The 144,179-nt window shown below is 33.9% G+C and overlaps 1 pseudogene; it reads left to right on the plus strand.

Annotated features, from left to right (window-relative positions):
- Positions 1-6,492, plus strand: part of LOC102973986 (dysbindin-like) — a 32,042-nt pseudogene extending 25,550 nt beyond the window's left edge.
- The last annotated feature ends 137,687 nt before the right edge of the window (positions 6,493-144,179 follow it).

Below are 144,179 nucleotides of genomic sequence, written 5' to 3' on the forward strand. Positions count from 1 at the left end.
CTCCAGTGGCATATATTCTCACAGTTCACAAAGCATTTCCACAAACATTTCCTGGGACCCTCACAAAAAAACCCTGTGATTTAGGCAAAATATGTCTCTCAATCTCTTTCCATACTCCTACATTTTCTCCAAATAGATTATGTGACAATTAGTGTCACTTCAATATCAGAAAAATAAACACATACAGCTACTTTGTGTTACATCTAAAGAATGGCTTAATTATAATATTGTGGGTCAAAGACTGACTTTTCCTTTTTCTACAGAAAAGCAGTGTTCACGCTGCCAAATATTTAGAGTATAAAGCTTCAGCATCTATAAAATATGAACAAAAAATAATTACCTCAATTGTTGCAAAAATTCAATAACATGTTTAGAAATTTTCACATAATAATCTGCAGATAATAAATGCCTCTACATCTTAGTGATTTTCTTCTCTTCTGAAAAAACACTAAGAAATTTCATTTGTACAGTAGAAATGGCTTCATGATCAGGAAATTGGAATTAACATTCTACCACGGACTATCGGAATATGTTATTGAGTTTTTATTGCAAATAAAATTCAAATAATACTACCTTCAGTGTTACTAACACTACTAGTAGTAAGTATAATATTAACATCAGAAATAATAATAATAATTATAATAATGATGGCTAGATTTTATATAGTGCTTTTTTGTGTCTGATATTAGTCATTTCTATCTTTACCATAGCCCTATATTATTATCCTATTTTAAATACGAAAAAACTAAGGGACTTGACTTGCCTAAGAGCAAAGTTCTGGTTACTAGTGAAGCTGAGATTTGAACCTATGAAATTTTCACCTTCAGGGCTCATGCTCTTTATAATTGTACTATAGGTTATTTGTAATTTATAGAAGCTCTATAATAGAGTTACGATTATATTTTTAGAAAAATTGCTTGGCTAAACATATGGAATTGCTTGCCTGTTTAAGCATTTTTCAGGCAGATGCAGTGTGAAATAAATACATTAAATAACATTAATATGAGCTTCTTTTTTGTTGTTGTTTCCTATTTCCATGTAGTAGAAGTAGGATCTTATTTTTTGAAGAACAGAAATGTTAAAATTGACAAATAATTTGGAATAGATAATAGTGTGCCTTTTGAGTGCCTTAATTATGTAATGAACATTTGCTGTTTGTGCATATTCTACTTTATTTTACCACTTGAAAAGGCCAGTAGATATAAATAATGTAATAATTGTGAGGAGCTTTGCATTTCTGGAGAGGACATTACAAATAAAATGATCAACACAATAATTCAAAATTGTGTGAGGCATATTTTCCAAATTTTTCGTATTCTATAATGTAACTATTTCCAGTGTCTTTCAACATAAGGAGAATCAATTTTTCTTGAAGATACAGATTAGGCAACTGCAAAGAAAAATTCAAGTGACCTTAAGGATTTTCTCTCCTTAGTCATTCTTACACTGATTGTTCTAGCTTTCCACAGAAGATAATAATATCTTTTGAATTACTGAACCATTAGTTCACTCTCAACCTTGATGAAAACTTCAAGAAATGTCTTATTACAAGAATAATTTTGAGGGAACATAAGGTGTTATTTTGGTTTGCACTTCATATTTTATATTATAACAAATATAGCATTAACATTAACAAACATGGCATTATTGATGGAATTTTTTTATTTAAGCTCTTGGCAAGTTTCCTTATTTTTATTATAAAAAGTACAAGCTTTTTTGAGAAAAACATAAAGAAGCAGAAGAATTTTAAAATATGTTCTAACCAAGGTGGCTGTTATCATGTAACACACAAGATAAAATAATGAACTTTACTGATTTTTTTTCTTGTTTCTAATTGTTTATTCTAATATTTTCCAAAATGTTCATTTTATATTTTGAATATCAAATTTTAAATTTATATTTATAGAAATATATGTTTAAGTTATGAGTTTATGAATTTTTATGCAACTTGCATTTTTACTTAATTCTGTAAATTTTTCCATATCAATAAATATTCCTAAAAATAAAATTGATAGAGCTTGTTATTTCCAAAATTTGAGTGTCAAGCTACAGTTGCCCTTTAGATCTTTTAACTGATTTTCACTCCCAGCTGCAGCTGTAAGGAGTCCCTCTCTTTACCTTGGTTAACAATGTGCTTCATCATCAATCTAAGTATCTTAGTGTAGAAGAAAAAAATAATGAATTTGCCCCACTTCTTCATAGTTATTTTTGAATCATAATATAAAGCAAAAGTTACAAAATAAAGGTAATTATATTTCAGGTATTAGAAATTCTTTAAATGAATATCTACAAAGTATTAATTTGGTGTATACACCTTGCATTAAGAATTATTATAAATATTATAGCTATAATTTTAATACCAAGGATATTATAAACAAAACATTTAAGTGTATGCATATGTGTGTATATGTATTTTCGCATATGTATAGGATGAATATAGAGTCTATGTTTATTCCTAGTTGCATTAGATGTGAACTCTCCCTTAATTTTACAAAACCTTATGTATAGATTTTTATGTGTATTCCTTTTTTATTGGAATTCAACTTTTATAAACTATTGAAAAAACAAATAATTTGTTGATCAGGCAGAAATCTTGCTTTTTGTGGTGGAAATGGCCCTTTATCATATATCATCACCTGATGAACAAGACAATTCTGTTAGATCTACTGTGATGGGAATTTCTCTTTGGTATGTGGTATGTTTAAGATCAGAAAACAAAAAATGGTGTCATGTTCAACACTAATATGTGCCAGAACTTTGTCTGGATTCTATAAGTTTCAACCCAACATTTTATTTGCCTTGTTCCACCAGAGTGAGAGTAGAGATGGTTTTTTTTCACCACTCTATTCCATAAGCTCTTGAAGCTCATGATAGAGATAAAGAGAGAGAGAGAGAGAGAGAGAGAGAGATAGGTAGAGGTAGAGATATAAGTAGAGAGATATATTAAATATTTAGTGTTAAAATCCACAAAGGAAACCATAAAATCCCTAACAAACTTATCATTTGATTTTGTTTGATAGTTAAGCTGTGCTGGAGTTCTATATGGCGTTAATTTTGAGGCTGTGAATTTTCCTTTGGTGATAGCCCATAAGAGGATAAACTGTGGAATGGAGTATGAAATGAGGGAGGAGGACCACAGGGATGAGACCTAAGCACGTCAAAGCCTCAGAGGACTGCTTGCCAACTCCAAGAAACAGGAGAACTTGAGGGACCTTGACCTGCAGATTCTAGCGAGAAGCCTTTCTTTTCATTTTGGGCAGACCTTATGATTCTGTTTTAACTTCATGAACTAAAAAAGAATAGCATAGGTATGCAATCACATCTCTGTAAGAAAAATATTTTAAAAAGTAATATCAAGGTAGCAACATGATCATACTTAAAATTAACAGTAATTACTTACTACCATCACATATTCACTCAGTATTCAGATTTTCAATTGGCTGATCATGTTTTTGAATCATAATCCAAATAAGATCCTCACATTAGTTGCTATGCCTCTTAAAACCTGTGTTTAGCTGTAGCCTCCACTTCTCTCTCTCTCCCTGCCTCCTCTTACAATTCATTTGTTGAGGACACAGATTTACCTGTCCTTAGAGTTTTCCACTGTCTGGATAATGCTGATTGCATCCCCATGGTACCCCTCTGCCTTCTTTACATCCTGTAAATTCTTAGTTAGATCTAGAAGTCTTTTCCCTTTTGGACTATTATGCCATAAGGGCAGCTGTGTTCTTCCACAAAGAAAGTCATGGAGCACTACTGTCTCTTATTTTGTCATAATAATAGTCATTGCTGATTAATTAATATTAGGTATAGAAAAATAATGATATTTAATTCTATAATTTTTTTCATTTATTAAGTAGAATATTTCTATAAAAATTCATCTAATTTGCTGTATGTCTTGAATACACACACACACAACTTCTTTCTCATCACTTTTACCTTTTTAGACATTTTTGGGCTTTTTTTCACTTTTATTTTCTAAATCCCATGTTATGTTTTTGATTGTATATATTCTGCATTGGAAACCTTTGTCATTTAGCCTTCATTCCAGAGATTCTAATCTTTTATTCTCATTTCTTTCGTTCATTCAATTCTTATTTTATATTCTTTTATTTGTCCATTTGTAGTCAGATTCTTTGTATTTCTGATTTGTGGTATTATTTCAATTCTGCAAATGCTTGTTTAATTACATTTAATTCATGTCAGAATGTTGTCTTACACTTTTCTTTTTGTTCTTAGTTTAGAGAAATTTTTGCCTAAAAATATTATGTTTATGCTTTCTTTTATTATGGTAGCTCTGATGGGATCAGTGTTCACATTTTGTTGATGTTTTTAATTATTGTTTGAGTCTTCTGGGACTAACAGCAGAAAAATAATATAAAGGTGAGGTTTGGTGGCATACTTCATTTCTTAGTTCAAGAGCAACCTTTCCTGCTGCTACAGTGATTTCTTCAACAAATGGAAAGTAATAGAATCTCTTCCGTTCTAAAACATTTTGATTCTTTGCTGTTTTCTAATTCCAGTAAGGTTTTGATTTTTCAACCATCATTTTATTTCTGTTCACCACCAAGCCTCCAAAGAGTCCCTTCCTGAGGATCCTCCATTGCCTTCAGAGTTGTTGCTTGTATGACACTGCCATCTTTGGTATCACATAATTTAAAGTCATTCTGTTTAATTCCCTATTAAATGTTCTCTGTGCTTTCTTACCATGGTTAGGATCCTCTGCTTCTAAATGTAAATATTATTGTATGTTACCTGTGGTCATCCCTACTAGAACCCTACAGCACTCTCCTGTGTACATCACAATTGCCTGTTAACCTCCATTCAGGCATGGGCTCCACTTAAGTACAGGCATTAAACACGTTCTGTGGTCTTGGGTGGCTATGCACCATTAAAGTAAACTGAAGGTATATTCTCTGTGTCCTAGTTATGCTGTTAATATTAACTATGCAAGATTTTCTTATCTAACTTTGTTGATCAGCAATTTTTCCTTTGGAGGATGTGTAGAGATTCAAATTTTAAAAGCTCCCATTATCCTTGAGGTACTTGGAAATTCTACAATAATATTTTGAATGGAACAAAGGTGCCAGAGTTTAGAAAGAATTCTAAATCACAAAGTCCTCCAGAGAAGGAAGACAATTGTAATTTACAAAGCAAAGCGTTTATTCTTAGAATAATTCTTTCTCTCATTCAAAGACCTTTGAATAGGCAGAATATGAAAATGAGAGTATTCTAAGTGAATAGTGCACTGGAATCTAAGCATGATGAAACTAAAGAAGATAAAGGAGAACTGGGAATACTTTATTTCATCAAAAAGCAGAACTTGCATGAGTTAAAATGCCTTTAAAACATAAATAGCTTAAGTTTAAATAGCTTTAAAACATTTTTTAATATGTTGTTGAGAATACATATTATATTAGAATTAAATAAATAAGATAAAATATTGAGTTAGTTTATAACAATCTTTCTATAATTCTTCTTAACTAGTATACTTCAGAAATCTTTTCAACAACTGGAAAAATTGACCCCAAAATATCCCATATTTGCCAAAGTGCTCTGCTGGACTAGAATTACTTAGCAGGTATGAAGATACATGGGCTGCACTTCACAGAAGAACCAAAGAATGTGCCGGTGCTAGAGAGCTGGTGGATACCAAGGTGGTTATGCTTTCAGCACACTGGGAGAAATAGAAGACAGACCTAAGAGTTACAGGTGCATCCTCAGCAACTTCCAGGTTTAATACCAGATTTAGAATTTATGACAGCAAATCTGACATATTTAATGGCTAGTTTTTAGGAGGTAAAAACCACCTGCTGGGGCTTCCCTGGTGGCGCGGTGGTTAAGAATGCGCCTGCCAATGCAGGGGACACGGATTTGATCCCTGGTCCCGGAAGATCCCACATGCCGCGGGGCAACTAAGCCTGTGCACCACAACTACTGAGCCTGTGCTCTAGTACCACAACTACTGAAGCCCGTGGGCTTAGAGCCCGGGCTCTGCAACAAGAGAAGCCACCGCGGTGAGAAGCCCGTGCACTGCAACAAAAACCCAACGCAGCCAAAAATAAATAAATTAAATTAAAAAAAGAAAAAAAAGAAAAAACAGATGAGTTAACTGGGTAGGAAACACTTGTATTCTCTCAAGGATACCTCCTCCTCAGGCTCTCCAGATTTCAGGACTTTCATCTGAATTCCTCTCCAGTTTAAAAAAAAAAAAAAAAAAAACCCACCTGCTGAATCTGGAGGTTTTATGTGGGCAATAGAAAGATGAAACATAAGCAGTCCCAATAACTGGAAAATTACAGGAAAAATAAGAGGAATGAACTTGAAATCTTCAAAGTTGAACTAGATGCAGAGCACACCCAGAAGGTCTTGGAAATGGAGCATACCCAGCAAATGAGGCTGAAGGAGCAGCAGAAAGTTTTTGAGGAGGCCGTCTCGCAGGACGTGGAATAGTACCTTTCCACAGGTTACCTGCAGGTAGCTGAGAGGTGAGGCAGTTGGGGAGAAGGCCCCCTGGTAGCAGGGACTCTCCCTGGGTGTGCAGAGGTAGTGTAATGCCATGCTCCCTAGAATGGAAGGGGCATGGAATAAAGTCCTCTTAAGTCCTGTTCTATTGTTAGACCCCCCCCAAATCAAAGAGGATGCATCATGCCATATTTGTCTTGACATTGTTTTGCCTCATTCTATAGTTCTAGGCTTTAGTTGAAGATATTTAGAAAATGCAGAATATGTTAAAAAATAAATAAAAAAGGCAAAGGAAATATACACATAATCCTGCAGCACAGAATAATCCTTAATACTATTTTAGTGTAGCTCTTACCAGTTTGTGCATGTGAAAGAGTCAGTCTATTTGAGATATTCTATTTATGTAATTGGTATAAAAATGTATATATACATCTGGCTTTGTATCTAAGTTTTCTTAACATTATATGGGAATCTTTCCTCCTATATTATTAACATTTTTGAAATGCTAAAAATGACCATTATATCATTTCCATCTCTGTATAAAAATGTTTATTTTTCATTTTGTAATAAGTTTTGTATAATTTTGGATTAATTTCATTTATTAATAAATATATTTAAATAATCATACATATTCAGCATTTTTCTTTAAATTCTTTAATTTTTAATCACATATGTTCAGTATTTTTCTTTATTTATCATGTTTCTAATTTTTTGAAATATTAAAATATTTAGCTTCATTTTAATTGTTTATTATTATTTTATTTATTTTATGAATTCCAAATTACATGCAGGATAGCACTATTATTGTTTTGGTATTCTGAGAAGCATATATCTAAAACTTGCTTTATTATTTTCTTTCAGTATCTAAATCAATAAATAGGACATATGCTTTCTAACTTTAAATAGTACAAAACAAATTTAAATAATCCAACAAAAATTTAAAAAGAAAAATTAGACTACATGGGTGAGTTTCAAACATACAATAAACACTTGGAATAAATATAAGGACAAAAGAAACCACAATAAACGTGCAAATGTTAAATAACAAGATTCAAAATAGACATACCTACAGTTTTATATAAATCATATAAAATGAATAATCAAAATATCCATGTATATATACTTAAATTATACATACCTAAAGCTATCCCAAAAAGAATAAAAATAATGAAATTCATAGAAGGCACCAGGTAAATATTATTCAAAAGCAAGGAAGTGTAATAAAAAATAATGTAAGTTTAAAATTTATAATGTAGCTCATATGCAGAAAATTTAACTTTCTTCCCAGACATATAATAAAGTTAACTTAGTTAACAACTTCCATTTCTACCTGTGGTAGAAAAATTAATCTTGCCAAATTCATTCTACCTTTTTTTTTTTTTTTTTGCGGTACGCGGGCCTCTCACCACTGTTGCCTCTCCTGTTGCGGAGCACAGGCTCCAGACGCGCAGGCTCAGCGCCATGGCTCACGGGCCCAGCCGCTCCGCGGCATGTGGGATCCTCCCGGACCGGGGCACGAACCCGCGTCCCCTGCATCGGCAGGCGGACTCTCAACCACTGCGCCACCAGGGAAGCCCCATTCTATTTTTTAAACAGTCTAATTTTGGGTAAATATTCTCCCAAGTTTAAGGTTCAGTTCTCTAATCTTTTAACAATCCAGTTATTTGCAGTAGTTTATGTATTGTCCCAAGGGAGTACTGGGGAGTCACTCATCCACGTGCTTTACTCTTTCCTCTGGCCTCCACCTCTGTGTCACGGTTCCTGCCTGATCTGAGTTTTATGACCTGGAATAATGTACACATGCATCAATACGAGCTCCATGCATGAAGTTCACTCTGTCTGCAAACTGTCTTTAGTCTTTTCCAGTTAATCAAACCTCCTAGAATTTCCACTATCATTGTAGTATTTTGGTCATTGAAACTTTGTTCTAAGATTCACATGTAGAGAAAGCCCTCAGCAATCACTATTCTATGTTTCAGGAAACATGTCCAACATGGATATCTCCTAAGTGATTCAAAATCCTTTCTCCACATCATAAAAGTAAAACGAAATTCTCTTCTGCTTTCAGGTTTTCCTACAACTTCTCTGGACTTCTATTAAATTATCGTAATAATTTCCATCATTGGGTCTAAATTCAGGGAGGTAATGTTTCTGGGCCCCTTTAAAGGACCTATCAGTTTTATAACCCAAGTCATAATGACTTAGATTATCTTCTGCCATCTGGTTTTCAAAAGCTCATTTATATTTGTGTGGAAAAATGCTTCTTCTGTCATCACATAGTTGTCCCTATGCTATAGACCCAGGAATAAACTATGGTGGTCCAGGTGCTTAAATCTCTAGCTCCTTGGAATCTAAAATTTATCTCTTTCTCCATCAATTATTGGTCTTGAAAATGGAAACCTTGCTTTCATGGCTATTGTTCCTGCAAGGTGCTTAAACTAGTATTAAAGATTTAATTGTCTGAGATTATATGTGTATGTCTGCAGGACATGTATCTCCACCACCATTCAGTGACTAAATACTATCATTTAGTCTGCTGGAATTTGCTGTTTATCCTCTTTATCAGATATGCAGATTGGGAAAAAAGGAAACACAGAATGCTCTGTAAGAAGTACTTATAGCTCAGTCATAGAAGTAGTATATATCACTTTCTAATACATTCCATTGGCCATAACCTAGTTCTATGTATGGGTCAACTTGACTCCAAAAGGCACAGAAAATAAATCCTGACTGTATTCCCAGGAAAAAGAGTACATTGGGTTTTATGCACATAGATCAATCTCTAGCAAAATCTAACATTTTGCTTACCAAATATGTATTTTACTCCAACTCTCTTATTTAGAATGTATTTACCCACTTGTCAATGAAGAAACACCACAGTTTCATCCAATTCCTACACATAATTCACATTCAAGGATTTCTAGAGGATATACAGTCTTCTCTGTCAGAAGGCAACATGGATCCTTGTGGTTGGCCAACATTAGAACTAGAAACTTTTCTTCATACCACCACTCCTAAACAATCAAATAACAGTAATGAGGCAGGGAGAGATAGCTATAGAGAAATTAATGTAATGGAAGAGTAAAAACTAGATTAGAGCAGTAAAGGTCACTAGCAATTCTTAAATCTTGCTGTCATGTATGAGTTTCATTTTAGGCTCTGATTCTACTCTCTGGAAGGAACTGCTGTGTCTGTTTTTCTCTGTTGCTCTTGATTCTACTCTTTTGGAGGTTGCTGCTCATGTACTGGCTTCTCTGGCTATATCTGAAATGAACATAGGCCAGTAGCCTCTCATTGCTTATTGGGCAGCCTCCACATGCTACTCCACAATTGTTTAAGCAGAACCGAAGAGTCACAGAATGTTTTAGACCAGTCTCATACTCTCCTTGGCAATATGATTCTCTCCAAATTGAAGTCTTAAAAACAAAAACAAAAACAGCAAAACAAAATCAACAAAAAAACTAATCTGATTGTTGCTGCAGGATATTAGTAAGTTTTAATGTGCCTCTACCACTCAAAAACTTCTTCAAGCTTATCTCTTTTAGTTCTAGAAATATCAAAATTTCCAAACTTTTATGCCCCAAACGGTAGGTCTTCTTCTATTCCCTTTCTTTTAAGTGACCAATTTTTCCTGAATTTATATATATTTTGTAATGCTTTATGAATGGCAGTCCGTAGTAACCAGTGCACAAATCCTGATGTTGATTAGTTTTCAAACGTTTAAAAAGTTCTAGAAAACCCTGTTGATTTCCAGTGTAATTTCATTCTACTCAGAAAAAAAACTTTATTTCAAAGCTTTTAAATGTTTGAGACTTACTATATTTTTGGAATGTGGACCATATTTACTCAAGAAAAGTGGTTTGGTAGTTGTGTTTAAAAGTATAAATTATGTCAAGTTGATTACTATTGTTTGCTAATTTATATATATTTATTTACTATTTTGTCCACTTGCTCTATTATTTATTGAAAAAATAGTGTGTTAAAAATATCCAACTATAATTTTGAATCTGTTTATTTCTCCTTTTAAATATTTAAACTCTTGCTTTATGTATTTCAAAGATGTCTCATTCGGCTCATACAAATTTAGGATTCTTATGTTCTTTTGAAAAATCCCCCTTTTCACTATGAAGTTTTCCTCTTTTATCACTGATAACATTCTCTCATTGAAATATATTTTGCTATTAATATATTTTTTACCATTTTTGGCTAGTGTTTTCAATTTTTTTTTCTTATCCATCTTATTACTTTCAAAGTTTCTGTATTTTTACATATAATGTATGTCCACTGCAAATGCACCACATTTATTTTTAATGCAATGTGGTGATATTTATCTTTTACTTGGAGTATTGAGTTCAGTTATATTTAGTATGAGAGCTGATATACTTGAGTACTTTCGTATTCAGTTTATATTTGGGGGACTTCCCTGGTGGTCCAGTGGTAAAGAATCTGCCTTGCAATGCATGGGACATGGGTTCGATCCCTGATCAGGGAACTAAGATCCCACATGCCACGGGGTAACTAAGCCAGGGTGCCACAACTACTGAGCTCACACTCCTCAATGAGAGAGCACACATGCTGCAAACTACAGAGCCCACACACTCTGGAGACTGTGTGCCACAACTACAGAAGAGAAAACCAGCAGGCAGAAAACTAGAGAGAAGCCCCATGCCACAACGAAGAGCCCATGCCACAATGAAAGATCCTTCATGCCACAACTAAGACTCAATGTGGCTAAAAATAATAAAATTTTTTAAAAAATTTATATTTGGTATCATGATCCTGAAGCCAAAACTGGGCATAGAAAATAAATGCATTTACACTAAATTTTAAACATGAATACAATTATACAAAAAAAATCATACCGAAATCGTACATTAAACATCATGAGCAAGTAGACTTTATTTCATGAATTCAAGAATGGTACATTGGGAAATTCCCCCAAATTAAAGGATAATTAGCATAATAAAATCTCAATAAGTAAAGAAAAGGCATATGATAACATTAAAAACATTTCTGATGTTTTCTTTATAATTGCAAAATGGGAATATAAATGACTTAATATCTTTTAAACAACCACAACAATATCATATTTAATAAAGAATTAATTGAAAGCATTCATACTAAAATAAAAAATAAGAAAAGATGCTCCTATTTCCAATTAATGTTAACAGTTGGAAGCTCTATGACTTACCAGACAAAAAAACAAAAATTATACACATTTGAAAGAAAAAAATTATTATTTAAATAGAGACATTTAATGATAAGCTAATAAGTTTTTCCTTAATAAAAGAGTTTAATGAGTATGACAAATGCAAAACTCACACACAAAATCAATGTTTTTGATACACTAGTAATAAAAAAATTTAAATACAGTGAGAGCAGTATCTACCTTAATGTATATGTTTGAAAACTAAAATTGGTCACTGTGTACTTGCATGGAAAAATTTCCTGTACATATTGTTAATTTAAGCAAACAAAGTGAAAAATTTTAAATGTTTAAACACAAAATAATTTAAATTGCTTTAAAATTTCATTTTACTATTATCCTGTTTATTTAAAACACAAACAGTCAAAACAAAACTATATATATGTACATGTTTATAGAAAACAGAAAAAGGATAACAACAGTTAATTGTGTTTCCACTTGGGGATGAGAGTAGAATTTGGGGGAGGAAGTAGATCAAAAGATATATGCTTATATGTTTTAATGTTTATGAGAAATCATTGTGAAATTAAAATTATTTTAAGGCATATTTCAGTATAGCAGCTTTGGTAAAATCTTCAATAAAAGGAGGAGATTTTCATAACAGTTTTGAAAGCATTCTGATCTTTTAACAACTGGGTATTTTTACTGGACAAATTTATCCTCAATTACCTGCATTATAATACATTTCTCTAGCAGCCAATAAAGTCTCACTACTCTCCTTTTCTTCTTCTGCCAAATTTTTGTTCTTTATACAGAATATTTTAGTTTTTCTTGATTCCTCCTCTGGCTTTCATGGTGTTCCATCTACTAATGGTTGGATGACATGAATTTGTAGCATATGCAAGTAGATTTTTTTTTTAGTGTATCCAATTCAGCAATATTCTCCATGGATAGAAATCACTCAAGTGAAAATTTTATGGTCCTCTTCTGCAAAAAAACCGACTTCACATTCGGGCATAAAAGGTATTTTTCTTCTGGTTATATAATTAAATAGGAAATTATAAACAGAGATACACTGATATAATAACCTAGTTTACTTGTCCCTAATGGACAATCCTAAAATGTGATCAATAAAGAAATTCACTAGTAAAATCTTTATCAACTGTTGAATACCCATGAGTTCCTATAAGTTAAACCATCACATAGAGTCTATTTCTTTTGTTGGTGCCACACTTACCAAGTTGTTTCATTGTGATTTATTTTTCTTTACACATATTCACAATGTTTTGAAATGTTTTATGGAATGTATTTAATTCAATATTTTAATTTTTCACAAAGGGAAATTAATGATTATATAGGATAAGCAATTATCGATGATCAAATTGTCAGTTAATGATATGCATATATTTGAATTTAGTTCACATGCCTGGTACTGGTAAAATACCTCCATTTTATTTCTTTTTGTTTTTCTTTTTCTTTTATGGCTGGGTGTATGTCCTTGTTAAAATGAAAATATCTTAATTAAATAAGAATTACCATATAACCTACATAAATCAATCATGCTCAAGGAATCACACTTGAAATTCATCTTGAAATTCTATGCATTGAAAAAATTTATGAATCAATTAAATTTATCTAAATATGAATCTTCCCAAAAGAGCATTACAGCAAAACATTTACAGGTTCACAGATCATTTCCACGAAAGTCTGTGAGGTCTGTAACTTGTTTAATTCTGAATTTTAAAGCCTTTAGAAAGTTAGTCTGGGTAAAACATACAGTCCAGTGAAATCTGTTAGTGGTTTAGAGCAACAAATAAACTCATGGTCTTGAGAAACATAATTTACCGAGACTCCAGGGAGCCCACGCTCCTTCCAATAATGACTCATTATTGTTCTCATGGCTCATGGGAAAGAGTTTAAAAACTTATCTAATGCTACAACATGTTACTTACCCTTCAGATCTTCATCTGAACTTATAAATGAGCAAATGCACATCATTAAAGACCCTGAGAAACCTGAAGGATTAAGTAGATTAAACAGTGCTATTTTGGGCATATATTCTAGTCTTAGTTTTCTGTAACAAATCATAAGTATCTGTTACTTTTCAATGTAAGAATATTTTCAATTAATACATTAGTAGATATAATTGTCAGTGTTATGGCAAATTAGCACACATTTACATCTATTTATTTACATTTATATATTTAAAAATATATATGATGCTAAAAGCTTGCAACCCTTTAGGTATTGTTTTCTTCCCTCAAAGAGCACAAAAGTCATAAGTAGTCATTTTGCCAATGTGCTGTTTCTTACTTTTGAGTCACTGACTTTCATTAATGCTTCTCCCAGGTTTTCCAACAACTGTATTTATTTTGGTGTTTTATAACATGAAGTGAGTTCAAAACTAAAGACTGTATTCTTGGAAATAATGTAACTGGATGTGTATCAAACTGTAGTTTCATTTTTGTGTGGTTAATGTTTTCACTTGGGGCTATTAAACTCTTTTGGGGTTCGAAGCTGTTGAAGTAATTTTTAACTGTAGCATGAACTAGTGTAGCTCAGCTTAGGAATTTTGCAAAGAGCATTTCTTCCCTTCCGTCTACTGCCAGATTCTGGGCATGATATTTAATAACTATTAGACGGAATTGAATGGCAAGTTGCTTCCTACATTCTCACTCTAAATTTCTGAAATCAAATTATGGTCTAAGCAAATATACAAGTCTGAATATTCAAACTAGGTAATGGTCAGTTAAGTCGTAGTCTTATAAATGAGGCATTATATATGAAGGCAGATAATATATATTTGAAGTTAATATTTTCATGTACTACTCTGGTTTATAGCAGAAATAAAAACAAAATAGGAGTACACCAGACTGAAAATATATCACACTGCCCTTCAGTTGTGGAGAAAATGACAAAATTTAACTACCCTATCACCAGACAGAATAGGGGGCTAAAAGATTCCATAACACCTGATGTTTAAAAATCACTAAGGTTGGACCAATGTCCTGTGTGACAATGAATAATAAAAAGTAACCAATTAGGGGCCAATGGAGAAAACATGCTGAGAACAGAAAACACTGATTCACTGAGGAAACTCAGAGAGGGACAGAAAGAAACTCTGAAAAAAAGAACTTGCAAGACCCAGAAGAAAAGTTCAGAAAGCCGATATTCTCGGTAGGGTTCATGATTTCAATCTTTATGAAGCAGGAGCCAACACAAATAAAGAGTGGGGTGGGATGAAATAGGATACGGTGTAGTAAGGTAGTACTGACAGGCAACTAAATATTTAACACCAGGAATGAGAAAGACACATAATTTTAAAAATCAGAATCCATACCATATTAAATGGAATAACCTTTGTGGAAGTCACACATCTAAAGCTTTTCCCAAAACAAAAGCAAAAGTATAAAAATGCAAAATTCTTAGAACAAATATAAAATAAATTTAATTGACAACTCTGAAGGGAACAAAGCTAAAACAGTAGTGATCAAAGGCTTTGTACTAGTTTCTTATTGCTACCAATTACCAGAAACGTAATGGCTTAAAACAACACAAATTTATTATCTTGCAGTCTGGATGTAAGAAATCCAAAACGGAGTTTTATGTGGCTAAAATGAAGGTATTGGTAGGGCTGCATTCCTTCTGAGGCTGTAGGGTAGAAGTCATCTCTTGCCTATTCCAGCTTCTAGAGGCCATCTACATCCCTTGGCTCATGGGCCCTTCTTACATCTTCAATGCCAATAGTGTAACTTCTTCAAATCTCTCTCCTCTCTGAGCTCTGCTTTTGTCATCACATCTTCTCTAATTCTAACCCTTCTTTCTTCCTCTTATAAAGATTATTGTGATTATATTGTGTCAGCCTGGATAATTCATGATAATCTTCCCATTTTAAGACCCTTGACTTAATCACATCTTTAAGTCCACTTTGCCATGTAAGGTAACATATTGACAAGTTTGGGGGATTAGGATATGGACATCTTTGGGAAGTAATTTTTCTACCTTCCACAAGGTAGAAGAAAAATTTCCAGTTTGGATTAATATAACTTCTGTGCAGATTATAAGAGCTCACAAAATTCCAGGCAACATAATTGAAAAGATATCCACAAATAGACATATATTGGTGAAATGTTTGGGCTATAAGAATAATGATTAAAAAATTTAAAGCATTTTAAATTTGAAGGAAGAGAAAATAATGCATATTAGCTAAAAACATACCTGGCCTCTTAATTCTGTTTTATGTGAAAAAACAGAAGACAGTACAACTTTATTAAGCTGTCTATATTATTCTATTACCAAAAGCAATGATTAATAGTGGCACTAGCTTAAATTATATCATTATCATTATTACGAACCAATATTTCTAAAATACACCACTCAGGACATTTATTAATTTAGTGTCTTTCTTTGGTTTACTACCAACCTATAAATGTGATTGTCTTTTTCTCCATACCTTTCCATTCCCAGCCAGGACATATTGCTGAGAACTGTATAACCAGAAATAGATTCTGAACTGATAAAAAGTACATAAAAAGTTATCTGAAACATCACTGGTAGGACTACCTTTGAAATAACTTTCACATTTATTTTGATATTTTATCTCTATATTTCTATTGCTTGTATCTTAAATCAATTGAAAAACAATAAATTTTAGATAGTACTTCAAGCAGAAAAAAATGAGGGAAGGCAAAGACAAAATTAAAATTCCATTTTCCATGTTACATTATTCTGTGGTTCCAAAGAATTACAAGGATAGAGTCCAGATATCATCTTAGCTTCTAAGAGAGACAAACCCAGATGCTTAATATACCTTTTGACTCCATTCAGATGGAATAGAGTGTCCAAAGCCCTCTCTATTCTTTTATTTCAATTGTGATTCATCATGTTCTGTAATAATCTTTATGCCTATTAATGTGTTTTAATCACCTCATGGTTTTTTTTTTCCACATTAACAAATTGATTCTACCATCCTTTTCAAAAACATCTGTGATCCAAAATAGACAGAGTGGTTGGAATAGCTAAGGTGGGAAATCGTTTCCATTCTCAGTACTTGTGTTTAATCTCATTTTGCTTAACTTGTATTTTGAGGTACAAAAAAGTAGAATAATTATATAAAAATACTAATGATTTTAACACTTGTAACGTTTTAAAAGTAACTGTAATCAATCATTTAAATTTGAAGAAATATTTAGGATACTTGAGTTTCAATTAGACATAATTATAGAAAAATTACAAATGCCAATTTCACTGAGAAAAAAAATTATTTTCTCACCTCAAAATCATCATCTGAGAACTATGTAATAGAAATTTTACAAAGGATTAGTGGGGATCAAGCAATACATTTTGTGATTGTTCTAAAATACAATAAGTTTACAGTGTATTTTACTGCCTTTTAGGTATTTGTGTGACATGTGATTTATTGTTTGTGCCACATACTTCTTGGGAACAAAAGTAATAACTAGACAGGATGTTGGGACAATGAAAATGAGCCCAGATTTTCCCAGGAAAACTAACAGTTATGATTTTGTTACTTTGAACCCACCTAATTTTTAATCCTACCTAATATAGACCACATATATGTGACTATATATAATATACACATATATATATGTGTGTATATATATATATATCTAATCTCCTTTCCTTTCTTAGATTTAATCATTCTAATTAAAACATATATTTTTATAAATATTCCTTCCCTTCCATTCCCTTCCCTCCTTCCCTCCCCCTTTCTTCTTTTTTATTTCCTTCTTTAAAAAAAAAAAATCTTAAAGTAAAAATATGTTCCTGAAATATGGACAATGTCCAATTTTTCTTTTGATATTTTTCCTATTTAATCTCGTTCAACAGTTAGCAATATGAGTTTTTGTAAAAGTTTAGCGTATTGAGTATTTCACATTCTTTAGAAATACAAGCAATGCTACAAATAGCCTATTCATTTTTACATATTATTTATATTAATATATAATATTTGCATCTTGAAAATTAAGCAATAGTTTAGATTTGCATATTGTATCACTAAGGTCTTAAGTTTACCCAATGGATAAGTCCTGAATAAAGATACAAGAGTGGGAATGTTAACATATTCATTTAATGTACACTAAAAGGCAAAAGTACTTAATTAATTGTTTTGCCTTCTCCACAAATCCATATTAGTAATTTTCTATGTTACTTGTATATCTTATAAATTTTCTCTTATACAGAAGTAAAAAATATTAGTAAACAAAATCAGCTACAAGGAGCCAAAGCCAGTTTGATGAAATTATGGACTTTAGTCATAGAGAATATTTGCATCTCTTAATCACATTTGATTCTCCACACATCTCTACCCTACCACACACAGTTTTCATGAGGTTTATGGTCTGTTTTCCAAGATTACAAACAAGATAGGTATTTATAAGATTACAACCTACCAAAAGAAGAAGTGAAGACTTTTAGCCTAGGAGGAGCATAGAGAAGTCTGTTAATTCTCTGGAGCAGCTGAACGGCGTATCCATTTGTATTTTTAAAAGTCCTTCTACCACTCATTTGAGCACTGATGGATATGGAGTCAGATGAAGCCAGGTTACCCAGATAGCTGGCAATTATAATTATCCAGGAAAAGTCAGGATGATCTGCAGTGAGGTGATGATGCTGGGAATGGAGAGAAGTATCTAATATTAAAACTGTAACCTTGATACAACTGCGGAATTTTTCATTCAGGAATGAGCAAACCGGTTCCTAGATTTCTGGCTTGGGATACTGAGTAACATCTAGCATCTAGATACTGTTTCTAAAATAAATAATTTGGAGGATCAATCTATTTTTGGAATATTTGCATTGATTTTCCTCTCCTATTATAATTAATTCTCAATCAATTATTTTTTTCTCAGAATGACCTTTTTCTAACTTTTGAATTATGTATATGTTTAAAAATTTAAAAACAAAATTAAAATATATAGAAAACATGACCCCTAAATTAAAAAACAACAACAGAAATGAATTAACCTTATATAAAGTTGGTGATGTAACCACTTAGTGAAGAATACTTTAATTCTTTAAGATACAGTATTTTGACTGTATTTCCCAAGAGGGATAAATTCTCAGAACCAAAAAACAAAACAAACAAACAAAAAACCTGCAAAGAAATCTTAAACCAAAATTACCAACCTTATTATTATAATATGAATTGTCAGATAAATAAAACTAATAATAAATTATAGCAATGTTTTTAGAAACCAAAATTTTAAAAAATTCAAGTATAAAAATCAAAGTAGTTAAGCATACCATGTATTATAACCTCTGGACTGTAAATGTAATATAAACTCATAATTTATCTTTTATTTCTAAAAAACAAATAACACGAACAATCTCTGTTTACTGAAAAACCTTGAAGCAATAACAAAACCACTCCTAAATGCCCAATCTGTGGTCTCTAAAAGCCCCAAAGAAACAAGAGAATCTTGGGGGACATGTAGAGTGCAATGTCCAGGGCATAAAATGCACAAGATAAACTTTGGATAATCTGGAGTGTCAGAAAGTAATAATGCTATCATAGAATAATGGAGTCTTGACAAAAAAATACAGGGTCCATCTTGAAGGGGTTTGCATTGTCCACACATGAGACTATTTAAGCGCAATGAAGAAATTGACAGTAATGTGGTTGAAACACATAAATATATAACAATCCTTGACTTTATGATGATACAAAAAAATCTACTTCGTTGCCTTAGATAGGCAAAATCAATCTTAGTATTCTGAAAACTAATAAAGGAGAAGAAAATCAGGCATTTAGTCTGTGTTTCATGTATAAAATTTATTTTAGGATAGCTAAATTATTGATAAAGTTCTTCTTTAGAGAAGAATTCCAGCTAATAAATGCAGAAGAAATGATTGAATTAGGAAAATCACCATTTTGTAAACCCTAATGACAACAATAGATGTAAGCAACAGCCATCAATGGTCCCTAACTGTAGGTGAGAGACTGATAGGGAACCTTGTTGTAGATGGATCTGGCTGACAATACCTTTATCCACTTGTACTAGTTTTGTATCTATGCCATAACAAATACCATAAGTTTAGCAACTTAAGACCACACAAATTTAACATCTCACTATTCTATAGGTGAAAAGGCTGGGTTAACTTGACAGGTTGCTCTGCTCCAGATTTCAGAAGGTCAAAATGAAGGTTTCAGCCAACCTGAGCTCTTAACTGGGAGGCTCTGGGAAGAATTTGCTCCCATACTCACTCAGGTTTTGACAGAAAGAAGTTCCTTGTAGCTGTAGTACTGAGGTCCCTTTCCCTTACTGGCTGTCAGCAAAGACTGCCCTTAGCTCCACAAGACCCCAATTCACCATCAGTTATTAAGCACCTGCTGCAAACAGCTTTAGGCCTACAGTGGGAGAAGAAGCTGTTTTCTGTTTATTGGGGGGAAATAATGAATATCGAAATAATAAAGAATAAAACGTTAATTGTAGTAAATGTCAGTTTAAAGGGAACATAACATCTTTAAAGGCCCTATTTCCAAACACATTGGGAGTTAGTGCTTCAACATACGAATTTGGGGGGAACACAATTCAGTACATAACAGCAACCATAATAATTGAGTAAAACTTCTGTAATACAGGTCTATTAATGAGAAGAATGGGAATACTTTTGCTTAATTAGTGTTTAAGGTTAGTGTTGTCTACATCAATATCGACTGCAAAAGTTCAACTGTTAGTGCTAGTCTGTAGGAGATTTCTTGTTTTTCATCTTTAAAAATATCTTTTCACACAGTTAAGTGATACATGTGACATTTGAAATGTTATTAAATTATTACTGTATCACTGAGATTTGTAAGGAAGAAAGAAAGGGAGGGAGAGATAAAGAAAGGAGGGAAGGAGGAAGGGAGGAAGCAGGCACAGAAGCAGAACAGAACACTGTGTTTTTATCAAGCGATTTTCCTCCTGTCTGCTTTGCAAGCACCATTGAGTCTGCATTGTTAGAACCACTAGCAGAATAATGAAAAGTGAACACATTCTCTAATATAATTAAATGACTACAAGTTAAATAGATGCTCTGGCTCCAAATGTATCATAAGTATAAATTAAGGCAGGTAATATGCAATAAAATTGATTAGAATTAGAATCTGAATTAATAGAAAAATATATTTCTAGTCAGATCCCAAATGTATATCTATGCATTGTCTCTGCCAAATAATCATCCCAATGAATACACCTGGTTAAATGAATGTTTAAACAGTCTTCTGCTTTTTTCTTTTTATCCCATTCCCTTTTATTTCTATGCTTTAAAAACTCTAACTTGTTTTTTAGCCTTTTTTTGTTTGTTTTTTAGTCTTATTTCTTTTTTTTTATCCACATTAGGTGAAGTTTTTCTATTCGGCAGTTTATTTTTTGAGTCTAACCCCACTTTTCAACCTCCTCAGTTGAAAAGCTACAATAAGCTACAATATTTATCACAAGCACACTTAAAGTAGGGGTGATGAGAAAATGCAGGAAGTAATGTAGCTAAATATTTCATGAACTGATCATTTAGCCTTGAGTTTTATTGAAAAAAAATCCATCAGGAAGGGAAAGCACAGAAAATGTGCAGCTTTAAGGACCCATTATCAACATAGTCAGTTTATACTTTTCATCAAACCAATATGTATCACACTACAAATGTTTCAATGGCTAATAATTCAAAAATTGTATGAATAAAAGTAATTTTAAAATGCATGTGATTAAAATTTTTTCAAGTACACTGTTTTTGTTTTCAAAATTACAGTTTTTCAAGAACCAAATACATTTTATGAAAATTTGTGATTGTCCATCAACATAATCAATGAAATTCTTTTTAGCTTATTGTACTACACAAATAAAAAAGCTGAATTTATTTAATCAATATTTCAATGTTTGGATTTCTTTTAGATGCTATTTTGAAAGAAATTGTATTTTAGAGTTTTGAGAACATTTTAAAAAGTATTCTCACCTACTTAAATATATAATATCATTTAAATCTTGAAGTATAAAACAATTGATTTCTTAAAGTAATTCTACTGAAGTTAAGTGATCATGTGTTTTACAATTCAGTACAACACATAGATTTCCCTGCAGGTTTATTTTATGACTTATAATAAAATTGTGAAACTATTTAGAGACAGAATTGGAAAAAACAACTACATGTCATACTTTTTCATTTCAACAAGGGACATATAAAAACTTCCCACCACTGTCAACATTTATCTTTTCATGATATTTCATGGAGAAAGTCATCTTCAGAGGTGAAAATAAACTGTCACTGAGAATTATATTGATGAAAATTTTAAATGTAGACATTAGTTGCTTCATAAAAGTATGATGCAAGATAGATATTGTATAAGAGCATAATCCTTTGAAACATAAAACATAGCAATTTCTATTTCCGCAGAAGAAAAATAATACAATAGGAAAATAGGAAACAGTTTGGCAGAATTTTAGATTTCTGAAACATAAAACATATCTTAATTAACATTTTAAAGTTATATTTATGATCTATGTTGTGAACCATATTTAAAGCCATTCAGTCTAGATGTGACACAATGTTAATATCTGTTATACATTGTTTTTGCCAAGTGATCATCCCAGTAAATATACTGAGTGATAAAAACTCAACATCTGTTAATACATTGTATTCTATCTTTTAAAAACATATTTTTACACAGTTACTGTCATTGGAAAAAAATAAAGAAAATATTAGTTGGAAAATCTGAGAAATAATACACGTTTTCTATCTATAACAACAACAACAATCTGAAATCATAAATGCATAACTTTTTCTTTTATTCAGTCTTACAAAATCAATGAAGGATATAAAAATGGAAATAATATTCTATATCACAGCATTTTAGCATATTTATTTATTATCTACTAGCATTGTTCCTCTGATGGCTGATTCAATTGCCAATATTAAGCTTATGGGACAGGAATTTCCATGAGAATTGCTGATATTCACATCTACATATTCAAGGGGAGCCAAATAAAATGAATTATTATTCAATGAAAGGAGAAGACACTGAGTTAGACATTTATGACAATCTTGATATCGAAAGTAATAGCGAAATAGGTAAATGACACTGTAGTGTCTTGTCTATTTTAAAAAAGAGTAAAAAAAAAAAAGGTCAAAAAACACATGTGGTAGGCAGAATCATGATGCCCTCAAAGATATCCACAACCTAATCATCAGAACCTGTAGATATGTTAAGTTTCATTGAAAAAGGGAATTACAGTCACAGATGGAATTAAAGTTACAAATCAGCTTACTTTAAAAAGATAGATAACACTGAATTAGCCAGATGGGCACACTGAAATTGCAAGCATGCTTAGAATTGGAAGAGTGAGGTAGAAAGGGAAGTTAGTAATGAGATGTGAGAAGGATTCATGCCTTTATTGATGATGATTTTGAAGACAGAGGAATAGGTTCATGAGCCAAGAAATGTGTGTATCCTTTAAAAATTGAAAAAAAAAAAAAAACAACATGGAAACAAATTCTCACATAGAGCATCCAGCAAGGAATATAGTTCTTCAAGCATCTTGGTTTTAGTCCTTTGAGACTCATGTTGGACTTTGACCTACAGACCTGTAAGGTACTATATTTGTATTGTTTTAAGCCAATAAGTATGTAGTATGTATATTTTTACAGCAGCACAACTAACACAATACTCTAGAGAAATTGTATGTTCTATTGTAATTAAGATTTGGGGCATTTTCAAAATAATATGCTTTATTTCAAAATAATTTTTGAAAATATTAGTGGAAGAAGCTATTTTAATCCAAAATATTCAACTTATTTCACAAAAATAAGCTAATTGGTTATAACAGCCATCTTATTGTAAGTTTATATATTACCTGCATTTTCCTAGTAGATACATAGGTTAAGAACGTATGTCTACATTGCCTTTTTGAAAATACTCTGGTTTTCTAGATAATTTTATAATCTATTTATCTTTGTTTTTTCTACACTTTGATATTAATTTCTTAATAGTCATCATGATTAAGGTTTATTGTTTCTCTTGAATGTGTAGAATGAAGTGTTGCATCAATTTTAGAAAACAAATACATATTAATTGGAAATCCAATTAGACATGTTTCAGATTCTGACTGCTTCCTAGATGTGCTAGTCTTGCACATATATTTTCCATCATTTTGCCTCTCCAACTTATTTCTGGGATTTTTTTTAATCTGATTATCAATTCATTATTCTTTAGTTGTTTTTAATCTGTGTTTAATCTTCAGTTAATGTCCAATAATTTACTAACTTCAATTTTTCTATTTTTTTAGTTTTACAATTATATTTGATTAGTTTTCTCTTTAGTCTGCTATAGTTCCTCCTGCTTTGCTAATGTTTTTAATCTTTCCTTTTATCACCGTGAACATAATGACAGTCTTTTAAAAACCTGTATCTAATAATAGCAATATAAGGACTCCATTGTTATTCTATTTTCTGATGTTTCTGTTTCTTCTCCTTTATGATAATGCTGTCCCAGTGTGTCTGATTGTCTTTATTGTCTGCTTGTTTTTGTTTATTGTTTTATGGAAATAAACTGAAAGCTAGTTTCATTATATCATACTCCTGATAATTCTTCCCTGATTCCCATCTGCTACTGACACTCACCTGCTGACATATGCAGTCCCATTACTACACACACACACACACACACACACACACACACACACACACACACGGGACTGAATTTCTTAAGGCCACTTACATATATTTAAGCTAAATCACTGTCCATATAAGAACTTGTTTACTGATAGTTTACCTTTAATCCTAGAGTATAGCCCACAGTAGTCCCAATAGAAAGCACCAGATGTTTATCAGTCCCCTAATTTGGCAAGCTATGGATTGTACTTTTTCCCTAATTCTTCAAGGCTTTGGGATTTGGTGAACTAAAAGAATGACTTCTGTATCGGGAGGGTTGTGAAAGACAAGTCTAGAGGCAAGTAAAAAAATACCAAATGATTAAAAGTTTTGAAAAACATAAGGCCTTTGAGAAAAATCAAAAATGTTGCAATTATGTAGCTCGGGAGGGTTAATCCTAAAGAAAATTTAATGAGATTTCTAATGTATTTATAAAATCAAATATGTATGCCCACCTATTAGTCTTCTTATATAAAATATAGGACAATAAAGTACAATAAAATCATTTAGGCAAAAAATATGATTAAAAAATTGAGACATTTAAACAATTTTAAAAAGATAATATTCAATATGACTTTATTTAGAGTAGACTGGCACTTGTATATATGTTTTACTCCACAGAGAATTGTTCTAGAAAATTTTTCTCTGTGTCTATAGTGGACTCCAAGGAACCATTTTTAAGTTGATTAAAAAGATGTTATTTTATTAACAATTACTATATTATTATATTAGTCATCAATTTTTTTGTGTGAATTTTATAGACAAAACTTTGTCTATCTTGGACTGTAACAACCCATTAATCAAGATTTAGTAAAACAGCTATTTTGAAATGATTTTTTAAAAATCACCTTACTGGGCTTCCCTGATGGCGCGGTGGTTGAGAGTCTGCCTGCCGATGCAGGGGACACGGGTTCGTGGCCCGGTCTGGGAAGATCCCACATGCCGCGGAGCAGCTAGGCCTGTGAGCCATGGCCTCTGAGCCTGCGCATCCAGAGCCTGTCCTCCGCAATGGAAGAGGCCACAACAGTGAGAGGCCCACGTACCACAAAAAAAAAAAAAATCACCTTACTTCATAAAACTAATTGAACATTTTCGAGTGCATTTTATAGGCACAGATTTATAATCAGTCAAATGTAAAAAATGTGCAAATAAAAATAAGATATGATTGTCTCTGCATCTGCGGGTTCGGCATCCATGGATTCAACCAATGGCAGATCAAATTACCAGTTATAAAGATAATCATATTTAAACTGAAAATGCCTGTAATCGGAAGAAATTGATCATCGAAATAACTGAAGATTATATTAAAATGCTAGTTAGCTGTTTTGACCATTGAGAGAAGTGTTAACTGATACACTTTGTTATAGAAATATTGTGAATACCTATAGCTAATTTTCCTAATTGTCAATTTATATGTCTGTGTGGTTTGCACTGATGAATTTCTTTGAATTGCGTGAGTTCATGCTCAGGTGGTCAAAAAAATTGGACAGAATTTCACTATAGTGTTGAAGATGAAGAAGAAAATCAGACCTGTGGCATTATTAGCTCACTGGTAAACAACAAATAGATCTGAAAGTGTGTAAGAAAATAAGGAAAAGGTAAGGAATATTAAATTCATATTTTATTTTTCATCAAGAGAGAGAATTGCAGCAACAAAATCCTCCCCCTACTCCTCCCTTGCTCAAAACTTTTGCTGAAAATCAAGGTCAAACCTTAAAAACACTTCACAGCTGGGAAACATTGTCTTTGCTTTGTGTATTGACATATGCTGTGCTAAGTCTTTTGGACCATATTTTAATTAAACATTTTAGTTGATGTCTTGCAATGTTCAAAGCATTGTATTGGGTGACAATAAGAATATGACACAGTCCCTGACCTCAGGGTTTAAAATGTGAAGAAAAATAAGACATAAGGACAAGTAGCATTGTATGCATTTTAAAAGAGATACCGAATAAAGTATAAAGTATATATAAAGTATAAAGATACGTGCCACAATCAGAATGTGGTAAGTCAATTATATAAATCCAGAAGACCTTAGTAAATCATAAGAAGTAAAATTGCTATTTTCAAATGTTTCAGATATATTTATATCTTTGGACTTTGAAAAGTAGCTTTTCTATGACTGACAACTTCACATAATGGATATTTACTATTTTGTTTTTAATGTTGTAGTAGTTTCCAACAAAATAATTTGCCCATACATGTTTACTATGCATTCTATTTTTTTCTTTCCCAAACTTTACTCTTTGATCTTTCAAATTGCATTAATTTCATCCTTTATACCTAAATCAATGCAAAAATCATATTTTGGAAAACTTTAAGCATCTAATAATTCATTTCAGATGGAGTTGAAAAAGAAGATTTTACTTTCAGGAGATATGAGAATAAGCATAAGTAAATCTATTACGATACCACGCCCATATGGTCACCTTATCTTTGATAAAGGAGGCAAAATATACACGGAGAAAAGACAGACTCTTCAATAAGTGGTACTGGGAAAAATGGATAGCTACATGTAAAAGAATGAAAATAGAACACATCCTAACACCATACACAAAAATAAACTCAAAATGGATTAAAGTCCTAGATGTAAAGCCAGACACTATAAAACTCTTAGAGGAAAACATAGGCAGAACACTATTTGACATAAATCACAGCAAGATCCTTTTTGACCCACCTCCTAGAGTAAGGGAAATAAAAACAAAAATAAACAAATGGGACCTAATGAAACTTAAAAGCTTTTGCAAAGCAAAGGAAGTCATAAACAAGACAAAAAGACAACCCTCAGAATGGGAGAAAATATTTGCAAATGAAGCAACTGACAGGATTAGTCTCCAAAATATACAAGGAGCTCATGCAGCTCAGTATCACAAAAACAAACAACCCAATCCAAAAATGGGCAGAAGACCTCAATAGACATTTCTCCAAAGAAGATATACCAATTGCCAACAAATGCATGAAAGGATGCTCAACATCACTAATTATATTGATACAGCCACTATGGAGAACAGTATGGAGGTTCCTTAAAAAACTACAAATAGAACTACCATACGACCCAGCAATCCCACTACTGGGCATATACCCTGAGAAAACCATAATTCAAAAAGAGTCATGTACCACAATGTTCATTGCAGCACTATTTACAATAGCCAGGACATGGAAGCAACCTAAGTGTCCATCAACAGATGACTGGATAAAGAAGATGTGGCACATATATACAATGGAATATTACTCAGCCTTAAAATGGAACAAATTGAGTTATTTGTAGTGAAGTGGATGGACCTAGATCTGTCATACAGAGTGAAGTTAAGTCAGAAAGAGAAAAACAAATACCGTATGCTAACGCATGTATATGGAATTTTATATAGCAGTACTGATGAACCGAGTGGCAGGGCAGGAGTAAAGACACAGACGTAGAGAACAGACTTGAGGACACAGGAGGGGAAGGGGAAGCTGGGATGAAGTGAGAGAGTAGCACTGACATATAGACACTACCAAATGTAAAATGGATGGCTAGTGGGAAGCTGCTGCATAGCACAGGAAGATCAACTCGATGCTTTGTGACCACCTAGAGGGGTGGGAGGGAGGCTCAAGAGGGAGGGTATATGAGGATATATGTATACATATAGCTGATTCACTTTGTTGTGCAGCAGAAACTAACACAACGTTGTACAGCATTTATACTCCATTAAATATGTGAAAAAAAAAAGAATTTTATTCCTTAACGTTATGCACTAGGTCTTTTCCAGTTTTCTCCTTGAGCTCTCTTCTTGGATTAATCTACTCCCACAATTTCAGGTAGTGTGTTTATGAATCACTTCTGAATGTTGGCTCTGACTTATTGAATTTCAAACCTTTATTTCAGGCTGGGCTGAACGTATATGATGGGTGTTTTGACAATAGTACACACTCAGTATATAAAAAATCAAATGTTATTGGCTATCAAAAGCTGGTCTTCTCCTTGGGTTCTCTTTCATGTTTAAAGTATCACCATCCTTTTAATTTCCCTAAATAGAAATCTTCAGTAATTGTAAACATTTCCCTTTCCTCAATAGAGACTTTGTCAATTCTTGCCATCTCTTTGCTTTGAGCTGGTTTTCTGCCTTTCCAGTCTCTAAAAATTAATAAACAGAAACCTTAAGGTGACTTAGGAGACCAGAATAGGGCGCTGTCATGCCTTGCGAGGATAGCCGAGCCCAACAACAAGAAAAGACTCCTCTCCTTGCAAGAATTCAGGAAAAGAAAAGCCATGGACTCTTTGTTTATCATAGCCCTGCCAACTTCCTTTCTCCCCTCTATAAAAGTGTTCTCGTTCCCTTACTGTGTGGGGACTTGCATGTGGCCCGCCATTGCTGCAGATCCCTTGTTTCAGTTCTCTGCTGATCCCAAATAAACCCATCTTTGCTGGAGAAATATCCACCAGTCTATTTGTTTTGGGTCAACAAGTCTATCACACTGTTCTTCAGAAAAAGCTTGAGCTATTCAGCTTGCTCAGAAGGGAATTACCCAAATAAAACTCTTCACTGAAACTTCAAATGTAATGTCTTCTATGTCTGATTTTGACAGTCTCGTGTGCAAAATTTTGTCCAGACATCTTGTGTCCCAATTATACAGAAATAATGCCCATTCCCCAACCAATCCATCTATTTTTTTTTTAACCTTCATTCCCTTTTCTCGTACTTTTACCACTACTTGCAACGTTTGCTCTTCCTTTTCATTCTCCAGCTAGTACAATATAAATTGGCCTCCAGATGTCATTCAGGGAATTGCTCAGCTTTCATAAAATATTTTTTAAGTAGTCAATAGGCATGTTGGTATTTTAATTCATTTGTATTTTTTGTTTCAATGTACATGGTACTTTATTTGTGACTCTTCTCTACTAGACCATAAAAGTCAGATAATTTTATTCCACACTTTCCCTCAATACACCATGCAATGCTTGCACATCATAAACATTGAACAAATGTTTAATGAAGTGAAATAAAATTAGAAAAAAAGCAATAGACCTAATTATAAAATTTAATCGAAATAAATATAACCCTTATAATTCAGGAAAGGCACAGATGGAGCTGTGAGGGAGGAGGAGGACATCTGCCTAGGGAGTCAGACAACTTAAATAATATTTGGTTATCAGTGGGGTGACATATGTTGCAACATGACTGCCCTCTCATTTTGGAACAAGTCTATATCTATGATACCTTTCTAATATTAAAAAGGTAAGTCAATGAGACTCTATCAAAGCTATGCAGAAGTTGTTATGAGCACAGATTCTAATACATTTTGTATGTTTCAGTTGTGAAGGAATCCAATATCAGTATTTAAATATCTTTAACTGATAAAAATGGTAGCTAGTCTTTTGGAAGGTGTGGCTATGGATGCTTATAATAAAATTTTACCTTGATTTAAAAGAGGAAAGATCAGTGTATGAGACTGAAATGCTTAAGCGCCAATGTGTACAATTTATGGAAGTTAAGGTTCACAAAGCCTTATTTAGAAGTTTAGAGATTAAAAAATATTTCACGTTTATTCCGTTAGAAATAACAATATAACGCTATTAATATTCTATTTCCTTTCAGCATAAATAATAAAATCTTTAAGATATAAATATCCCCAGGTAAAAATTTGTTAGAATGAATAAATAATAATATTTTTTTAATTCCCATGTCTTTTTACTCTTAGTTAACTATCTCTATTCTTTTCTTTCCTTCATTTTCAAAACACTAATAAGAGAGGCTGGCCTCCATTTTCTTAAAGGTATATTATTCCCTAGCCCCTTAAAATATAGATCTCCCCAATCTGAGATTGACAAGAATCCTTAACTTTCTCAGGAAAAGAGAAAAGTGTGCTTATTCCATGGGTATTATCAACATTACTTTTGCTTCTTCTGATGCACAATGGACCCTGGAGTCCTTGTTATGTCTTCTGATCACTTTTCCATTAAGCTCACAAGTGGACTCATAGACATCAAGGTATCAGGCCCTCTGATTATGTTTCAAGTTTCTATTTTAGTTACTTACTTTCCTTCTGTCTCTACAATGAACCCTTAATGTTAAGATTAGAGTTTAGCAACACTCCCATGTTAGTTAGATTAAAACGATGGTTCCATCATAAATTTACATGTCCCTACTTATTATTGGCAATCATTATTTTACTACTTTTTCAGACTCTATCTCTCCCTCTTTCTCTGTCCCACTTATGTTTTGCAAGGGCAAGAGGGTACAGGTAAGTCTAGTTAGTTGTAGCATTGGGGTTTCTCTGCTCTTCGAACCTTTCCAAAATCCAGTTTGCAAGCCTAAGCTTTTGAATAGATTCTGTCAGATTTTTATTTAGGTAATGTCTGCTAGAAATATCCCTTTTCTTAATTAGCCACCCTAATGGGAAGGGATAGTAGCTGAGTTTTGTCTCAGCTGTATCTTATGAATTGCTTCACCCTCCGCAATTGAGCAGTGTTTTTCTCATTTTCATTATGAATCTGAGCTCCCTCTAGTACTCAAAAGATTTTCTGTAGGTGCCCAGGCTCATCATATCAGTGGCACATTAAGGTAGGATACTGGATTCTTCTTGCCTCAGCAGTTCCCTTTTAAGGAGCCTAAGGAAAGATAAGCTTAGTGAAGGTCATGAAAGTCTGTGAATAGAAGTTGGGGCATTAACCACCTTGATAAGTCCCCATTTGCCCTACATGTCAGCGACATCATCCCTTCAAGTACTGTGTTTCCCTCCTTGTGAAGATAAGCAGCTATTTCTTCTTCATCTACCTTTTTCCAACTTAATACCTAGAAGATTATAGTGGTGGGGTATTGAGAGTGAGGTAGTGTTTGTACTTAGTTCTGCTTGGGCAAACTTGGAGTCAAATACTGCCCTTAAATCAGCCACTGCTCACCCTGCTCTGAATGATACACCAGCTGAAACTAGGAATCCCTTTCCCATACTCTTGTAATCATTCTTTATATTTTAAGCGTACATCAACACACTTTCAGTTGTCCTCTGATGAGTGTTGAGAAAGCTGACCCTCACATCTCAGGAGTTCATTCTCACTTTGCCAAATCCCTGGTTTAAAGTGCTTAGGTATTCAGACAAATCTATTAGTCATCAAATACATTTGGAAAACATCACATACACAATATCACCCTTTGGAGATTTACAATGCACATTAGCATCATAAATCCTCTAAACAAAACTGTGGTAGGGAGTTCTGCCTGTGTTTAACACAGCCTTTCTCAAAGTTATTAACCCTAGAATATTTTATTTTCTAAGTAATATCCCATAAAACTAAGGTTCTATAGAGCAAATTCTAAGAAATGCTGCTTTCTATTAGTAAACTGGGAGGCTCCTTATAATGGAAAGAAAAACTTGGAACACATAGGGAATAATTAAGACTATGGAAAGACAACACCACCAGCCCAATTCTTTTTTTTTTTTTTTTTTTTTAGTGGGTATTGCCCTTGCTACTGCCCCCCAGGTGTCAAAATGATCAGGAAAAAAAAAAAAAAAAAAAACAGGGTAACCGTGAGGCCCCAAGTGGCAGTATCTTTGCTTCCCCAAGCCCAGATTGGGGTTATTAAGAACAAAAGAGACATTTAAAGGTTTGTTTTTTATTTTTTTTTTTTGTTTTTAAATACATCTAGTTTACTTCAAAATTCTTGCTATCCTTATGCAAACCATGCAATATAAATACAGAATCTGTAAAATATGGCAATGTTGTCAGAGGTCATCTTGTCTCTTTATTACAACTTTACTTTTTTGGAACAGTTTAAATTTTCACAGCAAAATTGAGGAGAAGGTATAGAAATTTCTCTTTATCCCTTGCCCCCATACATGCATAGCACCTCCAATTATCAACATTCCCCACCATAGTGGTATATTTGTCACAACTGATGAATCTCCATTGACGGATCATAATTACCGAAAGTTCACAGTGTGCATTATGATTCACTCTTGGCGTTGTACATTCTATGGGTTTGGACAAATGCATAACGGCACATATCCATCATTATGGTATCATATAAAGTATTTTCACTGCCCTAAAATTCCTCTGTGCTCTGTCTTTTCATCCCCTTCCACACTCCCTGTTTTGTCTTTTAAGTAGAAACTCAAAGTAAAAAAAAATTGACTTGATCCTATCTATTTATCCCATACAGTACTGCCATAGTTGCTCATCAATGAAAGCATGATATTTTATTAATCAAATTACACCACAAAAATATAAAATGCATGAGTTAGACATTAAAATTTCCAAGACAAAAGGACAAGCAATTTATCACTTTTAATATAATAATTTGTATGCTTTATAAACTCCTTTATCTCAGATAGTAAAGTTACTCTTATCGAGTTTCTAAGCAATTGATCTGTAGCCTTCAGATTTTATCCCATTATGTTATCTTAAACATCTCACATTATGGTATTATCCTCTCTGGTGGTGGCTATTAGGTTCATCTCTTTATGGAATAATCCATTATAATGAGCCACTGCTATCTTTTCACCTCCAACCCATAAAGACTTTCTGCTTTATGAACTCTACTTTGAAGGTAACACCTTCATTTTCTTTTCAGTTTTTTTTTTTCCGTGATCAAATTCTAAACTTCATTTAAGGTAGGAAGAAAGGACTAAGCTATTTTCATTTTCATTAATATTTTCATTTTTCAAAATTGTTACTATTTCAAAGCAACTGAAATTTTGGACTATGACAATCTGGCTGGCCATGCTATAGATAACATGCAATAAAGTGTGTATTATGAAAGACTAATGAAAAAGCAACCTTTGATTTAAGTAGCTATTAAAACAGTGCTGTTATATAAGAGTTAAGGAGCTCCAAAAGTATGCTTTGCATTTTTTCTGAAGTCATTACATGCCAATTTTGCCTTTTCAGATAAATTATCTCCCCCTATACATTTCAATTCAATTTAATCTATTAGACATTTTATTTAAAAAATCACTGAGTATTTTCATCCATGGCATGCACTTTAATAGGTGCTGGGATATCAGAAATAATTGAGTCTCTTTACTGCTTCTAAGGTCCTCTAGGTTATGAAAAATAGATAGATGTGTAAGTAAATACTTGTAATTTTTTCTAAAACAGATACATAAATTTTATATGGGATCACTGAATAGGAAAGTACAGTACCACTTTTCCACAGAAATAGTTACTAGTAGAGGTCACAGTAGACCTAAGCCTTGAAGAAAGCTTCTTCTTATTTGCAGTCTTCTACCTCATTTGAAAGATTTTGCAGTGTGGCCCCACCATAATATTACTTGTGTTGTGTAGACACAGATGACATTCACTAGAGACCTTAGATTATGTTTCAGAACATCTACAGATAATAAAAGACTACTCATTAGCAGCACAAAAGCAAACAACTTATGAAGCCAGTAAGAGGAGAAAAAAACATTGGTTTTCTCTGAGTGTTTAAAATAAAAATCCCAGTTTTATACTTCACATTTTAAAATAACAACTGTATCCCCTCATTATTTTCAGACATGAAGCCCAAGAGTTAGTTTACTTTTCACTTAGAGAAGAAATTTTAATTTTCTATCAACATTATAATCTCAAGTATTGAATACCTTCCATTGTTTAGTTTATATTTGGATGATTCCATTTTGGTATTATGGCAGCTTCATCAATACAAACAATACTTTAAAAAATAATATTCTATTCTTAAAGAATATTACTGTTTTATTGGTAAAATTAGATATATCTTATTATGTTTAACTAAAAGGACATAAACACAACATATCTCTCATAATGTTGGTCTTTGGAAACAATATCTTTGAAGTAAATTCATGGACTTTTGTTCAGTGCTCAATTAGGTATTGTTCCTGAACACATTTTGCTCATACATGGGTCTTTCATATCTGTAGGTGTGCTCTTACATTTTTTGGAAAGTTCTCACCGTCAATCCATCAGCTAAAGCCCTGTCTATCTTTCAAGTTTCTGCTGAATAAAACCTCATTTGGAAGACCATGCACTTGGGCTGCTACTCTTTCCAGTGTTAATCACTGTCTCCATAATGCTTACTCTGAATCTTATTCATATTTCATATTTCTCTCTTCTTACACTTTGTACTGAAATTTGCCTACATAACTACTTCACCTTGGTTTGTATTTCTATTCCTTTCACTGGCACAATATTGTTACATAACAGGAGAACCAAAAAGGGAGTCAATATGAACAACCTAATTCAAAGATATTTGAAACTACATCCCGCCTGTGTAATAACATGGATCTCTTGTATTGAGAGAAATGAGTGTGTTCCAGCATTTCTCCCTCTCAATCTTCACGGCTATATATCAGTGCACTATCCTTCAGTATTCTGGGAGGTACTCAACCTGTGTCAGTGTTGGTGGGGAATAAATATGAAGCTTTGTATTTGGAGGGGTGGGAGGAGGGTGAAGTACAAAGTACAGAGTACAAAGAAAAAAAATCAAATATTAGAAGTATTCACCTGAGGATTGTTTAGATTAGAGGCTCCTCTAACTCAATAACCAGACTTTGGTAAATAGCAGTCACCAATGTCTATCTGTTTTTAATGTGATATTTGACTGTCCTAGCTTTATGCTTTCTGGTTGTTGAATCGCAGAACTTAATTTTCTTGTTCTAATTTCATGCTTACAAAGCATCCTATTGATTTCAATTTGGCTCCTCGTGTCTTTTGTGTATAATGAAAAATATACGCTAGCCCGACAAACTGAATCTAGTTACATTAACAGTTACAGATTTTACAGTTAATTAATCTGTCTGCATTCTGTTTTATTATAAATGAAACAGAATTCTTGCTTGTGTGGTATGTGTATGTTGAAAACATACAGTTGCTCTTATATACTTTGAGAAAGAGTGGCTGTTTATAGATGCTGTATAGAAAAATGTAATATAACTGAATTTACCAGAGTTTTAGTTCCCCATTGTTTAGGGACATTTGATCTCCTTATGTTTTTTCATCTCTTACTCTCACCTAAGATTAATGCCAAATTGCCAACAGAGCAAGATCCAGAAAATCAAGGGCTTTGGAGGATAACCCCACTTAGCTGTACCCTAGTGTTGCCCAATTCACTCATTTATTTATTCATTCATCTACCCACCAAGCAATGATTTATTAGGATGTTCCAGTGCTAATGGAAGAGATACAAAGAAAAATAAGATACCATCACACTATGTCAAAGGGGTTACAGTGTAGTCAAATAAGGAACCAAAATGTGTTGGATGCCACATTAGAAGTCTACGTGAGGCATAGTGAGGGCACAGGGAGAGTTTAATCATTTATATTTGTTGAAGGTGGAGGAGATGTGAGTAGATATTAATAGCAATGACAGTTTGATAATTGTTTAGGAAGGAGGTTAATGAACAAACTCAGGAGCCCCATCATGGGGTTAAGCTGTAATCATGATGCTATAACTACTCCACTTTAGGAAACTCATTGTAAAATAAATCATGTTTTCCACAATATATTTCAAGATAATGTAATCACTGAAACCATAATCACTGCTCTCCAGAGGTGCTCTAACAGTCTTAGCTCTTCAGGTCTAAATGTGGAAAGAAACTTTCCTTCTCATTGCCTTTCTTTCCTCTTAAGTAATGATGAAATAAAATTTTCAAAATGAACTTTACTTAGAAATTAGAAACTAAGGAAGAATAAAATAAAACTAGCACACACACAGTAAGTAAAAGATCCCTCATATTGGTGTCTGTAACTACTTAACAATTCTATTTGTTTGTTTAATAATAATTTTAAACCACCAATATCCAAAGCAGAGATGTTAATTTCTGAAGCAAACTTGTCCTTTGTAACTAGAAAATCTAGAAATCATCCATGATTCTCCCTTTTCCAGAGCTTACATGTGATTCATCAAATGCACCAGGACTCCTCCAGAATGTATCTCAAATTCCCTTTAATTCTGTCCAGCTCCATGGCCCTTGGTACATGTCATCTGGACATCACAACAGCCTCCTAAATGGGTCCTGTTGATTCATCTTACATTCACCAATCCCTAAAATCTGTTATCCACACAAAGGCTAAAGATTGTTTTTAAAATATAAAATTAGGTCAAGTAGAGAAGGAGGAAGGCAGGAAGAAGGAAGGAAGGAAATACAACATTCTGAGGTTTCTCTCTCCCTCTTCAAATTAAATCTAAACTTGTTCTGGGGGCTTGTAAGAGCCTCTTACCTCTGGTCCCTGCTAGTCTCTCCAGCCCAGTTCTGGACAGTACCCAGTATCCACTCCCGATGCTCCAGCCACACCAACTCAGCACCTTCATAGCTGTGTCTCTGGCACTTGTTCTTTTTGTCTTCCTTGAATGCTCTCCCTTCAGTGTTCACCGTGGCTGGTTTATTCTCTATTAACACTATTTACTCTCTATTTACTCTCACAGAACTTAAAGCATTCTGGAATCGTCTTGTTTATATATTTAATTGTGTCCCTCACCAGAATATAGCCTCCTAAGGAAAGGGCAGCATCTCTTTTGCTTACCACCGGGTCTCCAGTAGTCACCATACTCGCCAATACACAGTAGGCACAAAGCAAATATTTGTTATGTATTAAATATCTTAAGATAATTCAATCTGAGCTGTGTACTAACTGGCTTGTCTTATTAAATATAGGTTTTTTTTTGTTTCTTTTCTCCACCAATGCCTCTGGTTTTTAAGATTCACCCACCTAGGCAGCTGACATAAGATGGTTTCAGGTGGAAAATGTTGATTCCACTGGTAAGAGTGTTGGTTTCTTGGAGAATCTTTTTCATGTCTACTTCTTCGATGTGGTCACCAGCCTGTCTCCTCCAGTGTCAGGCTCTGCTTCACTGCTTCTCTGACTTGGCTCCTGGGACTACTCAGGGAGAGAAGCATGTATCACTGGCATCTAAGATTTCTGCTATATCCTGTGCACAGCTCCACCTTGACTCCTCTTCTCAGGGCTTTTACCTGAGAGTTTCTAGATGTTTCACTTTTATCCTTGAATTGTTCAAGATCAGACAAAGACTGAAGTTTCCCTTTGTGCTTGATCTTGCAGAATGAAGACGTTTGACACCCACACAATGGTCATTATCTTTTCAAATCTAATTTTCAACCCCACTGAATTCTCAAACATTCTACATAACTTTTCCTCAGATGAATAATTTAACACTGACTTAAAAGTAAAATAATCACATTTTCATTGTAAGTAAAGACATGTTATGGAATCATCTTTCATCAAAATCCTGGCCTAGCTTTTGAGCAATAACAAAGCATTGGAAGAAATGATGTCAAATAAAGATTGTTGACAAAGGTCACTTGCAGTAAAACCTAACTCTGAGAAATGCTGGCTCCTTTAAGAGGAGTTGCCAGATCATCTGGAATGAAAATTAATTCCCCTTCTCCTTTCCTCGTAGGTGGCATTTGAAATGTTCAACAAAAAATTATTTTCTATAAATAGAATTTATTTCTTATTTAGGAATTGCAGCATTAGTGTATATCTTAGGAATTCGATCACTACCAACTTTCACAATATTTGCAGGCACTACATTTCTGTAATAATTTAATAAAAAATCTTAGAGTGACCTAGATTTTGTTCTGAACCTGGTAATAATCCTAAGTAAGGAAATCAGGTTTGGATGCAGTTTCAAAACATGCAGTTATACTCAATTACAGTCCTCTTTTTTTGCAGATTTATGGTTGTAAAATCTTTACACTCATCATACTCTTTTTTTTTTTCTAAACTTTGTGGGAATTTTTTTGTGAAGCAGAAGTTGGAGAATTGATTGTCTGAAAATAAAGTCTTTGCCTTACATAAGAAAAGGAGTAGAGACTCTCTTTTTCAAAAACTTTGAACTCTTCAGATGGATATGAATTGATTATTTTATATTTCAAATAGTATTTCATTGTTTTCTTTTTTCTCACTTTAACTGTGGGGGTCTGTTTTTAAAACCTATGGTTTAAATATATATGTACATATATACATTTTAATAGTGAAGATAAATATATATATTTATATATTTTGTAATACTCAGGATAAAAATGTAGAAAATGTAGAAAGTCTTTCAAAATGAAAGGCTTTCCAGTATGTCATATATTACTACTTTTCTAAAATTAAAAAAAAGATATATTGTCTACACCTGCAACAACAATAAGTATTAATGAAGATCCTCCCAGCCTCACTCCAGTCAACACATTAGGCATTTATGTAGGAAAAAGCATACATCAACACAAGGGAGAAGTGTTTGGTTTCTCACTCATTTTGTTTAAATCTCTTGTCATCTGTCTTTTAGCTCTTGAATCGGTGTATAAATATAAAGAACAGATTTAAACACTCAAGTATGCCAGAGGCAATAAGTAATAAGCATATTTAAAAGTAAAAACTACAATCAACTGACTTTATGGAATTAGCTCTTCACTCTCTCAATTTTCACTTAATCTCTAAATAGAGAGTCATTTGGTATATCTTTTCCTGCTGAGAGAAAACATACTGCTATGCATTGGCAAATACAAAGAATAAACACTGACACTGATCTTTTCTTCTGTAGAGATTACAATTACTTGCAACAAGTTCATAAATAAATGCACTTAATGGCTAAATTTTCTTGAGCATTTACTAAATGACTGCCAGTAAACTTAGATATATTTAGATGCAGTCACACAATTATATCAAAAATCTATGAGGTGAATATTACCACTAACCACATTTTATAAAGGAAATTGAGGAAATTGAATCTTGAGTATATTAAGTAACTTTAACATCATTTAGTTTACTCAGTTACAAACTCCCCATTAGCCATCATTAAAATCATCAACTGGACATGTACCATAATTTGTTTTCATATTTATGCATAATTTTAATTTAGACACTTCCCCTGGCTGGTGTGTTTAGTAAGTTCACACTACTCAACAAATATTTCAACAAGTATTTACTGAATATTTATCATATGCTAGGTATATTCTGATGATACAACACCTAAAAACAAATTCAGTGTTTACCATCTTCTATGTTTCCATGCCCCTAAGCAATTACTCTTCTCCCAAATTACTGGTAAACACTCCCACCTTCTGTTAATTTAACTCAATTGTAACCCACAAGAATTTATTTTAACTATAATACCTTCTCCTGCTATCCATTCCTCTTAAATTCTGAGCTATTGAGAACAATGAGTATTTGTCTATCCATATGTCTCTACTTCAGATCTTCTTGTTCTCAAACTTGCAAACTCCCCTTCCAGGCCTTGACCAGTCAGCCAAGACATTCCCCAGTCCCTACAATTCAATGCTTATTCTAAAGCAAGTTTTCTTTCCATTCAAACTAGATGAGCAGTCAATATTCAATGTCCCCTTCATTGGGAAGATTTCCTCTTTCACAGTATTTCAAGGCTACCTCATATTCCAAACCAATCCATTCTTGAACCAGGCTCTGAATTTGTCCTCCTTCATTAGCTGATCACAAGGGAACCTCCATGAGACATAAATGTGAACACTCTCAGAGATTAACTTTAGAGGCACTAGTGCAACAGTGGTGGTTTACATAAAAGTTCTGAGCTACCTGCACATGCAGTGCTCTTATGTCCGTTGGTGCTGCTTAGGTTATCTCCAGGATATACCACTTCATCTTACAATGGATTATTCCATATTTTCTGGGCCTACGTGACCTGTGAGTTGGTGGTCTGACATTAACCATGACAGGCAGTTCTGGCTACATTTGATATACTGTGGTTAAGCTTTCTGTCTCTAGTAGGGCCCAGTAGAATGTCAGAAGTTTTTTGAAAGTTGTATAATTCTCTGATACGTATAACATGGCTTTCCTCCAGAACTCTAGTGGGCTTAACTGCAATTCATTCAGTGATACTCCAGTACCCCAAGACATGTTGGATCATATTACTCAAAGTAGCAAAGTCTTTTGTACCATAGTCTGGATACACTGCAGAGCCTGTTCTTGTTCTAGACTCTACCCAAAGCTGGCAGTCCTCCAGTCTATGTATCAGAGCAGCATTCCTGGTGTGGAGCATACTGCCTCCTGAATCCAAAGAGGCTTACTAGACATTTTGTGACCTTCCTCATGGTGGACAGAACAAGATACAATACTATATCTTTTACTGTAGATGAGACTGTGATTTATTTCTCACCCTTTGGAGGGCATGTGTCCAAAATGGTCACTAATGCACTAGATCTCATTTGGCATTATTAGCTTAGTGCCCCTAATATATTGGCCTAAGATATTGGCAGAGCTGAATTCCTTCTGGAAGCTCTAGTAGAGAATCTATTTCAAAGCCTTTTCCAGATTCCGTAGGCTGCCTGCATTTGGCTCACAGCCCTTTTCATTCTCAAAGCCAGCAACATTACTCAGGTTCTCATGGTGTCATCTCTCTGGTTCTCCCTTCCAAGTCCCTCCTTCACTTCTAAGATTATGTTGGGTCTACCAGGATAATCTAGGATAAGCTCTCTATTTTAATATCAGTCAGCTGATTAGCAACCTTAATTCCATCTGCAATCTTAATTCACCTTTTCCATGTAACCAATATGTTACAGGTTCTGGGGGTTGGGACAATTTGGCAGCTATTTTTCTGCCTACTGTAGTTAATGTGGGTTATTACTTTTCCATGCTTCTAGTAGCCACCCTACCAGTTTTTCTGCATCATCTCCAGAATTCCTGTCTGGTTGCTAAATCATGTCAATTTCTTTGGCTCTCAGCTATTCTTACAATGAAGCATTGGGACCTGGATTTCAATTTTCCCCTTCCTCCCACTGTAGGAGATGAGAGGCTCTTTGTATGATACTAAGCAGACATTCTGGCTTTCACATTTACAGTTACCATTCATTGCAAATTAATCACTCTCCACCTTTTGCTCTCTTTTTCCAAAGCAATCAAGCTTAGCAATTCTACTGTACTTAATGTTATTATTTTTCTCACAATTCTTCAAGCCCTTATGCATTTTGCAGTTTGTGCATTCCCACCAATTATAGCATCCCAATTCATCACTGAAAGCTGCACTGCAAACTAGGGCCAGGAGCTCTCCATTCTCCACTCCACAGTGATGGGATCCTCATTTCCAGCTGGATGGTGGGCAATCCAGCTCCAAATCCCATCTAAGTGTCTTTTTGGGAACAATCTGAGTAACGTTTCCAGGTTGAATTCCCTAGAAGGCAGAATCTAAAATGCAGATTAGCATACAGGAGGTATATTACAGAGTATTCTTGGATTAATTCCTCTGAAAGGGAAGGGAAGAAAGAATGAATGGGCCATGAAACAAATCAAACAATCTCAATGGAAACCTCATACTATGCTATGAGGATCTCTCAAGATGGTATAGAAGAAAGATGGCCTTGAGCCTGATGGCTCTCTTTACCTGAAGCAATACCTGAAGGGTGCTGTTAGTAGAGGCTAATAAATCTCTCATTTCTGTAGGGTATCTATGAGAATCATAGCACCACCCACATTATTGTAGCTCTGATTTCTCTCTCTCTCTGCCTCTCTCTCTTTCTTTTTTCTTCAAAACTTGCCCATCCTCATTTAGATTTTGTTTTTAGAAGTGAAAAGCCATGAAACACTGTCAAAAACCACCTCAAAGCAAGTGAGCACAGACACTATTAATTGCTTCAACATGAGAAGGAAATGAAGAATATGTACATAGCATACATAAATCAGTGTCTACTAAGTCATATGCCATATTTATGTTCCCAGTCCAGATTTTATTGAAAGTAGAAAACTGAAATTCTGGTAAAATTATTCTCTTATACTAAACACAGGGTCAAATTACTTTCCTATACGTTTCAGCTAGCCTGTACTCAGGGAATTGTATATAATCAATTTAGTCATTAATTATTTAAGCTAAAATTTGACCACCTTTATATTCCTGGCCCTGAACTAGGTGCAAGGGATTCAAAAGAGTGTAAAGGAAAAAGAAATCTGCATGATGCCAATTTATTTCCCATGTGAAGATAAACAGTAAGCACAAAATAATTTAAAGAAAAAACAAAAATAACACAATCTCAGATTATAATAAATCTTTTGATATAAATAAACTGGGTGACATGATAAAGTATAATTTGGAAAGATATTTTAAATAAGAATTATTTAATATTAGTCAGGTTACCAATAATCATTATAATTTTAATGGATTAAAAATTACCTGAGGTCAAGTATCCAGTTTGATCTCTGATCTTTCACATTTCCTTCATTCCATTTATAATCTCTTACCTACCTCTCCCCTTTCTGTGAGTTCTGACAAGTTCTAAGGCAGTAGTGACATAGCTTGAGGTTTACATAAACACTTAGGTTTTACTTAGGTTTTAGACTATCCTATCTAAATTAATAGCTCAGTTGCTCTTTTTCTAGGGTATGAATATCTAATATAAATGCTATGTTTTTGCTTTATTTCTAAAGTTCATTTTGACTCCACTTTCAATATTAATGGAAATAATTTATATATTATTATTTAAAGGATTATAAACAATGGTCATTACTAAAAAAGGAAGTAGATTCATATTTTTAATATAAAAGTTGTTTTGTGGGATTTTATGTGTTTATCATTCTTGCTGTGTTTGTTGTGTCTTAATGGCCACCCCGAGTCATTTTTATTATGCTCCATATAATTTATCCTTCCTGTCACAGTTTGACTGTAATCCCATCATTACTAGGTAGTGAAATGAAAGGAATCTTATCTTTCAACATAGGCAACAGAAGTAATCTTGAAATAAATGGATGACATAAATACAAAGATATGAAAAGCAGTGTTGGTGGTCACTACTTTCATGCTTAAACCTTTTCATAAAGAAATGAAAGTCTGTAACAATGCCTAGAATTTGACAAGAGAAATATACTAAAAACAATAGCAAAAAGCTCAGTGACACAACTGCTTAAGTGTTTTGAGAATGAGTTAATAGTTCTGCCAGATGAAGTAAATAATTTTCTGAATATTTCCATAAATTAATATTTGAGTCAGTATAAAATTTGTATGTTTGAACATATGATGGACTTAATTTCATCTTTTCTGTTAAGAACCCTAGATTATTTTAATTTTGTGAAAATAACATCTAATGAGAATTAGTCAACATTTAAAAAAATGTACATAATTATTGTCACAGATTTTAACATTTAAGAGTTGGCCCATTACCAATTTAACACTTTTAAGCCTACCTTAAAAGTATTAGCTAAATTTGAAAGAAAATAGGTTTATTAAAATATTTTTCTTATGAAATAAATATATTAGTCTTCATATGCTTATTGCCTTGATAACTTTTGGACAAATTTTTCTCTAATATGATTGTTTTTCTATAGAAATAAATCAAATGTGTAATATAGGAACTATTAGAGATTTAATATATAAAACTAAACTAAACTTTTGTGTACATTAGTCATAGAATATTATTATTTGTTTAGAAAATACACATCTCACAAGATGGTGAAAATAAGATGATTATTTTTATACAGAGTGCCTTTTATGTATATAGAAAAATCACTAAAATATAACATTTACACATTTAGATATATAGATATATACACAATTTAAAATAAATGGTTTTAATCTATATAAGTTCTTCCTCCAAAATTCTAGATACTTTCAAATCCAGATAAAAGTTAGAATTATAAAATAATATTAATAAATATTTCCATTACATGAAATGATTGGTATAAAATGCTCTGTCTGCTATATTCCATGGTGCCTTTTTACCACTTTGCAAAAAATTTGTTATATATATAACAAATATATATATATATATATATTTGTTATATATATATTTTATCATTTCTTACCTTTGTTTCTTAGACTAATGTGTAATATCTGGATTAGAATGATATTTATATAATAGCGAGGATCAATATTTTAGATGTTAAAATGTTTTGGTATCAATTGTGCTTTGTAATCTAATAAGAGGTGACTAAAATAAAAATATGATTCTATTTATTGACTTTGATCAATGTATATACTAGTAAAATTGTGCCTTTAGATACAATGTTATTATAAAATTGACCCAAAAATTTTCCCTTAATAATATCAAATATATGAGAATTTTAATAAATTTTGTTAAAAATCTCCACTAAATTTTTAGTTATGCTTAACTTAAGGCACATGTTAATTTGTCTATATTTAAATAAATAGGTAATATCTTTTGGTACCTGTGTTAATCTGCTAGGCCTGCTGTAACAAAATACCATTGACTTGGTGCCTTAATCAACATATATTTATCTCTCACAGTTTTTGAGGCTAAGAAGTTCAAAATCAAGGTGCCAGAAGATTTGGTTTCTGGTTAGAGCCCTCTTCCTAGTTTGCAGGTGACCACCTTCTCACTGTGTCCTCATGTGGCAAAGAGAGAGAGAACTCTGTTCTCTCATTTTCTTTTTATAAGGACATTCATCCCATCGTGGGGGTTTCATCCTCATGATCAAAACTTGATACCTTCCAAAGGCCCATCTACAAAATGATCACGTAAGGGATTAAGGCTTCAACATATGAATTTTGGGGGACACAAACATTCAGTCCATAACAGTAAGCATCTACTAAAACTTGTGTTTTGTTTTATATAATGATAAATACTTACAGTTGGAAGGAACAGAAGTAAAAATATCTATTAAAACTCTAGTATTATTTCCTTAAACACTTAAACAAGGGGAAATCATTTCATTTCAAGATAGTGCATTCAGGCTGCGAACAAAGAAAACAGTGGACCAAAGCACTCATTCTATTATGTGCTAACTGTAATCTCTGTTCATGTTCGCTAAGCTTCTGTGAGCTTCAGTTTCTGCATTGCTAAAATAGGTATTAATAAAACGTCCTCTCCTTTCTCTCCAACTGTTTGGATGAACAAATTTTAAAAAGTTTAAATCATCTTTAAAGGTAAAATACCAAAAAACTGTAAGTTTAAATGATCATTACTTAATTTGTTTGGAACTAATAGGATGGAAGATCAAGCTTTGTATGTGTGTGTATATTTAACCAGCTCTTTGTTATATATTTACATATTACATTTTATTATTTGCTATTGAACAACAGTATTTACCATGAATACTTGTACTATTGTTAAGTATAACTTTAATCTGGAATAAAAATTCACTTCAAGATAAAGTTATATCTTTCAATTTGTAGGCAAGAGTCAGTGTTTATTTAAATCAGTTTTATTTGTCTAACACAGTTCCAAATGAAAAAATCACTTGTGAATTTTAGGGTGCTATAGAAGCAGGTTAATAAAGCTATTTAAAAAGTGATTCCTATGAGTATGTCTTTTCATAGTCCTCATGGGAAATTCCATTATATACTTGAAAAATTCCATTGAAAAGACCTGAGAGGAAGATGCCTAGACCGTGACATAGCCATACTTACAACGCTATTATGTATATTTTACCACCAAAATTTCTGAATGTGATAGATTTACCTTCAAAATAGAGGAGAAGCTACCCACCCCTCAGTAGGAGCCTTTAAAAAAAATCTCCTTTAGTCCTCTCAATCAAAGCATCATAATTCAATCCAGTAGTCTCTTTCAAGAAGAATTGTTTTATCTAATAAAATGGTTCTGTGAGGAGCTTTGGTTTACATCTTTTCAGTCATTAAGCAGTTGGAGTTGGTGACATGGGAAGGTGGGTAGGCAAACTAATAGGTAGATATGCTCTCAGAGGCAATTTGTAGAAAGGAAGAAAGGTCACATCACATTTTTTTATTGTCTTTGTTTGTAAGAAAGAATGCTGGTTTCCTGGGTGCCTGCACTCCAGCATTCAATTGAGGCAATTATTTTAGGCAAAAGACTTTCCAATGGAAGTGTTCCATTTTTCAAGGCAAAACAGGGATCATGCACTGCACCCTCCAGGCTTTAACTTCAGCTGTGTCAGCTGAGAAGATTCTGATTCTGAATATAAAAATCTGGTTCATAACGAGTTTGACACATGCTGCTTCAAAGAAGTGAGGGAGCCTCCAAGTCTCATTCAGAGCTGCAGCCGGCAACAATTTCATTTTTGTCTTATAAGTTGTTTTTCTTTCACCCTTTTGCTTAACAGAAACCAGAAAATGACTCTGAGTGGAGCTGCAGACTGCAACAGATGTATTACACATAAATATACAGAAACATACAGAGAGCTCTGGAGAATATAAGCTGGTGTGATCCACAAAATCTGTCAATTACATACAATTCAATGCATAAAATAAAAACAAACATTATGCTGATCTTGCCAATCATTATGAACAAAAGAGCTTTACCTCCCAAGTAATGATTACGAAAGTCTGTGAGACAAAGAGAAAATAAAATCCAAAAGTAGACTATTTCTACATAATAATAAAAGAATTGGCAGACAATTTTTAACTTGGTAACTTTCCTCATACCCCTGCAGAGGCATCTGATTTCTTAGTTGTACTGAATGCACTGATTATTTAAATATCTCAATATGATAACTATTGTTAGCTTAAAATTATCCCAGTTCTGTGTACAGTTCATTTCCCATAGCTTCAGTTCAATTTCCTTCATCACATCAATATCCTTTAAACACAAAAATAGGTATGTCTAATTATTCATACTTTGTGCACTGTGGATTGAATCTTTGTGTCCCCCACCCCACCTAAATTTATACGTAGAAAACTTAATCCCCAATGTGATTGTACTTTTAGATGGGGCTTTTGGGAGGTGATTAGGTCATGAGATCAGAGCCCCCTTGAATGAAATTAGTACCCTTGTAAAAGAGACCCCACAGAGCACCCTATCCCTTCTGCCATGGGAGGTTAGAGTGAGGAGACAGCTGTCCATGAAGAAGCAGGTTCTCACCTGACATTGTATCTGCCTGAGCCAGTATCTCGGATTTCCAGCCACCAGAGCTATGAGAAATCAATGTTTATTGTTTACAAGCCAACCAGTTTGTGGTAATTTTGTTACAGCAGTTTGAACAACTAAGACATTGTGAGTCCCAGTCAATATTTTATTTTCCACAAGAATGTCTGCTCTTTATGGCTCATGCAATATTATCTAATCATGGCTCTGGCTCACATAAAGAAATTTTCTATTCCTATGAGTAGAAAAGGGAAGACATGTTTCATGAGGTAAGAAAATCCTTTTATAAGAATATAACTTATCTACTCCGACTCTACTTGAAATTCATCCTATTCCAGTATTTGGACTTTTAGTAGGCCAATATTTAAATGCTAGTTGCAATTAAAATAATTAAATTTTATTATTTAAACATTTTAAATTATTTTTATGTTGGCCTTCAAAGAATATTAGTTTCAGTAATCTAGAAAATAGGTTAATCCCAAACTCTTTATTACCTAGTAAAAACAGATGAACATATATATTCATATATATATGTGTATATATATATATATAGAGAGAGAGAGAGAGAGAGAGAGAGAGAGAGAGAGTGACCAAAAATTTAGTTCAGGTTTTTCTAACATCTTATGGAAAAACCCGAACGAACTTTTTGACCAAACCCAATATGTACACAGACTGCTGTCTTTATGTAAATGTGTGACCATCTAAAACATTAATCAATTCAAGCATATTGAGGAAAAAGTCTTTGTCATATTCCTTGTGCCTGTCATCATGCAAGGCAATATAGGAATTATCTAAATTAATGATGGATTGAAATAAAGGAAAACAATCAATCGACCTGTTTCTTTGGCTCAGTACATGAGGAAAAGTTGTTGCTGGGACAAGTAAATAACCAATTTTTAATTTAATTGAGTAAACTTTTCTTAATCTTTATAAAATTCTAATTTTGGTGAGAACCTAATATTGATAAAATTCAATATCAAGAAAACAACCACCAGGTAAACAAATAATACTTTAAAAATTATATTAATAATTAATCCACATAAAACTAAACTGGATTATAATAACACACTGGTCTTCCTGGATTGACATGACTTTTCCTGTAGGAAGTCAAAAATATATATCAACAGTAAGATGCCTGGAGGTCTCCATGAAATGCAAGTAGAATAACAAAGTCCCAAAATGAAAATACAGAGCTTTATATTAATCAGTATGAATTATAACTTTGACTTGCATTGTAATCTAAATAAGCAAGAGTGATGGGTTATGCAGGTGAGAGAGGAGTAAAAATTAATAATTTTCATTGAATCAATAAAACAATGGTATGAAATTTGGTAATTCTGAGACTAGAACATTTTAAGTATTAGATGCAAATTTTTGAGAAGCTATGCATTGTATAGACTTCAATTTCTTACATAGTAATATATTTTGCTCATGAATACATTTTCATATTTCTATTTCATATTTCTCTGTATCTTACTTATTTTGATCTTCTACTTATTTTATTAATATGGGAATATAGTTCACCCTATGATTTATAGAACTTTAGACTGTGTATTTTATGATGCATAGTTTTCTCACAGTGAGCAAACACTTCCTTGACTGGGTTTTGGTACCCTGGTTTCCATAAAACAAAATCAAATCAAAACCAAAGGACACAATAGGATTTAACTCTAAATTAGAAAAATATTATCTACTCAAGCATTTTGAAGAATGACAAAGGGAGGAATAATTATAGAGTGTATTTATTCAGGAATTACTAGCTGATGATTAAAACCTTTCAATAGTCTGAATGATTCCCTGATGCCACAGTAATGTTAATATAGTAAGTCCCCTACATATGAACGAGCTCCATTCTGAGAGTGCTTTCATAAGTCCAATTTGTTCATAAGTCCAACAAAGTTAGCCTAGGTACCCAACTAAAACAATCGGCTATATAGTACTGTACTGTAATAGGTTTATAATACTTTTCACACAAATAATACATAAAAAACAAACAAAAAATAAAGAAAACATTTTTAATCTTACAGTAAAGTACCTTGAAAAGTACAGTAGTACAGTACAGCAGCTGGCATACAGGGGCTGGCATGGAGTGAACAGGCAACAATAATTACTGACTGGAGGAGGGAAAGGACGTGGGCAATGGTAGAGCTGAAGGGTCATCAACAATAGGAGATGGAGGGCAAGCTGCAATTTCACTCACGCCTGACGTTGATGGCACAGGTTCTGGCTCCTTGCTGGATTCAATTCTATCTACCCTTTGGGTAGATATGTCTGGGTAGTAGCTCTTTTTTTCTCATCATAGATGACATAGTAGTGCTCGACTGCATTCTGAACGGCTGCTGCAACCTTCGTGTACTGTTCTACATTTGGGTCCTGTGCCTCAAAAACTAACAGTGCCTCCTCAAATAAGGAAAATCCCCTTGCCATTTCCTGTGTCGTGAATCTTTTCGGTTCTTCAGTTACTTCTTCCTCTTGTCTCTCTTTGTCCTTTCTCTGGGCCTCCAATTCCATCAGGTCTTCATTAGTAAGCTCCTCATGTTGCACAGCAAGTTCCATCGTTATCGCTTGGCGCTTCTTAACAATACCAGCTACATCGCTGCTGCTTTTACACTTGCTTCTGGACATCCTGGACTTGAAATAACGGTACTGTACCTCTGTACAGTACCGTACAGTAAAGTACACAAAAGCACAACCACTTGAGGATGCACACACGTGACAATATACACCAGACATGTGAACTAACTCGTGATTGGACAAGCAAACACATGTTCACATCTTTGAAAGTTCACAACTTGAAGGTTCATATGTAGGGATTTACTGTACCGCAAAACAAACACCACGATCAAGGGGCCCTCTTCTGTTTTGCCTTTCTCTTCTGTCATTTACAAAGAGGGGTACTACAGATGAGAGACATAGCACCTATACAGGTAAAATGAAATGTCATTGACATGATAGTAATATCACCTAAATAAAAATATTTCACTTGAAAGAATATTTGACAGAAATGAGGATGAATATGATCTTTACATTTCTAATGGATTTTAAACAATTAGCCCTTGTTTACTGCAAGGGTAATTTAATGGTTAGTTTTATGTGTCAATGTGACTGGGCTACAGGATGTCAAGACATTGATCAAATGTTATTCTGAGTGTTCCTGTGAGGGTGGAGAGTGTTTTTGGATGAGATTAACATTTAAATTGATAACATGAGTAAAGAAGCTAGCTCTCCCTAATGTGTGTGGGCCTTATCCAATCAGTTGAAGGCTTGATTAGAATAAAAAGGCTGAAATTCCCTCAAGTGAGAGACAGTTCTCCCTACCTGACTGCCTTCAAATGGCAGCAACTGCTTTTCCTGGATCTTGAGTCTGCCAGTTTTCAGACTGGAACCACTGCATTGGCTTTCCTGGTTCTCATGCCTTTGGATTTGTACCAAAACTACACCATAGGCTCTCCTGGTCTCCAGCTTGCTGACTTTCCCTGAAGATCTAGGGACATGTCAGCCTCTATATTGGCATGAGGAAATTTCTTAAAATAAATTTCTTTCCTATTGGTTCTGTTTCCCTGGAGAACCCTAACAGTTAATATGAAATCCTTTCTATATTTTTTCTTTTTTTATTGAAGTATAGTTGATGTGTGATATTATATGTTACAGGTGTACAATGTAGTGGGACTCGCAATAAAAGTTATACTCCATTTATAGTTATTATAAAATATTGGTTATATTCCCTGTCTTGTACAATATATCCTTGCAGCTTATTTTATACCTAACAGTTTGTACCTGTTAATCCCCCGCCCCTATATTTCCCTTCCCCACTTTCCTCTCCCCATTGGTAACCACTAGTTTGTTCTCTATATCTGTGAATCTGCTTCTTTTCTGTTATATTCACTAGCTTGTTGTATTTTTTAGATTCCACATATAAGGGTTATCATACAGTATTTGTCTTTCTCTATCTGACTTATTTCACTTAGCATAATGCCCTCAAGTCTATCCACATCATTGCAGATGGCAAAATTTCATTCTTTTTTTATGGCTGAGTAGTATTACATTGTATATATAAACCACATTTCTTTATCTATTTATCTATTAATGGACACTTAGGGTGCTTCCATATCTTGGCAATTGTAAATAATGCTGCTATGAACATTGGGGTGCATGAATCTTTTCAAATTAGTGTTGTGTTGCTTTTTTTCGAATACATACCCAGGAGTGGAATTGCTGGGTCATATGATAGTTCTGGTTTTAGTTTTCTGAAATACCTCCATACTCTTTTTTTTTTTTCCTCCATACTCTTTTCTGTAGTAGCTGCACTAATTTACATTCTCACCAACAGTGTATGAGGGTTCCCTTTTCTCCACATTCTTGCCAACATTTGTTATTTGTGGTGTTTTTGATAATAGCCATTCTGACAGGTGTAAGGTGATATCTCATTGTGGTTTTGATTTGCATTTCCCTAATGATTAGTGATGTTGAGCATTTTTTCATGTGCCTGTTGGACATCAGCATGGCCTCATGGAAAAATGTCTATTCAAGTCTTCTGCCCACTTTTTAATCAGGTTGTTTGTTTTTTGATCTTGAGTTGTATGAGCTGTTTATATATTTTGGATATTAACACCTTACAGTCATATCATTTGCAAATATTTCCTCCCATTCAGTATTATGTCTTTTCATCTTGTCGATGGTTTCCTTTGCTGTGTAAAAGCTTTTACATTTAATTTTAACCCTTGAAAGTCTACTGGGAAAAAGTTGCTAAATGCTGAATGTGTACATTAATTAGCCACTAAGTTAAGTAGATAAAAGCTAAAGTGTAACTGATGTTTATCAAAATTAATGCTATATTTACCTAGCAACACTCCAACTTTTTCTTCTCTTAGCAGCTCCTTAATCTATCATTATTATCCTTGTTCCTGTTGACCAAGGGTGTATAAGAGCGTTTTTAGCCGCAGTGTTTTAGCTGTATAGTAATAAAGGGTACAATAGCAAATATAAGTTCTTCGGGACATTTTCTTAAGTAAAATATCCATTAGCTTCTGAGCTACCTGAGCTCCTCCCTCCAGTCCAAGTATAAGAAGACCAGAGCTTTCCACTGAGAGCAATCCTCGGGGAGCATGGAAAATGATCGACTGAAGTAAATAAATAAAATAAAATAAATCTTTACTAACATTTAGTATACAGACTGATCCTGTGGCTTCCACTTGGTCCATGTCTCAGATATCACATGTCATAGGGGTTGTGTGAAGTCTCAAGAAGGGAAGGTAGAAGTTCTAGGGGAGGGAGTGCTTGACAGTAGCGCCCTCTCTGTTTCAGTTCTTCACTTGTAATTTGAGGGCTACCTATGCCTGGTTAAGTGGATTTAGAAAGTATACTATTAAGTTTTAACTGAACTAACGCTCACAAAATAGGCAAATGGTTAAGAAAAGTTTCCTTCCAAGAAACCGCAAATTGAAAATATCTCTGAAAATGAAAGCATACATGAACAAAAGGAAAATAATAATCTGATACGAGGCACAACTCTAATACAAGTGTTTCAGGCACACAATGAGGTTAAACAAGTAATGATGTATTTACATTTGATGAAATAAGAAATTCCTATGGAAACTAGCTTAGTATGCATTTATAACCACTGTTGTTAATGAAAAATGAACTTCACATTGTGCCTCGAAATACCAGTAAATGATAAAGTTCTCATATCTGCATAATTTTAAATGATTAATTTTAATGTAATCCTTTTCAAATTCTATTTTGTGGTATCATTAAGCATATGGATAATAACTAATCAGTAAATAAATGGACACATATTGTTAATGTATGCTAATTTTAAGTGAATGAACCCATGGAATTATAGTAAATTGAAAAGAGCACTATTTTAGAAGTCAGTGTGCAAGACTGCACAGATGACTACTGTTTATTTAGGTCTTAGCTCAAATGTCAAAGCATATAAACGCGAAGATGCTTCCCTTGATCCCTCTATGTTAAGAAACATCCTAACAAATTTAGTCTCTCTCACATTACTTGTTTCCTTCATGGGAACCTATGATTTTCTGAAATTATCCTTTGGTTTATTATAGAATGTATGTTTCATGCTGGGTTTTTTTGTTGTTTTTAGTCAATGCTCTTTTCCAATCTCAAGTACTCTGTCAAGCCAAAAGAAAACTATATTTTGAATAAATGAATGCAATGATTTTTTAAAAGCCATCAGTATTTTCTGTTGTTTCTGCCAGTTTTATGAACTGAGGAAATCCTAATAAGTATCTACATATTTCTGTACTTTGGTTTACTCATTAGTTAAAAAAAAATTTACCCTGGAATATGTCTAAGATAACACTGGTTTAAAATTTAAAGGAATAAACTTTGACAGCTATTTTTAGTTTTAGAGCTCTTTCATTCACTTCCTGCTCACTTCTTGCACAGATCCCAGATCCTTAGCATATCCCTTTAGCAGGTGAATTTCCAGAGAAGAGATCACATATCTATATAATATAAATTGTACATCCTGTACATCTTGCAACTTCAATGTGCTTATCTACATTTGTCTCCCTTTAAACTGAGAAAATGTTAGGTCCTTCACACAAGAAGAGTGGTAATAATTTACAACTTTGTGAAACAAAACTTCCCATCAATGAAATGAACATCAGATGAGCTCCTTGTTTCCATCACTGCAGAATAAAGAATCATGCCTGGTTTCCCATCTTCATTGTTTCCTGCGATTTGGCTGTCATCCAAAATGATTGACCAGTTGAACAACCCCTGACTTTCCACAGAGTGTTCAATCTAGCAAGTGGGAATTGAAGAAGAAAGCCAAATTTTTTAGGCTCAGCAAATTGTTTTAATATTTTAAATTAATCTTTATGCTGCAAACAGAAGGGTGATTTAGGATCTACCAATTTAAAAAATCTATTATAAAAGTAATGATGAGGTAACAAGTATACACATATTATTGCTCATCAAAAATAATGGGAAAAAAACAAATAATTTTACTCTTTGAATCTTATATCAACAGACTTAAATAAAAATTAGGATATAAGGCTCATGTACTGGTGTCATCAGAATATATTTAAAGAGCTTGTTTGTATATCTTCATCTCAGATAACTTGATCCCTTTCCTTAGACTTTGCTATTCTGGGAAATCATTACTACTGTCAGAATAGCAATAATGAACTATTTGATTCATTACTTTTATTTACATGAAGGTGTTTTAGAGGTCACTGTTTTGTTTGGGCATATATTCATATGTTTTCCTATTAACTGAAAGGATAAGTAAGATCAAATTATAATCACAGTTCTGCTTTTTGTTTTAAAAACAAATAATTCAGTCTTAATGAGCTTCCCTGAGTCTCAATAACATCAGTTTATTCTCTATCATGAATAAGTGTGAAAAAAGAATGTTGTTTTTTTATAGAAATTAATCAAAAGCTTTATATTGAGTTTATAGAAGAATAGATGATTATTTATAATTTAAAAATTTTTATTTGGGCCTTACATGAAAGGCTTCTTTTGAAAATAACTGAAGTGTATATTTACCTTTTATATTCCTAATGGAGGTAACTATAATTAATAGAGCAGTGATAATAACCATTTGAGAAAATGACTTCCAAGAAATTGGGTTCAAAATATCTAAGCTCTAATAACATATGGGTCTTAGTTTACGTAATTTTATGGCTTCATAGTCATATAGTCTTATAGCTAAATTATATTTATTTTTATTATACCACATCCTGCTATTCTTTTAATCAATGTAAGTACAATTCTACTGAGTATTACAAAATATATCTTATTTCATTACCACATCAAAAATCATTACAAGTACATGAGCACCGAAATTGATCATTTCTAACCACAGGAGTAAGGCATCTAAATAGAAAAGTGTTGGAATGCATTTAATACAATGATACATCTCAAAGTATCGACTAAGAATCTTGATACCTAGGTTTTGCAAAGTGAAATATGTCCCATCAAATAATTAAAAATATGAATATATACAGAAACTAAATATACACACACATACAAGCAGACACATACACTAAAATTTGGTGATTATCTAGGGTCCACATGTCATAGGTGTTATATAAAAGCAAACAATGAATAATAAATTTAAAAATTCTGTAATGAAAGCCTTAATGTGGATTTTTTTCTTCAAAACTTTCTATTACTTTATTGGCATCAATTATTTTAATTAAAAATGTGTAAATTTAAGTTCATAATGTCAGAGTTTCATTTGGTTATGTGCCAATCTTAAGTAAAATGGATCAACTGTGTATCTTTTTAGTTTCTGAGCCTCATAGATGCGTGGAATAGTGCACCAATGGTAGTTACTCTACAAATATTGAAAAAGTAAATTGAAGGTGAAAATATTTAAAATTCTAAGACTATAATTTTATAGTCTTTTTATATATTATTGATGGTTCTCAGTTTTTAAAAAGGAAATACTTTTTCTACTGTAGATCTAATCAGGCCATAAGTTCATTTCAAACCAGTGTTCTTTCTTGTATACAGGCATAATCACAAAGACTGAAATGTCAATATTTCTCTGAGTGTATCACCAATTTGCTAAAGTTGATGCACAATGGACAAGGTTTGACCTGCCCAGATAATGTTATAAGAATTCCAAAATGGATCTTTCTCATTGACTGGACCCTAAGAAACTTTGGATATTATTTTCTGAGTTTGTATTCTAATATAAGTATTCATTTCAGAAATCTACCAGTAGTTTGTTTTAAAAGCATAAAAATGTTAATTATTATGCATATATTGCAGGAACTATGATTATGATGGTCATGCCATCATCATCATCATCATCATGATTATCATCTGTTACTAAACACATTAATGACTTATTGTCTCTAATCAACTAATATTTTGAGAGCTATTTTCTAATAGACTTCATTAAAAATTTCTTTAGCAATTTTTTGCATTTAGTGGTTCTATAAAAACATGAGTTCTCTCCTTATTAGTTTTATTATTTATATTACTTTCATAGTAAGTTGTAATATTTTGTATTATAACTGTAGTTACTCCAGATTTTTTTAAAATGTAGTTCTACATTTATATTCATTCTATATTCACTATCAAACTGTTAACTATATTTTCATTCTATTTGAAAGTTACAAGCGTGTTGATTAGGGTTTCTGAGAAGCAGACACCAAGATACTGTTTGGAATGCAAGATATTTATTGAGAGAAACAGGTCAGAAAAGGAGGGGTGATCAGGTCTGAATTCTGTGAAGGATAGAGGGAAGGAAGAATTTCAGACTGTAGAACAATTCAAAGAAAGTTTCAGTCAGACTGATGGGGAGTCCTCGAGCCTGTGTCATCATTTAAAAGAATCCCACAGTTTGACATGAATGCGCCTACGTCCGATCCCTGCCCCATTCAGTTAATTTTGGGAAACTACTGTGGGAAACAGAGCTTCAAAGCTAATGTGGTCCTGGATTCTGAATTCTGAGTGCAGTACCTGAGGCTATCAGTCATGGTCCCTGCAGTGTAAGATATGAGATGGGCATTTGCATGACCACCACGGTCCACCCTACTTCTCTGTCCCTGCTGAGGAACAGCTCTTTATAGTGGCTTCTCTTCCTAAGAGAAGTTAGTGACATGAACTATAGTCCCCACTGATGCAGTGGATCTCTGGGATACACTGGCACTGATCATCTTCCTCCTGTCAAATTAATTAAACAGAGAAGCCTTTAGAATGATGTGGCTTTAATGCCCTAGTGACCTTCATAAGCAAACCAGAACCTAAGCCTGTAATGCCTTGAGGTTAAAAAAATCAAAACCTAAGGGCAACGAATTACAAACAGCCAACTAAGCTCTCCCAAATAATGCAACCACTTATGCTAGAGCCAATCAGTCTCTTGTTTTGCTTCCACCTCTTCTCTACAAAAGTCTTTTCCCTGGCTCCTAGAAGTGGTATAAATTTTCAGTGAGAAAGGAAGACAAATTTGGATTTTCATTGGCCCTCATCTTTGGGCCATCAGTGGTTTCAGTATCCACACTTGTTTTTAAAATCTCCTCATCTTTTTTCTTTTAGGTTTTTTTTTCTTATTTTTGGAAATATCTTTTGGTAATTATAATAAAATAGATAGATAGAATATATATAGTATATATATATATTTTTTTTTCCCCATACTTCTACTTAGTGATAGCAAATGACAAATCCCAATAGATTTCATCTTTTCTGGTGATTATCCTAGTGAATACCCTGAGGTTTTTCTTAGTAGAGTATGTATAACATGTAGTGCACCTAATAGTGGGTGTGCATAAGTGAGGATTGAATGGTTTCTGTTTCTTTCCTTTATGTCTGGGTAAAAACTATGCATGGATTCCTAGAATCTTTTATTGTCGTTTTCCTGTGACTGCTTTCAGGTAATATGGTAAGCGCTGCTGCCATTTGCTTTTCTTGTTTTAATTTTTTTTTTCATTTATTTAAATATGGGGTTAGAGGAGTACATTGTAGTATGTTTTAATATTTCATTACAAACTGGAACTCTGTATAGAGTCTTAAATGTCATAAAATAAAAGGAATTTGATTTCGTGTTAAAGATATTACTTTCTGTGTTAAGTAGTTTTCTTTAAGTAATTAGTTTCATTTAACAAAGCAACTATTTCAAGGAAAGCACTAGAATTGCAATAATTTTAGATTTGAGTACACTCAAGTGACTAAATTATTGAAAAAAAAAGATTTATTTACTCACCTTATGAGTTTTAAAACAAAAATACTTCGTAGAATTTTTATTTTCTTCAATTTTACCATTAGGAATATATGTTAAAGATAGTAATATAATGCCATCTACTTGTTACTTTGGAAAATGACTTGGTGAAACTTTGCCTTGAAAGTAACAATATACGAATGTTTGTACAATTAGCATAGCTGCTATATAATACAGCAGGATAGTACATTAAATTTAAAAATAATAATTTATATTTTTTAGTATTTCTTTCTTCCTAAAATTTTCATGAGTCCAGCATTTCCAGTGCTGATACAAATTTTTAGAAGTCTATAGTGTCAGTTCTCATTTTTTGACAATGCAAATGCTTTGAAGTTTCTGAAATTTTTTCCATAATATTGAGTGTTTTCCTTTAAGGATACTGCAAGACTTAGATCTTCAAATTCAGTACTATGCACAAATGTTTTATAGGCTCATTCCTTTGTGCTTTACTTGCAAAAAATAAACCCAAATTAGAACTCTTTTAAAGAAAATGTTACTAATTAAGTTATAGTTTAAGATAAATACAAATAGATTTGACTTAAATGACACTAATTTATTTTTATTCTCCCAGTTTGCCATCACAGAATTCAGCAATAAAAATGCCCTTCAAAAGAAAAAAAACAGGGGGCTTCCCTGGTGGCGCAGTGGTTGGGAGTCCGCCTGCCGATGCAGGGGACGCGGGTTCGTGCCCCGGTCCGGGAGGATCCCACATGCCGCGGAGCGGCTGGGCCCGTGAGCCGTGGCCGCTGGGCCTACGCGTCCGGAGCCTGTGCTCCGCGGCGGGAGGGGCCACATAGGTGAGAGGCCCGCATAGTGGAAAAAAAAAAAAAAAGAAAGAAAAAAACATTACATATTCTTCATTTGTTTCTTCTCTTTGAGTAAATACCAATCTTTTCCTTCATGAGGCAAGCCTGCTGAGGACTTTGCCAATGTAATTTCCACCACCTGTTCTGCATTCATTTTCTATGCCCCAAATCTCTGATGCTTCAAATGTAGACTTTGTTTATAAGTAACATCGAATACTTTCATTCCCTACATACTCTGTAGACTCTGAAGCAATGAAAGCGATAAAAGGAAGGTAAATGAAAATAAGATTGAGAAACAAAAAGAATATATCCAATTTTTTTTTTTTTTTTGCCGTACGCGGGCCTCTCACCACTATGGCCTCTCCCATTGCGGAGCACAGGCTCCGGACGCGCAGGCTCAGCGGCCATGGCTCACAGGCCCAGCCGCTCCATGGCATGTGGGATCTTCCCGGACCGGGGCACGAACCCGTGTCCCCTGCATTGGCAGGCGGACTCCCAACCACTGCACCACCAGGGAAGCCCTATATACAATTTTTATGTGCAAACATGTTATCTAAAACCTAAAGGTGAAAAAGGTGCAGACTTCCTTAACCTTGCTTAGAGTTATAGATGGAGATTAAGGACAGGGATACAGCAGCATTTTAGAGATGCGCGATTAAAATTTGTTGCTATTTAAGATAAGACTACCACTCAGATTCTATAAACAATTATCACTAAGTAATATTTACATGTTTTCTTGTGTGTTATCTCACTTAAGAAGTGTCACAACCCACTTGTGAAGTAGGAATTATTATCCTCATATCCCATGTAGGTAAACTAAGCCTCAGTGAGCTTCAAAGGCTTTCCAAGTGTTACTCAATCAGTAATTTACTGTGCTAGAATTACAAGTAGATAATTTTACACACAGTGATATACAGCAGAAAAGAGAGGCATTTAGTTTCTTAATTGTCAATGTAGTCAAGAATAAATGATGAAAAGATCTAATTTTTTATACAAAGGCCTAGGTCTAATGACATGATAAACAGATATTGGTCTAAAAATTTTAGAATACGACAGAGCTCAAATTGTTGACTCTTCAAAAACAAATATTATAAACAAATGGAACTTGCACACAAATAGCCCAGTGTGCATGCTGTTGATTCAGGGTCCTCTAAAATGCTGACAAGAAAAGATCTTCAACATGATCTTGGTGTAATCTCCAGAAATGTCAAAGGATGAAATTCTTATTCAATATCTAAAATAAAGAACACAAAACTAAATGTAGTTTTACTATAATTAGGGAGAGCTTGCTGGTTAAGCTTAATCTCTCCAGGGAGACTCAACTGCTTATTTTCTATAAAATATTTTGAAAACATGGAATCCAAGGATTGGTGGAATTTTACAGGTAAGTGCGTTGCCATAATTTGTCGATAGTGAGACTGCTGTTGAGTGGTTGACATTCATAAGAGAATCCATTTTTAATTGCTTGACTTTTAGAAGCGAGGAGCCCTCATTGATTGGTAGGCATGCAAAAGCATGTTCACTGAGGTGAGGTATTGTTACTTAATGATTAAACTGCTTTAAAAAATGGTTCCAGTGTCTGTGTGTTATCATAAATATAGACTTCCATTTGTTAATTAGGCATGTTCAAACTGGTTCTGGTGACTGTTGTTACCATGGCTACAGAATAATCCACGTTTTCCTTGGAATGTGGGAATATTTTGATCATACATAAGTACTTACTATTATTATTATTAGTCTAGGTGTTCCATGAAATATACTATACCCCTATGTTTTGAAATGTGAAATGTGTACTCTTTGTGAAGGATGCCAGCTGGTTTGACAGATTTAATTTAAACTGAGACTTGTACTTATCTACTTCAGCTTGACTTCTGAGGGGACAGTTGTATCTTTAACTCATGTCATGAGTCCTTATAACATAGCTTTATTACTCTCACAAATATTAAATAACTCTAATTAAGTTAATGAAAACTTCTAAGCTGTTACAGACATTATGAATTCACATTATGGCATGTGATGGTTGGAGGATCGTCCTTAGATCAGTATATTTGTTCAGTTTCCTAGTAGGAATTTATTTCAAAATTTCTAAAGAAAAATTTCTGTTTTTTGGTAAAGCTCATTAGTTTGGAAATATTGAAAATACAGGCAAAAGCTATGAAAATGTATGCACTTTGGGAATAAGAATGTTTCAGTTTAAATTAATAATGTAAACAAGATCATGCAAGTAATACTTAGTTGACATCAAAGACCTTTCAAAGATGGATATTCATATAAGCCATTAATTTAACACTAATAATATTTATTTTTGGCAATTAACCCTACTTGACCGACTTCATTAGCCTTGTTAGAGTTTCTCTTCATGGTAAATAAACCACAATAACAATATAGTGCAGTCTTTTAAAAATAAAAATTGATCTTCATCCAGGTAGTCTGAATTAGCAGTTTTAATAAACGTGCTTGAAGAAGTAATGCAGAAAAAATAATCTAGAATTAGGTGTCAAAATGTCTTAGCTCTAATCTCCGTACTGTACTAACCAGCTACTTGACGTTTCAAGAACTAATTGATCTCCCTGATTTTAACAAGTGCTACAATTATTTTGGCAATAAAAATTGATGGTATAATATATATGTGTATATAAAGCATTTATTGGATAATTTTGATATATGCATGGAAATTAGAATATTCAGCTGATTCACAATAGGAGAGATATTTGTAATTTTTGCTCAAAAGCATTCTTGCTTTCCTTTTTCCTCTGACAGTATGAACCAGTTAATTGCAAAGGTCCTGAATCAATCAACAGAAGACCATTGATGTTTGAGGGCATTATTTAACATACAGAATGTGCTTATTTTAATAGCAGATTTAATAGGTGTTCAGTTAGTGATAACTTTGATCTGCAGAATAACATCTAAATTCCTTAGGAAATTATTCTATAATGTCTATAACCTATATTTCCTGTATCATCTCTCACTCCTCTTTCTCACACTCTGTTCTAAATAAATCAATACCTCATGACTGCTCACTTGTAACTGTTTACCTCAATGTTGCAGCCACACAGGTTTTTTTTTTCCAGTAAAACAACCTTTATCCTTTCTGTACTTGTCAAGTCTAATGCATACTTTTCATGAGGCTCTCTACTTTCCCTAAATCAAAGTAACAGCACTTATCTCCTTCTGCCTGGTATTGGAATGATTTATAGCTATCTCATATAATTTTGATAGATATTAATAAATAAATAGCATCATTTGTATATGACTTATTTCCTCTATATATGATACCTAAACTTACTGATTATATATACATATAGCTACAGTCATCAAATTAAATAAAAAAGCTGGAAGTATTTTCACATAATAATCAAATTTGGGGGAATTAACTTAGTCGAGGAATATACGTTAAGTATCCACTTCTCTTTCTCTGTAAGAAATATTTTTAATATAAGAAACAGCTTAGGAGAATCCATTGGGAGTTAAGTGGCTACAAACATAATTACATACAGGATTTGCTAATGGCAGAGGCAAATAACAAGTGATGCTGGAGAGGGAGATATGAGGTTCTAATTATTAATCAGAGTGATATTTTGTAGAGAAAAGTCAAAAGACAATCACTACTTTAAATCTTAAATAACAAAGATTTATTGATCAAGTACAGGGCAAGTTTCTACAGCTGAGATAATGAAAAAAGTTTAAGAATTCTTGTGTGAATATATCACATTTGCTAAAGGTGCATTTTTTTTCTGAGGTAAAAATTACTAGTCATTCCACACTAGGCTTGTAAAAGTTCTAAAAGATTATTAAGTAGTAACAATACAATACATCTCAAAGTACTGTAACACCAAAAAAGAGCTGGAGCAAAGCCTGATATTTTATGGTTTGTGGACTCTTTCAAGATTTTCTTGTGATTTTTTGTTTGTTTGTTTTGATCTTGAACTTTAAGTTTTTGATAGTGAGTCCTGGGGTGATAGAAATATTATTTTAGCAATTATTTAAAAAACAAAAATGCAATCTCATATGATACGACTTATATGTGGAATCTAAAAAAAAAATGATAAAAACGAACTTATTTACAAAACAGCAACAGACTCACAGGCTTAGAGAATGAACTCATGGTTACCAGCGGGGAAAGGTGGTGGGGAGGGATAGATTAGGAGTTTGGGATTGACATGTACATACTGCTGTATTTTAAACAGGTAACCAACAAGGACCTACTGTATAGCACAGGGAATGCTGCTCAATATTCTGTAATAATCTAAATGTGAAAAGAATTTGAAAAAGAATAGATACATGTATATGTAACAAAAATGAATCTTCTTTCTGAGAAATACAAAAGCTTGGTTAATTTGAATTTCTCTTATGCATTTTCCGTTTCAGATAGAGATTCTATGTTAAAGAACAATGTGATGCTTAAAATTTAAGCAAGCATGAAGAATTACATTAGGTATTAATAAAATGCAAATTCCCAGGCCTCACTGCTAGATAATTTGATTCAGTAGGGCCTGCGTTGGGGCCCAGGAATCTGCTTCCTGGATGATTCTGATACCAGATCGGGGTAACAAGGACAGATTTTATCTGAGAAGAATGTGGACTAAGGTCAGTCCCCAGCTACCTGTGTGGTTCTTCCGTAGTGTAAGTGAAGTCTGACATGCTTTCAAAAACCTGGGTTTGATATAAGCTCTACTTTATAGTTGAGCAATACTCATGTTTCTGAGTTTAGCTTCTTCATCCATAAAACAAGATAAGAGTACCTATCTTTCAGATTACAAGTGTAGATTAGAATAAGAACATGTAAAATAGAAAGAACCCAGTAAGTGTTAATTGCCTATCTCCCTTGCCCCAACATAGTAATATGTTGTGGACTGCTGCCAGGTATAATGGCCCACAATATCTCTAAGGGTTGAGGACCGGGTCCTGCTAGAAAGGGGACTGTGCTTTCTCAAAGACGTCAGGTAGAGACCCAACACCAGGAGTCTAGAGCTCAGCAAGAATAAATCATATTGTGAGAACATATCGCTAGCTCTAAATGATTGACTGAGCAGCCTTGGGCATTCAGCGATCAGGTGGAGTATGTTTCCCTGCAGGGAAGGCCAATCCCACCAACTGAGTAGTGAGGGCGAGGATGGTGGAAGCATTCTTTGTTGGTTAGTATGAGTAAACAAAAGAAGAATATCTAGCCACATACCAAGGTTTACAACTATCCAATTAATTTAAAATTTCTATAATTAAATCTCATTTATCTCTTGAGCTTGATGGAGGCAGAATGTCTGTCATGACAAAGGTACATTACAATGAATTCATGATTTGTCTGTAAGTTTAAGGTTAATCTATATTGTATATGTATTATATATCTATTAATGCCCTTCTTTTTCCAGGAACAGTTTTAGTTGTAAGGCACTATGGACTAGGAGGAAGTGGCTGACCCAGTTATCCTCACTGGCCTCCACGGAGGTCTCCAGTCCTCAGGTTGACAGTCCTCCAGGTCAACCTTTGATCATCTGAGCTCCTAGTCTTGCTGATAACAGCTGAAGCGGCTTTAAGTTCCCCCTTTTTTCCACTTTGACAAAGTTGTTACCATTTGGCCTTTGGTATGCAAGGTCTCCTCATCACAACTATAAAACTGTTTTGGACACATTGTTTTGGACACATGGCATCTCTCCATTAGCCAACATCTAAACCCTCTGTAAGGCTGGGGACCTGGTTTCCACACTTGACACTGGGCCTGTAGGTTTATTTAGGGAAGACTGATTTTGGGTCCATTTACCAGATGTCTCACATAGCCATTGCTTCTAGAAAACCAAAGAACCATGTTCACCCGTGGGTTCAGCTTTCATGATTGCTACTCTTCCAAAGTCAAGGGCATGAGTATATACTCTTATCACAAAGCAGCTTAAACTGAGCCTTCTTTCAGATACCATCATCAGAATCTTCTTGGTGACATGGGGAGAGGATCTCACCTTGTCTCTGAGACACAAGCTATTTCCATTTATATTCTATTGCTCTTTTTCCCTCTGCCTCTTCCCAGTCAGGGCAAACATTCAGTTACTTATAGAACACTTCATGGTGGGCCAAGGTAGGAAAAATCTCAGAAAAATAAATATTTCATTCTGACCTATATTCTGTTATTCCTGTTGATTATGTCAGGGTGATTATGTCAGGATCTTGCCTTAGGAATGCTCAAAAAGCCTTTTATGTAATACTTTTGTCTCTCTAGTCCCTTTGTCTTGAATTTTCAGAGTTTGTTTGAAAACTGAAAAACTGAGTTTCTTTTTCTTATACCTGTAATATTAATACTCTCCTCAACTTGTTACTTCTCTACATCAGATCAGGATTCAAGGAGCACAAATTCCAGCTGACCTGCACCCCATCTCAAAGCATCTCACCTGGAAAATGTCCAGATTAATTGTCCTATGCAGTGGACTGAATGTTTGTGCCTCTCCTTTCCCAAAATTCATATGTTGAAACCTTAATCCCAATGTGATTGCATTTGGAGGTGGACCTTTGGGAAGTAATTATATCTTGAGGGTGCAGCCCTCATAAATGGAATTAGTATCTTCATAAGAATATGTCAGATAGCAAGCTAGGAAGATAGAAGGGGAAGCTGGCAATCTGCAACGAGAAGGGACTCTCCACCAGAACCTGGTCATGCAGGCATCATGATTGTGGACTTCCAGTCTCCAAAAATGCAAGGAGAAAAAAAAATTTCTTTTCTTGATAAACCACCTAGTTTATGATATTTTGTCACAGCCATCCAAATTAAGACTCTCTTTTACCCTTCATAACAATGGGACTGATTGTAGGTAAGTTTTTTCTACTTATTAGTTTGTTTTATCACAGATTGAGAAAGTTAGTTAGAAAAAATAATAATAAAATAATAATGATCATTGACCTCAAACAAATAGACTGCCAGATATTTCTCCAGCAAAGATGGGTTTAATTGGGATCAGCAGAGAATTGCAATTCAAGGTCTGCAACCAGGGAGAGACACATGCAAGTTCCCCCATGGCAAGGGAAGGAGCACACTTTTTATAGAGGGGGAGAAGAATTTGGCATGACTATAGTAAACAAAGAGTCCATGGCTTTTCATTGGCTGAGTCCTTGCCAGCAAGGAAGAGGAGTCTTTCTTCTTGTTGGACTGTGCTATCATCACAGGGTTTGAGAGCTCCGCCTTCCGGTCTTCCAACTCTATTTAGTTGAGGTTTCTGTTTATTTATTTTTTTACACAGTATAATATAATAATAGTAATGTAATTGATGATAAAGTGTTAAAATATGAATTCATTGAGTACCCACTATGTTGCAAGCATTTTCTGAATAATTTACATAAATTAGCATTTAGAGTTTATCACAACAACCCTAAAAGTATTGTCAATATTCTCATTTTTAAAATGATGAAACTGAAGCAGAAAAATTAATTAATTTGCCCAAGCTCACTCAGCTAACAAGTGAAATAATCAGAATCTTAACTTCATAGTCTGGCTCCACAGCCTGTGAATTAATTCATTAGGTTATGCTCCTTACATTACTAATTGTCCAGTCCCATATTATACAATTAGATAGACATGGGTTTCTGTCCCAACTTGATCACTTAAATAACTGTCCTTGTGCAAGTTACTAATTATCTTCTGCTTCAGTTTTCTTACCTGTAAAATGGGAATAATATTGCCATTTTCAAATACTTTACTTAAATTATCTAAGATAATTTATTCATTTATAGATGGAACAAGACCATTCATAGATTTGTAGTTGAAGTTAAAAGAATATATGTATATAAAGTGCTTAACCCAATGCCTAATTCATGATAATGGTTATGAAATAAAAATAAAATGGAAGGTACAGTACTTTTCTTATAATTTTATGTGTGCTAAATATTTAAAAAATCATAAATTATGGAATAAAAGATTTGTGTAATTTCTATTATACTATATGGCCTATATGTGTTACAACTGAACTTTGCTTTACTGAACATTTTATATCCATGATATCATGGATAGCTAAGAATATGGCTTTACATACTTTGTTTTGAAAGTGAAATAAGCATAGCTATTGCAGATAGAGACTTAGCATTTGCTAGATGTATGATATTGAACATGAAATTAAACTCTCTTAGTTTCAATTTCCATTTCTATGAACTGGAACATAAAAACAGTTGCTCTGGGTTATTTTAGCAATTTATTTTAAAGAAAAAATGTAAAATTCTAACCCAGTCCCAGGCACATGGTGGTGCTTTGTAGATGGATTATAATTACTGATATTTATATGCATATATATTCATGTAACTATGCATATTTTACTCACATGCATGTTTATTTAAAACAACAAGAGTTGTGTGTGTGTGTGTATGTGTGTGTGAGAGAGAGAGAAGGGGAACAAATATTCTTTAATTTCACTGGGAATAGATTTTTTGAGTATCTGATGAAAACTATGGAATTTCCCTCAAGAAAAATATGCAAATGTACCTATTCTATGACTGATTTTTATTTTTGGCAATTAACTCTACTTGGCAGACTCCATTACCGTAGTTAGAGCTTGAACCTGACTAAAAACAAAAATATGAGGCAGTACAAAACAAAAACTATGTCACTGCCCCAAATGTTGTTAGTCAGGTTCAGAACTAACAACCCATCCATCTATTTATTCTTGATCCTGATTCTTAGGAAGATCTTTCAAATGACTGCAATTTTGTGATGATGACATTTTTTACTGATTTACCCCTGAAACTGTGGCTTGTATCCAGAGGAAAAGACAAAGGACTCCATCCCAATGTAGAATGGTTTTCTGATGGGGACTCCAGAATGGTTCTTTCTGAGGTCTGGGCAACAATTTGGTCAACCATTGGCCAATATATTGCCATTTGCTATAGATAGTTTCATATTTGGGTCATTAATTAGACCCTTCTCTCCCAGTTTGAACCTCTATGTCTGTAATCTGAGACAACAAAAGGTGTGGGCCATCACTACCTCTCTAATGTTGTGTATGAGCAGGAAGCCAGCTGGAGAAATAAATAATTGATTGGGGCAATGGCCCACTGACAAAAAATTCATGTTATGGTCAGGAATATTGAGAAATGTTGCTTTCAAAGCAGTATTTTTCAATAATCCTGATTATTCTTTTCCATTTTGGTTCAACTTTTATTAAATTTGTCTAAATGTACTCTTTTTAAAAAGATGTCTATTTTTAATACCTACTTGAGGATTAACTCTAACATAAATAGAATTCTAAGGATATGTCTCTGACAAATTAAATTCTAGAAAAAGAGTTAGATGTTAGAGTAATGGTTTTGAATTTTTAAGAGTTTCTTCAAAGAGATAATATTTCTACAATATTCAATTTTGGCATACCACCAGGTATAAAGATGCTTCTTTCCTATAGCTATTGTTTGGAAAGTAGAGAGGGCATAAGCAACATTTTAAGGATTCACTGAAGCGCAACTTCAAACAACATAACTGGTTGAGAACGGCTGGGAAACAAGGTCTCAGACAAATCAGCCTGGTGGGTGGCACTGAGGAATCAAATAATCATTTCCAAGTGTTAACTTCAGGAAGAATACAAGTGGAAGAGGCAGTCTCAGGCAACAACAGACTGTGGCAACAAATTCAGGGACACTCTCCATGAGCACACAAAGGGTACAGAATTTTTGCTTCTACATTAAGACTTTTTAATAATTTTTCCCAATACACACTGATACTTAACTACCACATGCATGTGAACAGTACACACAGCCTACATTTCACCATAATTTGGAAAGAATGGTGGGAGAGGAGAGGCATTCCCTCAGGAATTAGATCAGAAAAAAATCCATCTGACAGGTCAGTTGGGAATTTCACTCCTCAGGAAAGTTCCTATTTGAAGTTCATTTAAAGTACATGTATATAAAGATTTTTTTTTTCAAAAGTCTGTTGTGAAAAGGTAAGATTTTTCTGTGAAACTCTGCTGTGAGGTAACTGGACTCTCACCTACCATTAAGATCTTGCAGAGGGCCAGCCTTTAGTCTTCATCAGCTTCTTTTAATGGAGCATTTTCTGACTGAGACTTGAATCTGACAGAAGTCAAATAAAATATGTGACCAGGTCGTTATATATTCCCAGAACATTGTCCTTCCTTTTCTTTCTCTCTTTCCCTTTTCCTCTGATTTTTTTAATGTACAAACTTTGAGCCTTTCCCCAGATCCCAGCAATCAGTAAGTTCTCAAGCTCTAAAAAGAGAACATTTTTCAATGACTTGTCCAGGTTGCTTTCTCTTCCACTTCTTACATCATTTTCATTTGTAAAACAAACAAACAACAATCAAGCAAAACATTAGATAACTTTTGCACAATTGCCCATTTCAGTATTTTTAGGTCCACCTCCTATATGTCTTTCTGGGTTAGCCATACTATTCACTGTTCTTAGCAGTTTGCTACATTTTCTCCTCCATGATTTTGTGTGTATTATTAATCTAATAGAAATTTACCCCATAGTTCCACTTACCATAGACTTATGTTGCAAGGATCACCTCAAAGGCCTTCTGCTCTAATAAAATGTTCCTGATTACCTTAACTGTATATGATCCTACTACTCACCCTTATTTATTTACATAAACAAGCCCCATATCAGTGGACCCCCCACTCTTGTGGATCACCTCTTTCTTCCATGTCCTACGCAGTGACCAAAACATAGAATAGACAAAAGCACTTTTTCATTGAAAACTCAACTATTTATTTTTTAGAATAAACTATAAGTGGAATAGAAGTCATAGTCCTATTTTTAGTTTTTTGAGGACCCTCCATAATGTCTTCCATAGTGGCTGCACCAATTTACATTCCCAGCAACAGTGCATAAAGATTCCCTTTCCTTCACATTCTTACCAACACTTGCTATTTCTTGTCCTTTTGATAATAGTCATTCTGACAGGTGTGAGCTGATATCTCATTTGTGGTTTTGATTTGCATTTACCTGATGATTTGTAATTTTGAGCATATTTTCATGTGCCTGTTGGTCATCTTTATGTGTTCTTTGAAAAAGTGTCTGTTCAGGTTCTCTGCTCAGTTTTAATCAAATTTTTTGTTGTTTTTGTTATTGAGCTGTATGAGTCCTTTATATATTTCGTATATTAACCTCTTATCAGATATATAATTTGTAGATATCTTCTCCCATTTAGTAGGTTGCCTTTTTATTTCCTTGATGATTTCCTTCTCTAGGTAGAAGTTTATGTTTGATGTAGTCTATTTGTTGAATTTTGCTTTTGTTGACATTGCCATTGGAGCCAATGCAATAAAACACTGCCAATGATGTCGAGGAGCCTACTACCTGTGTTTTCTACTAGGAGTTTTATGGTTTCTGGTATTACATTACAGATATTGGCCTATAATTTTCTTTTTTGGTGGTGCCCTGTTCTGGTTTTGGTATCAGAGTAATGCTGACCTTGTAGAAAGACTGCTCCTTCTTCAATTTTTCGGAGGAATTTGGTTAGGGCAGAGAGTAAATCTTCGAATGTTATGTAGAGTTGATAACTGTTTATAGCATTATGCTTATCTTCCTTTCTCATTATCTTTTCTAGGTTTTGTAGGTATATTATAGGGTTTTTTTGTAGGTATGTAATAGGTTTTTGTTCTGTGGTTATTAAAATGTTCCATATATATGTATATACATATATAACCCCCTATATATGTAACAGTCTATTTTATATTAATAGCAAATTAAGTTTAAATGCATTCTAAAACTCTGCATTTTACTCTACCTTTATGTTTTTGATGTCACAGTTTGTACCTTTTTATTTTGTGTTTCCTTTAACTAGTCATTGTAGTTATAGTTATTTTTACCAGTTTTGTCTTTTAACGTTCATACTAGCTTTATAAGTAAGTGATTGATCTACTTCCTTTATTATATGTTGAACTTCACCAGTGAAATTTTTACTTTCATATGTTTTTTTGTTACTAACTAGTCTAGTGCCCTTTCTTTTCAGCTTAAAGATGTCCCTATGAAATTTCCTGTAGGACTGGTTTAATGATAGTTAACTACTTTAGCTTTTGCTTGTCTGGAAAACTATTTCTCCTGAGTTCTAAATGATAACCTTGCTGAGTAGAGTATTCTTGGTTGGAAGTTTTTTTTTCCTTTCAGCACTTTGAATTTATCATGCGAATCCCTTCTGGCCTACAAAATTTCTGCTGAGGAATCTGCTGATAGTCATATGGGGTTTCTTTAGTATATAACAAGCTGTTTTTTCTCTTTCTGCTTTTAAGATTCTGGCATTTTAAATATAATGTGTCTTGGTGTGGTTCTCTTTGGGCTCATCTTTTCTGGAATTCTCTGGGCTTCCTGGATCTGGATGTCTGCTTCCTTCTCCAGATTGGGGAAGTTTTCAGTCACTATTTCTTTTTTTAAATTTATCTTTTATTGAAGTAACATTGCTTTATAACATTATATAAATTTCATGTGTACAGCATTACATTTCTACTTCTGCACACACTACAGTATGCTCACTACCAAAAATTTAGTTGTGATCCGTCACCATACAATTGATCCCCTTTACCCATTTCATCCCTCTTCCTTAAACCATTATTTATTCAAATAAGTTATCTGCCCCTCTCTCTCACTTTTCTCCTTCTGGGAACCCTATAATGCAAATGTTATTTTGCTAGATGTTGTCCCACTGGTCCCTTAATGTATCTTCACTTTTTTTTTTTTTTTTTTTTTGCTGTATGCGGACCTCTCACTGCTGTGGCCTCTCCCGCTGCGGAGCACAGGCTCCGGACGCGCAGGCCCAGCGGCCATGGCCCACGGGCCCAGCCACTCCGCGGCATGTGGGATCTTCCCGGACCGGGGCACGAACCCGCGTCCCCTGCATCGGCAGGCGGACTCCCAACCACTGCGCCACAAGGGAAGCCCTATCTTCACTTTTTAAAGTTCTTATTTCTTTTTGCTGCTCTATCTGGGTGAGTTCCATTGCCCTTATTTTTCTAGATTGCTGATCCATTCCTCAGCTTTATCTAGTTTGCTTTTAAACCCCTCTAGTGTGTTTTTCAGTTCATTTATCATATGGTTCAGCTCTGTGTCTTCTGTTTAGTACTTTCTTACATTTTCTGTCACTTTGTTGTAGTTCTCTCTGTGTTCATTTATTCTTTTCCTGAGTTTAATGAGCATTTTTATTACCATTACTTTGAATTGTCAGGTATATTACTTATCCCCCTTTCATTAAGGTTTCTTTTCTGAGGTTTATCCTGTGCTTTTGTTTGGAACATTTTCCTCTGTTTCCCCATTTTCCTTGACTCTCTGTGTTCCTATGTGTTAAATGAAAGAGCCATCTCTCCCAGTCTTAAAGGAGTAGTGCTGTGTAGGCAATGATCTGTGTTGTTTAATCATGCTTTAGTTCTTGGTTGTTTCTCAAACTGTCTCTCCAATTGGCCTGTTGAGCTGAGACACTCATTGCCCCTTGGCAATGAGAGACTGGCACTCAAGGGGCATCCCCTGTTTAGACTGTCTGCTCCTGCTGCCTTTTGGGGACCAAAGGAGAGCAGAGTGCTAACCTCCCACCACCACCTCTGGAGGGGCTATGGCAGCAGTGAAGAGGGTCAGGTGCTAGCAGGCTAGAGTGAGAGTGTAAAAATGGTGCCTGCCGGCACTGGCAAGAGCGAAATAGAAGGAGAACATAAAAATGGTGCCTGCCAGGACCTCCATATTGGAAGAGAGTCCCAAAAAGTTTTTGTGCCTCTGGCAGACACTTTAGGATTAGTAAATTAATCTCTTTCACATAAGGTTTAGGCTGTTTTCAAAGTGCTGCTTTTGCATGGGTCTTGAGGTGAGTGAATCTGTGCTTTAAAAGCAGAATCTCCATTCCCTATAGCCCTGTGGTTCTCCTGCACATAAGCTTTACTGGTTTTCAAAGCTAGATGTTTTAGGGACTCATTTTTCCAGCACAGATTCTAAGAGTTGGTGTGCCTGCTGTAAGGCACAAATCCCTTTCTCCTCAGGGAGAAGTTCCATACTTGTGAGATTCCTCCCAATTGTAGGTCGCAATGCCAAAGGTGGAATTTTTTGGTGAGACTGCATCTCTGCCTCTCATACTTGTCTCTATGTGGCCCTTTTATCCTCCACTGTGGAGTAGTTGTTCAGCTAGTTCTTAGGTTCTTCAGAGGGAATTGTTCCATATGAAGCTGTAGACATGTTGTGTCCATGGGAGGAGTTGAATTCAGGCTCTTCCTAAGCCACCATCTTGTACCACCTTCCCCAATATTATTTTTGTTTTAGTTTTTGACTAGGATATCTTCTCAAAGCATCTATGAGCTTCCTGACTGAGTTTCTGTTGACTGTGCAACTGTGCATTTCGGCCATAGACGCCTTGGATGAATGACTCCTTCATTCACATTCTGGACCTGGGATATAAGTAAAAACAGTCATTAGTTCTTAATGGCTCTTAATTAGGTAGACACTAAAAATCAGTAAACTAGTTCTCCCACTAAGTCGATTAATACTTTTTTAAAATAAATTTATTTATTTTTGGCTGCATTGGGTCTTCGTTGCTGCACACGGACTTTCTCTAGTTGCAGCAAGCGGGGGCTACTCTTCATTGTGGTGCGCGGGCTTCTCATTGCGGTGGCTTCTCTTATTGCAGAGCACGGGCTTTAGATGCAAGGGCTTCAGTGGTTGTGGCTCATGGGCTCTTGAACCCTGGCTCAGTAGTTGTGGCGCACAGGCTTAGTTGCTCTGCAGAATGTGGGATCTTCCCGGACCAGGGCTCGAACCCGTGTCCCCTGCATTGGCAGGTGGATTGTTAACCACTGCGCCTCCAGGGAGGCCCTCGATTAATACTTTTAATTATCCTTTATTGCCTCTACCTTCATTCATGGATGATAGTCCTCAGATTGTTTTCTCAATTAAATTCATATTTGAAGGGAAGTCATATCTTCTCCCCAAATGTACATTTATTTTACCTTGCTGTCTTGAGTATGCCAATCAATGAATTAGCCATGTGATTCAGAAGTGTGTTTTAATGGTTGAACAGATCTGTGATCCAAATAAATGTAACTTCCAAGAGCATTTTTAAAATCCTAAAGGAAAAATAATTCAAGTTAAATTTCAAGAAATTTATTTTAGTAGAAATTAATTTTGCAACTGACTGGACTAATGTACTTACAATGAATAAAATGGTGACTGATGTTTATACTTTTACTTAATTATATATAGCCTAAAGTCATTTCTACCCATTTGAAAATGAGAATCAGTGAATAGTCTACCAATCATATAATTCAATTGTTCTAACCAGTATTTTTTTCATGGCATAGTCTTCTGTAATAACAAAAAATCTTGCCTTCAGAAATATTTTATTTTTTTAAATATTATCTTACAGGAATTATCATGGAAGATTTTACTTTTTCACTGCAAGCCACTAAATAAAATGTCAAAGCATTACCTTTTTAATGTAAAGAAGACAACATTGATTGAAATAGTGATATACAGTTTTGGCCTTTCTGTAGGTAGAATTACTGTGGAAACATCTCCTATTTTGACTCTGCATTTTGGAATTAGAAATCATTTTTATAATCATACAGAGATCATGAAAAAAAATGAAAATTGGAAGCCCATACTCACTCTGCCAATTATTATCCTCCTTTCCTTTCTTCCTCTTATTCTCCTTCAAAAAATTATAATTACTTTATAGCAATTCATGCATATATCATTCTCCTCTGAGATTTTAGATACTGATATGGTGATAGAATTCTGTATGATTCTGGGTATACTCCATGCTACCATATGAAAGAAGAATTGCTATTATAGTATTTTTAAAATTCATAAAGGACATTTCCATTAGAACATTAGTAATATAATGTAAAGTACTTAATGATTTAAGAGTACTTGTTTTCAAACAATTTATTTTCTATCATTTTTCTATAACATCTATATCAAATTGATAGCCTTCAAAAGTAATTATATGACACTACATGAATCCACTTGTAGCAAGATAATATTATGAATATTATAAATAAATAAATATATAGGTAATTCTAACTAGTACCAGTACACATCTGACATCAAAATTAAAAATGAGAATGTAATTTTTCAAAAACCTCTGAGCAACAAAAAACTGGACCATAAATCAATGCATCAAAACTTATATATTTTGGAGGAGAACATATCATGTTGTTTACTCTCCTTTTTCACATAGTTTAAACTGTAAGTTTAATTATAGAGATGAGGAAAAGCGTTGTAAGAGAAAAATAATTTTATTAAGACAGAACATAAAGTGATAGCTAATAGCCTGATTTTTTTAAAAAAGGAAAGAAAAAGAAAATTTCTAGCACAAAACTCAAAGTAATAAAAATCATAGTGTGATTAATAAAAGGAAAAATAAACACTGTGCAATAGTTCATAACCTGTGCAATAGTTCATAACAGTGCAATAATTGTATCAATAATAACACTGATTTACCAAGAAATGGTTCATGTGTTTTCTGTACATGTTTAGATCATAAATGCACCCCATTCAAATGCATCACTCTGTTAACACTAGAACAGAGTTATAAATAGTGTGGAGACTCTGCTAGTCTGAGGTAAAATTCTGGCTCTAAAACTTAGCCTCGGGCTTCCCTGGTGGCGCAGTGGTTGGGAGTCCGCCTGCCGATGCAGGGGACACGGGTTCGTGCTCCGGTCCGGGAGGATCCCACATGCCGCGGAGCAGCTGGGCCCGTGAGCTGTGGCCGCTGGGCCTGCGCGTCCGGAGCCTGTGCTCCGGAACGGGAGAGGCCGCAACAGTGAGAGGCCCGCGTACCACAAAAAAAAAAAAAAAACTTAACCTCTAACTTTAAGTATGTTGCTTTATATTCGGTATGCGTCCTTTTCTAATACCTAAAATGTGGCTTAAAATTAACATCACAGATTTGATGTGAGAGTAAAGCAGTCTATACACCCAAAACTCTTAAGCTGATGCCCAACATGAAGTAATTATAAGTAAATGTTTTTTTATTATCATTCATATGAATAACCTCATTTAATTATCACCATAACCCTGTGAAGTAAGTACAAGTGTAAAAGTTTTACATATAATGAAATTGAACCTATAAGAGAGCAATTATATTTGCCAAGTTACTCAGAGTTCAAGGGAAGAATTTAATCTGAACGCTGTTTTGTCTAACTTCAAAACCCACAAGTTTTCCTGATACTATTGTTTCACAATTAGCATAGCTATTGAATATATAGGAAGAGCATGCATGCACACAAATGTAAATAGATTAAAATAATTAATTGATATTCATGTATGATATATAGATCAAGGAACATTTATTTTACACATGGACATCCAGTTGTTTTAGCACCACTGATACAAAAACCTTCTTTTATCATTGAGTTTCCTTTTCAATGTTACTAAAAATAAATTGGCCATGTATGTGTGGGTGACTTTCTGGACTCCCCTATTCTGTTTCAGTTATGTATGTATCTGTAATTTAGTTAATACCCCACTGCCTTGATTATTTTACCGTAATAATATATGTTAAAATAAGTAGACTTCACAAACTGCTTTTCTTTTCACAATAATTTTGGCCATTCTAATTTCATTATTTTTCCATGTAACTTTTATATCCAGCTTGTTAAAATTCTTCAGAACACCCTGCTGGGATCCTGATTGGGATAACATTGAATCCATATATCAAATTGGTAGAAACTGATAAAAATTTTGAGTTTTTAAATTTATGAACACAGTATACCTCTTTGTTTATGTCTTACTTATTTCAGCAATTTTTGAAGTATTCTATATACAAATCTTGCATTTATTTGGTTAGACTTGTACCTAAGTATTTCAGGGTGGTTGGCACTATTATAATGTTATCTGTATAATTTTAATTCGAATTCCATTTTCTCATTGCTAGTATGTAGAAATACAATGGATTTTTGGTATATGGACTTTGCTCTGCCAACGTGCTAAACTGAATTACTAGATCGAGTAGCTTTTGTTTTTTAATCTTTGGGACCTCCAATGTAGCCAGATATATTTTCAGCAAATACGCATGGTTTGCCTCTTTCTTTCCAATTTGTGCGTATGACTGTTTGGGTTTTGTTTATTTGTTTTGTTTTGTTTGCATTAGTACAATGGCTAGGATATATTACAGTCTGGGAAATTTCTATTGACATATCTTTAGACTGTATCCTCAGTTGTATTTGTTCTTTGAACAAGCCTCTGCAAGGAATTCTTTATATTTGAAATAATTTGCATGTTATAGTTACCCATTATAAATAAATATAGGCACACATAGGTAGGTACACATACACACCCACGTGTTTGTGTGTGTGTGTGTGTGTGTGTACTGACAGAAAACATAAAAATCTGGGTCAAAAACAAAGACAGTTTATTACTCACAACAAAGGCAGAAGTCAGAGCAGTCTCTCAAGAATGTTCCCTGAGCCCCCAAATCCCAAAAGGTGACTTGAGTGCACATGCAGTATGCTGCATTATAGGAGAAAAACTCTGAAATTAGGAAACCTTAATTTTAGTGACCTATTCTCCCTTCTGGAGAGTGACCTTATTTTTATTCTGGAACTTAAGCAAATTTTCTCCAAGGAGGTTACATAGAAAGCTGTAACTTTGCAACACTGGAATGTCACTGGAGAGGGAGACATCCTTAAACATTACTATCATAGAGTGTCTTATACCAGTGCTGTCCACAAACGTGGATGATTAAGCTGGGGAAAAAAATCTGTCTTCCAATTAAGTCTGCATCATTTTCTGATCCTGTTTACATTTTATAGAATATGAATTAATATTCTCCTTCTAGAGTTTATGGTAAGGATTAAATGAAAACATCTTTGAGAAACATACTTTTAAAGTTGCAACTCATAAAAGTTCAGAGACTTTTCTTGAAATACTGAATGTTACTTTCTGGATCTGTAATGTACCTAGAATTTTCTTGTTCTATACTGTTTAAATTCCATTAAGTCCTGTAATAAAGGGTCAGCTTCACCCAACTAGGTAGAGAAAGTTGTGGCAATATTGAGTGTGGATTTTTTCAAGGACAACATGCTAATAAACCATAACAATGATTTAAAGCATGCATACACACATATATATACACATATATATATGTGTGTGTGAAAAACAGATTGTCCTATAAATTTTATATAATATCAAGAGTGAATAAAGAAATTTAATTATAATAAAATGCTATATTTTGCCTATGAGTGCTCTTATACACTTGTGCTAAAAGTCAAAGTTCCTATGGTGTTTGTGGAATGTAATTCTGTAATATGTACTATTGAGATCCTTAAAATCTTTAAAATCATTGGCCTATGAATTCCACTTTTAGTAATCTAAACAAATAAAAAAAATTAAAATCATAAGTGCACTGGAAAATTCTCACTTCAGAATTATAACATTGCTAAGCTATGTTAAAACTGAAATTTCAATCAGGACACAAATATAAAAGGTATCTGATTTTCCAAATATAAATGAGTACAGTCACATTTTACAAAGGACATTTCCAGAAATCAGCTTCATGTCTCTTGAATTCCTCAGCCATAGCACAGATATATATATGTACATGATGTGTGTGTGTGTATGAATTAGTGTACTATGACAATAAATCATGACTGACACTATCTACCTCTGAGTAAGTCATTTTGGCATAGTTTTATCATTTCCAAAGTACATTGAGATGTATAACTTCTCTAACTGCTATATCATGTAATTTCTACTCATGAATATATTTCCCCAAAATAACAGCAGTATATTGTGTTCCTTTCTCTTGTGACTTTAAATTAGACAATCCCTCTTTAATCCATTCAATATTCTTGTAACTTTATGATCCTATTAGTTTGTCTCCTGAGAAGTGAGAGAGTTGCATAGACACATATACACCACCAAATGTAAAATAGATAGCTAGTGGGAAGCAGCCGCAAAGCACAGGGAGATCAGCTCAGTGCTTTGTGTCCACCTAGAGGGACGGGATAGGGAGGGTGGGAGGGAGACGCAAGAGGGAAGGGATATGGGAATATATGTATATGTATAGCTGATTCACTTTGTTATAAAGCAGAAACTAACACAGCATTGTAAAGCAATTATACTCCCATAAAGATGTTTAAAAAAGAAAATGGATTATTATTTTTTCTTTGGTTCTTTAGAATTCAGTCATCCCATTAAAAAAAGGGGGGGTGGGCTAAAGTTAATATGCATGGAATCCCTGTCAGTTGTCATTTTTAAAACATAAATGCACATTGATACTTCAAGGAGATAAGAATGTTAAAAAGCATTACTTTAAATGTGTAGCATAAAAACTTTTTTTTTCAAGGAGCAAAATACCCTAAATGATTAGATTATTTAGCTCAGGCTAACAGCCATGGCAGATGAAAATGCTATTTAACTCACTATAAGACTTTTTCTTCATCTTTTTTTTTTTAACGTCTTTATTGGAGTGTAACTGCTTTACAATGATGTGTTAATTTCTGCTTTATAACAAAGTGAATCAGCTATTCGTATACATATATCCCCATATCTCTTCCCTCTTGCGTCTCCCTCCCACCCCTCTAGGTGGTCACAAAGCACTGAGCTGATCTCCCTGTGCTATGTGGCTGCTTCCCACTAGCTATCTATAAATAGAAAAATAACTCAAGGTGACCATTTGTGTTCTGTGAATAACACTATCATCATTCAAACAAAGTTTCTACACAGCATAAGGAGGCGGAAGTGAGATTTAGTGTTCCACAGTTCTTTCTGGGCTATAACCTATTAACCAGTAAAATAATTGCAACCCAAACCCAGAGATTATGTTCTCAATCCAATTTTTATAGGTAAGATTTGATATAGTGGTCAAACTAGAATTATTTTATGGCATAACTATCAAAAATGTTGATATACTGATATAACAAAGAGGTAAAGAAATTATTTGAATAATTAGATTTCAATAGGAGACCTGTGGTAAGAGAAGTATATTTTTCACTTCTGGAAATATTCTTCTAGCCACAGAATAGGACACTATTTTCTACATTTTTCAGAAGGTGAATGTACATTTTTTCCAGGAAACAGAAGTAGTTTGTTTATTTATTTAAAAAGCTGATTGTGTCTGTGAGGTAACTTGGCTTGATGGGTAGTGATAAGTGGGTCAGAATTATTCCTACAGCTGATGGACTACTGATAATTTTTTCGACTCTTCATTTATGTCATTTGAACATCTTGTGGCTCCATTATCTCTTGTGAGACGTTAGCTTTTAATCATCCCATTGTTCTCTCTTCTCTCGTAAATCACTTTTCTCTGGCTGCTGTCAAGATTTTGCTTTCTGACTTGGGCTTTTGGCAATTTGACCATGAAGTGCCTAGATAATTTTTTCTTGTAATTTATACAGTTTGGGGTTTATTTAGGTTCATGGACCTAAATTTCAAAGTTTTTCACTAAATTTGTGAAAATTTTGACCACTATTTCATCAAATATTTTGTCTATTCATTTCTCTTTCCTCCTCTTTTTGGAGTATAATTATGCCTATATTGATGCACTTGATATATCTCTGAGACCCAGTCATTTGTTTTTTAAAAAATATTTTTGCATTCTATTGTTTGATGTAGATCATTTCTATTGATTTGCTGTCAGTTTCACTCATTTCTTGTTTTAGCCATCTTCAATCTTCGGTGTCTGTCTAGTGAATATTCATTTCACTTTAAGTACTTTTCAACCTTAGAGCTTTCCATTTTCTTTTGTTTCCATTTTGTCTTTCCACTCACTGATATCATACTATTCTTTACTCATTCTCACATTTGTTCTTTTAATTATTTTAACTATTTATAATAGCTTATTTGAAGTCTTAAGTAAATTCACAATAGCAACATATCAGAATCCATCTCTATTAACTCCTTTTTTCCTCCTTTCTGAATGGGTCACATTTTCCTTTTTTTTTTTGTCTGTCTAGTAATTTTTGGTTAATAATTGGACACTCTAGATAATACTTTGTACCGAATTAAAATTTTGTTATATTTCTGTAGAATTTGTGAGATTTGTGTTCTAGTAGACAATTAACTTGCCTGCTTTTCTGCTTTTGAAGCTGCTCATAAGTTTACAAATGCACAAAGAGCAAATTTGCAACACTTACACAGTACAGTTCTTTCTTTCAAGGGTAAGTACTCTCTGGTTTCTTTTTTTTTTTGTGGTACACGGGCCTCTCAGTGTTGTGGCCTCTCCCGTTGCGGAACACAGGCTCCAGACGCGCAGGCTCAGCGGCCATGGCTCACGGGCCTAGCCGCTCCGCGGCATGTGGGATCTTCCCGGAACGGGGCACGAACCCGTGTCCCCCGCATCGGCAGGCGGACTCCCAACCACTGCGCCACCAGGGAAGCCCTCTCTAGTTTCTTTGAGGGAAGAAAAACCCTAGGTTCTCTCCTGGCATTCGTGTTAAGGATCAATGAAGCATTCGGGAGGTGTATATACAATTATGAGTTTTTCTGTGGTAATCTTACATCTAGGGCTTTCTGTCTTAATTCCCAGCTATTTTTACATTCCTGAACTCTGTTCTCTGCCACATTAAGCATGTAAGGCTGTGGTTCTATGCTGCTCTAACTGTGGTATTGAAATTTGCAACTGGGGTATCAGGTAAGATGGCTACCTGTAAATTCTGCCCTTTCATTTCCCAGTCTTTCAAAGGCTAACTACCTGCAAGCTTCTATCGGATCTTGGTTGCTTACTAGTGACTTCAAATAGTTCTGCTTTCTTATATTTTGTCAAAATTTCATAATTTTATTTCCTGTGATGTGTTCTTGAAATCATGTTTCTTCCTCACTACTCATATACCTTTTAGATAAGTAGAATAGTTAAAATTTAAATGCCCAAAAATACCAATCAATCGAACTTTCATATCCTTTAATGACCTCACTTTGCAGGTCTCATAGATCACCATAATAGCTTATTTGAAAGAATTCCAATTAAATTAAATGCAACATAGCATGTTTCAGTCATCTGGTAAACATCAGGGGTGAACTGTAATAAAGACTATCAATTTATATTTGATGTTTATCTGCTAACCACTTTTACACTTCACACCTCCCTCTTACCCTTCTGCCTCACATATGAACAAGCAGATACAAAGATGTCTTGAGAGCGCAAGGAAAGGAAATTCACTGGATATTTTTAAAGGTGGTTAGGGGTGGGGCCATGTGAAGGTTCCTATGCATGGTTGGCCTTCCCACTAGTGCCAAAGGAAGGAGCAGCTGATAAGGGTTCACACTGCAAGACTGTGGATACAGAGAGGTAAATCATTCAGGGTCATCTTTGTAATAAATCCCTCACATTTACATTGCATATTAATATATAATCACTTGGAGAAAACTTTAATGATAATTCCCCATGTCCTCTCTCCCCCAAATCTTGAAAATGAAATTTGAAATATAAAATTGACATATGGGAGATGAGCACATACCCATTAACTGTCCCCTTAAAGAAACAAAAGGGCTTGTAAATGAGAATAAAACTAGACCTTAACTAAATTTATACTACACATATTTAAAATTATTATTTTTTCCTTCAGAGAAATGTATGGTGAGGGGAAAAAAGGACATAAGTAATGGGGCTGAATTATCATTTCATTCTGTGAAGTGGTAACTCTGGCCCATTAATTTGAATCTGTCTATAGCTTCTAGGATGCATATCCATTAGTTTTTTGTTTTTTTTTAACATCTTAATTGGAATATAGTTGCTTTACAATGTTGTGTTAGTTTCTGCTGTATAACAAAGTGAATCAACTATATGTATACATATATCCCCATATCCCCTCCCTCTTGCGTCTCCCTCCCACCCTCTCTATCCCACCCCTCTAGGTGGTCACAAAGCACCAAGCTGATCTCCCTGTGCTATGCACCTGCTTCCCACTAACTATTTTACATTTGGTAGTGTACATGTATCAATGCTATTCTCTCACTTCGTCCCAGTTTACCCTTCCCCCTCCCCATGTCCTCAAGTCCATTCTCCATGTCTGCGTCCTTATTCCTTTCCTGCCCCTGGTTCATCAGAATGATTTTTTTTTTTTAGATTCTATATATATGTGTTAGCATACGGTATTTGTTTTTTTCTTTCTGAGCATGTCCTCTCTCCCCCAAATCTTGAAAATGAAATTTGAAATATAAAATTGACATATGGGAGATGAGCACATACCCATTAACTGTCCCCTTAAAGAAACAAAAGGGCTTGTAAATGAGAATAAAACTAGACCTTAACTAAATTTATACTACACATATTTAAAATTATTATTTTTTCCTTCAGAGAAATGTATGGTGAGGGGAAAAAAGGACATAAGTAATGGGGCTGAATTATCATTTCATTCTGTGAAGTGGTAACTCTGGCCCATTAATTTGAATCTGTCTATAGCTTCTAGGATGCATATCCATTAGTTTTTTGTTTTTTTTTAACATCTTAATTGGAATATAGTTGCTTTACAATGTTGTGTTAGTTTCTGCTGTATAACAAAGTGAATCAACTATATGTATACATATATCCCCATATCCCCTCCCTCTTGCGTCTCCCTCCCACCCTCTCTATCCCACCCCTCTAGGTGGTCACAAAGCACCAAGCTGATCTCCCTGTGCTATGCACCTGCTTCCCACTAACTATTTTACATTTGGTAGTGTACATGTATCAATGCTATTCTCTCACTTCGTCCCAGTTTACCCTTCCCCCTCCCCATGTCCTCAAGTCCATTCTCCATGTCTGCGTCCTTATTCCTTTCCTGCCCCTGGTTCATCAGAATGATTTTTTTTTTTTTAGATTCTATATATATGTGTTAGCATACGGTATTTGTTTTTTTCTTTCTGAGTTACTTCACTCTGTATGACAGACTTTTTGAATGCCATTGTTTATACTTCTTGCCAAATTTTTCTCTCATTCTGGCATCATAGGTTGGAAGAATAGCCAGATGGCCAAGAAAATATGGCACAGCATTTCACTCAGCATGTTTCCAGGTGATTTTCCAGCCAATCTCTGTGTTCCCAGTTGCCTCAGTGTTATTCTGTTCAGGTGTTCGAGTTTATTCTCTGGGAACTCATCAATTTCCCCAGTGGTTTTTAAACTACTAAGATGTAATAATGGTGGAAAAACAACAATTAACATGCTATTTCTCACCCCAGTACATTCTCACATGCTGTGTCTCCTTTGCTTGGAATACCTTAATTTCTCCTTTTACATCTGAATAATTCTTATTTGTATTTTAAAATTTAGTCCAAGCATCATTCCCAATGGGAAAATTTCCTACAATTTCATTAACACAGTTCCAGTCTTATACTCTTATTTCTGTACACCCTTAGTTCCTCATGTTTACTTGTATTACACTGACTGTAATCGTTGGTTTTCTTTACATTGCCTATACTATTATGTAAACTTCTTGAAGAAAAGACCCATGTGGAAAAGGCAGTTCCTAGCAAATATTTATTTAATAGACAAATGTGTCCCTCAAAGTGTTCCATTAATGACTACAGAATTTTGAGGGCCTCTGGAGGAGCCAGAAAGGGTACTTGGTGATCAGGGCAAACACTGCTCCTCATTAAGCAATGGAATCTCCATTAGCCATATTAAACTTTAATTTTCTAATACTAAGAGAGGCCTGATATTCAATGGATTCTGTTCGGAGTACTACTCTCGGTATACCTTGTAATTTGCTGAGCATGGACAACAAAGAAGTAAATACAGACTAAATAATGTCATAGAAAATTTTGATTCAACCATGTGAGCGAGTGAAACCAATGCAAGATACTTGCCATCTAATATAATTTCTTCACTCAATAAATGCAATAAATCATCCTGTGTCTTCTCTATAACATGCTACCAATCTGGATTTTCCAGCTAAGCAGATAATGATTTTAAATTTTGCATTAAAAAATATTTTAGCCGGGCTTCCCTGGTGGCGCAGTGGTTGAGAATCTGCCTGCTAATGCAGGGGACATGGGTTCGAGCCCTGGTCTGGGAAGATCCCACATGCCGCGGAGCAACTAGGCCCGTGAGCCACAACTACTGAGCCTGCGCGTCTGGAGCTTGTGCTCCACAACAAGAGAGTCCCCGATAGTGAGAGGTCCGAGCACCGCAATGAAGAGTGGCCCCTGCTTGCCACAACTAGAGAAAGCCCTTGCAGAGAAATGAAGACCCAACACAACCAAAAGTAAAAAAAAGTATAAATAAATAAATAAATAAATAAATAAAATGCATTTCCATTAAAAAATATATATATATATTTTAGCCTTTGCTCTGAAATTATGGCACTTTCTAGGCTCCAGATTTATGTTAAATCTTGTTCATATTAGGTTGCATTTATGTTTTACCCAAGCAATTTATGGAATTTTATGCAAAAGAAAATTATATATAACTAAATATATAACTATGTAAATACTTATATATAAATATTTACATGTATAGTTATATATTTAGTTATATATGTAGTTTTCTTTTGTATAAAAATAAATGTGTCGTGTGTATGTGTGTGTAAGCAAATAAAGACAAAAAATGATAAAAAATCATACTTCCAAAAACTGTACATGACTACTTCTTCAAATAATCTAATGCATACAGATAGATATGGAAATATAAATTAACTTTGTAAAACAGCTATCTAAAGCCATGCTTGGTTTTATACAATAGTGTAGAACAGTATCTTTTAACCTTTTATTTTGTGCACACATAATTTCTGATTATGAAAATACCAGTATACATGTGGAAGATTTAATGCTGAATCTCTAAATTCTTTCTTCACTATAATATAATTAACATTAGCATGAAAAAATCATTATTCCCTTTATTCTAGCTTCCTCTCTCTGTCTCCGTCTCTCTGTCTCTCTCAATTTAGAAAGCAGAAGATTATGTGATTCACTGTTTCGCATATCCTATGGAAGAAAAATAATTGAAAGAGAAGAATGTAGACCTACCAAAGGGCAGACTTTCTCAAGATATAATGGGCATAAAATAAAATGCATACATTTAAAGGGTACAATTTGATAAGTTTTGACATATATACCCACAAGACTATAATAAAAATCAAGTAGTGAACATTTTAAACAATTGCAAATATTTCCTTGGGCCAATTTGAATTTTCATAGTTTTATATAAATAAATTGCATAGTATGTGCTCTATATTGTGTGGATTGTTTCACTCAGCATAATTATTTTGAGATTCATCCATTTTGTGGTATGCATCCATAGTACATTACTTTTTAATTGAATACTAAGAATAAGTCACAATTTCTTTTTTATTCATCTGTTGCTAGACTTCTGCAATATTTCCAATTTGGGGCCATTTCAAATAAAGCCGCTGTGAACCTTTTTGGGCAAATAGCTTTCTCTATTCTTGAGTAAATAACTAGGAATGGAAATACTTAATCATGTATTAAAGTACATTTAACTTTCTAAGAAATCATAATGCTGTTTTCCAAAGTGGTTGTACCATTTTATATTCCTATCAGTAATGTATGAAAGTTCCAGTTTCTCTACATCCTTCCCAACACTTGGTAGGACCAGGATTTCTAATTTTAAATTTCAGATAGCTGTCTACTGGCAAATCATTGTAGTTTTAATTTGCACTTTCATAACTACTAATGATATTAAGCACCTTTGTATGTTCTTATTTGTCATTGGTATATATTTTGTTTTGTTTTGTTTTGTTTAAACATATGTTCACATATTCATCACATTTGTGTGATACCTGTTTCATTTTGTTTTGTGTTCTTTTAACTGAGTTTAGAGAATTCTTCATATAGTATGGATACAAGTTTTGTGTTTCTTTTTTAAATCAGATATATGCTTTGCGAATATTTTCTCCCAGTTTGTCTTGGCTTTTGCACTTTCTTAACACTGTCTTAAAAATGGCAAATTTTGTTTTCTTGCTTCCAATTATATTTCTAAAACTCTTTATTTTTTAAAAAATTTACATCTACGGAAAAGTTATAAAGATAGTACAAAGAGTTCCTGTAATATTCTTCACCCAGTTACCCTACTTTTTTTTCAAGTTTTTTTTTTTGATGTGGACCATTTTATTTAAAGTCTTTATTGAATTTGTCACAATATTGCTTCTGTTTTATGCTTTGGTTTTTTGTCCCCGAGGCATGTGGGATCTCAGCTCCCCAACCAGGGATTGAACTCGCACCCCCTGCATTGGAAGACAAAGTCTTAACCACAGGACCGCCAGGGAAGTCTCCCTACTTTTAATATTGTACCTCAATATGGTATATTTGTTATAATTAATGAACCAATGTAGATACATTATTATTACATAAATTTCATATACTACTTACATCTCCTTACTTTTTACTTAATGTCCTATTTCTGTTCCAGCATCCCATCCAGGTTATTGAATTACACTTGGTTGTCATGTCTCCTTAGGCTTCTACCTCTTGGTTGTGAGAGTTTCTCAGATTTTCCTTGTCTTTGATGACCTTGACAATTTTGAGGTGAAAATACTGGTCAGGTATTTTGTAGAATGTCCCTCAATTGATGTTAATCTTATGTTAACCTTGATCACCTAGCCCAAGAAGAAGATTAGAAATCTTCGTATTTATGAAGTCCAATGCATAACTCTTTTCTTGTCTGTATTTTGGTTTTGGTGACATGTCTGATAAATCTTTCGCTAATTCAAGTTCACAAAGATTTTCTTCTAACATTTTCGTATAAAAGTTTTATGATTTTAGGTTTTACATTTGGGTCTATCCATTATTTTGAATTAATTTTATAAATGGTATCAAATATGAATTGAAGTTTATTTTTTGCATATGGATATCCTGTTGTTCCAGAATCATTTGTTGAAAGTAGTATTCTTTTTCCACATATTTCTTCACACCATTGTTTTAAAAAATTATTTTTTTACTTATGTCTGTGTTTATTCTGAATTCTGTTTCCTGTTCCACTGACCTATGTGCCTATCATGACACCAATAATATGCTATATTGTTTACTGTAGGTCTAAATCCTCAAACATTTTTCTTCTTTTTCAAAGCTGTTTTGTCTCTTCTAGGTCTGGGTGGCTGTCTGAGATTGGGCATTGGGTTATGAGACAGCAGGCCTGCTAAGACTACTGGTAAGGCAAAGCAGGCCACCTGCTGACATCTGATATGGGGTGGGAGATGGATAGATCCTGCCTGGGTCACATTGTTGAGTTCTGCTGCTAAAGGCAGATTGGCCCAGCTGCTACCAGTGAGTGTAAGTGGAGGATGGGTTGGCCCACAGCACCCTACTGGCACCTCTGTTCCTAGGGTAGGTGTTTACCTTTAGGGAAATCCCTACTAGGCATCCCTTTCCCCTGTCTTTTTTGAAGAGAAGGTAGACTTTTCTTAATTAATGTATTTATTTTTCCATGTTTGTTGGTGATTACAAGCCTTTAACCCACAGTTCAGGATATATGGGAGATAAAAAGAAAACCTAGGGAACCCATCATGGTGGCTTTCTTTAAACTCTGAAGTCTCTATCCAGTCTATCTACTTCTTCCCAAGTTTCAGAATGATTTTATGATTGGATGTCCAGTTATTTCCAGGAATTCAGTTGTATTTTGAGGGGCGTGGCAAGGAAAATTGAATCTATGCCATTATATCCTGAAACCAGAATTCTCCCCTTCAATTATGGAACATATTTCTGCTGAATATCAAATTACAAATTGAGCATTTGTTTTCTTCAGTACTTTAAAATGTTGTAACACTTTCTTCTGGCTTGCATTGTTTCTGATCAGAAATATGGTATTATCTTTGTTTGCTCTTTTGTACAAAATGAGTTTTTTCCTCAGACTGCTTTTCAATTTTATCTCTATCAATGCTTTTTAACAATTTAATTATCATGTTCCTTGGTATAGTTTTATACATTTTTCTTGTGTTTGGGTTTATTGAACTTTTTGTTTATTATATATATAAAGTTTAGATATAAACTTTTTGGGTTTATTGTATACTTCTAATCAATTTGGAAATATTCTAGTCATAATTTCTTCAAATAGCTTTTTTAGTTACCTCATATACATCAGGGACTCAAATTATACATATTTTCAGCCACTTGAAGTTGTCCAATGTGCATCTCAGTGATACACTTTAATTAGTTTTAATTATTTTTCTTTGTGTGTTCCATTTTAGATAGATTCTATGGCTGTGTCTTCAAATTCACTAATCTTCTCATCTGTAATATATAATCTGCCTATAATCACATTCAATGCATTTTTCATCTCAGACAATATTGATTTCATATTTAGAAGTTTCATTGTATTCTCGCATACGTCTTAGATATCACTGTTTAGCTTTTTGAACATAATAATAATAATTGTTTTAATATAATATTGTCTGTTATTTGTAATATCTATGTAGTTCTGAGTCAATTTGATTGATTGATTTTTCTCCCCAGGATAGCTCTTATTTTTCTGCTTCTTTACATGCCTGGTTATTTTTGATTGAACACCAGGCATTGTGATTTTACCTTCTTGACTTTTGCTCTGTGATGCAGTTAAATTACTTGAAAACAGTTTAATCCTTTTGGGTCTTACCTTCAAGCTTTGTTACGTCCCTAGAGCAGTCTTTAGGAATAATTATTTTCCATTTTGGAGCAAAACTCTCTTCTATACTCTATGTAATACCCTGTGAATTATGAGGTTTTCCAGTCTGGCCAGTAGCAACCGCACAATTCCCAGTACTGGGTAAGCATTGGACAGTGTATTCTTTAATACTTTCAGATGGTTCTTTTCCAGTCTCTGGTAGTTTCCTTACACTTATATCCTAATCACCACTCTGCTGAATACTCAAGGGAGCTCTCTGGAGCTTTCTCTCTGTGCAGCTGTCTTCTCTCCAGTATTCCGTTCTTAAAATTCTAGCATTCCTTGTCTTCCCAAACTCTCATCTCTACTTCCTTAACTCAAGGAGTCTTTCAGGATGTATCTAGCTTCTGCTTCCCTGTGCCGCAGCCCACAGCTTCTCTAAAAGTAGTAAGCTGGGTAAATCATAGGTCGCATCACATGTGTTTCCTGTCTCTAAGGAACCATTGTCTTTTTCTAGCCTGATTTACAGTGCATATATTTTGCAAACCATATATTATATTTTGACTGCTTTTTTTTTTTTTAGGAAGAGGTTATTTCAGATGAGGGTATAAATCTAGTTTCTTCCTTGGAGTGGTAAATGGGGGATGGAGAAGAGAGATCTACCTAACGTTAAGAATAATGGAAGAATAGTGATTGTTTTCTGAACAACAAGGATCAACTTCAGGTTTATGACTGTGACTTTAAAATGAGACTCCATCATAGTGCTTGGATATTTTTCTCCAACCAAATTTAGTTGCACAAACACAGTTATAAAATAGGCAAGGTAGATTCGGTAAAGCTGTAATTTTGCTGAGAATGAGAAGCAAGATTCATGTCCAGGGATCAAGAAGCTGAAAAGGGAATGATTAAATATAAGCCAAAAAATGTATCGTGGCGATAAGGAAAGCTAGAAAATCAGATATTTGAGAGATAATAAAAATTTCATAGGATAAAATGATTACATATCCTGGGCCAAAGAATATCAGAGTGGAGAACTTAAGGGGAGTGGTCTGGGTAGATAAGAGGCAGAATGAGATAAAATCAGTGTTTACAGTAGAGTGGAGGACAAAATTAGTGAAGTATTAAGACAGAGTGTACTTGGCAAAAATGACTGTGAGCCAAAAGGTAATATTGTAAAGAAAAGGGGGGATTTTTCTAGGGCTGGGAAGATAACTGCAACGATGGGGCTTCATGGTCGTCTGATTTACAGAAATCAATTTTGGGAGTTGTTAGAGAGCAGAAAAGGGAAATTTCTAAAATTAGCAAAAGAAGCAATAAGGATATTTACCCTTCCCCCTCATTTCCTCCCCTGCCTCCATCTCAGCCCTAGGGATATATGTGTGTGTGTGTGTGTGTGTGCGTGTGTGTGTGTGTGTGTGTGTGTATATATATATATATATATATATATATATATATATATATATATATATATATATATGGGGAATCACTTTAGAATGTTGCAGGGTAAGCAATGTTCTCAGGGAAAGCCAGGTTTTCACTGGAGGAAGAAAGAACTGTTTGCATTGAAAATCTAAAGGGTTTTACTGACAATAAATAGTGAATCTCAGAGGGCACAATAGATAGGTTTCAGGAGTTAGAAAGGGCTGACATGACAGGAAGAGACAGAATAGGAAATGTGCAGGGTCAGTGAAAGCTCGAGATACTGTATTGATCTTGTGGCAAATCCCAACAGGAGGATCACATTCACAGCAGAGGGTCCATGTGGTTTTGGATCACAGTCATTCTCTGTTCAGCAAGTAAAAATAGTCCATTTGAGAAATAGCTGCTGACTTGTCACTAGGTCCTGCTGGAGACTAAGTACCTGACCACAGGACACCAAGAGACTGTGTTATCGAGCAACTCAGTACAAAATAGATGTTACATGTTTCACCTAGGCCTAAATGTGGGCAGTCTAAAAGCATGCAGACCAAATTAGGAGAATGTGAATTCTGTAGGTGAATATACCCTAAAAAGCTGTTATTGGGAGGAGGCAATTTATAATATCAACAAAATTTCCTACTTTGTAGAAGTCAGTCTTTTCCCCAGCCACCCTAGCACTTACTTATTAAGCAAATGAACAAAAACTTTGTCGAGGCTATACCTGGCTCATCATTCAACCAAACTATTCCCACTTCCAAGTGTCCAAAATTCCATCAGTAATAATAAATGAAATGTATTCAAGTGGTACTATACCCAAGAGGGCATTGGGTTGATTCGAATAGATCGGTTCCCTTGTGAAGGATGCAGTGAAATTTACTTACCAAAATAGTTAAGAATTTAAGTTTTCTTTATCTGGTTGCCATATTTTATTTGTTCTACCATTTGTTTAACTTAATGATTGCTTCATGCATTGTCATGATTTAGGTATTAAAGTAAACCAGATGTATTCTTCTATGACAAATAAGTCCCCAAATCTCTTTTTGTCTTACTGCATTCAAGTTTATTTCTTGTTTATGTCCTAGTTAAATTCAGGTTGCTTTACTATCCTTAGTAGCTGTGCTTCAATCAATATCTCAGGGATCCATTATTCTTCCATCTTTTTGTCACCATCATCTTAAATAGGTCACCCCCAAACTTACTGCTTATCAGAAAAGAGGGAAGCACTATTGAACAAGGAATTTTATGGGCAGGGCTTGAAGTGGTATACTTTAGTTCCTACTATATCCTACTGGCCAGAATATAAACCTATGGCCCAAACTGTATTACAAAGTATATGGGGAAAGAAAATGTATGGATACTGGCTAATTACATTTTATTTTTATTTGGGACTAAACAATATCTCAGTCCTTTTGCTGTATTTGGGAAATTCCTGACCAGATGAGCTTTGGAGGGATAAAGACAGTTCTTTATTTCCACTCTCTGACCCAATATTGGCCAATCATTTCAGAATTTTTAATCTAGAAGATAAGACAGTAGAAAATGTACTAGGTCAGTATATCTTACAGTTAGTTTATCCTGCTGTATCAAGCAAAAAATAATGATGCTTCATTTCAAATCATTCTCCAAAGCAAGCTGAGGGTCTTATTTAAAAAAAAAAAAAAGCCAATCATTAAGACCTAGAAATCTTCTGGGATCTGATAAAACAGAATGTTAAAATTCAGCAATATAAACAAAAGTATGGGCACCAAGGGGGGAAGAGGGGGTGGGATGAATTGGAAGATTGGGATTGTCATATATACACTATTGATACTATGTATAAAATAGGTAACTAATGAGAACCTACTGTATAGCTCAGGGAACTCTATTCGGTACTCTTTGTTGACCTAAATGGGAAGGAAATCCAAAAAAGAAGGGATATATTTATACATATAGCTGATTCACTTTGCTGTACAGTAGAAACTCATACAACATTGTAAAGCAACTACACTCAATAAAAATTAATTTTAAAAAATTCAGTAATAAAAATGAAGGAAGTAACTTTTGGTTTCTAGTCCAGCATGCAAGGATCTTGGAAGTAATCACCTAGATCTTCACAAGAAACAGCTAAAAAAACTGAAAATCAGCAACTCTCTGAGATTCAACAGAGAATTGAGGTCACAGGGCAAACTGCTGTCACAGAAATTAGAGGGACAACTGCGGAGGGTCACAGCTTACCAGACCAGAAGTCCAGGAACAGAAACTTCTGTGGGAACTTGTATTGGGGTAGGGAAACTGAAACTGTAATTGAATTAATGAAGGCTCAATGTAGATAGCTTGGGGGCTTAAAAACTCCAGGGTTGTCCAGTCCTAGGAATGCTCATACATATTTTTGATTTTTACCTGCAGGTGCCCTACCAGGTTCTTGTAACAAAGGTCAGGGAAAAATCCCTTCGTGCTATTACTGGCAGGAAGGGGCAGAGAGTAGCCACTTTGAAATATGACCAGAGCATGCAGTTCCTCTTAACAAGGCCCACCTTCAAGAGAAATTGTTTTACTAAAGCCTAACTGACTGGGGTTTTGCCAGAGCCTAACTAACAAGGGGAAAGGGAATACATAATTCCAGCCTCTTCTAGCTTTCCACATGGTGGAAGAGAATACCTAACTCCAGTTCCTCTGATCTTACATGTGTAAGAAGGGAAATGCCCAACCAAGCCTGGGCTGATCTTCCTCTCTCATATGAGGGAAAAACAAACAAACAAAATGAGAAGGAATTGTGAAGGTCACAGCCCATAAGCACAGGTTTACTAATAGACTGAGACCTAATCATAGGATGGTAGAACACTCCTCTCCATCCATACCTTACCATTTCAATAAAGGCACATCTAAGAAAAGAATAAGTGACTTTGAAGAAATGTTAATAGAAACTTCTAAAACTAAAATGTAGAGAAAAAGAATGGAAAAGATAATATCCAACAAGAACTGTGAAATAATTATAAAAGGTACAACATATGTGTAATATGAACATCAGAAGGAGAAGAAAGAAAGAAAGGAACACATAAAATTTTGAAGCAATAATGACTGATAATTTCCCCAGATGAATGATAGATACCAATTCACAGATCTAGGGAGCTCAGAGAACACCAAGCAGGCAAAATACCAAAACGGCCACACATAGACATATCACATTCAAACTTCAGAAATCAAAGTCAAAGAAATAATCTTGAAAGAAAACATTGGGGAAAAATAAAACCTTAGCAATTAAGAAGCAAAAATTAGAATTACATGGGACTTCTCTTCAGAAACCATGCAAGTAAGAAGAGAGAGGAGTAAAAATTTTAAGTATTGGGGAAAAAAAAATCACCAACCCAGAATTCTGTATTCAGCAAAATTATTCTTCAACAGTGAAAAAGAAATAAAGACTCTCAGACAAACAAAAACTGAGAAAACTTCTTGCTGGCAGACCTGCCTCACAAGAAATGTTCAAAGAAATCCTTCAAAAAGAAGAAAAATAAAGAAACTTGGAGCTACATAATAAAAGGAAGCATGTTAGAGAAGAAATAAACAAATTTTTTTTCATTATTAATTGATCCAACAGAGAACGGTTTGCTCAAAATAATAGAAACAATAATGCATGCAGTGACAATAGCTCATGGATAAGGGAAATGAATGTCAAAAATTTTAGATGGGGATGGAGGAATTCTGAATACTCTGCTATAAGGTACTTGCACTCTCTGTGAAATGATATAGTATTTGGAAAAGGACTTGGATTTGTTGTAAATGTATATTGAAAACTCAAAGACAATTACTAAAAATAAGTTTAAAATTATGGTTGATATACTAAGAGGGGAGAAAAAAAGGAATTATATAAAATGCTTAATTAAACCCCCCCAAAGTAGGAAAAGAATGGAAAACAGAAAGAAAGAAAGCAAAGCAAGACAGAAAGCAAGAAGAAAGGAAGAAAGGAAGAAAGAAAGAAGAAAGAAAAAGAAAACAAAGCAAGACGGAAAGCAAGAAAGCAAGAATACAAGAAAGAAAGAAAAAGAAAGGAAGAGGACTTCTTCCACGTACAGGTGACATTGTTCTTCTCTCACATACCAACAAGGATTCAATTATTTTCGTAATAATAAGACAATTTTGCTTTATATAATCTTATACTTAAAGCTTAGTTTTACATCTCCCTCCCTCCCACCCTCCCTATCCCACCCCTCTAGGTGGTCACAAACCACGATATGGGAACATATGTATATGTATAACTGATTCACTTTGGTGTAAAGCAGAAACTAACACACCATTGTAAAGCAATTATACTCCAATAAAGATGTTAAAAAAAAGCTTAGTTTTAATTCAACAATTTTGAATGATTACATTTAGACATTTGAAGACAAGTGAAACTTGTATTAAGCTTCATTACCAAAAATCATATACTTCATGTACATGAATGCAGAGAGGTACATTTTTAAATGTTTTCCTCAAATTTATTAGAACAATAGTGCATCAATATAAGAAATAGCTAAATTGACAGTGTTTCTTCATATTGCACAATGTATATGTATAGTAGGCAAAATAATCATCCCCCCCAAAATGTTCACTGTCTAATCCCTGGAACTGATTAATATGTTACCTTATTCATCTGCAAAGGGACTTTGCAGATGTGATTAAGGATTTGATATGGGGAGATTATTCTGAAATATTCCTTCTTCTGCTGGGCCCAATATAATAAGGATCTTTATAAATAAGAGGTGGAAGAAGTGTTGTCAGAGTAAGAGAAGGAGAAGTGATGATGGAAGCAGAAGTGAAGCAATTGCTTGCATTCAACATGGAGAAGTGGACACAAGCCAAAGAATGCAGGTGGCCTATAGAAGCTGGAAAGCGCAAGGGAGAGTCCTCTTGAACCACCAGAGGGAAGGAAGGCAGCTCTGCCAACACCTTCATTTTAGTCCAGAGTATCCCAGGTTGAACTTCTGACCTCCAGAACTGCAAAATAATAAATTTATGTTGTTTTAAGCCACAAAGTTTGTGGTATTTTTATTTCAGCAGCAATAGGATACTAATACTATATGTATGGAAGTATATAGATATAGATAGGTAGATATAACCACGAGGCAAATTCATTTTAGTATTAGGTACTAAAAAAGAGGTTACCTCACTTTATAAACTGTTACATCTTATATTAAGAACTACTTACATCTTTATATTGACATATTTCAGTTTGGGTTACAGGAAGCCACATAAAAATATATACTTACCTTCAACTCTGATTTCTAGTATAATAATTTCCCAATATTATCCCATTATTACATGACTCTCCTTTATGATGTCATTTACTGTATCTTCAACTTAATAACTATATCATATTCTATTGTAGAAATAGTTAAGAATATTTTTAAAAGAGAGTTTAAAGAATGGACAATAATATATGATTGATTTAATATATTTGGGTGAGGATAAAGGAATAAAATTTGATTGTCAGCCTTTGAGTGTGGATGATAATTTTAGAAGTTTTAAAATTCACAGTTAAACTTTAAAGTTAGTACTTTGTGTGCTAAATTGCAGTCTTATTTCTTTATAACAGAATTCAAATTAGCTCACAACATCCCATTTTCATTGAAGGCAAAAAAAAAAAAAAAAACTAAAACCTGATAAATAAAGGTTACTTTCAGTCAATTCAGGACCAACTGAGACAAATTCATGATTCTTCTTTGCCCCTCATTTTCTTTTTTCTCCGGGTGTGTCTGGGAAGAGAAGGGAGCGATTAATCTTCTTGTAATTGGGGAGTGGTTTCTGAGCTTGAAGTAAGTATGACTAGTCTGAAATATTGGGTTCATCTCTACCCATATCTGCTGTAATTTACCAGGCAATGTGACTTGTGGTCCATTCTCAGTGTCCAGGACCTTGAGGGGAACTCAGATTCTGCCCACCTAATCACTTGACTCCATCTTTTTTTAATGTAATCTCTTGCATGGAATACTTATCCTACAGCCTTTGCAGTCAACCCTTCATCGCATGCCATAGCTTCCCTCAGATAAATGTATTGCTTCACGTTCCCCAGTCCTCAGTTACTTTATCTGGTACTCACAGGGGAGGATTGGGGATAAGGATAAACTCTTCAGACCTTTCCACACCCTCAGAGAAGCAGTAGTGGAAGGCACTACTGGAGTTATATGTATGCAAAGAAGTAGAGATGTCTCAGTGCTTCTGTGTCTCCCCAGGATGGGATGCAGCCCTCTGGCAAGCTAGAAATATGCTATTTCATGAGTCTCTCGCATCTTTCCTTTAACTAGTTTCTTTTTTTATTTTTACTTTTTAACAACTATGATCCTTCTAGCCAGATTCTGGATCTTGATATTTAAAGAGAGCCTTTTGAAATTAAAAATAACAAAACAAAATATGGAACTAGAGTCTGTCATACAGAGTGAAGTAAGTCAGCAAGAGAAAAACAAATATCGTATATTAATGCATATATGTGGAATCTAAAAAAATTTGTATAGATGATCTTGTTTACAAAGTAGAAATAGACACAGACATAGAGAACAAATGTATGTATACCAAGGGGGAAGGGGGGGGGGGATGAATTGGGAGATTGGGATTGACATATATACACTATTGGCACTATGTATAAAATAGATAACTAATGAGAACCTACTATAGCACAGGGAACTCTACTCAGTGCTCTGTGGTGACCTAAAGAGGAAGGAAATCCAAAAAAAAGAGGATGTATGTATACATATAGCTGATTCACTTTGCTGTAAAGTAGAAACTAACACAACATTGTAAAGCAATACTCCAATAAAAATTAAAAGAAAACAAAATAAAAAATTCATTTCTCAGTTAAATGCTTTTAAGAAAAATTGCTTCAATTAAGTACTTAGCAAAGGTGAATTTGAAACCCAAATTGATCCTGCTTTCTGAAGCAAAGACTGAAATTGAATCAATTGGCAGAAAGCTATGAGACAATTAGAAAAACTGAAAATAGTGGGAATTAAAACGTAGTTAATATTTCAAGACCTGTGTCTCAATATAGACAGATATAGTGAAGTCAAGGGATGTACTTCTTTGAGGAATAACATGAGTAGTTTGTTTTGACATGTGTTCACTATAATATTGGAAAACTCAGTACTGTACAGCATTTTGTTTTCACCGTATCACTGTGCAATGGCTTCAAGGCAAAGGCTCGGAGTTCTGGAGACAGTATTTTTAAATCTGCTATCTATGTGACTCTGTGTGAGACAATTATCCTTTCTAAGCCTCAGTTTCTTTATCCCAGTACTTGTAGGATTGTTATGAATGAGTATGAAGTGGAATAATCTATATAAATATGCCAATAATATTATTAGCACACCTGTTAGCTGTTGTTATTCTAGTATTATTGTTGATGTATTTGAAATCAAAAGAACAGTGTACAATTCTCAAAATATGTATAACTGTCATACATGAACAACTGTATGAAATGCTATTGGATAAGCATTCTATTCATTTTGCAGACCAGTTTCCTATCATTCTACTAGGTATGTGTTCTCCAGTGATCTTAATTCAGGTGAAGAAAGTTATGCATATTTGAACAAAAATTATCACATGCACTAAGTACAGATACAGAGAAGAACGTTACTTCTATGCTTTACAAATTTTATGTTCAAAAGCAACATGATATCAACATTTATCAACATTCCTATTGTGGTTGAGATGAGCAGACTTCTTAGCTATGTGTAAAAACAGTCTCCTTTTCCATTTAAATGAATTATTTTTCTCTAACATTTTTGAATTATTTGACAAACCAGTCATAAAATTTTAAACTGTAATAAACTTTGAAACATTTTAAAAATAGAAAGGTCTTTATTGAAAAATTTAATGATCAGTAAAATAAACCAAAGGGGATGACATAATTTTTCAAAAATTGTGGAGTGACATATCTCAGGGTAAATAATTAAATATTTCAAAATTCACATTTTTAATATTTTTAATGTTATATAGTATTTATTTCTGTCCCATTTATTTCTTTCCTACTGAAAAGAAAAAAACAACAAAGTGGATTAAATGAAGAAGAATATTTTTTAGACAGAAAATTTCAGGAAGAGAAATTTTTCCATTTTCATATTATTTGAGAAATTTTCAGTTCAGAGTACATTTTATGAAGGGAATCGGGAAAATAAATTATTAGCGAAGATATATATTATCTATATTATCTACTCTATAATCTGTTTTAAGATTTGTAGTTTTGTTTTTTAATAGAAGACACAGCATTTGAGTTTTATCACTGTATGTTTGTTTGTTTATTAATTTATTTAACTTCCTCTAAACAGAATTCTGAGATCTCAAGCAAACTCTGTAGAACAGTTAAAGTCATTGATGCTTTTTGGTTGGTTGATATATTTCAGTTCTACAGATAGAAATAAAAAAGTCTTTCCACCCACCAGAATTTCATGAACTTATCCTCCACTACAGCAGTGATAATTTGGACAAAGAATCCTAACTGTAGGTCCTCTTGAAAGTTTGTTTGTTTGTTTGTTTGCTTGTTTGTCTGCAAAAAGAAAACCCATGGAATTCATCATTATGTAATTTCTTAGTCCCCAAGTCACTATCCTATCTGCCTTCTCTCCAGTTTTCAGAGTCTTCTTATGTTTGTTGTATAGATAAAATGTTTACATATGTATATATATATTTAGTCAAAGTAACATTTTAACATAAATTTTTATACTTTGCACTTTGTTCTCAACTTGTATTTTAGTCAACAATATTTCTTGGAGAGTTTTTACATATCAGTACATATAGACTCACATCTTTCTTTTTGGCTTCTGTTGCAGTTATTTAGAATATACAATACGAATAAATCATACTTTGCCATTTCCTTTTGTAATGCACCCTTAGATGGCCTCTTGTTTCTTATTACTACTATAATGCTGCAATGAATGTCTCAAAAATACTATAGGGAGAACATCTGTAAATTTCCTTAGAATAAATATCAAGTGGTTCAAATACTGGGTTGTAGAGCTTTTATCTTTTACATTGTAATAAATTCTGCCACACTTCTTTCCAATGGGACTGTCACAAGCCCACCCAGATTCAAGGTAAGAGAACATAGAACACACATTTTGATGAAGGAGAGGCAAAGTCACATTATAGATCATATGGGAGATGTCATTGCAATCAACTTTTGTAAGTATAATCTGCACAGTGGACTTGCTAATAAAGTGTTTTAGTACTACTGAGTATCCACATGCCTAAAAAAAACCATTCATACCCTTATTTCATGCATGCAAAACAATCACTACAAGACAAATTCATATGGAAATGTAAAAGGAAAAACTATAAACTATTTATAATATCATAAAGGAGAATCATTTCAAATCTTAAGAGAGAATAGAATTACTTTAAAAAAAAATCACTAACCATAAAAAAACAGAGATTGATATATATTTTACTACCTTAAAATTAAGAAAATGTATTCTTCAGAAAATCACATTAAAAGACTAAAAAGTGTTCTGTAAACTGGGAAAATATATTTGAAACACATATATTAAAAAAGAATTAGTATCCAGATATTTAAAGAACCCCTTATAAATGAATATGTTTAAATATAAACAACAAATAGAAAATGAACAAAACTCATGAGCAGACATTTTATTATAAAGAAAAAAAAAGATATTCATCCATTATTAATCAGGAAAATAAAAGTTAAAACCACAATGAAATACCACTTAATATATCATAAATAACAGGTAGGCAGGGATTGAAATGTCTGTTAGTCACAAATTTTGGTAAAGATGTGGAGCAGTAGGTTCTCTCACACTTTGTTGCTCAAAGGGTGAAATTTAACCATCACTTTGGAAAACAGCTTGAGATTACATGATGGATTTGATTATACATATTCCTGCAACTCAATTCTGTGTGTGTATATATGTGTATAATTATAGTAGTTCTTGGACAAATGACCTATGAGCCATATGCAAAAAATATTCATGTCAGTTTTGCTAATAATAGCCAATAACTGGAAAGAAACCAAATGTCCAACAATGGTACAATGGAGTAATAAATTTTGGTATATTCATACATTGTCAAAAAAAGATTCCAGCTTAAAGAATTAACATAGATGGATCTCACAGGCATAATATTGAGTGAAACATTGAGGAAGTAAACTACTATGAGTTTGGATTTACATGACTCATCAATTTGTACATTTAAATTGACCCAGATGATCACAGGAGCCAAATAAGAAAACTTATAAGTTAAAGAACTCAAAGAATGTACCATAGAGGTCAGAAAATAAAACAGAAGGAATTAGACTACTTGGTGGTATAACAGAAATAAAATAGGGACAAAATTAAAGGACGATTTGAGTGATGCTATAACAATAATCTGAAGATAGTGATAGTGATCCAGGAGAAAGAAAACCTACCTGGACCTAGGGTACGAGTGAATTTAAAACTTCAAAATAAGTTGTCAGGAAATTCACATTGCTCTGATTTTCTGTTTGTTTTAGAAATGTAAATTGTCTCCAATTTTACAATATTCTTCAGCAATTTTTCTGCTTCTTTATATTTCTATTCAATGTTGCTGTATTAAAATTATTTTTCTGATGAATGTTATATGTGGTTTAGTTTCCAGTTATTACTGGTCCTTACATTCTAGTTGTCTAATGCCTAGTATAAAGATATGTAACAACTTACTTTTGAAGGGAATGCAGTATTGATAGAAATTATTTACTTTGAGAAATTTGAATTTTTTATTGCTAAATGATTTACTTTATTGGGTGAATATCTACAAAATACCTAGTCTTATGATGTGCCTGTGCAGAATTACCAAAATAATTTTATTATTTTAAATGTCTATTTATTCTGTTTCTTTTCATTTCTGTGTTCTCACTAAACCTAGTCAAGAAGGAAAACATGGAATGAGAAAGCAGCGTTAGGATTGCAGAGAAAGAAGGATGTGAAACTTATACATTCATTCAGAAAACATTTACCAAGTGCCTAATAAGGGTTAGACATTATGGAGGGTATTATATACTACAAAACTGAGTAAGACATGGTGTTCAGCCTCCATGAACTTTATAATACACAAAAGATGAAAAAAATTACAATAAAATAGGTCAAGTGCAATAATAAGTATTATTCAATGTGCCAACTAGAGTACATTAAGGGATTGGGGGGTGTTTACTATAAGAGATGAAGAACTGTTATCTTGCAGTTTATTTTCCAAGTAACTCTTTTATTTTTATCCACCTTTTTAAAATCTGTGAGATTTAATAGGCTTTACGTGTATTTAAAGGCAGGGAATATACTCAATATTTTATAATAGGTTTACATAAAGTCTAATCTCTAAAAATATAGAACCACTATGCTGTACACCTGAAACTAGTATAATGTTGTAAGTCAACTATACTTCAATTAAATAAATAGCAAAATAAAGAAAGAGAGAGAGAAAGAAAGGCATTTCTAAGAGATTTGCTTCCTCCCTAAGTCCCCATGTTTGGGACATGGAAGATAGGGAGTACTGGAGAGATTTAGGGAAGAAGCTTCTTTTTATAACATTAGTGTTAGACACAACTCATTGTCCAAATTCCCCTTCCAGGAAGGACTGCTGCCTGCTTGCTATGGAGAGTGCAGTCAGCCAATGGTTTGCAACTGTTCATTCCTTCTGGATCTGTCCCAGCTGTGGAGAACTGACTAGCCTGAGGTCAATGCATATCTGGTGACTGAAAGAGACAGGGAGAGTTATAAAGCCACAACCGTCTTGGCCCAATCTAGGACACCCTGATGGGTCCTAATATTCCCTGAGCTCTTTGCCAGGTTGCCTGTGGTTTGTCCTCATTGCATCCCAGTAAGACTCTTCCAATGCCTGATCCTATTTCTCGCCCCCTTCTTTGCACACATGTTTATCTTTAATAAATATCTTGCAGCTCACACTTCATCCCAATGTGTCTTTCCAGATAACCCAAACTGCAAAATCATGATTCAGTGCCAATAGGAGCAACTGTAGTTTTGAAAAAAAAACATTGGAGTTAAGAGACAGATCTGTTTCTCCATATGTCTAAAACACTATTTTAAAGTGACTAAAATTCTATAAAAATCTCTGTTTCTTCACAGGTTTAGGTGATGATCAAATTAGATAAATATAAACTGTAAGATGTGGTACGGTCTTGACTAATACAAATGCTGCAATACACACATTGAGAGGAGTGGGGCAGTATTCAATTTCCAGTATTTCAAGTCATATTTTGCATTATTTCCTATAGTGGGCTATTCAAATTTTTCTTTGTTTTATTGGGGAGGGGGAATATATCAGTTCACAACTAATTTAGGAACTGAGAAATTAAAAATCGTAGCTCTGGAAATATTTAAATTTTCTGTAAGATTGTTGAATAATAAAACAAATAAAAAGCTGGTCAACATTAGCCCTGTGGAGAACCCTTTTGTTGTTAACAGTAATCCTTTGATATGGTGCTAGGGAAGATAATGAGAGATTAGATTAGCTAAAGTCATAAATGCAGGATTTCTGTAAAGTGAATCAGGTATTGCAAGGCAATCTTTGAAATGTGAGATCCACTGACATTGAAGACTATGAGAACAGGTGGCACATCCCTTTGAAAACTGCCCTTCCCTAACTTGTCCTTACTTTACTGCTTGAAATTGGTGACAGGGATTGGGTTTAGAGGTTGGCTCATGCTGGCTCTGGGAGCTGAACAGATCTTCAGGTTTCCAACTATTAGACAAAATATGTCCTGTCAGTAATTGCCATAGTTGAGCCTTCTCCATATTTTATAATTCTCTCAGCACATAAAAATAAGTCCTGCAGAGGTAACTCCAACTTTAATGTCAACTTTAACTTACAAATATGATAAAATGAATTTAAATTAAAATAATAAATAATTAAAAATAAAACTTTTTCTAAAACTAGGAAAAAATGCTGAGAAATAGCCATATAAGTAAAACCAAAAATCTGAGGAAAAAATACTTCCCATTTGTGATGTAACACAACTACACAAGTGATAAAGCTCCTCATTTTGATACTTTTTCCAGAAATATTAAATATACCAACATTATATCACAGTTCATATTTATTCACTCATTCATTTTTGTATTTGATCCCTGCTATATGTCATGTATCATTAGACAAGTCAGACGAAAATTCATACTGTTGTAGTACTGACACTTTTGTAGATGGACAAACAATAAACAAAAATTATCAATGATAATTAAATTAAGAGTTCTCATCACAAGAAAAAGAGTTTGTAACTATGTATGACAGATGTTAACTAGACTTATCGGGGTGATCATTTTGCAATATATACAAGTAACAATTCATTACATGTACACCTGAAACTAATTATACATCAATAAATTTTTTAATAATAACTAAATTATATAATTTGTTAAAGGTCACTAGTGTTATGGAAGAAAAATAGAACAGAATAAGCAATGATGGATATCAGAGAGGAGTTTGCAATTTTAACTAGGGCAGTCAGGAGTTCATTGGTCTTCACTACACACAAACCATCCTGAAACTTAGTGATTTAAAAACAACAACCTTAACTTATCATTTTCAAGTTTCCATTTGTTTCCCAGGCAGTTTCTTTGCTGCTTTTGCCCGAGCTCATTTTTACAGTTGTATTCAGAGAGCTGGTGGCTAGGCTGGAAGATCCAACATGGTCTTTCACAACACTGGCGGTGGGAGCTAACTGTCCACAGGGAAGACTGGGTTCTCCTCCCTGTGGCTCCTCATCCTACCATATACAAGACTGGCTTTCTTATGGGGAAGTCTATAAACTATATTTCAAAAGAATGAAAAAAGAAACTGAAGGTTTTTTATGGCCTAGCTATGGAAATCACTTAATATTGCTTACTCAATATTCTATTAGTTTAAGTAAGAAAGACCAGTCCAAATTTAAGGAGTGGGAAAAATAACAAACAAACTCCATCTCCTTATGGGAAAAGTCAGAAAGTCATATTGTATAGGGCCATGCCTAGTTGGTCATATTTATTACCATATTTTGCATTTTACCCTGGCCTTGGTCTGACTTATGTCCACAGTTATTTCCACGTCTCTTACATTCAAAATAAAACTTTCATCTCCAAAATCCCCAGAAATCTCACTTAATTGTGGAATCAGGCTCAAAATTTAATATTTTGTGATCTGTATCTAGTCTAATACACAGATGAGGCTTACTAGTGCACTCCATCAACTGCAGCTCCACTTGACACATTTCTCTGGGTCCTGTGTTGAGAATAGATTGTAAAGGGCCAAGGATGGAAGTCAGGACCCCTCTTAGAAGACTCTAGCATATACAGTGAGAAATCATGAGGGTCTGACCAGGGTGGTGGTAGCCATGGAGGTAGGTATTAGAGGTCACCTTTTGAATTCCATTTAGGATATAGGGACGATAGATATTCTGATGTGGGGTATGTGATAAAGAGATAATTCAAGAAAGACCTCAAGGCTTTGGTCTAAACAACTAGAAGAATGGAATTCTTATAACCTGAGGAGGTGAAGACTGTGAGTAGAGCAGGTTTGTGGTAGAGCAGGAATTCCATTTGGATGTGCAATATTAGATCTTCATGATAAATTCAAGTTGAGATGTCTGTTTAAGAACTGGGTAGACAGTGTGGAGCTGATAAGTTTTATTTAAAAATTAGGAATTATCATCCTATATATAATATTTAAATTCATTATTCCAGATAATATTACCAAAGGAATGAGTGTCATTTATAAGAGAAATAAAGGCTGAGCATGGGAGAACTTCCATGTTAAAAGGTTTGGTATAAAAAGAAAATAACACAAGAAACTGAGAAATGGACACCAATAATTTGGATGAAACCTATAAACGTGTGGTCTAAGAACCCAAGAGGAGAAAATTATAAATAAGAGGAAGTGGTCATAATCCTATACATAAATCAAGTATGATAAAAAATGAAATTGGCTATTGGAGTTAGCAACCTGGAAGTTGTTATTTTAAATTTGGACATTAACTCACATTTGTTGTTCTTATTCAGTGTGAAAAGTATTTTCATATATTATATTTCAGTTAATCCTCATAGCATCCCTATGATTCTCAAGAAAAGCTAAGGAAATTATAATGTCATTGAAACATTATTCCTACTGCCACTCCATTATATTACAAAGTTTCTTCCAAGGTGGCAAGAAAATTAGATTGAAAGTAAGTACACCTGGCTTTTATTCCTGTTCCAGCTAGCAAATCATTCATATATATATATATGGAGAGAGAGAGAGAGACATATATATTATAAATCAATTCATTCTCCTCTCAGGGTCTCAGTTTTCTAAAACATATTTTTTAAAAGTTAGATTATAGACTGAGCTGTCAACTAATATTCATTTTAACCTTCTTCCTTTAATTAGTACAGCTCCTGAATTTAGGTGGAAACATAGTCATCCATCTTTAAAGTTCATTTCACATCCTATATATAGCTAGATGTGGCCATATGACTGATGTAAGGCTATCAGGATTTGAGCAGAGGTGGCATGTGTTACATTAGGGTCACGAACTTAAAAGGAATATGCTCCGTATCTGGGCTTCCACTTTCCTGCTGGCTTATATGCAGATGTGATACAAGTTGCCAACAGGGACAGGACCCAGAGAAGGAAGTCATTTTAGGAGTTGCAGAAGGAAAGAAACAAGAATGAGATACTTACTTCTGGATTATTATCATGAAAGAAAAGGACAATTCTATTATATTGAATTCAGTGAATTTTAGTTGCATTGTTGGCATTGCTGTTGCGTTGTTAAAGCCTTGTAAAGTAAATAAAAGAAAAAATAAACAAATGAGACCTAATTAAACTTAAAAGCTTTTGCACAACAAAGGAAACCATCCACCAAAAAAAAAAAAAAAGCCTACAAAATGGGAGAAAATTTTTGCAAACAGTGTGTGACCAAAAGGGGATTAATTTCCAAAATATACAAACAGCTCATACAGCTCAATATCAAGAAAACAAGCAAAACCTAAACAGCAAACAAACAAAAAATAACCCCAATCAAAACATGGGCAGAATATCTAAATAGACATTTCTCCAAAGAAGACATATAGATGGCCAACAGGCACATGAAAAGATGCTCAACATCACTAATCATTAGAGAAATGCAAATCAAAACTACAATGAGGTATCACCTCACACCTGTCAGAATGGCCATCATCAAAGTCTACAAATAATAAATGTTGGAGAGGGTTTGGAGAAAAGGGAACCCTCCTACCCTGTTGGTGGAAATGTAAATTGGTACAGCCACTATCGAGAACAGTATGGAGGTTCCTTAAAACACTAAAAATAGAGTTGCCATATGATCCAGGGATCCTACTCCTGGGCATATATCCAAAAAAAGCAAAAACACTGATTCAAAAGGATACATGCAACCCAATGTTCATAGCAACATTATTTACAATTGCCAAGACATGGAAGCAACCTAAGCAAATATATATATGTGGACACGGGTTCGTGCCCCGGTCCTGGAAGATCCCACATGCCACAGAGTGGCTAGGCCCGTGAGCCATGGCCGCTGAGCCTTTGCGTCCGGAGCCTGTGCTCCGCAATGGGAGAGGCCACAACAGTGAGAGGCCCTCGTACCGCAAAAAAAAAAGTTTCATACAATGTAATAATTCAGTCTTGGAATGAAATGGAATAATTCAGTCTTGGTGTGTGACTTTTTCACTGAGATCTTGAGATGCATCCGTATTTTTAGGTGTATTTAGTAGTACATTACTTTTATTGCTGAATAGTACAGTTGACCCTTGAACAATGCAAGGGTAAGTGGTACCCACCCCAAGAAGTCAAAAATCTAGTGATAACTATAGAGTAAGCCCTTAGCCCTCCCTATCCATCATTTTGCATGGACAATTCAACCAACTTCGGGTCATGTAGTACTGTATTATGTATTTTTTTTAATCACTTATAAGTGGACCTGTGCATTTTAACCCTGTGTTGTTCAAAGTTCAACTGTATTTCATTCCATTTTATGACTATCTCAAAATTTGTTTAATTAGTCACCTGTTGGTGGACATTTGGGTTGTTTTCCCAATTTGATCTACCTTATGCAAATCTCATATAAACAGCCTCATACATGTCTTTGTGTAGACACACATTTTCATTTGCCTTGGATAAACACCTAGAAATGGAATTTTAGGCATTCCAACTACTAATAAAAAATTACTGGAATTCATTTCTTATGCAGACATATTTCAGATGTCACAAACTGTGATCCTAACATTATGCGATGCATAAAGTAAAAACACACACACAAAGAGTTAGGTAATTACTCATTGTCAACTGATATGAGTCTTGCTGACCCCCAAAATCTATTATAGGAGGAGACAAAAAGTCAAATCTAGTTAAATCTTGGTAAAGTGATGAATTTTTTATAAAGACAAGGTAAGTGCTGTCATTTTTTAAAAGAAATGTGATTATATTCTTATTTCAAGAAGGCTTTGAATGGTTCCTGTGGGTATAGTGAAATTTCTCAATTAATATTCCTACAGTGATAATAAGAAGATCAAAGTTCTGAATAGACACACAGAATATGTGGACCCTGTGGATAAATCTTTGACATATGCACTGAGAGTAGCAATATGTTTTAGTTATGCTTTTGGGTACATTTTATATGTATTTTTAAGGCACAATACTAATAAATGTTCATGTTTTTTAATGCCCTGCATCTGCTGAGGCTGAGTCTATAACAGTTTTATATATTTTTTTAACAAATATCATAGAATTCAATAACACTAATCTGGTTTTTTACAATTGACCTCACCTTTGTCTAGGCTTCACATGCTTTCAGTGTTTCCAAACTTTTGTACTTAGACATGTAAAATGAATGAGCTAATAATCTGACAAATTTAACTGACCCTTATTTTTCTGTTATCTGCATGGCCAGATACCAATAAAATGGTAGTTGTTATCCTATAGTGAGCAACATGAGGCTTAATATAACTTAAAACAATTTTCATTTCTTTTTAAAAACACCGTTCATCCAAAATATACAAGAACACTTGAAATTCAACAATAAGAAAACACACAACCTGATTACAAAATGGGCCAAAGACTTTAACAGATACTTCACCAAAGAAGATCAACAGATGGTGAATAAGTATACAAAAAGATGCTTCATATGTTACTGGAGAAATGCAAATTAAAACAGCAATGAAATACCACTATATACCTATTAGAATGGCTAAAATCCAGAACACTGACAACAACAAATGCTGTCGAGGATGTGGAACAACAGGCATTCATTGCTGATGGGAATGCAAAGTGGTATGGCCATATTGGAAGACAATTTGGCAATTTCTTACAAAACTAAACGTAGTCTTAACATACAATCCAGCAACTGCACTATGTGTTATTTACCCAAAGGAGTTGGAAATGTTTGCCCACACAAAACCCTGCACACAGATATTTATAGCAGCTTTATTCATAATTTCCAAAACCTGGAATCAATCAAGATGTTTTTCAGAGGATGAACAGATAGATAATCATTGTTACATTCAGACCAATATAATATTTTTCAGTGCTGAAAACAAATAACCTATTGAGTCATGGAAAGACATAGAGGAAACTTAAATGCATATTACTAAGTGAAAGAAGACAATCTGAAAAGACTACATACTGTACTGTTCCAAGTATATGGCCTTTCTGAAAAAGACAAAACTATGGAACAGTAGAAAGATTGGCAGTTCCAGGAATTAGAGTGGAGGGAAGGGTAAGTAAGTGGGGTACAGAGGATATTTAGAGCAGTAAAACTATTCTGTATAATACTATAATGGTGGAAACATGTCATTATGAATTTGTCAAAACCCATAGAATGTACAACACCAATATTAAACCCTAAGGTAAACTATGGACTCTGGATGATAAAGATGAGTAATGTAGGTTCAAAATTGTAACAAATGTAACACTCTGGTAAGGGATGTTGATAACAGGGGAGGCTATGCATGTATGGGAGCTGAGAGTATATGGGAAACTCTATAACTTTCTCAATTTTGTTGTGAACCAAAAACTTCTCTACAAACTAAGGTCTAGTTTTAACGAGCTTTCAAATGAAAATTTTTATTTAAAAAAATAGTCACTTTATTAGCTGTATTATAACAAGATAATATGATGTAAACAATTTTGTTCCCAATGCTGTATAAATTATTTCTGGTAGAGCAGGCACATATTAAACATTCATTTATTTAATCTATTCAAACTCCTGAAAGGAATCTAACACTAGAACAGTTACAAACTATAGTTTCAGCAAATTCTCTGAATTTAGGCAATAAGCCATTCAGATAAAGTAAGAGCATACCTGAAATAGTTGTTATGAGACTCTGTCTAGTCATCATCAAATTGCCTCATTAGTTATTTCTTAAAGCCTGTCAATTCAGTGTCTAAATATAAAAAGATTTTATGGGGAAATGTTAATTTTTTTAAAAAACAGTCATATAATATATGTGCCCAATTCTTAAATTCAACACTTTCACACTTTCTCCTAATTAGATTCTAAGATATACATCCCCATTTGGCTATTAGTCCCAATCTTCATGGTATCAATTTCTTCCATTTTTATTCATATATTCATTATTCATAATTTACAAATAGAATAACCTAGTTTGTACAACAAATAGTCCAATAATATAAGAAAATGTACAAACTTCAGAATATAAATTAACAATACAAACACAAATTCTACAAAATTATGAACCAAAGAAAAGTTGACAAAAAAATGATAATATGAATATATTATTAAGTTAAGGAAATAAATTGAGGACAAATAAAGCATCTCTATAGACATTAATAAGGTAAATGAAATATCAGAGATTGAAAATTGAATTACTGACATAGAAAAAAGCATTTAAGGAATTATACTGAGTGAAAAAAGAAAGACAAAGATTAAAGCATTCAGGAAGACAATCGTAGATACAGAGAACAAAGACCTTCCAAAATATGATCCCTATGGCTGAAACCAACAAATTGGGTAAAATGAGTTGAAATATAATACAAAAAATTCTTGAAATACTTTGAAAAGACCCATATATTCCAGGTAAAAGGAATATAAAATAATGTACACTAAGACCTTTAAAAAATTTCAATTTTAATAATAAAGAAATTACTTTGTAGTCATCTAGAAATAAGGGAAACAAATCATCTATAATTAGTTGAAAAAACTAATTCATGTCAACATTAAAAACATTAAAAATATTAATTTGAAAAAATACATGCACCCCAATGTTCATAGAAGCATTATTTACAATTGCCAAGATTGCTAAGTGTCCATTAATAGATAAATGGATAAAGAAAATGCAGTTATATATAAACAATGGAATACTACTCAGCCATAAAAAAGAATGACATTTTGTCATTTGCAACATGGATTGCTTGGAGGGCATTATGCTTAGTGAAATAAATCAAAGAAAAAGAAACACTATGTTATCACTTACATGTGAAATTTTAAAAATAAAACAAATGAGAGAATATAACAAAAAAGAAACAGATTCACAGATATACTCACAGAACAAACTAGTGGTTACCAGTGGAGGGAGGGAATGGGTAGCTGCAAAATAGGGATGGGTATTAAGAGGCACAAACTACTATGTATAAAATAAATAAGCTGCAAGGATACATTGTAGAGCACAGTGAATATAGCTAATATTTTATAATAACTATAAATGGAGTATAAACTTTAAAAATTGTGAATCACTATGTGGTACATCTGAAACATATAGTATTGTAAATAACTATATCTCAATAAAGAAGCAAGTGATAGAAGAATTAAAAAGAGAAGGTAGAAATAAAAGAAAAAACAACAATAAAAATCAGAACAAAATATAGCAATATTGACAAAATTATCAAGGAAGTAAAGTTGAATTGAGAATATTATACACTGAAATTTTGTTCATTTTTAAAGAGTGGACATGCATTATAACATATAAGAATAAAGATAAAAGCACTTGAGCTCTTTTAAAATATTAATCAATTATTAAATCACTCACACACATAAAATACAACATACAGCTTCAGTATTTTCCTATAACTAACACAATATCAGACTCCATTTCAGCTCCAACCCTCTTCTTAATCTATCCCCTCACTTATGGAATCCAGTGAAGGTTCATCTAAATTTCCATAGACCAAAATTGCAGAGAGTGCTTGGTAAAAGCAAGTCACCTTACTGAAATTTGTCATAAGGAATGAAAAGAAAGCATACATTCAGAGAGACCATGAGGAAGACGCAGAGGCTGCAACTGCAATATCTGTAGCTGTGGAAAAATCAAATTGAGAGAGTGGAGGAGGAGGAAGTCAGGATACAGTAAATTCAAAACATGAGTAAAAAATCATAGTAATGGAACTGAACTTAGAAAACTTGTAATTTAACCAGTTGAGGGGATTTTTTTAATTTTATTTATTTATTTTGGGCTGTGTTGGGTCTTCGTTGCTGCACACGGGCTTTCTCTAGTTGCTGTGAGCAGGGGCTACTCTTTGCTGCGGTGTGTGGGCTTCTCATTGCGGTGGTTTCTTTTGTTGCGGAGCACGGGATCTGGGTGCACAGGCTTCAGCAGTTGTGGCGCATGGGTTTAGCTGCTCCGCGGCATGTGGGATCTTCCTGGACCAGGGATCAAACCCGTGTCCCCTGCATTGGCAGGCGGATTCTTAACCACTGCACCACCTGGGAAGTCCCACCAGTCGAGTTTTGTTTGTTATTATTTTTCCCTATCGTGTGACAGAGTTTTAGCTAAAGAATTGTTTTATTTTAGCTCACTTGGCAATTTTATAGATTCATCTGACTAAAAGTTTCTATATTCCCTTTGTCAGGGTGCCACATTTTGGTTGAGGAAGATATATGAAAAAGCAGGTGATTGACTTATACCACAAAGCTAATTTTGATTAGCAATTATATATGTGTGTACATATATATATAATATTATATCTACTATATACATTATGTATACTATATTATACTTATGTATATAAAACATTATATATAAATCATGTTATAAAAGGTCAGAGAAAAGTGTTATCCGTTGAATATTTTTGTTATCTGGAAAGTTTTCTAGAAGAAACAAATCATAAATGAGGAAGACAATACAGACTGTGTTGATTGTCATTAATAAAGTATAAACAAAGAAGATGTCAGGGTCGGGGTGGTCACCTCTGACTTAGGAAACAAACAAGAAGAAATAGTAGGAGGTCTTTTTCCAGGAGAACTGGAAAAAAATTTTTTTTTTTTTTGCGGTACGCGGGCCTCTCACTGTTGTGGTCTCTCCCATTGCGGAGCACAGGCTCCAGACGTGCAGGCTCAGGGGCCATGGCTCACAGGCCTAGCTGCTCCACAGCATGTGGGATCTTCCCGGACCGGGGCACGAACCCGTGTCCCCTGCATTAGCAGGCGGACTCTCAACCATTGAGCCACCAGGGAAGCCTGAAAAAAATAAAATTTTTTTATGAGGGCTAACAGACATGAATTTTGAGAAAAATATCTCGTTTAAGGAAGATGCTAAAAAGCTTTTGACTTAAAAATAAAAAATTAAGTTTTAGAATAAAAGTGGTAATGATAGGAGTCTAACTAATTGGAGTTGATAAGTGAAACTAAACCTCTGACTAAACCTCTTTTTAAAATTTGCAGTCAAAATTAATTTAGCAGTTAATTTTACAAAATACACGTATGATTTAGTATTTAAAAGTTGTACGAGGCATGAAATAAATATATGCTGGTTGCTGTTAATTTAATTAAACCCACTTAATGATAAACATCAGGTATGCTGCACAGGGGCATCTTAACTCTATAGTAGATAATAGCAAGTTGTCTCAACTGGAAAATTATGTGATTAAGAGTTAAGGAGTTTTTCAATTATTCATTAGCATTCCTCATTCAGCTGATAACTTGTATCATACTATGACATTTTAATAATCACTTATTTTTCCGTAACCATACTATTTCTAGGCTTATGTAACATCAAAAAAAATTTTTTTTCTGTAATTCATGATTGAGGTTTGTTAGATTGCTGTAGTGTAAACATATTGAAGGTCATTTTCTTTATTAACTCTTGGGCACACTTTCTTCTGACTATTTTATAACTAAGAAGAATTAAAATGTCAGGACTATCTCAGCTAGTAAATATAAGGCTCTTTCTTCATATGTTATTTTGTATCCAGAATTTTGATGATACTCCAAAGGCAATAGTTATCTACATTGAAAATTTGGATTTATTTTGATAAGTCCACCCAATAAAATAAGAGTTATATTGTCATGCTTTAGTTTGAGGATTCACACAAAACATTTTATTTCCTTTCATGCTTGATTTGTTTCTCTTTGGTTTAATTTTTGTGAATTTAGTAATAGACACATAATAAAAAATAAAGAGCACAAAAGACTGTATAAGTAAAAAGATATTCTTCATTTCAGTTCTGCTTCTGAGGCTCATGACCCTTACTTACCAGTTTCTGTTTTGTTTGTTGGATTATGAGGTATAGCAATGCAAACATACTCTTTTATACCCCCCCTCCATTTTTTTTCAGTACATAATGGACATTTTTCCATATCAGTACTTGCAGATCTGCCTCATTTTTCAAAGGCAAATAGCATTGCATTGTATGGATGTACCATAAGATATATAACTAATTTCCTTTAAAAATATTTTTAAAACTTTGTATTAAAGGCACATTATATTTCAACATTTTTAGTGTAAGTTCCATGGAATATGCATGATCTTGAGAATATCCTCAGGTGGTTTTTGTAAAAGATACATTTCAAACTACTTTCTTCCTCACCTACTTGAGTAGTGCAGTTAAAATCACAGAACTATATCAGGGTCCAGAGAGATTACCTCTAGTCTGGTGACTCCCCCAAAATACATTTTGTGGCATTTGAGGAACTGTTGAGTTAAGCAAAATAAATACGTATTCCAATGCCTTTCCTGGCTGATGTTTCTCCTCTAAATCAGAACGAGAACATAATTGAGTGATTATTTTTTCAGTCTCTTAAAACTTTTATACAACCAGTACCATATCAGATGCATAGGAAAGAAGTTAATTCATTAAGACTTAATTCTTACTGAAAACCTTGGTAGAGAAACAGCACTATTCACAAGTGGCTATCATACACGCTATAAACATTGTAGGGGAGATAATAAATGTCGCACTTTCTTTTTCTAGGGTTATCTTCTGAATATAATCAGTTGCCATACAAATAATACAGAAAAGGAATCTGAAAAGGAGAGATAAAGCAAACCACCAAAATTTACCTAACACTTTCTCTAATCACTCAATCCCAGTAGATTGATATTTTTAAACTACATTTTACTAAGAAAAAATTGAGATTTATAGATACCATTTTCAACAAGGCCACACTTTAACAAGTTCCAAAACAAAGATTCAAATTCAGATCTTTCACTGATATTAAGGAAGAGCTTTAAATTCTCCTATAAAGGTGAAAGAGAAATCACAGTGTGACATAGCTCAACTCACAGTAGCAAAGATTTCTACAGCCAAGGTTCAGATTAAGTTTTCTTTTATGAGCTTAAAAATTTGCAACTGTTGTCAAATTCAACTTATCCAATGTGTTATAATTAAACATAAAATGGCATAATGATAGAATTAATAAAAAATAACTACTGCTCTTTGATGAAAATTGTGCTGCTTATCCACCTTCATTAGTGTGTGTATTCTCTGGAGTGCACATTGCTTCTGTGTTATGTTTTTTCTTTCAGTTTTCTCTGTCCTTTAAACTTCCTGTTATCATTTTATCGTAAAAAATATATTTTAGTTCATCAAAATGTGTCCCTTCACATCTATGAAGCAGAGTTCAGTGTTCAAAAAGTTGTTTTCCCTGTAATCCAAATTGAGAGTACAAGTGAAATCCAGGGATATAAGATGCACCCGAGTTCTCCCTATCATGATTTTTAATTTTCCCAGTAAGATTTACAGCCCTGTCTAGGCTTTTTCTAAATTTTTGGTCCTATCATACCCTTTAACCAATTGGAGAGTTCAGGTCAATTTAACACACAATTTATGCTCCCTTTTATCTACAGAAATTGTCAAAGGAATTGGATCACACAGAGCCAGTTTGACTTTGAGTTAACAAATCTGCTTTACCTTTTACTTTTAAACATTATAGTGTATTTTGCATAGATTAAATGTTTTTGCCTGGTATTTCGATTTTGCTTCATTTAAATAGCTACTTAAGAAATGAAAAATCCAGAGATTTGCAATATATGCCTACATGGACTTATATAAAAGGATGTGCATTTATGAATTGCCTATAATTATTGAAAGTAGGCATATTTTGTCTTTCATTACCCAAGATAATCCAGGATTTCAAACTATTCAGTAAAAGTTTGAATTTGAATACAAATAATTTCTCCTTTAAAATTAAATCTCTAATGAAATAGAGCAGATGGATATTACCATATAATTTCAATAAAAATGGATTCCAAATTCCTATGCCAATATATTCAATTAAAAAATACAAAGACAAGGGGGGAATGTGCATAATTTATCATAGTAAATTGTGTATATGTATTTAAGAAATAACTATTAAATACGTGTAGTTTCCAATATCTTCTGTCTAACAGTTGTATAATAATCTTGCTTAAAAATCAGCATACTATAGAAGAAGCTAACGTTAATATTGCAATATATAAAATTTTTAAATCAACCAGAATTACATTTAAATTGACAGTAAGTTTATAGTCACAGTTTAAATTTTCAAACTGTCCAAAAAGATAAATGTACACAAAGACTGATTGTTTTGTTTATATTTTAAAATTTCAATGATTGAATGAAAATAAGAAAACATATATATATACATAACAAAATTAGAAAGTAAAATGAACACAAAATATCCTATAGCTGTAGATTATTTGAAAACACACACAAACAAACAAGTAAACAAATAAACAGTGAATTCCCTAACCCTTACTCAAAGAGGATCTCAAATGCGACATGTCCAAAAAATTATGAGTAAGATCTGATTCATTAGAAATTAATAGATACAGCCAAAGAAACTAAGGAATAAAAATTCATTGCCGGAAATTCTTACTAATATTTGACAAAGTAGTCAGTAATACTCAATGAGGAAAAAATAGTCTCTTCAATAAATAATGATGGGAAAACTGGATAACCATATGCAGTAAAGTGAAATTGGACCCCTATCTTACACCACACACAAAAATTAACTCAAAATGGATGAAGACTTAAACATAAGACCTGAAACCATAAAACATCTAGAAAAAAACATGGAGAAAAAACTCATTGACATTGGTCTTGACAATGATTTTTTTGTATATGTCACCACCAATAGCACAAATAACAAAGACAAAAAAATAAACAAGTGAGCTACATCAAACTAAAAAGTTTTTACACACCAAAATAAACAATCAACAAGATGAAAAGGCAACTTATGGAATGGAAGAAAAGATTTGCAAACCATATATCTGATAAGGGGTTAATATTCAAAATGTATAAAGAGCTCATAAAGTCAATAGCAAAATACAATCTGATTTTTAAATGAGCAGAAGAACTGAATAGACATTTTTCCAAAGACATACAAATGGCCAATAGGTACGTGAAAAGGTGCTCAACATCATTAATCATAAGGGAAATGCAAATCACAACCACAATGGGATATCAGCTCATACCTATTAGAATGGCTATAATTAATATTGGTTAGAATGGAGATAATGGAGCTGTTCTACACTGTTAGTGGGAATGTAAATTGGTACCCCTACTATGGAAAACAATATTAACAAATTAAAAATAGAACTACCAAATGATTCTGCTGTCCCACTTTGGGGTATATACCCAAAGGAAATTAAAACAGGATCTCCAACAGATATCTGCACTCTCATGTTCTTTGCTGTATTATTCACAATATGTGAATATTATTAAGCCACAAGAAAGAAGGAAACCTGCCATTGGCAACAACACAGAAGGACTTGGAGGGCCTTATGCTAAGTGAAATTAGCCAGACAGAGAAAGACAAATACTATATGAAATCACTTATGTGTGGAATCTAAAAAAGGTGAACTCATAGAAGCAGAGAGTAGAGTAGTGGTTACCAGGTAGTGGCAGGATGGGGGAAGTAGGGAGATGTTGATTAAAGAGTACAAACTTCCAATTAGAACCTGAAGAATTTCTGGGCATCTAAATAATAGCATTGTGATTACAGTTAAGAATACTGCATTATACACTTGAAAGTTGCTAAGAGAGAATATTGTAAATGTTTTCACTCCAAAAAAGAAATGGTAAGTATAGGAGGTGAGGGAAGTGTTAGGATGATGGTAATCATATTTCAACATATGTGTGTCAAATGAACACATTGTACACCTTAAATTTACACAATGTTATATGTCACTTATAGCTCAATAAAGCTGGAAAAAAGAAACAAAAAATATTATCATAAAGGAATTGGGATCCAAAATTAAGAATATAAAAAGGAACAATGAAATATCAACTTCAATACAGATTAATAAATGTAAAAACAGAAGTAAATGCCAGACTTACTGCATAGAAATAATTTGCAATTTCTCTTTGTCCTCAGAAACAGTTAAGAGATCATTAGAATTATTTATTACTTAAAGGCATTGTACTATTATAATCTGAAACTGCTTATTCAAGTCTTGTGTTTCTTAAATAATGAGTGTATTTTTGATGATTTTATTTCTTCCCTGGTACTTTTCTGCTTAGATTTCAATCCTGATTGGATTAGTTCTTGCCATGTATATTTACCCTAGAAAAATCACAAATGATATCCAGGTTTTCAGAATTATTCGCACAGAACTCGTGATTCTTTGAAATAACTGACAGATAATTTCTCCATTATCATTTTATGTTTATGAATTTGTTCTTACTTCATTCTTTTTTTCCTTGATTTAGTAGGTTGATTTATTTTGCAATTCTTATGAAGATCTGATCCTTGTATTTAATATGCCTATAATTTTTCCTATTTTAAAATTCATTGATTTAAATCATTAAGTTATTCAAATAATAACAACAATAGTAATAGTCAAAATACACTGTGTATTTACAATCAGTTAAGCACTGTCCTAACTGTTGTCCCGCTAGGTAAGTATCTTATTATGTCAGTTTCATGGTAAGTATAAGTAAGCTTAGGAAATTTCAGAAAAATATGCTATGTCACATAGTATATAGCACAGATAGGATTTGAATGCCTTTAATTTTTAAAAGTCGTATGCCTTTAGATTCAAAGCCATTTATTCTACATCCTTTTCCCATCCAAGGTTTTTAAGACATTTTTGTCTGACTATTGAGCAAACAACCTACAGTTAACAAAATACAATCATTGAGACAAAAAATTCAGCAGTTAATTGTTTTTTTTTAATTTCAGGTGTCTTAATTAATAGACCTGATTAACTATGTACTAATTTATTTATAATTCAGCCATCTCTCTGCCAAAGCCAACCACCAAACATATCTAGAGTCGATTTCCCATAGCCTTATTCTCTAAGGAATTATTCTGTTAATTTATTATCTTAGAAATCCTTCGACTACACTTCCTAGAAAAAAGAATTAGTATCCTCATTACATAGATGTGGACTTTGAAGAGCATAAAGGTTATGACTTTCATAAATTTGAACTTAAGACCCCCAACTCAGAGTCCAGTGTTTACTCCACTTGAGTATGCTATTTCCCCAGGGCTGGTCAGAAAATGAAAAAGGATAAAGTTTAGCAATATAGAAACTCTCAATATTTTCTTACTTTTTCAACCAAACTTTTTACAGATAGAAAGAGAGAAAGGAAGCTTGCTTGTATGAAAAGAAAAAGCCCTCTTTATTTAAAAAAATAAGTAAAAATTTTCATGGACTTAAAATTTTATCTTCATTTAATTAATTAATTAATCTATTAAGTATATGAAATATTAAACTAGATCTAAAAGTCAGAACTGTTTTTCAAGAAGTATACTTAATGAAGTGCCACCCTCAATTCTTTTTACCCTATTTCCATCTCTCCATCTTTTGTGCCACATTCCCAACCACCCCTATAGATAAACATTCTTTTTTTCTTGTTTAAATTTTGTCTTTTATTTTGCCCAATGAGGTACGTATATTCTTGTTTCTCCTTCTTTCTATGTGAAAGGTAGTGTGCAATAAATAATCTTTTGCATTTCGTTTTTGTCACTTAGCCATATATGCTCTAAAAATCACTCTATGTCAGTTGATATATTGTTTTCATTGTAGTCTGTTGGGTGGATAATAGACTATAGTCTATTCAACCATTGCCCTTTGTAATAACAGATAGGCTGTAATTTTTGCAATTACAAACAATGCTGTAATATATACACTTGTATAAATGGGTTTTCACTTTGTTAGAAAGGTTTATCCTCAGGGTAAATTTCTAGAAGTGGAATAGCTAGGCTAATGGGAGTTTCCTTTCCTTCTAAATGAGTTCTACCAGTGTGCATTCCCGTCACTAGTGTATAAGAGTGTCTGTTTCCCCACAGATGCACCGAGAGAATGTATTGCTGTACTTCTAATTTTCATGTATTTGACATTTCCCCTAATAGATGAGAAATGGTATCTTAGTAGTTTTAGGGTTTTGTGGTTTCCACCCCTGCTGACATTCCGCATCTGATAATGCATGCTTTCCACTGTTTTCCTTAGAGACTTTAAACATATTAATAACTTATTTTATATTCACTGTGTTATAGTTTCAACATCTGGGTGATCTCTCAGTCTGGCTCTGTTTATTTCTTTGTTTCTTTACTTTTTTTTAACTCCTTTTTTGGTTAAAAGCTGGACTTTGTGTATAAAACAGTAAAGATTGATGTAAAAAAATACATTTATATGGAAATAAGCATCCTTCTTCCCCTAGGATTTTATTGAGTATTCAGTAGGGGTTAAGTTAACCTGGTCAAGAGCTGAACTGGTTTTCAGATTTTGTTCTTATTATTATTCTAAGGGCAAAACTGCCTCTAAATTCCTCTAGCATTATTCTGTGCCTAAGTAAGGTTTGGGTTGCTGGAGGCTTTTTCTCAATGTTCCCATTCTGCCCTCAAATTTAAACTTTCCTATTAGCCAAAACCTCAGAGAGAACCTAAGTTTTCATCCTGGGCTGCGACCAAGATAAGGCAATGCTTTGTGTTTCTTTTCTCATTGAAAGTACGTATTTTTCCTTAGATTTTAGGCTAGTTGATTACCCTGAAATCTCACCTTTCACGTGGGTTCAAGGGAAGTAATGATTTTGCAGATTATATGGCTCTTTCCTTGCATTAGGGTGGGATCGGTGCATCTTAAATAAAAGGTGGAAGCATTTTCCATTTTTCTGGTAATGAGTAATAAAATTGAACATCTATTTCAATGTTTAATATATATATATAGTCCACTTTATTTTATTATTTTATTTTTTATTATATCTTTATTGGAGTATAATTGCTTTACAAGGTTGTGTTAGTTTCTTCTGTACAACAAAGTGAATCAGTTATATGTATACATATATCCCCATATGCCCTCCATCTGAGCCTCCCTCCAACTCTCCCTATGCCACCACTCTAGGTAGTCACAAAGCATCGAGCTGATCTCCCTGTGTTATGCAGCAGCTTCCCACTAGCCATCCATTTTACATTTAGAGTTTCTGATGAAAGCCATTCAGACCAGTGTGAGGTGATTCCTCATTGTGGTTTTCATTTGCATTTCTCTAATGATTAGTGATGTTGAGCATCCTTTCATGTATTTGTTGGCAATCTGTATGTCTACACCAGAGAAATGTCTATTGAGGTCTTCTGCCTATTTTTGGATGGGGTTGTTAATTTTTTTAATATTGAGCTGCATGAGTTGCTTGTATATTTTGGAGATTAATCCTTTGTCAGTTGCTTCATTTGCAAATATTTTCTCCCATTCTGAGGGTTGTCTTTTCATCTTGTTTATGGTTTCCTTTGCTGTGCTAAAGCTTTTAAGTTTCACTAGGTCTCATTTCTTTATCTTTGATTTTATTTCTATTACTCTATGAGGTAGGTAAAAAACGATCTTGGTATGGTTTATGTCATACAGTGTTCTGCCTATTTTTCCTCTAAGAGTTTTAAAGTGTCTGGTTTACATTTAGGTCTTTGATCCATTTTGAGTTTATTTTTGTGTATGGTGTTAGGAAGTGTTCTAATTTCATTGTTTTAAATGTAGCTGTCTTGTTTTCCCAGCACCACTTATTGAAGAGGCTGTCTTTTCTCCATTGTATATCCTTGCCTCCTTTATCAAAGATAAGGTTACCATATGTGCATGTGTTTATCTCTAGGCTTTCTATCCTGTTCCATTGATCTATATTTCTGTTTTTGTTCCAGTACCATATTGTCTTGATTACTGTAGCTTTGTAGTATAATCTGAAGTCAGGGAGCCTGATTCCTCCAGCTCTGTTTTCTTTCTCAAGATTGCTTTGGCTATTCGGGTTCTTTTGTGTTTCCATACAAATTGTGAAATTATCTGTTCTAGTTCTGTGAAAAATGCCATTAGTACTTTGATAGGGATTGCAGTGAATCTGTAGATTGCTTTGGGAGTAGAGTCATTTTCACAAGGTTGATTCTTCCAATCCAAGAACATGGTATATCTCTCCATCTGTTTGTATCGTCTTTGATTTCTTTCATCAGCGTCTTGCAGTTTTCTGCATATAGGTTTTTTGCCTCCTTAGTTAGGTTTATTCCTAGGTATTTTATTCTTTGTGTTGCCATGGTAAATGGGAGTTTTTCCTTAATTTCTCTTCCTGAATTGTTGTTGATAGTGTATAGGAATGCAAGAGATTTCTGAATGTAAATTTTATATCCTGCTACTTTACCAAATTCATTGATTAGCTCTAGTAGCTTTTGGTGGCATCTTTAGGATTTCCTATGTATACTATCATGTCATCTGCAAACAGTGCCTGTTTTACATCTTCTTTTCCAATTTGGATTGCTTTCATTTCTTTTTCTTCTCTGACTGCTGTGGCTAAAACTTCTAAAACTATGTTGAATAATAGTAGTGAGGGTGGGCACCCTTGTCTTGTCCCTGATCTTAGGGGAAATATTTTCATTTTTTCACCATTGAGAATGATGTTGCCTGTGGGTTTATCATATATGGCTTTTATTATTTTGAGGTAGGTCCCCTCAATACTCAGTTTCTGCAGAGTTCTTATCATAAATGGGTGTTGCATTTTGTCAAAAGATTTTTCTGCATCTATTGAGATGATCATATGGGTTTTCTCCTTCAGTTTGTTAATATGGTGTATCACATTGATTGATTTGCATATATTGAAGAATCCTTGCATTCCTGGGATAAACCCCACTTGATCATGGTGTATGATCCTTTTAATGTGCTGTTGGATTCTGTTTGCTAGTACTTTGTTCAGGATTTTTGCATCTATGTTCAAAAATGATATTGGCCTGTAATTTTCTTTTTTTGTGAGATCTTTGTCTGGTTTTGGTATCAGGGTGATGGTGGCCTTGTAGAATGAGTTTGAGAGTGTTCCTTCCTCTGCTATATTTTGAAGAGTTAGAGAAGGATAGGTGTTAGCTCTTCTCGAAATGTTTGATCGAATTCGGCTGTGAAGCCATCTGGTCCTGGGGTTTTGTTTGTTGGAAGATTTTTAATCACAGTTTCAATCTCAGTGCTTGTGATTAGTCTGCTCATGTTTTCTACTTCTTCATGGTTCAGTCTTGGAAGGTTTTGCTTTTCTAAAAATTTGTTCATTTCTTCTAGGTTGTCCATTTTATTGTCATAGAGTTGCTTGTAGTAGTCTCTCGTGATCCTCTGTATTTCTGCAGTGTCAGTTGTTACTTCTCCTTTTTCATTTCTAATTCTGTTGATTTGAGTCTTCTCCATTTGTTTTTTGATGAGTCTGGCTAATGGTTTATACATTTTCTTTATCTTCTTAAAGAACCAGCTTTTAGTTTTATTGATCATTGCTGTTGTTTCCTTCATTTCTTTTTCATTTATTTCTGATCCAGGCTTTATGATATCTTACCTTATGCTAACTTTCGGGTTTTTTTTGTTCTTCTTTCTCTAATTGCTTTACGTGTATGGTCAGGTTGTTTATTTGAGATTTTTCTTGTTTCTTGAGGTAGGATGGTATTGCTATAAACTTCCCTCCTCAAACTGCTTTTGCTGCATTCCAGAGGTTTAGGGCCATCGTGTTTTCATTGTCATTTGTTTCTAGGTATTTTTTATTTCCTCTTTGATTTCTTCAGTGATCTCTTGGTTATTTAGTAGTGTATTGTTTAGCCTCCATGTGTTTGTATTTTTTACAGTTTTTTTCCTGTAATTGATATCTAGTCTTATAGCATTGTTGTTGGAAAAGATGCTCGATACAATTTTAATTTTCTTCAAATTATTGAGGCTTGATTTGTGACCCAGGATGTGATCTATCCTGGAGAATGTTCCATGTGCACCTGAGAAGAAAGTGTATTCTGTTGTTTGTGGATAAAATGTCCTATAAATATCATTAAGACCATCTGGTCTGATGTATCATTTAAAGCTTGTGATTCCTTATTTATTTTCATTTTGGATGATCTGTCCATTGCTGAAAGTGGGTTGTTAAAGTACTCAACTTATTTTTTACAGTTTTTTTCCTGTAATTGATATCTAGTCTTATAGCATTGTTGTTGGAAAAGATGCTCGATACAATTTTAATTTTCTTCAAATTATTGAGGCTTGATTTGTGACCCAGGATGTGATCTATCCTGGAGAATGTTCCATGTGCACCTGAGAAGAAAGTGTATTCTGTTGTTTGTGGATAAAATGTCCTATAAATATCATTAAGACCATCTGGTCTGATGTATCATTTAAAGCTTGTGATTCCTTATTTATTTTCATTTTGGATGATCTGTCCATTGCTGAAAGTGGGTTGTTAAAGTACTCAACTATTATTGTGTTACTGTCGATTTCCCATTTTATGGCTGTTAGCATTTGCCTTATGTACTGAGGTGCTACTATGTTGGGTTCATAGATATTTATGATTTCTATATCTTCTTCTTGGATAGATCCATTGATCATTATGTAGTATCCTTCCTTGTCTCTTATAATAGTCTTTATTTTAAAGTGTATTTTATCTGATATGTGTATTGGCACTCCAGCTTTCTTTTGATTTCCATTTGCATTGAATATGTTTTTCCACCCCTCACTTTCAGTTTGTATGTTTCCCTAAATCTGGACTAGGTCTCTTGTAGACAGCATATATACAGGTCTTGGTTTTGTATCCATTCAGCCAGTCTGTGGCTTTTGGTTGGAGCATTTAATTCATTTACATTTAGGTAATTATTGATATGTAAGTTGCTATTACCATTTTCTTAATTGTTTTGGGTTTGTCTTTGTAATTCTTTTCCTTCTCTTGTAGGAACAAACCTAGAGAATTTCCTTTAGCATTTGTTGTAAAGCTGGTTTGGTGGCTATGAATTCTCTTAACTTTTGCTTTTCTGTAAAGTTTTTTATTTCTCTCTCGAATCTGAGTGAGGTCTTGGCTGGGTAGAGTAAACTTGGTTGCAGGTTTTTCCCTTTCATCACTTTAAATATATCTTGCCACTCCCTTCTACCCTGTAGAGTTTCTACAGTAAGATCAGCTGTTAATCTTATGGGAATTCCCTTATAGGTTATTTGTTGCTTTTCCCTTACTGCTTTCAATATTGTTTCTTTGTGTTAAATTTTTGTTAGTTTGACTAATTTGTGTCTTGGAGTATTTCTCCTAGGGTTTATCCTGTATGGGACTCTCTGCACTTCTTGGACTTGATTGACTATTTCCTTTCCCATATTAGGGAAGTTTCCAGCTATAATCTCTTCAAATATTTTCTCAGACCCTTTCTTTTATTCTTCTTCTTCTGCAATGCCTATAATTCGAATGTTGGTGCTTTTAATGTTGTCCCAGAGGTATCTGAGACTGTTCTCCATTCTTTTTTCTTTATATTGCTCTGTGGCAGTTGTTTCCACCGTTCCATCTTCAAGCTACATTTCAGTTCTTCTTCCTCAGTTATTCTGCTAGTGATTCCTTCTAGAGTATTTTTAATTTCAGTTATTGTGTTGTTTATTACTGTTTGTTTGCTCTTTAGTTCTTCTAGGTCCTTGTTAAATGTTTCTTGTATTTATTCTATTTCTGAGATTTTAGATCATCTTTACTATCATTACTCTGAATTCTTTTTCAGGTAGTTTGCCTATTTCCTCTTCATTTATTTGGTCTTGTGGGTTTTTATCTTGTTCCTTTGCCTGCAGGATATTTCTCTACTTTTCATTTTGTCTAATTTACAGTATTTGATGTCTGTCTCCTTTCCCCAGGTTGCAGGGTCCTATGTCCTCTTGCTTCTGTTCTCTGCCCCTGGTGGTGAGTTTGGTTCAGTGGCTTGTGTAGGCTTCCTGATGGGAGGGACTGGTGCCTGTGTTCTAATGGGTCGAGCTGAGTCTTTTCCCTCTGATAATCAGGGTCATATCAGGTGGTGTGTTTTGGGGTGTCCATGAGTTTAGTATGACTTTAGGTAGTCTGTGTGCTAATGGGTGGCCTTGTGTTCCTGTCTTGTTTGTTGTTTGGTGTGAGGTGTCCAGTGCTGGGAGTTGCTGGCAGTTGGGTGGAGCTGGGTCTTGGATTCAGATAGAGACCTCCATGACAGTTCTTGGTGATTAATCTTCCCAGAGGCCAGGAATTGTTTAGTGGTCCAGAGTCCTGGACTCGGTGCTCCCACCCCAGAGCCTCAGGCCTGACTTCTGATCGAGGGACTGAGACCCCTCAAGTCACTCTTCCTGGCAATAAAAGGGATAAAAATTTTTAAAAAAAGGAAGACTAACAAAACCCCAGATAAAGGGTAAAAAGTAAAATCAACAAACAGAAACAAGGAAACATGCACACACACCACACACAAAAGAAACAAAAACAGAACCAAATAAATCAAAAAGCAAAGGAACAACCAAAGAAAAGAACCCAAGAACGAAATCAAACAATTAAAAAGAAAGCTGACACAAACACAAAACCAAAATACAAAACCAAATCATAGGGCCAACTAAACAATGAAGGAACGAAACAGAATAAACTGAAAAAAGATTTTTAAAAAAAGAAAAAGGGAAAAGGAAAAGAGGACAGAAAAAAAAAGTAACATAGAAATATATATATATATAAAGAAAATATATTAAAGAAAGTAAAATTAAACAAAACCCAAGAGAAAAGGTAAAAACAAAATCTAACAAATGAAACCAGAAACAAGGAAACACACATACACACATAAAAGAAACAAAAACATGGCCAAATAAAACAGAAAGCAAGAGAACAACCAGACAAATAGAAGAACTCAAAAACTGAAATCAAAAAGTTAGGATTAAAAATAACAAAAACACATAACCTAAAAATACTGAAGTTTGATACTTATTCTCTCTATTCTATTTATTTTAATAGGCAAATTAAGCCTATTAACTTTATATTGATATAACTAACTATTTGGTTCCAATTCTGTTAAAATACTTTATAATCATAGGACCTTCAGATGGCAGAGGAGTAAGACGTGGAAATCACCTTACTCACCACAAATACATCAAAAATATGTATACCTGTGGAACAACTCCTACAGAACACCTACTGAACAGTGGCAGAAGACCTCAGACTTCCCAAACGGGTTGTGATTCTCCGGCCAGCTGTCAGGCCTGAACTTCTGAGGTTGGAGAGCTGAGCTCAGGACATTGGACAACTAGAACCTCTCAGCCCCATGTAATATCAATCAGCAAGAGCTCTCCCAGAGATCTCCATCTCAATGCTAAAACCCACTCCACTCAACGACCAGAACTCCAGTGCTGGACACCCCATACCAAACAATTAGCAGGACAGGAACACACCCCAACCATTAGCAGACAGGCTGCCTAAAATCATAATAAGTTCACAGACACCCCAAAACACACCACCAGATTCGTTCCTGCCCACCAGAAAGACAAGATCCAGCCTCATCCACCAGAACACAGGCACCAGTCCCCTCCACCAGGAAGCCTACACAACTCACTGAACCAACCTTAGCCACTGGGGGAAGACACCAAAAACAACCCGAACTAAGAACCTGCAGACTGTGGAAAGGAGACCCCCAAACACAGCAAATTAAGCAAAATGAGAAGACAGAGAAAAACGCAGCAGATGAAGGAGCCAAGTAAGAACCCAGCAGACCAAAGAAGTGAAGAGGAAATAGGCAGTTTACCTGAAAAGGAATTCAGAGTAATGATAGTAAAGATGATCCAAAATGTTGGAAATAGAATTGAGAAAATATTAGAAACGTTTCAAAAGGACCTAGAAGAACTAAAAAGCAAACAAACAATGATGAACAACAAAATAAATGAAATTTAAAATTCTCTAGAAGGAATCAATAGAAGAATAACTGAGGCAGAAGAACAGATAAGTGACCTGGAAGATAAAATACTGGAAATAACTACTGCAGAGCAGAATAAAGAAAAAAGAATTGAGGGCAGTATCAGAGACATCTAGGACAACATTAAACGCACCAACATTCAAATTATAGGGGTCCTAGAAGAAGAAGAGAAAAATAAAAAGGGACTGAGAAAACAGTTGAAGAGATTATAGTTGAAAACTTCCCTAATATGGATAAGGAAATAGTCGGTCAAGTCCCAGAAACACAGAGAGTCCCATAAAGATAAATCCAAGGAGAAACATGCAAAGACACATATTAATCAAGCTATCAAAAATTAAATACAAAAAAAAAATATTGAAAGCAGCAAGGGAACAGCAATGAATAACATACATGGGAATCCCCATAAGGTTAACAGCTGATCTTTCAGCATAAACTCTCTAAGCCAGAAGGGAGTGGCAGGACATATTTAAAGTGATGAAAGGGAAAAACCTACAACTAAGATTACTCTACCCAGCAAGGATCTAATTCAGATTTGATGGAGATATTGAGACCTCTACAGACAAGCAAAAGCTAAGAGAACTCAGCACCACCAAACCAGCTTTACAACAAATACAAAAGGAAATTCTCTAGGCACGAAACAGAAGAGAAGGAAAAGACTTACAAAAATAAACCCAAAACAATTATGAAAACGGTAATAGGAACATATATAGCGATAATTACCTTAAATATAAATGGATTAAATGCTTCAATCAAAAGACATACACTGGATGAATGTTTACAAGAACAAGACCCGTATATATGCTGTTTACAGGACACCCACTTCAGACCTAGGGACACATACAGACTGAAAGTGAGGTGATGGCAAAAGATATTCCATGCAAATGGAAATCAAAAGAAACCTGGAGCAGCAAATCTCCTATCAGACAAAATAGACTTTAAAATAAAGACTATTAGAAGAGACAAAGAAGAACCCTACATAATATTCAAGGGATCTAACCCAAAAGAAGATATAACAACTGTAATTATTTATGCACCCAACATAGGAGCACCTCATTACATAAGGCAAATGCTAACAGCCATAAAAGGGAAATCAACTATAACACAATAATAGTAGGGGACTTTAACAGCCAACGTTCCCCAATGGACAGATCATCCAAAATGAAAATAAATAAAAAAACACATGCTTTAAATGGCACATTAAACAAGATGGACTTAACTGATATTTATAGGACATTCCATCCAAAAACAACAGAATACACTTTCTTCTCAAGTGCTCATGGAACGTTCTCCAGGATACATCATATCTTGTTTCACAAATCAGGCCTCGGTAAATGTAAGAAAATTGAAATCATATCAAGTAACTTTTCCGACAAGAACTCTGTGAGACTAGATATCAATGAAAGGAAAAAAAGTGTAAAAAATACAAACACTTGGAGGCTAAAGAATATGCTACTTTATAACCAAGAGATCACTGAAGAAACCAAAGAATACCTAGAAACAAATGACCGTGAAAACACGGCGCCTTAAAACCTATGTGATGCAGCAAAAGCAGTTCGAAGAGGGAAGTTTATAGCAATACAATCATACCTCAAGAAACAAGAAAAATTTCAAATAAACAACCTAATCTTACACCTAAAGCAATTAGAGAAATAAGAACAAGGAAAACCAAAATTAGCAGAAAGAAAGAAATCATAAAGATCAGATCAGAAATAAATGAAAAAGAAATGAAGGAAACAATAGCTAAGATCAATAAAACTAAAAGCTGGTTCTTTGAGAAGATAAACAAAGTTGATAAACCATTAACCAGACTCCTCAAGAAAAAAAGGGTAAAGACCCAAATCAACAGAATTATAAATGAAAAAGGAGAATAAACAACTTACATTGGAGAAATACAAAGGATCATGAGAGATTACTACAAGCAATTCTATGCCAATAAAATGGGCAACCTGGAAGAAATGGACAAATTCTTAGAAAAGCACAACCTTCCAAGCCTGAAGCAGGAAGAAACAGAAAATATAAATAGACCAATCACACGCACTGAAATTGAAACTGTGATTAAAAATCTCCAACAGGGACTTACCTGGTGGTGCAGTGGTTGAGAGTCCACCTGCCAATGCAGGGGACATGGGTTCGTGCCCTGATCCGGAAAGATCCCACATGCCATGGAGCAGCTAGGCCCGTGAGCCATTGCTGCTGAGCCTGCATGTCGGGAGCCTGTGTTCCGCAACGGGAGAGGCCACAACAGTGAGAGGCCCGCGTACCACAAAAAAAAAAAAAAATCATCCAACAAACAAAAGCCCAAGACCAGATGGCTCCACAGGAGAATTCTATCAAACATTTAGAGAACAGCTAACACCTATCCTTCTCAAACTCTTCCAAAATATAGCAGAGGGAAGAATATTCCCAAACTCATTGTATGAGGCCACTGTCACCCTGATATGAAAACCAGACAAAGATGTCACAATAAAAGAAAACTACAGACCAATATCACTGATGAACATAGATGCAAAAATCCACAACAAAATACTAGCAAACAGAATCCAACAGCTCATTAAAAGGATCATATACCATGATCAAGTGTGATTTATCCCAGGAATGCAAGGATTCTTCAATATACACAAATCAATCAATGTGATACACCATATTAGCAAATTGAAGGATAAAAACCATAAGATTATCTCAATAGATTCAGAAAAATCTTTTGACAAAATTCAACATCCATTTATCATAAAAACCCTACAGAATGTAGGCATAGAGGGAACTTACTTCAACATAATAAAGGCCATATATGACAAACCCACAGCCAACATCTTTCTCAATGGTGAAAAAGTGAAACTATTTCCACTGAATTCAGAAAGAGGACAAGGTTGCCCACTCTCACCAGTATTATTCAACAGAGTTTTGGAAGTTTTAGCCACAGCAGTCAGAGAAGAAAAAGAAATAAAGGGAATCCAAATTGGAAAAGAAGAAGTAAAACTGTCACTGTTTGCAGATGACACGATACTATATATAGAGTTTCCTAAAGATCCTACCAGAAAACTATCAGAGCTAATCAATGAATTTGGAAAAGTCACAGGATACAAAATTAATGCACAGAAATCTCATGCATTCCTACACACTAATGATGAAAAATCTGAAAGAGAAATTAAAGAAACACTCCCATTTACCACTGCAAAATAATGAATAAAATACCTAGGAATAAACCTACCTAAGGAGACAAAAGACCTGTATGCAGAAAACTACAAGACACTGATAAAAAAAAACAAAGATGATACAAACAGATGCAGAGATACACCATGTTCTTGGATTGAAAGAATTAACATTGTGAAAATGACTATACTACACAAAGCAATCTATGGATTCAGTGCAATCCCTATTAAACTACCCATGACATTTTTTCACAGTACTACAACAAAAAATTTCACAATTTGTATGGAAACACAAAAGATTCCAAATAGCCAAAGCAATCTTGAGAAAGAACAATAAGTAGTTACAGAAACATGTAAAATATGATGTCAAAAAAAATAAACTTGGTGGGGGAAGTAGAAATGCAGGATTGCTAAAAGATATTTGAATTAAGAGATCAGAGGGCCCCCGACTTCAGACTAAACTAAAAAGCTACAGTAATCAAAACAGTATGGTACTGGCACAAAAACAGAACTATAGATCAATGGAACAAGATAGAAAACCCAGAGATAAACCCACGCACATATTGTTACCTTATCTTTGATAAAGGAGGCCAGAACACTCTATGACATACATCACAGCACGATCCTTTTTGACCCACCTCCTAGGGAAATGGAAATAAAAAAAATAAATGAACAAATGGGACCTAATGAAACTTAGAAGCTTTTGCACAGCAAAGGAAACCATAAATAAGACAAAAAGACAACCCTCAGAATGGGAGAAAATATTTGCAAACGGAGCAACTGACAAAGGATTAACCTCCAAAATATACAAGCAGCTCATGCAGCTCTATATCTAAAAAACAAATAACCCAATCCAAAAATAGGCAGAAGCCCTAAATAGACATTTCTGCAAAGAAGATATACAGATTGCCAGCAAACACATGAAAGGATGCTCAACATCACTAATCATTAGTGAAATGCAAATCAAAACTACAATGAAGCTTCACCTCACACTGGTCAGACTGGCCATCGTCAAAAACCTACAAACAATAAATGCAGGAGACGGTGTGGAGGAAAGAGAACCCTCCTGCACTGTTGGTGGGAATGTAAATTGATACAGCCACTATGGAGAGCAGTATGGTTGTTACTTAAAATACTAAAAATAGAACTACCATATGACCCAGCACTCCCACTACTGGGCATATACCCTGAGAAAACCATAATTCAAAAATAGTCATGTACCTCAATGTTCATTGTAGCACTATTTACAATTGACAGGACATGGAAGCAACCTAAGTATCCATTGACAGATGAAAGGATAAAGAAGATGTGGCATGTATATACAATGGAATATTACTCAGCCATAAAAAGAAACAAAATTTAGTTATTTGTAGTGAGGTGGATGGACCTAGAGTCTGTCATACAGATTGAAGTAAGTCAGAAAGAGAAAAAGAAATATCGTATGCGAACACATATATATGGAATGTAAAAAAAAAACAAAAAATGTTTCTGAAGAACCTAGGGGAAGTACAGGAATAAAGATGCAGACATAGAGAATGGACTTAAGGATACGGGGAGGGGGAAGTGTGAGCTGGGATGAAGTGAGAGAGTGGCATTGATATATATATACACTACCAAATGTAAAACAGCTAGTGAGAAGCAGCCGCATAGCACAGGGGGCTCAGCTTGGTGCTTTGTGACCACCTAGAGGGGTGGAATAGGGAGGAGGGTGGGATGGAGACGCAAGAGGGAGGGGATATGGGGATATATTTATACATATGGTTGATTCACTTTGTTATACAGCAGAAACTAACATAACATTGTAAAGTAATTATACTCCAATGAAGATGTTAAAAATTAAATTAAAAATAAAAAATAAAAACAAATACTTTATAATTTTTATATTTCTCAAATAAAATGTATTTTTTTTACTTTTTAATCTTTTTCTGTCAAGTAGCGGCATTTATTTTGTTCCAGTGATTTCCTTTGGATTTATACCCTTTTAAATATAGTAAACTTATATTCTTATATAATTTGCTTTTCAGTTCATCCATCTAAAATTCTTTAACTTATTCCTTCCAAATTTACAACAGACATAAATTGTTACATTTGGTAATGAAAATGAGAATTCTCAAGAATTTTCAAATTGTTAATTTTTCTATAATTTTATAATATTTTATTTACATTTCTCATAATTAAAACTATTGTTTAGTAGTATTTGCAGAGAAATGAGTACTAGGAAATTATCATAAATGTTAGAAAGTGTTATTGGTAATATTCAAATAACATCACCTTGGATATCCTAGCAAGATTAACAGAATCCCATTTCATCATTGCCTTAAGGACGATTTTGCATCTAAAAAATTTTTTTTTGAAATAACACTCATAGGATTTGTATAACACATTCACTATTTGGACATTTATTAATATTCATCTTATTTGCAAGAATGCCTCACCATTTTCAGCAGACAGGGTGATCTAAAAATTTGCAACGGTTACAAGCAATTTCTTGGTCATAACTGGGTACTATTATTAATATGTTTTTATATATAAAATGCAGAATTTTTATTTTCACTTTCTAAGTTTGTATTTTCTTTCTTACTCATAATAAACATAATTACATAGTATATTTTAGAGAGATGTCTGAAGAAAGAAAAACAACAGCAGTTTAATTACAGAAAATAAATTAAACTGTCATGACAAAACACATCCTGCTCACAAGAACTTTAGAAAGCTTCCAGTCTTTAACATCCAGGAATTCACAGTTAAGTCGTTAAAACCAAGTTGTCAATTTTTGAAGAGTAGATTAGTAAATAAATTAAGTTAAATTTATTACATAGCTTTTGTCAAGGTAAATACACCATTGTGAATCCTGCTTTTTATTTAACAAATCCTACCTTTTATTTAAAGTGTCTTAGGTAGACTTTTTCATTTGTATGGTGTGTATGTTATTCTTTTGATTGAATTTTATATCATAATTTATCTATAATGGACCTCAACCTAAATCTTATACCTTCTACAAAATTTAGCTCAATATTGAATGTTTGAATGTAGAATATAAAACTATAAAACATTTAGAAATAAAAATAGGAGAAAATCTTTGGAAGCTAGGGTTTGGTTAAGAATTCTTAAACATAACACCAAAAGCACAATCCATGCAAAAAAAATGGATAAATTGGACTTCATTAAAATTAAAAATATTTGTTCTACAAAAGAACTTGTTAAAAAAATGGAAAGATAAGCTATAGACTGGGAAGAAATATATACAAAGCATATACCTGACATTGTTATCTATATCCAAAAATATCATTGAAGAGAATATACAGATGGCAAATGTGCATAGAAAAAGATGTTCGGCATCATCAGCCATAAGAGAAACACACATTAAGATCACAATGAGATATCACTACACATCTATTAGAGTGAATAAAATAAAAAACAATGATAATACAAAATTCTGACAAGTATACAGAGAATTTGGATCTCTCATACATTGCTGGTGGGAATATAAAATGGTACAGACACTGGAAAATAGTTTGGCAGTTTTCTATAAAACTAGAAATGTAACCATCACATAACCTAGTCATCATACTCTTGGGCATTTGTACCACAGAAATGAAAACTTAAATATTTTGGTTACTTATTACTACTATGTTTACAGAATAATCTCTTTTCCTATAAGGGAAAACCTTTTTATTTTCAAACGAATATCTTTTGCAAAACTTAGTAGCCAAATTATAGGTACTTCTATTTGGTTGCTCACATTCTATTTGTGAACGTGTTGTATTTTTCAAAGATGGCGACTAAATCTGAGCCAAAAGGAAGAAGATATTAATAGGATAGTTTTGTTTTAAGTAGAACAAATAATTTAAAATGTTTTAAATGAGAGAAGGAAATATACTCACCTAAACATCTAGTATATTTGATTGTGATGAAAAATGTACTAGACAGTTAGATAGATGATGATGATGATGATAGATAGATAGATAGATAGATAGATAGATGGGGGACTTTAAAATGTCTGTATAATGCAACTTTAAGTATTGTATATTGAGTGATTCAAGACAAGAATTATAAGGGTGAAAAATAAAGAAACAAACAAAAAACCCAATTTGGCCACGTCAGATTTCACTGTGTTTACAAAATTCTGTTGGGTATTATGTGTAGCGTCTGTAGGTAGACACAAAAAGAGGTAAGGCAATGGTTGCTATTATTTAGGAACTTTCTGATTAGTTGTGCAAACAGAAGTAGCACAGCAGCAACAAAAAAAGAGGAAACAAGATGATGGAGGATAGAATTAAATATTAATCTTTTAGTGCCATTTTGTAAATTGCATTACTGACCCTGACTGCTTGTCAAGAATTGGTATAATATAGAACTATGAGCTGGGTTTGCTCTTTGCAATGCCATAAGTCCAGAAAGTTCATTACAGAGATAAAAGCCTTCCTAGTACCTTGTAAATATGTTACGGAAAGAGAGAGTCAGGAAAGAAGGATACAGTTAGAGAACATTACCATCACTCATGCTGGAAGATGAGTTCTACCAAGGTGAAAGCTATGTCTTATTTGTCTTTAGGAAGATTAAAATATGGCAGGAAAGATAAGTATTTAATTTCCAACATATAAAGTTTAAATTAAATGTGATTTCCAAAAGAATGAGATTAATTCCAACTGCAGAAAAGGCTTTACATTTGAACTCACTGTTGAAGAATGAGAAAAGAATAGATGAGATAATATTATTTCAAGATAGAAAATAAATCATAAGAAAAGACACCAAGGTAAATAATCCCATGGCATATTTGGATACTAGTGAGTAATCTGGTAGAGTATGGGAATTGTCATAAGAAATGAGTCTGGAAATCTGGGTTAAGTTGCACAGTGGATATCAGATAGTAGAGGGCTATATATAGTACAGATTTTGAAACAGAATAGTGATATGATTAAATAAGTATTTTAGAAAAAAATTTTGGTGTTAGAATAAAAGCTGGAGGTGTGAAAAGGAAAAGGATAGAGTTGAAAGGAAAGATACTGAAGTCAAGGAGACAAATTAAGAGATGGCTATACCAGTAGGCCAGATTGTAGGAAGTAAGAGTAATTAGGAGACCAGGAGAAATATGCTGGAGAAATGTGAAACCCTATGTAACAGTTTTACATATGAGATGGAGAGCAAATGAGAAGACAAGGGCAAATATGACTTGACACTTTGGAGGTAGCAGCTGTAGCCATAAACCAGATGAACTCTGAAAGAGTATAATAAACATATATAAGGCTATAAGCTTATAGTACTAAATCCTGGGAGGAGGGACACAGGAAGAGGAGAGGAGAGGATTTACTAGGAGGGAAAAAGAGGAAGAGGATCATTGTAAGAGGAGCCAACAAATATTTGCTAAGCTTACTTGGCTTTATTTGTTGTACTTTTTAACTGAGAACACCAATGAATGCTTTATTGTCCCTGCCCCCAAGGGGCCCATGCTTTCACAGTGAGAATTACATTAAAATTGTAATAAACATGACATATATTAAAACTGAAAAATTAATCAAGTTTCCGTGGAATAACGAAGTTGTTTATACCTGCACTGAAGTGGAAAACTTAAAAAAATTTTAGAAGGGGGTTGATATTTAAATAGATCTGCATGAAAGTTTTCAAGCTTTATTATGCTTAGACTTTGCAATCATTAAACCATCATTTACATAAATTCTAATTATACAAATTTCTAGCACTCTGGATAATGCAGTGACAACACACATTTATATGTGAAAAGTACTAGTTTGGCTTATAGTCTATATTAATTGAAGATAATTAGAAGAAAGGAACTATACATTATAGAGGCAATTGTATCTTGGGAATTTATAGACCAAATTCTGTCTCAGCTTATTTATACACACTCATTAAAGCATTAGTGTATTAACTGTGGCATGTAGATGAACTTGAATGAAAGCTAATGAACCAAACAAGAACCACAGGCCCCAATGAGATAAAATATTTCTTGTTTCTGTCTTGCTGACAAGCAAAAGTAAATCGCTTAATGCCTTGGAAATCCCTCTCCATCCAAAAATCAATTTGCCATAGCTTCTAATAACATATTTTTATGCAATCAAACTAAAATGATTAAATTCATTTCATAAAATAATTTCTTGACTTTCATATGCAGCATAATATTCAACTTCAAATGCATGGAAAAATAAGTATCTGTGATACCTGAATTCTAAAAGCCACATTTATGAATTCCATTGAGCAAAGAAAATTATTTTTCTTCTCATTAAATCTCCTCATTCTAATTTTAATTCCTTTGGTTTGTCAGAGAAAGTATCTGAGATGTAGCCTTAAACAAAATAAGCAGTTGTGCTATATTCAGTTCTTAGAAAGTAGACTTTGATCTTACTCTGAGTGTCAGGAATGCATAAAAATGATACCAGATCATCTCCTTAGCTCTAGGAAATATAAAGTGGCATGGAATAAAGAAGGAGTGAACTAACTCACTTCCACGTCCAAGTCCAAGTTTTTTCCCAATATCTACATCTTTAATAGGAAAAAAAAGTTTCAGCTGTAACATATAGAGTCTGTTCAAGTCCAGGATTTCTGTGTTCTGTATGTGTTCCCCATTCTGAAGCACTGGAATCAGAGAGAGTGCAACAGAATGAATCCTAAGGAAGCAAAGACTCTGGGCCTCCTCACCTTTAGTCACGCCAAACTTAAGAGTACAGTTGAAGAGGTTCATAAACAATCATATATGCTTATATTTGTAAACCCAAACAGATCATGAACGTCCTACTCCCCATTCCCAAGGCTCAAGATGTTATTAAAGAATGCATGGATGCCTCCATCATTTAGGATCTGATCTTTAGCACATTGTGACCTAAAACATTCATTCACATACTTGGCACTATTCTGGGCCCTGAAGAACACTTTTTTCTCTTCATCTCTTGTCTTCTCAAAGAAAACAGTGCCTGCATCCAGATGCTATGAAAGTTGGTAGTTTCTCAATCTTCTGTCATCAAAGTCTGACTTGGATAATCTGAACTGAATGGTGTATTTGAGTATATAAGCAGTAGAAAAGGCAAGGTAACTAACTCTTCCTCTCAGGGTGAATACAGTAGAATACTGCAGAGAAATGTATCATTTCCTAGTGGCGCCTTATGTCATTTTTTTCTTTTTTTTTCTTTGTAATCTAATTTGTGGCTCATCTTTAATAATGTGACAAAATTTAGTCACGTTTTTCTATTTTATTGTGTTGAAGGTGTTTTTGTCAAGCTGGAAGTGTAGAGGTTATTTTATTTAAGAATCTATTGCCTTGATGTATAACTTGTAATAGGCATAGGATGTGGGCCTCCACTGTCCCAGTTACAGATGCTCTTAACTGTGCCAAACCCAGTGTCATTTCTCAACTTGCTCTTACACCGTAATCAGCCACATTTGACACAACTGCTCATTCATTCTTCCTTTCTTCAAACACTGTCCTTCCTGGACGTGAGGACTACCTTTTCTCAGTGTTCTAACTATCTGCTTCCCTGAGCTCATTCTCCTTAGGTTGTCAAGGCTCATTCCTGGCTCACTCCTCATCATTTCACCTCTCAACACTGGGCTGTAAATATCAAACTCTCATCGGTGATGTCCACATTTACAGCTGCAGCACTGATGCCTCCCTTGAACTTCAGACACGTATCCCTCATCTTCCTACGGATGTGTAACAGACATCACAAATCTAAAATGTTCAAAAACACAATCTTGTGTTCCATCCCCTAAACATGCCCCTCAAACAGTCTTCTTCATTTCAGCAAATGAAAACTCCTTTCTACTCCAATTCAAAATCCATATGTTGGAGTCTCTTTTTCTCTTACATTTTACATGAATAGATATAACTGTGAAATACATCTAGAACCCAAACACTTCTCACCACATCCACCACTAAGTTTAATCCAACTAGAATCATTCCTCAACTGAAACAGTCTCCTAATTAGTTTCCCAACATCCATCTATGCCTACCTGTGGTCACTTTTTCACACAGCTGACACATTACCTTGAAAGTCTGACCAGGTTACTCTGCTCCAAATTATACAGTGAATTTTATGCATTTTTCTAATGAAGTATTTTCCAGAATAAAAACATGCAATTCCCTTCTCAATTTTGGCATGTTTCTAATTTTTTTATGAAATATCTTATTGGACTTTTAAAATTATTTTTATTGTTAATTTCCCACCAGCTTTCCTGAAATATTATTGACATATAGCATATATAAGGTTAAGGTGTACAATGTGATTTGATACACATATGTATTGTATTGCAAAATGATTACTACAATAAGGTCATTTAACAACTCCATCCCCTCACATAATTAGTGTTGATAAACTCCCTCAGCAGGTCTAGTGTTAATAAACTCCTTTAGGAAAGTTTGTACTTTACCTTCATTCCTAGAAGACAATTTTCTGGGTAAAGTATTCTTAGTTAGCAGTTTTGTTTCTTTTTTCCAGCACTTTGAGTGTGGCATCCTACTGTTACCTGGGACTCCTGGGAGCCCACTGCAGGCCTGGTGTTACTGGAGTCTCCTGGGGCCCCTGGAGCCAGTAGCTACCTGGGTGAAACAGGGGCCTCCATTCCTAGGAGCCCACTGGAAGCCTGATGTCACAGGAGCCTTCTGGAGTCACTGAAGCCACCAGGTATGGAGTGAGATGGGTGTCTGGGTTCCCGGGAGCCCTACCATAAAATCCACCTGGGAGCCTTGCTGGAGTAGCAGGCTCAGCTGTGCCTTGAGTTTGTGGGAGCCCACCTGGAACTTGCCAAGGATGCCATTTGGGGCCCTACTAGGTGGTTGAAGCCACATGCAGGCAGGAGCTACCTAGAGATGTGGAAGTCAGCCTAGTGCTGGGACAGACCAACTCTGGTGTCCACAGTGAAGTCTGGGGTTCACTTTACTCTCCTCCCACAAGGAAGGTATCTCTCTCTCAGCTGGTCTGCCTGGACTTATGGAAGGAGTAATGGGGGTAAAGCCTTCAAACACTGAGTCAGATAATCTGAACTGAATGGTGGATTTAAGTATTTAAGCAGCAGAGATATTTGATATATAAAAAGATATTTTATAGATATATATTTAAATATAATTAACAAAAACCTGTGAACCACTCTTAATTTTATGAATTAAAAATTTTTTAAACCGTTGCATCTATATATTCCTCTCTCATCGTGTCCTGTTAATTTTTTTGTGTTGTTCATCGTTCTATTTACTTTTCTGGTTTATCTTGGTCAAATACGTAGTTTTCCCTATCAATAAACTGTTTACTTTTTATTTTTGTAAAGACATAAAAATGCTATCATACAGTATGAAATCATCTGGGACTTGCTATTTTTACTCTAACTGATTCTAAGATCCATCTTTGTTTCTGTATATAAACCTAGCTCATTCATTTTCACTTCCATATAATAATCAATATACCATAATTTATTTATCCATTTCCTGTCAATGAACATTTCAGTTCTCTCCATATTTTTGCCAGTGTGAATGGTGCTGATAAGAAAATGTGTGGGCATGTATCCTGATACACATGTACAAGAGTGTTATTGGGGTGTATATCCAGGACCAGAATTGATGGGTTATATAAAATATAAATGTCCAACTTCAAAGTAGGGTGTTGGGCTTCCCTGATGGCGCAGTGGTTGAGAGTCTGCCTGCCGATGCGGGGGACGCGGGTTCGTGCCCCGGTCCGGGAAGATCCCACATGCCGCGGAGCGGCTGGGCCCGTGAGCCATGGCGGCTGAGCCTGCGCGTCCGGAGCCTGTGCTCCGCAACGGGAGAGGCCGCAACAGTGAGAGGCCCGCGTACCACAAAAAAAAACAAAAACAAAAACCAAAGTAGGGTGTTAACATTTCCTTCCAAAGTGATTGAGCCCAAAAAAGTACAACATTTTGAAGTACTGCCTTATTTTTATTTTAAACACATCTTTGTTTGAATTACTTAGTATTTATTTTACTTAGGCACCTGTTTTACCAAGATGCAGTAAACAAACAAACACATAAACAAAAACATAGAATTTGCTGTTGGAGTAATTGAACCTAAACAGGTTTTGTAACTTTGAATCTTCTACATTTATTTACATTTTTGAGCTTTAACATTCTCTTTTTTAAAATGAATTTAGTAATAATGACCACTCAATTTAGTTCTAAAATCAAATCTATAATGAAGGATTAGGAAGCTCAGAAGCACCTGAGTAACTCTATCCCTCTCCAGGTTTCTAGATGCAGGAATCTATATGCATGTATCTCATTGTAGGACTCTATTATTTTCCTTAGTGTAATTTCTGGGTTAGGAATAAATGCAAGGAACAGTTAGTATCACCATATCTATGAAATAATATTGGGGTATCCAGTTGAAATAAACATAAAATTGAGTGCAGTTGTGGAAGTGCAATGCTCCTACTTTTTAATGGTTTTCTTTTTAAAAAAATGTGTATATATGAATATATACATATATATGTATATTCATAAACTATGCTGTAATCTTCAAATAACATAGAAAAGTATTTTTCTTTGATACTGGAAAAAGAATGTCTTTTCTCTGTCTGTTAAAATATTCATACAGACATTTGGTTAAATGATTTATAGAATGTTAATACTTTCAGTGAAAATTCATCACAAATCAAATTAGTACCACAAATCGACCCTCCTGTAGTCAGACTCAGCAAAAAGATCAGTCATTAAATAAACATAGTAATTTAGCCAACTGCTAAGTCTCAGTGGAAGCTATTCATAGCTGTCACTGTCCCTTGGATACAGTGAACACATTTATAGTAATTTTGTACACTCTTCTTCTTCAAGTTCAAACTTTACAACATGATTTTTGCTACTAACAGTACTACTAATAATATACTTTTAAAGAGGATAATTTCATTTCGTCTATTAGGTAATTTATTATAAAATATTGTATTATATTTTTTAAAGTTCTTTCTTTGGTGTTTCTTTTTTGTCAGACAGTTCAATTTTTTTATTTCTTTTCACAGTTTTTATTAAGCTTCTTCCTTGTTTTGGAAACAATCCTGATGGTTTTCTTAAGTATTATATTTTATGCTAATCTGGTAAAGAGCTATTCTCAAAACAATGATCACTTGCAAAGGCTTTACTGGGATTGGATAGACTTTCAACATTTTCTGTCTTTTATCCTAAGAAATATATGGCTTTTTACCTCCGATCTTTTTGCAACAATAAAGTCTAGAGAAAATATTTCAAAAAACAGCAAAAAGAAAATATTTCAAAAGTTATTTCAAAAAAAATTCAGCAGTACTTTGTCTAATACATACGGTGATAGCATATTTGAAGAACATAGACTTTAAATAACTGAAAATAATCAACAGTAGAAATGTCATTTGCAGTGAAATCATTAAATTGAAATTAAGGGACAAGGGTAAGGTGCAAGGAAATCAAGTTGTTATATTTTGTTACATCTTTGTTTTTATTTTATTGATATCAATAGCATTTGAAATATAATAGAAATGACACATCATGAATTTGGTGTCTTTGCTGATTATTAAATTACCCTGATACAGGCTTCACAGAATATAAAATGAAACACTAACAATTTATCTGAGCACTCTGCATTTCTGTGTTAACACAATGATATTTCATTGAACGAACAATTATCTTCTGCTGCCATTTCCCTGACCCTCAAGTTTATCTTAATTTGTCTTAGATTTTGAAATGAAAAGAATGCAAATAAAAAGATGTTGAAACATGGGGTTGAGTATAGTGCATTCCACGTTGCTTTCAGCCACCCCTTTATAAGCTTTCCTTGGCCAGCCTATGTTGGAGATTTGTCACTCCTCTGAACTCCTAATTGTCCTTTTGCATTATTCATTCAGTAATTTTGTATTTGTCTTATAATGTTTTAATAATAAAATCATATTAGTTCACACAAGTGTTTCACATGAGTTAACCTGGGTCTTCAAAATAACCCCCAGACTTTACAGAAGATAGGTATTGTTACCCCACTGTGAGGATGAGAAAATACAAATTCATACACTTGCTCTAGGTTGATTGACTTTTTAGGTGGCTGAGGCGGGTCTAAAATCCAGAATTATTTTCCATTGTGTTACAAAACATTGTAATGTTATTTAATTCTTAAATTTATGTAGAACTTTGGAATCTCCAACTGGGATTTTTAAGATCTACCACCTTCTTAATTTTTAACTACTTATTAATTTTTCTTATTTTGATTAATTATGACAAAAGACCTTAAATTATATTTTAGAAGTGTCATTCCTATTTAATAAGTGCAGTAACTGGTGCTTAGAGAGATTACATGACTAACCCCAAGGGTATGGTGCCAAGGTAACAAAGTCACTACTAAAATTTAGTTCTAACTATTTTCCTGTACTCTATATTGCCTTTAGGTAGGGAATGAATATAGCTGTCAGTAAATCCCTCCTTATACTTTACAGAATATACACATACAGTAAGTATTCTATAAGCTATGAGTAATTTTAATTTAATTTGAAAATAATTTTTACTTTCCCCATATACCTATAAATACATGGATATTTAAATACATAGATAGACAAACAGATGTATACTATTTAAAAAAGATTTCTCTTTATTTCAGTAAAAATAAATAAATAACTGGCAGCACTTAAGATATAAGTCAATTGCAAGAAAGAAAGAACACCCAGAAAAGAGCATGTGGCATATTTAAAGATAAATTTACTGAATTTAGTTAAATAGAATTGAAATGAATGTCTGAATTGAAAGTACAGATTACCAAAGTGTGTAACTCTGCAAAAACAACTCTGTTTTTCAGACAGAAAGTATAAATTTTATCCACCATGTAAGATGTCAAAATATAGAAAAGAAAAATCATCATGGGTCTACTGATAATTTATTTTGCCTGAAAATTGACATCAGCTATTAAGATGATATTCTCAGTAGATATTCCTGTAAACCTTGGTATGTATAATGAGAAATTAACCCTGGATAATTTCACAAATATTTGTGAAGTACCTACCACATGCTGAGTATTTTAATATGCTATCCTCACATGGCTCTGTAAGATAGATATAATTCCATTTTTGAATGACAAGCTGACATTAAGCTTCTAGATCTGAGCTCTACAACAGAGTGGCCACTAGCTGAATGTGGCTATATGAATTTAAATTGTAATTAACTAAACTAGAAACAAAATTTCAGTTATTCAGGCACATTTCAAGCATGCAATTACTACATGCACCTAGTGGCTGCCATAAAATAGCTTCCAATGATCACAGAAACTTTTTATGCACAGCACTGATCAGATATCATAGTCCTTCAAGCACCAGGAACCCAGGAATGCAAATTTATGCTAATTTACTTGTCTGCATTCTCATATGAAATAACCCTATTAAACATTTCTTTAGGAAAGTATTTCTCTAGCACTCTCTTGTGGGAAGAATGAAGGGTCATCTCAGGGATATAAGTATTCAAATTTTTGTCAAGTATACTCCTATAATAGGTTATGGATGCCTCAAGCTATCATAGCAGGAAACCCCAGTAATTGATATATAATCTAATAACTT

Source organism: Physeter macrocephalus, chromosome 1 (assembly GCF_002837175.3).
Source record: "Physeter macrocephalus isolate SW-GA chromosome 1, ASM283717v5, whole genome shotgun sequence".
Classification (NCBI taxonomy): Eukaryota; Metazoa; Chordata; class Mammalia; order Artiodactyla; family Physeteridae; genus Physeter; species Physeter macrocephalus.